General features: G+C 33.3%; 2 protein-coding genes and 2 pseudogenes across 2 annotated transcripts in view; 2 read left to right on the forward strand and 2 right to left on the reverse strand.

Moving 5' to 3' along the window:
• The first annotated feature begins 16870 nt into the window (after window positions 1–16870).
• On the forward strand, window positions 16871–17093 carry LOC145296506 (U2 spliceosomal RNA; annotated as a pseudogene).
• A 10951-nt stretch (window positions 17094–28044) lies between these two features.
• Window positions 28045–96963, reverse strand: LOC145296128 (lysosomal dipeptide transporter MFSD1-like). The gene is made up of 14 exons (XM_080142284.1): window positions 96602–96963; window positions 63619–63827; window positions 62097–62164; window positions 57840–57948; window positions 51684–51780; window positions 49819–49917; window positions 46842–46953; window positions 44407–44463; window positions 41290–41446; window positions 38741–38838; window positions 36339–36451; window positions 32624–32671; window positions 30159–30220; window positions 28045–29177 (listed from the first exon to the last, which is right to left on the reverse strand). The coding sequence occupies exons 1-13, from the start codon at window positions 96762–96764 to the stop codon at window positions 30174–30176; spliced, it is 1377 nt and encodes a 458-aa protein (XP_079998410.1). The 5' UTR covers window positions 96765–96963; the 3' UTR covers window positions 28045–29177; window positions 30159–30173.
• LOC145296404 (U2 spliceosomal RNA) lies at window positions 77072–77300 on the reverse strand (annotated as a pseudogene).
• A 34618-nt stretch (window positions 96964–131581) lies between the features above and the next one.
• The window catches only part of LOC145296129 (glutaryl-CoA dehydrogenase, mitochondrial-like), a 130446-nt gene continuing 117848 nt past the window's right edge, over window positions 131582–144179 (forward strand). The window contains exons 1-3 of the mRNA XM_080142285.1: window positions 131582–131783; window positions 141169–141207; window positions 143779–143916. Of these exons, the coding sequence (XP_079998411.1) occupies window positions 131618–131783; window positions 141169–141207; window positions 143779–143916 (343 nt within the window). The 5' untranslated portion in view covers window positions 131582–131617. The remainder of the gene's footprint in view (window positions 131784–141168; window positions 141208–143778; window positions 143917–144179) is intronic.

Below are 144179 nucleotides of genomic sequence, written 5' to 3' on the forward strand. Positions count from 1 at the left end.
CTCCTCCAATAGACCTGGTTCTGGCTGGTCCTTTTCAGTTTGGCCCATGTCATTTCAGCAGCCCTGGTCTCAGCCTCAATGCTTCTTTGGCTTCCCAAAGGCTTTCACCCGCTCACGTCATGAACGCTACTAGAGTGGACCCTTCCCGGACCAAGAAGTCCACAAATGATGTCATTGCAGTTTCTGTAACTTACTTTCTTTTACAGAATTGGGTTGTTGAACCTATTCTGACCCCCAACCTGGAGGATCAGTGAGTGCTCTTAGTCTGATCTCTACCCTTTACCCTGTTTGGCTTGGGTGACCCTACCAGGAGACAAATCTCCCACCAGCATAGCTTTCCAGGTCCTAGAGACACGCAAGCCTCCTAACCACCTCAAGGTTTCACTCGCTAGGGGGCTCAAACAATAAAAGAAATAAATTTTCCAAACAATAAAAAATTTAAAAAAAAAAAATGGCAAAAACTTAGTTGCCGACCCAATGTATATATTTTAAAATCTCAAAGTTGTTTGTGAGAAAGGCATAACCTATGTAGCAAGGTATCAACGGCGCCTCAAAGTGGCCTGGGTGGTCATCGTGTATTCTGATACCAGTCGTCAAGTGAATGAGCTTCACGTATATACGACACAAATCTATGCATATACATATATACTGTCGATCTATACATACTTCACGTATATACATGACACACACAAATCTATGCATATACATATATACTGTCGATCTGGTTGCAATGCTACAACTATCCGTAGTTTTTTTTTTGTAAAGCGTGCATTTTCTTTTTCGTTTCAGTTTCCTTCCGTCTTTATCATACAGCTGCTAATTGCATTTAGTCATTCGATCGATATTTTTTCTATCGATAAAAGCATAAACATCGACACGTAGTATGAAGTACCGGCAAAAATACAATTTATTTATTTGTCGTTAGCTTTGATAGAATTCCTACCATAATTTCAGCTGTGTAAATTTAAGGACAGCATATACATTAAGCTAAACTCTTGGACTTTCATTGTTTTGTGGAAACCTTCACGGCCTGAGATTTTTTTTATTTATTTATTTTCTTATTTAGAATTACATTTATTTAAAAAAATAAAAATACGGAAAGAAAAGGTGCTTATTACGGTTGGCATTTATGGTAGCAATTAAAAGTAAAGAAAACATAGAAAAGTTTGTACACAGTGTCCAAAAAGTCACTGAAGGGTTTTGAACTTAAATAGATTTTATTTTTGATTAGCCTGGGTACCCGGCGTTGCCCGGGTGTTTGTAGGTGTGTATTGAGCAAAAGAAAAACAAAAGTGGTAGTAGGTAGGCAGGCTCGAACTCGTAACGCAGAGGCGGAAAAAAAGTGAAAGAAAAGTTGACGTCTTACCCCTACTCCATGACGCGACCGGAAGTTTGGAACGTTGAAATTAGTCAAGTTATCCCAACCGATACGATGACGTGCAAAAATAACGATGCAAAAAGAACAAAAACCCTCGTTGTAGAAAACTGCCCAATTGAGGGTGAAGGAATTAATGTTTTTAGCCAATTTTTCCATATTTGTCGTCCGAAGGATCTCGAGCTTCAAAACGATACTGATCTTGTGAAAATCTGTCGCCTGCTGTCAGAAGTTTTAGGCAAACATACAAACATACATACATACATTTAAACAGACAGGTTGAGATTTCTATTATAGATGATATCTTTCTGTAATTTTAACTCAATGTGGCTAAGACATTCGGAAATTTAAAAAAAAAAGATGCAAAATTTAAACAATTTTTATTTATGAAAAATAATGTCTTTTAAATGTTGCCCATCTTTAGCTTTGCATATAGGTGCTCTTTCCGAAACATTATTCATAACAGATTGCAGAATCTCTGGATTGCGATTAAACTCCCTTATTTCGTTCCTGATGTTTTCCTTCAATTCTTTCAGGGTTTGAGGTTTGTTTCGAATTGTGTTGTGACTTGGGTCATTTCTTACATGAAAATGCCGTCGATCTTTGAGTCAAAACAATTGACCCCTGATTTTGGTAAAACAATTTCGTTTTTCAACGCTATACTTATCCATAATTAATTTCTAAAATATTATCTGTAAAATATTTGAAATAGAAAAAAAGAATCATTAATGGTAAAATGACAAAGATTTTCAATCCTTCAGTGACTTTTTGGACACCCTGTATTATGTACATATTTGTTACATAACGGAGATGTCATATTCCAAAAACCATGTAAATCGATCAAGTATTTTTTTTTTTTTTTTTACTAAGAAAATCAAAACTTAACATAAGTGCCAATCTGAATAAGCGCCAAAAATCTTTATGATGTTCATACCCGTCGCGGAACGAAGACGTCATATTCCAAAAATTACGTAATTTGGTCAAGTAGGTGTTTTTTTGCTTTTTTTAAGAAAATCAAATTTAATGACGAGCCAGATTGGAGAGCCACTAGGTGTCATATTTGCTGAGGAGGTATTAAAATTCAAGGGTGGACAAGTCAATTCGACTTTTTTTATGTTCTTGAAATAGAATGTCAGAAGGACATTATAGACATACGATATAATGTTACGCAGATTGGTTTTGCGTGAAAAAGTATTAATAATATATGTTCTGACACCTGACCTTGCCTCTAACCTGGCGAGGAGATAATGTGTTGCTAGAGACTGCTTCTCGCTTGTTTGTTACTACCATTATCGTTGTTCATAGCATCGGGAGGAGTTCATCTAGTGACACGGTAGGATAGATCATCATATTAATTAAAAAAAAAAAAAATTTTTTTTCACATTTTAAAATTTAGACAACCATTTATAACACATTCACAAGAACAATAACTCCTCCATCTAAAAAACTTTTTTTAAGTGAATTGAGTTATCGCCCTTGGAATATTAACTATTAAAAAAAATTCTAAAATTTTACTAATTGAAATAAAATCTTACTTAATTGAAATATGTTATTTTGCAAAATAAAGTAACATCTGCATATCAGTTCAAAATTTTTCTTGGATTCTCCTGACTTGTTAGCAAGCTTGCTCCCATCCAACTATCTTTGTCCGACATCGCTATTGAGCTGGCGTCTAGATTCTTAGAGGTTGGTCAATGTCGGTATGAGGAGATCTAGCACCGATCTTTTGTTACATAACGTATCCCATAAGAGAGTATTATTAACAAGTTCTGACTGACTTTTCCAGAATTTAGTATCTGTTCTAATACTGCACTTTATCTGTTCTGTCTTCAGTCAATGAAGGAAAAATTATTTTAGACTGAGGCAATTTTAATTTTTGTCCCAATCTAAAGCCCCTTGTCACCGATTAAAAAAATATTTTTTTAGAGTTGGATTTACCCCCACACTAAAAACCAACCAATCTTTAACGCAGGGGAAACAAGTAAATAGGGACCTAGTGAGTTGAAGTCTCCTTCCTTGTAGCGAGATTGAGTGAGGAAGGCGAACTTCATCATACAAGTATCTTCATTGTCGATGAAATTCAAATCGCATTGTGTTTGCAAAGAATTGTTATTCCAAAGAGCAGTAGAAATATTAATTGTAAATAATTTTTTAAAAAAATATATATTAAAACATAATGCTACAAGTTGAAGCAAAAAAAAAAAAAATTCTTCCCACTGGATTGTTTGCGATGAGGATCCCTATTTTATTTATATTGAAAATATTTTTTTTTAATTTTTTGTCCCCCCCCCCCCCCGGTGTGCACATAGTATTTTCAAAGTTTCTTTTTTTGGTCTGACGTGAAGGATGCGTTTATTTTGTAGTTGCTTTTGTATATGATCATGCAAAAGAAATATCTAAAGCCTTAACAATAAAAACATTTTGTGTTACGCATATGTTGGGACAATCTGCCGACATCTTGACGTTTTCATTTTTTTTTTTTTTCCCCTCCAAAAAAAAAAAAAAAAAAAAAAAAAAGTCTTTAAGAACTGAAATTTCTATTCGGTTTGAAAAAAAAAACTTTCTGCTTGCAATATATTTTTTATTTATTTATTTATTTTTTTTTTGTTGCTTTATATTCTCGATGCGTAAAGAAATTGATAAAGTGACTAAAACTACGATAACATTTTACAATTCAAACTCTCAACATAAAAAAAATCTTAATAAGATGCATACATACAGACATTTCCACTACCCCCCAACTCTAACCCTTCCACACTATTCTCTTGTCGTTTGAACTGTCATCTGAACAACAAACTCGGAGTGTACATTATACACAACACAAAATTTGAACTCCTAGCACTTGTCCTCCTCAACACATACTCCCAACCAACTCGACAATAAAATCCCACTTGGTAAATGTTACCTTATGCTACAACAAAACCCCGACCACTCTAATTTGTTTTTTTAGGGCTATTTGAGGTCGCTGACAACGAATCTGATAATCAAACCCGCTGCAAATTCACCGTTTGCATGGTATGAACCCCTGGACCTTGAGATTATTTTGTGCCATTTCACCGCCTTCGGTAGTGTTTTTCTTACATGATACGTTCGCCTGCGAACGGGAGTTGTGGGGGTGTCTTATTACATCGTGTCGGAATCTTTAAGCGGTCATTTCAAATAAAGTTTTTTAAAAAAAAAAATGTCGTTTACTTATACATAGTTTTAATCCTTTTTAATTGATCTAAAAAAAAAAAATGTCGTTTACTTATACATAGTTTTAATCCTTTTTAATTGATCTAAAAAAAAAAAATGTCGTTTACTTATACATAGTTTTAATCCTTTTTAATTGATCTAAAAAAAAAAATGTCGTTTACTTATACATAGTTTTAATCCTTTTTAATTGATCTAAAAAAAAAAAAATGTCGTTTACTTATACATAGTTTTAATCCTTTTTAATTGATCTAAAAAAAAAAAAATGTCGTTTACTTATACATAGTTTTAATCCTTTTTAATTGATCTAAAAAAAAAAAATGTCGTTTACTTATACATAGTTTTAATCCTTTTTAATTGATCTAAAAAAAAAAATGTCGTTTACTTATACATAGTTTTAATCCTTTTTAATTGATCTAAAAAAAAAAATGTCGTTTACTTATACATAGTTTTAATCCTTTTTAATTGATCTAAAAAAAAAAAATGTCGTTTACTTATACATAGTTTTAATCCTTTTTAATTGATCTAAAAAAAAAAAAATGTCGTTTACTTATACATAGTTTTAATCCTTTTTAATTGATCTAAAAAAAAAAAATGTCGTTTACTTATACATAGTTTTAATCCTTTTTAATTGATCTAAAAAAAAAAAATGTCGTTTACTTATACATAGTTTTAATCCTTTTTAATTGATCTAAAAAAAAAAAATGTCGTTTACTTATACATAGTTTTAATCCTTTTTAATTGATCTAAAAAAAAAAATGTCGTTTACTTATACATAGTTTTAATCCTTTTTAATTGATCTAAAAAAAAAAAATGTCGTTTACTTATACATAGTTTTAATCCTTTTTAATTGATCTAAAAAAAAAAATGTCGTTTACTTATACATAGTTTTAATCCTTTTTAATTGATCTAAAAAAAAAAAATGTCGTTTACTTATACATAGTTTTAATCCTTTTTAATTGATCTAAAAAAAAAAAATGTCGTTTACTTATACATAGTTTTAATCCTTTTTAATTGATCTAAAAAAAAAAATGTCGTTTACTTATACATAGTTTTAATCCTTTTTAATTGATCTAAAAAAAAAATGTCGTTTACTTATACATAGTTTTAATCCTTTTTAATTGATCTAAAAAAAAAAAATGTCGTTTACTTATACATAGTTTTAATCCTTTTTAATTGATCTAAAAAAAAAAAATGTCGTTTACTTATACATAGTTTTAATCCTTTTTAATTGATCTAAAAAAAAAAAATGTCGTTTACTTATACATAGTTTTAATCCTTTTTAATTGATCTAAAAAAAAAAAATGTCGTTTACTTATACATAGTTTTAATCCTTTTTAATTGATCTAAAAAAAAAAAATGTCGTTTACTTATACATAGTTTTAATCCTTTTTAATTGATCTAAAAAAAAAAAATGTCGTTTACTTATACATAGTTTTAATCCTTTTTAATTGATCTAAAAAAAAAAAATGTCGTTTACTTATACATAGTTTTAATCCTTTTTAATTGATCTAAAAAAAAAAATGTCGTTTACTTATACATAGTTTTAATCCTTTTTAATTGATCTAAAAAAAAAATGTCGTTTACTTATACATAGTTTTAATCCTTTTTAATTGATCTAAAAAAAAAAAATGTCGTTTACTTATACATAGTTTTAATCCTTTTTAATTGATCTAAAAAAAAAAATGTCGTTTACTTATACATAGTTTTAATCCTTTTTAATTGATCTAAAAAAAAAAAATGTCGTTTACTTATACATAGTTTTAATCCTTTTTAATTGATCTAAAAAAAAAATGTCGTTTACTTATACATAGTTTTAATCCTTTTTAATTGATCTAAAAAAAAAAAATGTCGTTTACTTATACATAGTTTTAATCCTTTTTAATTGATCTAAAAAAAAAAATGTCGTTTACTTATACATAGTTTTAATCCTTTTTAATTGATCTAAAAAAAAAAAATGTCGTTTACTTATACATAGTTTTAATCCTTTTTAATTGATCTAAAAAAAAAAAATGTCGTTTACTTATACATAGTTTTAATCCTTTTTAATTGATCTAAAAAAAAAAAATGTCGTTTACTTATACATAGTTTTAATCCTTTTTAATTGATCTAAAAAAAAAAAATGTCGTTTACTTATACATAGTTTTAATCCTTTTTAATTGATCTAAAAAAAAAAAATGTCGTTTACTTATACATAGTTTTAATCCTTTTTAATTGATCTAAAAAAAAAAATGTCGTTTACTTATACATAGTTTTAATCCTTTTTAATTGATCTAAAAAAAAAATGTCGTTTACTTATACATAGTTTTAATCCTTTTTAATTGATCTAAAAAAAAAAAATGTCGTTTACTTATACATAGTTTTAATCCTTTTTAATTGATCTAAAAAAAAAAAATGTCGTTTACTTATACATAGTTTTAATCCTTTTTAATTGATCTAAAAAAAAAAAATGTCGTTTACTTATACATAGTTTTAATCCTTTTTAATTGATCTAAAAAAAAAAAATGTCGTTTACTTATACATAGTTTTAATCCTTTTTAATTGATCTAAAAAAAAAAAATGTCGTTTACTTATACATAGTTTTAATCCTTTTTAATTGATCTAAAAAAAAAATGTCGTTTACTTATACATAGTTTTAATCCTTTTTAATTGATCTAAAAAAAAAAAATGTCGTTTACTTATACATAGTTTTAATCCTTTTTAATTGATCTAAAAAAAAAAAAAAAATTTTCACGAGCTGTTCACAAAAACATATGTTTTTCGTTCTTTTTTTTGGGGGGGGTATTCAATTATAGAACTTGTGTAGTTTAACAGGTGCTTCTGCAGTTTAATTAACCGTTTTTCCATAAGTAACATGCTGACATTTACCATTTCACAAAAATTCTGTTTACATTGGGAGAGGGCGGTGGTGGTGCTTCCTACGCGATGTGATAAGACACCCTACTACGCCCATTCGCACGCGAACTTATCATGTAAGAAAAACACTACCGAAGGCGGTAAAATGGCACAAAATAGTCTCAAGGTCCAGGGGTTCATACCATGCAAACGGTAAATTTGCGGTGAGTTTGATTGTCAGCGACCTCGAATACCCCTAAAAAAACAAATTAGAGTGGTCGGGGTTTTGTTGTAGTGTAAGATAAAATTTACCTCCCACTCCTTCATAATAGAAGTCCCTAGATACCAAACTCTAATAGTTTCTTCTTTCAAACTGATAGAATTTAGAATTCCCTCCCTGTTTCCCTGACATGCAGAAGTTTGAATGTAATGTGAACAAACATCTTGCTGCTCAACTCCCCACAGTCTCCTATTAGACATGAAAGAACGATGGATACCAGGGCGGATAATAGGATCAGCCATGTTGCGTTAAAACCTTAAGTTTATTTAGTATTGTTAGGGAAGGTATGAACCCACAGTTTGGCTTGATTTGCATAAAAAAAAATTTGATTGCAGCTGTTGCATTATCTTTGAACTGGGAGTATTGCCTATGTTATAGTTAGATTTCATTGAAGTCTTTTTTTTTCCTTTTTTTTTCTACAATGGAGTCGCCATTTATCAAGGCCCAAAGGCCACTCGAGGATAAGGGTCAATGAATCTAGGGGGATAGTGTAATAATCATTAATGGTGCAAATTGGGTACAATTTGATTATTTAAGGGGACGGTTCTAGAAGAACTTGTTTATATTGGACTTGAAGGCTACCATATTGTAATCAGATGGGAATGCAGGCATGTGGAACACTGTTTCCACAAGCGTGTAGTTCTAGGAAGGGTATTTTTTTAGATTAGGTCCACCTCCACAATTTTCTTTTAAATGACAACTTTTATAGGTTTTAAAAAAATAAATGAATAATAGGTTTTCGATTATGCTGATTCCGAAAATCGCATTGAAATTGCAGAAATAAGTAGTTATCGAGATATAAAAAAAAAGTTGTATTATGCATTGTATTCTTTGGCGGCCATCTTTTTAACGCGCGTACAGTGTCAGGCAGATGAGTAGATTTGTTTGTGGCACGTGCACGCGCGTAAAAAAGATGGCCGCCAAAGAATACAATGCATAATGCAACTTTTTATATCTCGATAACTAATTATTTCTGCAAAATTTCAATGCGACTTTCGTATTCAGCGTAGTCGAAAACCTTTAAAAGTCGTCATTTAAAAGAAAATTGTGGAGGTGGACCTAATCTGAATATTTACCCTAGGAAGCTTTGTTCATGGAATCTGCGTTTAGATTTAGGCACAGATAGAGGGTGGGGAAAATTGTTGATAGCAGTTGTGGGTAGTTGAGTGCTTTTAGTGAAAGTTTAGCACGGGAAAATCATAGATTGGAGCGGGGACGATAGATTGAATTTCAGACAAGCTATATTTCGGAAATTAAGGAGGGGAACTTCTTCCTGGTGCTAACATTTGATTTCTATACGAGATAGATTATCGACTGTGCAGCTGAAAGTCTCTTTTACTTCTAAAACGTTGAGTTATTAATAAAGTTAACATTAATTTTCCTTTCTTTATTATAATAATATGATCATTGTTGTAGTCGTGTGATGGTAGTAGTTTCGCAGTGCAGCAGTTCTTCAAAGAAGTCAGTGAAACGTCATGTAAAAAAGGAAACATTTGAAAAAAACAGGGCAAAAAAAAGAACATTGTCTGCCAAGAGGTGCTGGATTGGATTTTGGTTGGTTGGTTGTCTTTGTTTTACGGCATATCAACCCTTTTCAGGTTATTTAATGCCGAATCCAATTTTTTAATAGAATATATTTGTTGTTTTCAAATCAGTTTCTATTTAACCCATAGTTGGGACCCTCACAGGTACTACCACTTCGGGTCAGAGTGGACCTGGGAGCAATGGCAATTAAAGGGTGGCTCCACACTCCCCAAAGCCCACAAGCTGGGGCCTCACCACTGGATATAGTTTAAGGTCATATCCAGGACCCCCATTGAGGGACTTTTACCCTCTGCAGGGGGGCAGTCAGCATATTCTAATGCCCCACCGACAGGGCCTTATTGGATTGGAGGAGTAAATTAAAGATTCTCTTAAACTGTAATTTTATGATTTGTATTGAACTATGTAGCACAATATTACTTTCTGAATATTTATTGGTTCATCTTATTTGTGTTAGTTTTATATTTAAAGTACAATGGACACTATTTTCATAGAAATGTTAATAAACTCATATTTTCTGTGTCTTATTTGTTTTTTTTCTGCTCAGAAAACAAATCTTTTACGCTATTAAGAAAAATATCAGCTTTATCAAAACATTCGTTGATTAACTTTATTTCTCATTCCATGAAATGTCCATGGGTCTTGCTAACTTTGAATATTTAGTCAGGTTTTATTTGTAATGTGATGTGACAGACGCAAAGTCTGAAATGAAACGTGGTGAAGATAAAAAAAAAAAAAAAAAAATTCTAATTTATCATTTTGTTCAAACTGGGGATGCGACATCCTACCAGATGCCAGACATTCATCCGCTAACCCAGATATTCCAACTGAGAGATCTTTTTAAGATCCTGACCATCCCTTTGATTGGAATTGTTTGGATCTCTTTTGCACTTGATTCACAGAGTATATTTGCTAGGTAGTTGCTGAAATTATTTTTCATGAGTCCAGTTGCTCCTATGATTAAGGGAATGATAGAGATCTTCCCAAGATTCCAATTTCTTTTCATGTCATGCAATAAGACCTTGGTATTTCGTTATCTTTTCCCTCTCAGCTCTGTTTAAACCAGCATCAATGAGGACACTGACTTCTACTAAGGTTGGTTCTTTCTCCTTGTCCCATATCACTATGCCAGGTTTAATAGCTCCATTTTCTAGGTATGTAGCTGTAAGGATTCCATAGTCATCGTGAATGGTGTGTGACTTATTTCCAACTGTTCTTTCTGGTAAACATGTTTCCAGGTCTTGCTGCTGCATTCCATATTCAATTTTTTACAGATTGTCCAATTGAGATATTTACACACTCCATTGGGTCATATCATATAGTAGCCATGCCCCAGCATAACATTACAGCTAGCTGTCAGGTGGCTCACACTTTCTAATTCTGTGTGGCGGAACTAGCACTTGTTTTCATTGCTGAGACCACTCCTCTTTTAAAAGTATATGTCATCAATCTTTGATCTTCGGCAGCCATTACAATCCTTCCCTGATCATAGTAGAGTGATCCTCTTTTTAGCCAGTCTATGGAGTCTTCTTTATCTATATAGCCCAGAAAATACTTGGCACGTTGTTGGTTGGCCCATTCTTCCAGTGTTTTTGCAATAGAAGTTCTTATATTTTTGGCAACTCTTTTTGGCTATTTCCGCAGCAAACATTTTATTTTTTTTTTTTGATTCTGTCTCAGTTGTAAGATAGTCTTGTCCAAACTTTTTAGCCAGTTTTGTTCCCTGGACTTGCTGATTCCTCGTTTTGCCTTTGTTTTTGTTATTTGCCTCCCCATCTCCCCAGGGAGCCACCCCCGAAGGAAAGCTTGGGTACGGTTAGAGAAGGTATAAACCTACGGCTCTTCCTTCCTCGATATGAATCTCGTGTATCAGTACTGATAAAACAAGTGTAGTAGTATCTCCACATATCAAAATTAAGAAAGTATAAAAATTTCATTAAAAGTTAAGTTCGAGCTTAAGTAAACATGCCAGGATGTGACGTCATGAACAGGAAATTAAAAATTTGGCAAAAAAATAATATGTGCTACTGTTCGCCTGTGTGAGCTGTTTGGAAGTTTTTTGCTTTTTTTAAATTTGTGTCTTGAAGAGAAGCTAACATACTATTATAAAAGAATGAAACTGCAAAGAACAGGCTGCTACATCACCACTACGACTACCTTTACAACTAGGCGTCACTATCCAAGTAACCAACTGCTATGTGTTAAGACAAACAGCTGTTTCTGTTACCGAAAAAAGAAAAAAATCTCTGGGGATCAAGAAATTAACTCTCATTCTCGTACAAATGTACAGACCAATAGTTCTCCCCACCCTCCACACACGCAACCGATAAAATAGCAATTTGTGTTTATTAAATCGTATACATTAGTTTTTGCATTGCACAACTCCCCAGAAGGCGTATTATAATACTGTGCAGTAGATTAACTGAATTTGTTGAAAGATGACTTTTAATCCAGACGGGAAGAGATGAGGGGGAGTAAACTATTCCAATACCATCTCTCTCTCACACACACACACACACACGCATACACAGCCTATTACGCATGTCTGCATGGTTCTTAAGTATTTCATATTCTTCGTTCATGTGCCTACTTCTCTTTCAAATATACTTTGTGTCGTCAACGGCCAAGGAAATGGAAAAAATTAAATTGAATTTAAAAAAATAATAAAATAAAGCTCTCCAGGGAGAATAAAAAAAAAAGTTATTGAACTGAATATGTATATATATATGTTTCGTGCACATAATAATGAAAAAGTCAGATATTTAAAAAGAAAAAAAAAATGTGCTACATGTCTGTCAATTTTTTTCCTCTTTTCTTCAAATATATATATATATATATATATATATATATAATTTATCTTTGAAGAGCACGAATAAGTAAAATAAAAACAAACAAAAAAAGATTGTAGATGAAATGGTGTTTTCTTTAATTTCAAACTTTTATTTGTGTACTTATTTTCTTTATTTTGATATCTATTTTAAACTAGCAGGATCTGTGCACCGGCGTTGCCCATTGGAAGTATGATACAAGCCAGAACGAATTTGGTCAAGACCCTTCACAACAAATTAAACTACGATTATCAGCCCTGGAAAACACTAGTGGCCATGGCCAAAATGAAATCATTTGGCTTTCACTGTTGGGCATTGTCTGGCATTCATTGTTAGCACTGGCAATTAGTGTTGGTTTGGGGCAATTACTGGTGGTCATGATCAGCATCGGCCTCTATTGGACTGCTCCAAACTGAAATTGTCTGCGTTGAATGGCAAGTACTGGTGGTCATTGGTGTTTTTAGGCAGTTATTTGCATTTTTTTTTTTTACTACACACTGATCACCACTTATCAAGGCCCGGAAGCCACTCAGGGATAAGGATTATTGCAAGTACATTACGTTAGTGTGGAGATTTGATGAAGTGTTTAATTAAGGGGGCGGTTCATTAGGAATTTGTTAACGTTAGACTTGAAGACATCCAAGTTGTAGTCCGGAGGGAAGCAGGCAGACGGAACATTTGGTCATTGTTGGTCACTATTGATCATGACCAGTGGCAAGCCTTATTAGACTGCTTTGGAATGAAATGGCCTGTCTTTAATATTGGGGCACTGTCATCTATTTTATGGTACTGGCATCTAGTGGCAGGTACTATTGATCACTATCAGTTGTGACGGTCATTGACAGTGATTTTCGAGTGGTTACTGTCACTTCTGGACAGAGATGCGCACTTGCAGGAACTGGCAGGCAAATTAAAACAATTAAAATTCGGGTTATGACAAGAGAACATTCTTTTCATTATTTTGACTCTTGAGTATATATTCATGTGCCTACTTCTCTTTAATATCTTATATGTTTTTAGATAGACTGATGTGGGTCTCGATTGATTAACTGTGCCTGACTGTGTCGGATATATACTTTAGTCAAAACAATAAGAATGTTCTCTTGTCACAGCCCTAATTATCATTGAATGGCAGGCATTGTCATTTGTGATATCATTGTTCTTATCACTTCATGATTTATGGCGGGTACTGTTATTTAGAGTGGATTGGGGGGGGGGCATAAAATATGCTTTAATATGATATTGTAATGTGTTCAGATTTCGTATATAATATTATAAAGTATTGATTTCAAAAGTAAAAAAAAAAATATTTGAGTGCCATTAGCTAGAATCGAAACCAAAAGAAAAACTGTAGCATTCAAAGTTGGTGACGTTATATCTGTACCAATGTGACACGTATATGAACTGATTAAAATTAAAAATAAGCCAAGATTAGTGTACAACTACAAGCGCAACGACTGAAATGATGCTAAGAAAAAATGGATAAAAAAGAATTTTTTTTTTAATGCAAGTTATATTTAGTTCCTTTATCGAGTCAGAAACAAATGTACACAGTGTGTATTGTTCGTTAGAGTCAAAGTTATTGTTTGTGTTAGAACCATAGTTTTTTTGTAACTGTTTGAAATTCCGTTACATTGATCGGAATAAGGGAATATCAGTTTATGCAATCGTTGCCCTTACTTGATAAGTGTGAAGCAAAATAAAACAAAATAAAATGCATTTATTTTTATGATGATTAATTAGTTAATTATTTAGATTAATTAGTTATTAATTCTTTTTGTGATCAATTAGTAAATAATTATTTTCTGATTAATTAGTTAATTATTTTCTTGATTAATTATTATTTTATTGACTAATTATTTTCTTGATTAATTAGTAAACTATTATTTTCTTGATTTAATTACTAAACAATTAATTTCTTGATTAATTAGTTAATTATTTTCTTTGTGATTAATTAGTCAATAATTTTTTTATTATTAATTAGTTAATTATTATTTTCTTAATGATTAATTAGTAAATTATTGGGGGGGGTCTTTTCCAGTTGTAAAATACGCTTAAATATGATATTTTAATTTGTCCAGGTTTCATATATCTATATAATACTAAAAGTCTATGGATCTTGTATGTTTGCAATCAGATTTCCGGTTTTCAACATCCGGTTGCGCATGCGTAAATAGCAACGTCTTCAATCCGTTATTCCAATTCCGGAATTTTTATATCGCTTTTAATACAAACAATTTCATTTAATTTGATCAAATAGTTATTTATATATACAAATAATACATAGATTCATAGATAATTATAATATATATTATAAAATCTATTTATCTATGAATCTATTAATAATATGAAATATTACCCTATACAATTTATGGAAAGAAAACACCTCTCACTTTCCCTCTAATAGATTTCAACACTCCTACTCCCTCTGTTTTCGTTACGTACGCGAGAAATAGTTACGTGTATGTGTGAGAGAAAGAAAAAGAGAGCGATGTAAAACTGGATAGAGTTATCCCCCTTAACTAATGCAGACCTTTTTACTAGAGGGCGTTATTACAAAAAAATTTCTTTTTCTTCTTCCCATGTTTTTTAAAGTCGTCTGCTTACATTTCCAAACGGAAAGCTGAATCGGTAAATGCACACATTTCTATTACATTAAATAGTGTTTTCCTTTACACAATGGGTACTGAATGTTTGCTTAAATTAAATGAAAAAAGTTACATTTAATTTTCATTTTCTATTTAAAAAGCCATTATTAACATGTGGAGAGTGTTTTTTTTATTATTCTGTACTTTCAACTCACAATTTCATTTAAAAGATGATATATCAAAATTTGAATTTAACTATAATAAGGATTATGATACCTGTTCAGTGCATATTTACCTATAAGTATGACCAACCACTTATAATTCAGTAACTGTAATTTAAAAAAAAATAACAATTATAATAAACAGAACGACTCATAGAAATCTATCTATATTCTTTTTTCATTTTAATATACTTTCATAGAAATGCTTCTGTTATGTAAAAAAAAACTATTTTCTTTATGCCACAAGTGTCACGCTCATACATGAATTCCATAGCTAATATAACGTACTGACCCAACGGGTCACGGGTGGTCTAGTATAATACTAAAAGTCTATGGATCTTGTATGTTTGCAATCAGATTTCCGGTTTTCAACATCCGGTTGCGCATGCGTAAATAGCAACGTCTTCAATCCGTTATTCCAATTCCGGAATTTTTATATCGCTTTTAATACAAACAATTTCATTTAATTTGATCAAATAGTTATTTATATATACAAATAATACATAGATTCATAGATAATTATAATATATATTATAAAATCTATTTATCTATGAATCTATTAATAATATGAAATATTACCCTATACAATTTATGGAAAGAAAACACCTCTCACTTTCCCTCTAATAGATTTCAACACTCCTACTCCCTCTGTTTTCGTTACGTACGCGAGAAATAGTTACGTGGATAGAGTTATCCCCCTTAACTAATGCAGACCTTTTTACTAGAGGGCGTTATTACAAAAAAATTTCTTTTTCTTCTTCCCATGTTTTTTAAAGTCGTCTGCTTACATTTCCAAACGGAAAGCTGAATCGGTAAATGCACACATTTCTATTACATTAAATAGTGTTTTCCTTTACACAATGGGTACTGAATGTTTGCTTAAATTAAATGAAAAAAGTTACATTTAATTTTCATTTTCTATTTAAAAAGCCATTATTAACATGTGGAGAGTGTTTTTTTTTATTATTCTGTACTTTCAACTAACAATTTCATTTAAAAGATGATATATCAAAATTTGAATTTAACTATAATAAGGATTATGATACCTGTTCAGTGCATAAGTATGACCAACCACTTATAATTCAGTAACTGTAATTTAAAAAAAAAATAACAATTATAATAAACAGAACGACTCATAGAAATCTATCTATATTCTTTTTTCATTTTAATATACTTTCATAGAAATGCTTCTGTTATGTAAAAAAAAACTATTTTCTTTATGCCACAAGTGTCACGCTCATACATGAATTCCATAGCTAATATAACGTACTGACCAAACGGGTCACGGGTGGTCTAGTATTATTATAAAGTCGTGATTTCAAAAGTAAAAAAAAAAACAAAAGTATGTGGGTGCCATCAGCTAGAATCGAAACCAAAAGCAAAACTGTAGCATTCAAAGCTGGTTACGTTCCCACTGTACCAACGTAACATGCATATGAACTGATTAAAAATAAACTAACAGGAAAGTAAAAACGTATAACGACCTTTTCAAATTTTACCCATTTTTGACCCTTTAAAAACTATCTTAACCGGCTTAAGACCCATAAAAGAACAGTCCATGAAAATCCAATCATTTGAGGCCCCTAGCGGCGCTAGGGCCTAGCGCCGCCGCCGCCGCCGCTCCACTCTGCGACTTTTAGTTTCGGCAGAGATCCAATTTGAAAATCTGGAGACAGATAAACATAGTGAGTTTTATGAATTAGATGAATTAAATAAAACATATCTTGTTTGCTTTAAATAGGGTTCGTACTGAAAGTCACTGATGCCAACAACAAAAGGAAATGTGTTTTTTATTTTACACACAAACACTAAGGGACGTCTACTTTTGTTTACATTGTAAGACGAAGAGAAAAGAACACTCGCTTATATGCAGATCAAAGGGAAGCAACTCTAATTACTCAAAAAGCTTATATCGTTGAAAAAAAAAAAAAAAAAAAAAAGTCAAAGCATAAAGCAACAAACACAGTCCAAGGGAGACAATTAACAATTTTCACAGAATTAAAATCTGATTTACATCTTGGCCTTCGGGCCAAGATCAAAGTGTAGTATCTGTTCTTCAGATGCTGCACTTCTATTTCTTGTTCTCTTTCGGTGGAGGAGAAATCCTTCACGACTGAGACAATTTTTATTTTTGTACCTTTTCTCCACGTTAAAAAACGACCCTGGTGTCTAACTCTGTCCCGTGGGGAGGCATAGTAAATAGGTACATTCACATTGATAATTATTTCTTTAGTGTAAAAACAAAAATAAAATTGCGAAATAGGCAATAATGTTGTTTAATTGAATTGTTTGGTGAAAATACAGAACAGGTTTAAATCGTTGATTGAGATTGTCAGACTGACTTCCTCATCTTGGTTGTTATAGTCACAACGTTTCGGCCGTTTTGCCCTCCAGTCTTCATCAGGTGTTTTGTATTGAACTGGGGAACCGTTTGTTAGGAGTCTCGAACCCAACCCTTTATTATTATTACGGGGGTACCGTGTTCGGACTCCAGCTAGGCTCTGGGACATAGTTGCTGATTCTCTTTTTTGAATGTTACTTTTCACTGCCTTCGTCAGTCCTAGTGACATATGGCCGAGTGGTCCTAGACGTTGTATCAAAGTTTACAGTTACCCAAAGGTGCTGAGTTCAATCCTGAACGAAGGCAGTGAAAAGTAACATTCAAAACAGAGAATCAGCAACTATGTCCCAGAGCCTAGCTGGAGTCCGAACACGGTACCCCCATAATAATAATAAAGGGTTGGGTTCGAGACTCCTAACAAACGGTTCCCCAGTTCGATACAAAACACCTGATGAAGGCCGGAGGGCAAAACTGCCGAAACGTTGTGACTCTAACAACCAAGATGAGGAAGTCAGTCTGACAATCTCAATCAATGAAAACACCTCATCTCAAAAATACAGACAATTACTCGGTTTAAATCGTGTAGTGTGTAAATAAAAGATGTGTGACTAAATTTGTACCTGCATTTTTTTTTTTTTTAATCAATTAAGAAAAGTCGAAACAGAATAAGAATTAAAATTAAATCTATTGGAATAAAAAGCAAACACAGACGGCACTGATATAAAAAAATACTGTGACAAATCTTGAAAAGTTCCCGGTGTTGTTGAAGAGAGGGAGAGGAGAAAATAATTAGTGAGTAAATATTGTGCTACCACTGTAAATACAACTTCTTTTGGAATGTGATTTCTAAGACTTATAAGAATTTATGATAATCAATGAAAGCGACTGATAATATGCGCAAAAACCTGCATCAAATATTGGCAAGTCGTCTGATCATATTGTATTCGTATCTGACGTTTGCATTTGCAAACCTGTTTCTTTGTCTTCTAACAGAAATAATCGTCTATTTTATTATATATAGAGATAAATAAATTAATAAAAAAATTATTTTTATTTTATAATTTTATTTATTTACTATTTCATTTATTTACTAGATGTACCTGGCGTTGCCCAGTATTAAATGTAACGTTAAATTTCTTTAAAAAAAAATAAAGTAAAAAAAAAAATAAAGTAAAAAAAATAAATAAATAAACAGAGACGTGCATGTGAGTATTGTTTTTTCTAACCAGTTCACTTCTTGTAAGAAAAACAACAAAAAAATAGTTGCGCTGAGATTGAAACCCAAACCTAAAGACGGTGAGTCAAGTACAATAACCGTTAGGTTAGCTTGACATGATCTTTAAAAAGTGTTTTCAAACCTTGTGAGATAGTTGACAAACAGATAAAAATACGATGACCCCCTCCCCCCAAGTACCAATTTTGACCTCTTAGCAGCTCTATTTTCCTGATGAAAACTGATTAAAAAGTTTGAATAGCCTATATATGTCTGAATACCCTACTTACCAAATTTCAAGTCTGTAGATCAAAAATTTGTTGAGTGCAATAGATTAAAGAAGTGTCCTCACACACATTCTCACTTATTTTTTTTTTTTAGATATTTTTAATTAGTTTCCTTATTTTTATTTATTTTTTTTCGTAAATGTATGATTTTCTTCTACAATCTGTGCTGTTAAAGTCAACAAATTGATCACTTCCGAAGAATTATCGAATTTAAGAAGAAAAAAAAACATCAAGAAAATTTGTGTTTTTTTTTTTTTAACACTTTAGGGTGCAACTTCTTTCCCCACAGAAGGTACGTTTGTTTTATCATTATTTCCATGGCAAGTGCTCGTCTGAGCTCCAATCTCTGCCCCCCCCCCCTCGCCAGTCTTTCACGAAAAACACCCGTCTAGCTGAAACCACTGTCAATCATTTCCCCCACTCTTTAACTGTACCTAAATCAAAACGTAGATTCCATGAACAAAGCTTTTTTTTTTAGAACTGCACGCCTGTGGAACTCTTTTCCATTTGCCTGCTTCCCAGCTGACTACAACTTGGTTGTCTTCAAGTCCAACATAAACAAATTCTTGATGCACTACCTCCTTAAGTAATGCAATTTAACAAATTTCCATTATTAATGATTACTATACACTCAATAACCCTTATCCTTTAGTGGCCTCCAGGCCTTGATAAGTGGTGACTCCTAAAAAGTGCACCTGGTGCAGAAAATTGTGAAGAAAACAATCAGGTTCAAATGATACGAATTATCAATTCCCATCTAAAAATATTCAACAATAATTCTCATTGGAAGATGACAAATTACCATTTTCACCAACAATCTCTAAAAAAAAATCCTGCGAATGGAGATTTGGTATCTGTTTGTCTGAAACTAAAATTATTCTATTGCTACTTTTAATTGTTCAATTCAGTGTGTCGTAATATGTCCCCCCTGTGATACTGTAGGCGACCCCCTTCTAAGTGTTGTGAAGAAAGAGGAAAGGTAGACAAAGGATTGTTAAGAACAAGGTAGGGCAGTTATTAAAATGACAAAGAACTGAATAGAGATATATGTAAGATTGGCAAGGGATTTTAGGAGTTCAGTTGACAACAATACAGTCGAAGACGTGCGATTTTGACACAGTTGAACATCGTGTTGAAGTTTGTGTTTTCCTTTTGAATTGTGTTTTACATTTTTACTTGTGAACCTTTGCACGCCCCTCAATAGCTGCTAGTCTGAGAGACAACAAGACAGCTATCATAAGACAAAGGAGAAGAGGACTACGGTACACAATATTGGGGCGATGGTGCAGTCAAGCAAGGAGAACACGTGGTTTCCTTCTCTCTCCAAGTGTTAGGAAGTAGAAAAAAAAAAAAGAAAATGGGTTTATCAGCAGAACAAAGGTATAGAAAGTTAGATACTTCTGCATTTACCGATCCATCGTTTCCACAAGTGTGCTCAGCCGCTGATAGCAATAACCGAAATCAGCCGATCATGAAACATTAAACCGCTACAATACAAGTATAATGATTAACAGGAAAAATATGGAAATACAATAAATAAAATTACAGACATGTATCTAACCTAATTTTTTTTTTTTTTTTTTTTTACGTCCAATTTATAAAAAAAAAAAAGTAGCGTTCATAGACTTCTATTAGCTAAAGCATAACATGCTTGTTAAAAATTGGGGAGCACTTGGCTGACCTTTTCCGGTTATTTCTGTCAACTGCCGAGCAAGCAACTCTAAGTTATTAAAAAAAAAAAAAAAAAAAATTGTAAAAAAAAAAAAAAAAAAAAAAATGTCAAAGCATAAAGCAAAGGTGCGAACTCAACTCTTCCTACAGTCCAAGGGAGACAACTAATAATTTTCACAGTATTAAAATCTGATTTACATTGATAATTTACAACATTTCTTTAGTATAACCCCCCCCCCCCCAAAAAAAAAAAAACTGTGAAATATGCAACGATATCATTTGTCTTTTATGTAGCCAATGGGCTGTGTAATGAGATGATTGGGGTGGGGGAGAATGGCTCAGAACTTGTGGAAACCGTGGGTTGGTAAATGCAGAAGCACCAAAAGTTATTAACCATGATACACTCGAGCCCTGGAACTCCAGACTCACTTAGGGTTACTCCTTCCTCATTACCTGCATAGTTCTCCACAGTTTACTCCTATGTTGCATAGGGGTACATATTGGGGACACATTAACGGGGACTCAGAACAGATGAATAGAGGCCGACATTTATATCTGACTGGGATGATTCTTGTTAACACTGATTAATACGGACTGGGAGATATGATGCAACAGTTCTTATAACACATATTAGTGGGTGGGGAGACATTATTGATGATGGAGGAGGCATATAATACTTGGGAGGGTTGTACAAAGTTTGTTACAAGATGATGATAAAAAACATTTACCTTTTGTGGTTGTGACGAATGACGACACGAGACAACAATTACAAATTATTAATGGTGATTTCTTTATTCATCTGTCAGCCCATCAATGATGTCAGGAATTTAAAACTTTGATTTACATGGTCTATTTTCCTCCCTTCGCTTCTAAGGGGCTCTCCTCTCCAACTGACTGTCACCGTTTGTGATCTGCTCTGAATGTCTGATCCTTATCCCCTTTTTTAATTTCGAACCCTCACATTCCTATATTGAGAAATCTCCTTTGTTTATGACATCAGAAGTGTGTTTACCAACGTGACTACCTCACATGGATTTACAAATGATTGTCTAAACACACTTTTGGCAAACAAAGAATTCTCAATCTAATTCTTTTTTTAAACAACACATTTTAACTCACATTGTGCATTCTTTTAACTGACATATTTAATATCCAGATTTCTAAAAGAATGGGCAATTGACTCTTTTTCCGACATAAACAATATTTAACTATTTCTAATAGAATTAACAATGGACTTAATTTCTAACATTCCATTATCTTTAAAACTTGCCTACAGGGTTCGATTCTAACCTTATCCTAATATTATTTTCACTTATAAGAGAAGGGAACAGCCATTTCATGTAACATCTAGTCCTTTCGCACCATCTATCTTGCCTCCACAGGACATAGCCGTTTCAGGAAAGCTTCACATCTCTTTTGGCCATCACATCACACTGTGCCCCTCAAAAGAATTTCTACTGTCCCTACTGTCAGCGTAGCTAGGTCAAAACTTAACTTGTCTCCCTTTGCTCTGAACCAGCCCCCTCCCCAAATCACCTCATCAAACAGTCCATCAGTTACAGAAAAGACAAACTTCCCTTTTACTCCATCTACCTGCAAAGGCAACCATACCATTCCAACCACTTACATCTTGCTACCATCAACCTAATTGACCGATATACCTTTGCGTCTATCAAGGAGACCGATGTCCCAGTGTCATCAGCACCTTCACCTGTGTGATTCCAACACATTACAAGTGAGTTCTCTCCCTTTGGTAAGCTTGGTCCTGGATATGACCTTAAACTATATCCAGTGATGAAGCCCCAGCTTGAGGGCTTTGAGGAGTGTGGAGCCACCCTTTAATTGCCATTGCTCCCAGGTCCACTCTGACCCGGAGTGGTAGTACCTGTTAGGGTCCCAACTATGGGTTAAATAGAAACCGACTTGAAAACAACAAATATATTCTATTAAAAAAATTTTCTTCAAAATCTTTGGATTCGGCATTAAATAACCTAAAAAGGGTTGATATGCCGTAAAACAAAAACAACCAAACCCTTTGGTAAGCAGAGAGAATACCCGGGCTCTTTCTCATGTTGGGATTCTTGTACGGTATCCTGCCACTGATGACATCGGAGCCAGCAACAACAGTTCCTCCTCAGATCCATCTGATTGTCTAACTTCTCTTTCTCTACAGGTTTGCCTACGAGTTAAGGTTCAGTTTAGATGCCTTCCCTTTGGAGGACCTCTTGCCCTTGAATGGAGTTTTCTTCAGCTTGGACGATACCTTATGTGGCTAATTTCTTTACAATGCCAGTATTTTCATTGAGTCTGCTTTTCACTTTGTCGGGATGGCACACCAGTGTTTCCCCCGGATCTCCCCAGTGGCTCTCGATGGTGTGTCAATGCCTGGTGTTCTGACAACCTAATCTTCCCTGCTATTCTGCATCATCTGCCCTCGTGTCTGAACCATCTAAATTTGGACCAAATGAGCCGGGTGGTTTCCCATAATTAGTGGGACTCTTGCCTGATGCCCCTCATGCTTACAAGTCCAGCATATCAGTCCATGGAAACCATATTGACGGTCCCATGCCCTTTGGGGATCGGCTGCTGTCCATCAACCTTGGCCCAACCTTTTGACTCCCTCTCCTCTCCAAGCTCCCATTTGCTCCTCACTCTTCAATATTTGCTCCCATACTTAGATATGGTTGCTTGCTAGCCCATGGCCTTTTACGGTGCACATGATATTCCTCAGAACCTCCACCTTAGTCACCCTATTCCACAGGGCATCTATCAATCAGAATGGCTGGAGTCATGTCCATGTTTCAGTGTTCCACTTTTTTTTTTTAGGTATGGGAAGACCACCAACCCCTGCATGCATTTGACCAGTTCATAAACACCCCTCCATCGACCATTCTTAATTTGGATAGCTCCCATATGACCTCTACTATGGTCTTCACTGGCGTATTCCTTTTTTAACCACCCGCAAAGTACAGGCCAGGTTACTCTTGAATTATTTTTATAAACAGTGCAAATCAACTCCGACCCGGTTACCCCTTCTTCACGGGCCAACAGCACCATTTCACAATCTGTTAACCCATACTAAAACCCTTCTTTTCTATCATTGACAGCCGTTCCCTCAGTCTAGCAGCATCTCCCTCATAGAGTTATGCTTATTCTCCATATTAGTTTCTCCATTTTCATTGGTAATTCTTTCTTCACTCCCCAACTGGTCTGCCTCTATCACATTCCTTACAACCTCATCTTGGGAGCCCATCATCTTATCCCACTACAACTAATATTACCACCAAAATTATTGTACTACCCTCAACTCTGTAAAGTTGAATACAAAATTACAACTGAGCAAAGTGGGGAAAAGAAACTAAAAAAGAGGACTTCCTTCTTCCTGGTTATTTGCTCCTATTACTGTCTTTTGTTAGATGTTTTGGCGAGCTAGACTACCTGTATAGTCAACTAACTAAAGTCCAACTTTTTTTTTTTTTTTGCTTTGCGTAGATCACCAAAGTTAAGCAACATTGTCTTGGTCATTAAAGATGGGTGACTACTTGGGAATATAAAATTTATGTATATCACTAAAGTTAAGCAAAATGTAGACTAGTCATTATAAGATGGGTGACTACTTGTAAATACCAAATGCTTTATGTAGATCAACAAAGTTAAGCAGCATGGAGTCTGGTCATTATCAGGTGGGTGACTACTTGGGAATACCAAATGCTTTATGTAGATAACCAAAGTTAACCAACATTGTCTTGGTCATTATCGGATTGGTGACTACTTGGGAATACCAAATGCTTTGTGTTTATCACCAAAGTTAAGCAACATGTTCTTGGTCATTATCAGATGGATTACTACTTGAGAACATAAAGTAATTCATGTATATACCTAAAGTTAATAAATGCTTAATGTAGATCAAAGTCAAGAAAAATTTATGTGGTCATTATCGGATTGGTGACTACCGGGGAATACAAAATGCTTTGTGTAGATCACCTAACTTAAGCAACATGTTTTTTTTTTTCATTAACAAATGGGTGACTACTTGGAAATACCAAATTCTTTATGTAGATCACCAAAGTTAAGCTACATGGAGTCTGGTCATTATCAGGTGGGTGACTACTTGGGAATAAAAAATGCTTTATGTAGATCAAAGTTATGCAACTTTGTCTTGGTCATTATCGGATGGGTGACTACTTGGGAGTACCAAATGCTTTATGTAGATCACCAAGTCAAGTAACATTGTCTTGGTTTTATTTTTATATATATATATATATATATATAGTAGCAGAATACCCAGCATCGCTTGGATTATATAAGGGTGGTAGAAAGTGTCCTGGAAATGGCTTAAACAATTTTCAATCTCAAAATTACTTTATTTGTGAAGTCGATTCTGGATATGGCTGAAACAGTTTACAATCTCAAAATTAGATTAATTCATATATATTGTTGGTTTTCTATGAACGAATACTAGGCCAGTTTCTGTAGGGGGTGATTCATATTTTTTGAATTTTTATGTTATCATCCAGGAATTATGTGATGGTTGTAGTAGGAAGGAGAAAGAAGAATGATTATGTTAATTTTAAACAAGTTCTTGAGTTCTCTTTTGGGGTTGTTTTGGAGAGAGTAATGTCCGTCTTGGGGTTACAAAGCAATGTCTCACAATGTCATATTCCAAAAATATAGAATATCTGTGGAATCATATTCCAGAAAAGACATAATTTCTCTTACTATTATGTTGTTGGTATGTGGGAGGGAATAACTACATTAATATTGAAATTCGTGGTGAAGTAAAAGTTGCCTAATCACAATCTGTGTCAATGCATTTCGATACTTACTAGGAAAACCTAACAGTTATCTTCCAGAAATATCATTTCACTTAAAAATATAGCATTGGTATTCGGGAGGAATAGAACAAAGTAATGTGGAATTTTGTAGTGAAGCAAGGGTTGCCTAATCACTAAACTTAACACATTTGTGTATTTGTTTGTAAAACCTGAGTAATCTTAAAAAAAAAAAAAAAAAAAAAAAAATTGGTGTCGGTAGTGGGGAATTAAAATGAAACACAATGTGGAATTTGATAATGAAGCAAGGGTTGTCTAATCACTAACTGTGTCAATATATTTATGCATAAATTTGAAAATCCTACTGAGACATTGTTAAAAAAATGTCATAATTTTTCTTACAATTTTAGTGCCGATAGTGACGAAGGAAAACACCCAGTACTATTGAAATTTATGATTAAGGAATGGTTGCCTAATTCTTAACCAAGATGATGTATTTATGTACTAATTTGGAAAGTCTAATGATCTACTTTAAAAAAATTGTTTCAGTTTTCTTAAAATTATGGTAGCCTTGGTGGTAAGAGAAATTATTTAACATGTTGTACAATACCTGTCGATAGTATGTGAAATTGTTTTATGTATTTATTTTAATTACCCGTCCGAGGTTAGGTAACAATATTTTAAATATGTGTTGTATATTACCCATCCCCCGCAAAGCAAACATTTCATATATGTGGTATAAATTACTTATCCTAGATAAGGTACAATTATTTGATACGTGTAATACCCGTCCTAGGGTAGGTAAAATATTCTTTGGCTTGAAAAAGCTAATGCTACATGGACATTAAAAATTCCTCGATCCGAAGAATAACATATGTTCAAAATCAACTTCAATTTTCTCATTGTTTATACGGTCCCGAGCAACGCCGGGTAGCCCTGATAGTCTCTCTCTCTCATATATATATGTGTGTGTTTGATCATTTTGTGTATGTCTTGCAAAGGCTTTTTTGCCGACGCTCGGGGGGGGGGATTTACTATCGCTCAGAACTGTTTATATACCCCCAAAGGGCGTAGCATCTAAATTCATTTGCGTCGACTTTTACAAAATTATTGCTATTTCAGCCCGTCTTGAGTTCATTCAGCTTTTTCGTATAAAAAGCGAAACTAATTCCAAGCTAAGGTACTGTTCCCGGCAATCACACCGGGAAACGTCCAGAAGCAATCAGCTTTGATCAATGTGGGGCCAAACTCCATATATCAGACAATTGCTATTCAATCTGGACAATGGGGAGCTGGTTTCCTCCTCCCCAACATCTTGGGGAAAAACCCAGCCAAAGTTGGGTAAACAAACCCAAAAGCTGCCTCGCAGCAAAAGTTAACTGTCACTTCTATTTGACCTCATTAATGAGGTCAAATAGAAGCAGCAGAGTTAACTTTTATTGCGGGCACGTGTCAATTCTGTTTTTATTACTTAAAAAAATTCAAACATGTTTCCGTTAGTATGTCGCAGTGGCCCAGTTGTTAACGTCGGACGATTTTTTTCACACTTGAATTTCCAACTTTGCCTCAAGGGTTCGATCCTCATACTCACCTACCAAAACTTATTGTATAGCAATCACTGCATGTGGCGATTTAAAAAAAAAAAAAAAAAAAAAAAAAAAAAACACATTTCACAGGAAATATAAATTGGAATAAATACATTGAGGACATTGCAAAGGCTGCTGCAAGAATGGTGGGCTCCCTCTATCGTGCTAAAAAACTACTCACACCCAAGAGTATTCTGTACCTCTACAAGGCTACCATTCATCCATGCATGGAGTATTGCTGCCACATCTGGGCTAGTGCATCTACCATTAGTCTCTCTCTTGGAAAGGGTCCCCCAAAAAAAAAAAAAAAAAAAAAAAAAAAAAAAAAAAAAAAAAAAAGGAGAAGAGCCTCCAATCTAATCGGTCCCAATTTATCAACTAAGCTCTAACCCCTGTCCAGTCGCGACAATGTTGCATCCCTGTGCCTGCTTTACATGTATTTTAATGGAATATGCCCTGATGAACTCATTACACTTGTGCCCCCTCGACGTACATATTTGACAAACCCGCTTAGCAACAAAATCACATCCCTTCACTGTTGAGATCCCTCAACACCAGGAAGCTTTCTAATCTAATAGTGTCTTCCCTCGAATAGCTAAACTTTGTAATTCCCTGATATGCAGAAGTTTAATGTAACGTAAACAAACATTTTGTTAATCTTTCCTAGGCATGGTGTCAATTAGTAGACCCTTACGTCCGAGTGGCAATATGCCTTGTTTGGGGAGAAGGTTTGGGGAAAAAACATTCCCTCCTTTTTATACAGAACTTTTGATAAGTAAAATGACACTATTAGCTTAGCACCAAATTCCCATCTTGCCTACAGAAGTACAGAAACACCTGAACTGGGCGAGATGAAGAAAATAAATTTTAAAAATGCCTTCTCTTCCCAATCACCTGAAATATGCAAGAGAGTACATATTTTGATAAAGAATGAAAGATCCCAGAAAAAGCTATCAATCTATGCACATAAAATAAATCTATCATCTAGGGAGTCCTCTGGAAATAATTTTTTTTTTTTTTTTGCAAGAATTTTGCTCTCAGCATGAACGCTTATTTAAAGAGAAACTTTTCATGTAGAGAAATAAAATTCTGAATGGTTATGTACGATGCAAATGCGCAATGCACTAAAATGTTGCTTTAGAAATAAAAGCATAAAAACATCAAAATCATTTTATATATCCATTTTATTTTTCTTAAATGTATATACATATGTATTTATAAATTTACAATTTTCTTTACTTTTTCCTGAACAATTGGTTCATTAGAATTTTAGCATACATTTTTTTTTTTTTTTTTGACAAAGTCGATGTATGTTTTTATTTTTGTTTGAACCAATTCTTTTAGACGTCGAATTGGAAATTGCCAGGATCTGTTTTTTTTTTTTTATTGGGGTAGGGGCAAAGTTGAGGTATGCAAGCAAAATGATGACTGTCGTGATGATCCACAACATATCAGTCCGAGCGAGTTCTTTTAAAACAGACAAGGGAGCGGGAATCGATGGCACTCGTGTGATTTTTTTAAAACTTGTCTTTCATTCAAAATAAAAATTTCAATGAGAAAATTAGAATGGAAATCAATAAAATTTTAACCTTTTTTTTCAGTAAAATGGAATGATTCAGCCAATGAAATGATTTTTTTTCTACGTCCAAATTAGTGAAAATCAATCACCGGGAAGCAAAAAAAAAAAAAAAGTTATATTAAAAAATTAGTGGTTCTTGTCCAGAATTCCCCCATATTAAAAACAAATATGATGTACGTATCTGTCATGGAACAAAAATATCATTCTAAAATTATGTAAATTGATCAGTAGTTTTATTTTTGTAAAAAAAAAAAAATTTTAAAGTAATTAATGGGAATTACAACAGAAGTTTGAATTATTATAGAGTTATTTCTCCTTTAGATTTTTTTTTGTTTTATTTTTGTCCTCAAATGGTAGGCATTACAGCTACTCTTCGAATGTGCATAAAATTTTTTTTTTTTTTTTGTTTTTTTAGAAATAAAACAACTTCATCAATTTGTGATTTTGGAAGACGATACAAATATCATTATGGTTATATACATCAGATTTTTTTACTTTTTTTTTTTTTTTTTTTTTATAATGGTCAAATTCTGAACAAGAACCAAATTGGTTCATATCTTAATTATACAAAAATTATGCAGAATGAAAAAATTTGTTAAAAATTATCAAACACTTAAAAATTACATTTCAAAATAATTTGATAATTTTTTTTTCAAGTAAAAATTAAAATTTGGAAAGAAAGGAATTTTTTTTTTCCTCATTGTTTTTTGTAGTCCTGACAAGAATGAAAGGTTAAAAGTTTTGTGTAAAAAAAATAAATAAAAATGGTGGGTGGGGAAGTATTTTTCCATGAACTCTGATTTTTGTTGCTTTTTTAATGAAATCCTCAGCCAATAAATTGGAAACGGCACTTCAACTTTTTTTTATCTGAATTAAAGAAAAGAAATTTAAATGTGAAAAAAACATTAAAATGAGTTTAGAAAAATGGCTCATTTCACCTTTTCAAAGAAACATGTCAAATACACACACACAAGGCTGAGATTCTTTATAAAAAAAAAACAAAAAAAAACCGAAAAATCAATTTAATTAAGACCCTTACACATAGGAGCCCTAATGATTTGTTCAAAGCTATCTGGATGATGAGAAACATTTTTTTTTTTTTTTAAGGCCATTTTTTTTACTTTTTGCATTAGAGATATAAAATCTTTTGCTGATGGAAGTCCATTGGATGTTAAGTCATAATGCAAACTTCTTTGCTTTGATGCTAATCTAAATTTTCCAGAATAAAAAATTCCTTCTTCAGAGCTATAAAGAATAGTTTAATTTTTTTTTTTGTTTATTGGTGAACAGGTGCCAACAATCGTCTTTGAAAACTGGATTGCATTAGTTTGTTTTACGGCATATCAACCCTTTTATATATAATTTCCGCAGTATACGTCAGAGCTTACCAGCATTCAAACACCAAGTATTTCATGTAAATACGTATTTGTATCGTTTTATTAATAAACCATGCGGCGTAAATTATTTAATTTTTATTATTTCAAAGTAGTCACTTCTAAGAGTGTTAATGCTTCTACATTTTTTTTATATCCTTGATTTGTAGAATTTAATTTGTCAGCATATATTTTGTAAATAAATAATAAACGATTCTCCCATTGAAGTCAGAGTGTAAGCAATGCATGATTCTTTTAACCATTTTTCAGAGCAAGAGACTTTGGGAAAGGTTTAAACATACAACTTATCCACTCCATGCTGAGAGGAAAACGGCAACTTTTGTTCAATTAGTCGTATACAATCGTTTTAGAGAACATTAAAATGACCAAAATTTGGTTTGAAAATCAAATGCTTCAAATAAATAAAAAAAAAAAAAAAAAAAAAAAAAAAATCCATTTCAAACATTTTACTTACATTTTTTTTTTTTGTTCAGTTTTTCGCCATTCGTTCTTTTGCGGAAAGATTCAGTCGACCACCTGATAAAAAGAAAAGTTAATTTTTAAAGATGAAAATTGAATTACAAGTCCCAAGCACAAACATGTACAATGAATAAATGAATAAATGATCATTTGTAAAATTACATCCTTTTAAGTACACAGGGATTCAAAATTGATGTACACATTTTATTGTCGTCAGCATTGTCATTTCATTATCGTCATTTCATTGTCATTTCATTATTGATTGTCGTCATTTCTGCGAAAACGAACACAGGGCATGGATTCTGCATTGCTTTATTCGAACACCATCAATCAAGACTTACATGAAAGCAGCTCATCTTTTTGTGCGAGTCATCCTTGATCTACACATTCTCCAGATCAATTTTTTTTTTTTTTAAGATTATCTCCTTTGAATTATATATATAATAAAAAAAAAAAAAAAAAAAAAAAAATAGTTGAACAAAGATTAAGCAAATTTGTCTTGACATGTTGGACAGTCAGCGCAAACTTTAAAGAAGCAGCGATTCAGTACACATGAACTTAATTGACCACTTTACTGAATTAGAGACCATATTTATAGGCGATAGATTGTTAAAGGTATAACAATAATTAACGATAATCGAATAATTAACGATTGATATCTCTTGCTTCCCTTATTTAGTCTTTTACTCCCCACATTCCAGGAGCAATGTTTCTGACAAAGGGGTTCTAGCTATATTTATCATTGGCTAGTTTTCCATTTTGAAGTGATAGGGTTTTAGCTTCTTACAGAAAGTGGTTACATGCCTTGTCTGAAGCGATAGCCAACTAACCGACAACCAACCGACGGTTGATAGTGATTAATTGACAAATTGACAATTGGTGATGGTGACGAGTTATTTATAACAAAAGCCGGTTTCAAAAAACAATGTAAATGGATTGAAAATAATGAAGTTTGATCTCATCTCGAATCCAATTGATGATGGTTTTGACGAATCTTGTATGAAGAAAATTGACAGCGATAAAGTAAGCATTGAATTTCTCGTCAGAAAAGAAATCTTGAAGTAAAAACAAATTTTGGTTGGTTGTTTTACGGCATATCAACCTTTTTCAGGTTATTTAATGCCGAATCTAGTTATTTTGAGGAACGATTTTTAATGGAGTATATATATATTTTTTTTTTTTTTTTTTTTTTTTTTTTTTAGGTCAGATTCTATTTAACCCATAGTTGGGACCCTAACAGGTACTACCATTCCGGGTCAGAGTGGACCTGGGAGCAATGCCAATTAAAGGGTGGCTCCACACTCCCCAACGCCCGCAAGGTGGGGCCTCACCATCGGATATAGTTTTAGGTCATATCCAGGACCGTTGTATAAAGGGTTCTTTTTAAATTTTTTTATAAAGGCCAATTTTTTTTAAGATTGGGGAGTATGGTGTGGGGATTGTTTTTGTCAAATAACTCTTTAATATTGTTTTCTTTGTAGAATCGATTTCTTACGGTTACAAAATCAGTACATTCAATTAATGTGTTTGATTGTGAGTGGTGTTTGACAAGGTATACAGATGGGTTGGCTTTCTTTTTTTTAGGAGATATGAGTAGGTTAAGTGAGTATGGCCTATTTTTATTCTTGTTAGTTTGACTTCTTTTCTGTTTAGTTTCGTATTTTGTTCTTGTTTTTTGATTTTTAGTATGATTTCGTGACATTTGTTGTTAGGGTGTTCATTCCAGTAAGTTTGTTATTTCTCTGTTGTATATGCATTGATACGTCTTTTTAGATCTATGTATGGAATTTTAAAATTTGCATCGATTGGAAGATTTAAGGTGTTTTTTTTTCTGCAGAATCTGCTAATTCATTACCTTTAATACCGGAATGGCTCAGTATTGAGCAGAAAAGGATATCTTTTTTACTGTTTTTTTGGAGTAATTTTGCAATTAGGGGGTTGTCCATCTTTTTATTTTTAATCACTTTTAGAGTAGATTGGGAGTCTGAAAGGATTATAAATTTGTTTTTTTTGTTATTGGCTGCGAGTTTGAGAGCTAGGATTAGAGCATGTATTTCAGCACTGAAGATTGAGATTTTGATAAATTTATGACGAGTTTATAAAAAAAAAAAAAAAATAAAAAAAAAGAATAAAAAAAAAGCACAGGTGACGAGATTTGATATCAACAATCGGAAAGTGTTCTTGCTCGTCTCACCCGGTGAACTTTGTTGTTAGAGATCTCGAAAATAGAAGTGTGCAGGACAATATTGACACTGTTAAAAGTGAAGGACAAGCATTTGTTTTGATTCGACTTTGTTAATCCGATCTGAAAACACAATGCCTCAAATCCTATTGCTAAAATCATCCATCGGCCAACAAAAAAAAGTTCAGATTTAGATTTTGGGACGTAATATCTTGGCGAGTTGTTAATGTGAACCATTTTACAAGGATAAGGGGGATGTTAAAAATAAAAATACAAACCTTTAGCAGCATCCACAAGATAAAGCATAATTGCAGCTACGAGGGCAACTAAAAAAAAAAAAAAAAAATTTATTCATCAATTTGAAAAATGAAGATTACAAAAATTTGGATTGGAGTGCTTTACCAGATTAAACCCCAACATTAAAAAAAAATTTAAACAACGCTTATACTATCAGAACAAAATTTAGTCAATAAATGGAGTTTTCAGATAAAAAAAAAAAAAAAAAGAAAAAAAAATGGTTTCAACTGATTTTTTTTTGTCAATTCTAATAAATTACAATGGTAGCTTCCAAATTATGCAGTTGAAATTACATGTATATTATTGAGAAAAAAACCCAAAAAAAACATTAATCAAAAAATTGCAGTCATCTTGTTTAAATCGAAACTGAAAATTACCTCCCTCTTGAACTCTCCTGTGTCTTCTGATTGTTTTCAAATTATATTTTTTTTTTTTATTTTCTTTAAAACAATTTTCTACCTTATCAATTTTTGGATATAATCATCTTAAAAATATGAGAAATATGTAGATACTATGGTTTACATGTGGAGTTCAGTTTTACGATTTCCGAAATTTCGACCTAATAGTGTAGAAGCGCCGAGAGATTTCTTGGTCTTCGAGCCAATTCAACTTTATGTACATATCTATTAGATTAGAAAGTTTGAATTATGTCCTTTGGCATTAATAAGGTCAAAAATGGCGACCACCATCCCCCCCCCTCCCCTCAATTTTTTTTTTTTTTTTTTTTTTTTTTCTTTTTTTTAAAACAAAATGCTGGATGGATTCACATAATTTTTTTTGGTGTACTGTCTTTTTTAATCTAACAAGTAAGTACATAAAAATTTTTGTGTTTTTTTTTTTTTTTAAATTTATGAGCAGTCTTCGATATTTGGATCAATCTGGAAAATCAAAAATTTTATATTTGATTGTTTTGTTACTTATTTTGCCAAAGTGGCATCAAGAAATAACGTGTGGAAGGTTACTCGAGGGTTATTTGCATAAAAGACGCTAGACATCAGATTTCTGGTTCCTTCTTATAAAACATCCACAGCAAGAACTCTTACTTCTTCCATGAAGAGATTTTCTTTCCTTTGTGTTAGGCAACATCAAATGGTATTTTCTTACCACTGAATTTTATTTTTTAAAATTTTTTAACAAAGGAGTTACTACTTATCAAGGCCCAGAGGCCACTCGAGGATAAGGGTTAATGAGTGTACAGTAGTCAATGGTAAAATTTTGTAATCGTTAGTAGTAGAATATTTGGTAAATTGGATTACTTAAGGGGAACGGCTCATCAAGAACTTGTTTACGTTGGACTTGAAGACGACCATATTTTAGTTAGATGGAAAGCAAGAAAGCAGAACAGAGTTCCGCAGGTGTACAGTTTTAAGAAAGAAGCTTTGTTCATAGAATCTATGTTTATGTTTAGCCACAGATAAAGAGTAGGAGAAATTATTGAGAGTGGTTTCAGTTAGACAAGTGTTTTTCTGTTTTTATATATATATATATATATATATATATATATGTGAAAGGAAAAAGTTAACAAGAAGCTAGTGCTTTTTCAATCCTTTAATTAAAAAATAATTGTTATGTTTGTTTAATACAGCCTTGCTCGTTCTGTCATGAGAATTAAATTTCCTCTTCTTGCTTCTTAATGATATAGGAGTAATAATCAGTGCTCAATTAATTGTACAGGAGTGTGTGTGTATGTATATGTTCTTTTTATTTAATTTTTTTTTCAAGCGGCTTTCTGCTCTTGTTCACAAAAATGTACTCCACCTTTGGACGTACTTGGCTCTTACACAGGTACAGAATCTACTGGAGTGGTAGAACAGTCCCACCATTTTTCCAGCAACCTTAGCAGTGGATTTGATATACGTGTTCATTTCAGATCAAGAGTAAAGGTCAGATCCAGAAGCTTGTCAAAACATGGATCCTCCCAAGATGAGAGTCAATTGATGCCAGACTAAGGATCAAAGCGTTGATGTAAAGATAGAAGTTTAGTTTTAAATGTATTAAAATTAACCAGCCACCTTTTCCCCCCACTGCTACTAAATACTTTATCCATTACGCCACATTGCATTGTAAAAATTGTACTTTTTATGAGAAGAGTAGTTCAAATAATACAATCATTTGTCATCTCAAAAAAATCACAACTATAATTCTTTTGTACGTTCTAGGATAGACCTTAGGTTTGGTTGTTTTACGACATATCAACCCTTTTTGGGTTATTTAATACCAAATTCAGTTTATATATATATATATATATATATATATATATAGTATTCATGTTGCATCCAGTTATTTTGTAGAAGGGTTTTATTCTTCAAACTTTTTGTATCTTATCACTAGTTTGTAGGGTTTGGTTTGGTTGTTTTTCCTGCAGAACACGAGTTTTGCAATGGGAGAGAGAAAAGGGTTACAGTATAAATGTTTGGTACATTAAGTTAGGAAACCAGTCAGGAAGTGAGGAAGACAGAAAGAGAAAGAGGAAATGGGAAGACGGAAAAGGTGAAAAATGTGGGTTATTTTTGTTTTTGTAGAAAATAATTAAGTTTTGCAAGAAGTAGAAAAACAAAAAGCATCAATGTTGAGTGCATTTCGTCCCAGGAAGTCAACATCTTCAAAACATTAGACTTGATGTGCAACTGCAGAGTCTTGCTGTTAAAAATTTGCAATTTTGAAAATATATCAGCTGCAGCCAACAAGGAGAACTTCATACAGACCAGACAATCTTGAGGCATAATCTTTGTGAACAGCGTAGAAGTTTTATTTACTCAAGAAAAACAGCTTGATACAAGAGAAACAACATTCACCTAGTGTTGTAGACCCGTGCTAGGAGTCACAAATAAAAGAAACCACAAGTAGTGTCAAGTGTATAAAATATATGTATTTATCATAAAGATTACAGGAGCCACTAAGAAGAAAGTGTTTGTAGCATGCGGTTAAACATGGTATGAATGTCTCCATCTAGTCTCTGAAACCAGTAGTATTCATAGGACTGGTTGATTCCACTTAGTTCTCAAATAGGGGTGATCTTTCAAAGCAAATAAGACTGGACATTGGCCAGATAAAAAAGACGTGTAACTTCAGTTAAAAATGGTCAACAGGAGAATATAACATTGCGCAACCACACGAGATGCACATCATGCGGCCTCAGCCGAGATTGAACTCATTAGATCCTTCCAGTATTCCTATCTGTCATAGCACCAAAAGGATCTTCCTTGGAGATAAACGTATCTAATTGTATCCTATCTAAGAAAGTTAACTTTTGTGATCGATTGTGAGATGATGGGTGCCTCCACAGTACAAATGATGAAACAAGTTCATCTGTGACACTTGTACAATGCCCAGCAAACTGAACACGTCTTTTACAAACTGAGGTTGATACTCTTGGTAAGTCTCCATATATTATTTCTAGATTTGGGTGGTTTCGCCATGAGATATTGAGTACTCTTCTCAAAAGACGATCCAAACGATGCTGTTGTTTTGTTGAAATGGTCCGTTTTTTTTTTGTTTTGTTAAGATGCACAATGCAGTCGTACAAGAGGCACAACGCATTGCGCAGTAATATGAAACGAAGATTTCTACACAAAGTTTAAAACTATTGTACGTTCATATTTATAAGACATTTTAAATGGACGAAGATGATATTGGATTTTTGGCATTTCTTGTACAAATAAATTGTTGAATGAAAAGAAAAGTCTTTATACTTACTGCATAACCAAACAAGGAAGAAAATCTCCAAGAGTAAATAACCTTTGGAGTCAACGATGAGACCAGCAATGTAGGAAATGAGGGCAAGACCTAAATTTTGAATTGCTTGCATTCTGGAAAAAGAGAAAGGAATGGAGAAACTAAGAATTATTTCATTGTGTCGTAATATTTAGACGCAGGTGTAAAAATAAGATTAGAATCGGAAATTTCGATACAAGATTTAAATTAAAAGTCAATTGAAAAATTCATAGGTTTAGTTTACATCATATCAATCATCTATAGACTATTTAATCTATATAAATAAAACAGTAGATGTATGTGTGTGAAAATATTTAACCGATAAACTCAACTACTGGTCACATGACACTGAAATTAACAGGAAATACTAATCATACATCATGGTTTATAATCTGTTTGGATGGATTTGCCGACCATATTTCTGTTAATTTTGTGCATGCGCAAATTCATTCATAGTTTGAAGTGGTTTAATTTTAATCTTATCTGTCGATAGCTCAAATAGTACGGAATGCAGTAGGAACACTAAATGTTTTAGTTTTGATTTTAGCTGATGGCTCTTAAAGTCATTTTGTTCTGCAACTTTTAAAACAGTATTATATATTAGACACAATATTCAATAGAGAATCGGCTCGTTAATAAATACAAAATGAATTATACGTAATATTTATTTAAGCTCATTTTACGACTGGGCAAGGTCAATCACTCCTCACTAATGCTGAATAAAAAAAAAAAAAAAAAAAAAAATCAATCACAGAAATACTTTAGTCTTTGGCATCAGTAATCTTCCTTATTCTCAACGTAAATTACTTAAAGGCCGTCAAGAATTTAGGGTTTCCTTATTTGGAGGAGAGATATTTTTTGGAATGGGCAAATTTTGAAGAAATATTTTCAGTGAAGTTTTAGTTCCTTTATATGAAGAAACAAGATATGAAAAACAATAAAAAATTAATTAACGCTTGTTTTCCAAACGAATATGCTAATTAGTTAATCTTCATGTAGTCGCTTGCATATTCATGACTGAGTATATTAAGGTTTATGTTTCTGAATTTTTGAGATGAGGATGGGTTATTCATATTATTTGGATTTCTTCGGACTACTATTCTCATCTTGAGTGAGATTTTCACAACGTTTGAGTCGATGTAATCTCCGACCTTCAGGTGTATCTTGTCAAACTCAGGAATGTTTCTGTTGAACTCGGGAATTTGGGCAGGATTTTGAGTGGAACTATTTACTTCACAGGAGTACCATGTTCTTGTTCAATCAGCCATGACTGAATAGAGATCCTAAGTAATTCGCAACTGTATTTTTTTGGTTGCCCGCACTGAGGATTGAACCTTCAAGAGAAGGTCACTTTTTACAATTGATTTTTTTTGACCTCCACATTTTGGCCAAGTTTCAGGAAAATCTAATGGATGGATCAAACACTATAGGGCAAAAATGTGTCATTTTTGGCCATTTTGACCTCTTTTGAGCCCCTGGTGATGCCGAATCCCAGTGTAAATGGATAACTGTGCAGTTTCAGGCCTTAACACATTTATATTTGAGTTGACCACTGTGAAAAACCACTATATAGTCAAACATATCAAGTTTTTGTTGAGAAATATGAAAAAAGACCCACAAAAAGAGGCATTTTTAGCACTAAAAGTCCCTGGGGTCGCGAACCAGAATTTTGCCAAGGTCACCCATACTATTAAGAACAATAGGCTCCACATTTTGGCTACGTTTCAAAAAAATCTAATGGATGGATCAAAAGTTACGGGGCAAAACGTGTCATTTTTGGCCATTTTGACCTCTTGAGCTCCTGGAGGCACAACGGGAATTTTTGTAAAAAATTTTTTTTACTGTGCACATCTATTTTATGAAATACAATTTGTGGCAAAATTTCAGGAAAAACTAATGGACGGTTATCTGGCAATCGTCTGGAACAACGGACGCACAGAAGCCAATGAAAACATGAGTCCCTCTCCGAAATCGGGGGGGGGGGGGGACCAGAAAAAAAAAAAAAATGTAAGCATGACACAATAGTATACACCCTATCATATTAATATAGATTATTTAAAGTTGATTTATTTAATTTTTAATTCAATTTATATTCAATTATCAGACTACACGAGTTGCCTTTAAAAACTTAAATTTAAGTTGTGAGAGTTATTTCCCCCTTTAAGCTATTTTCCGTATGATTTTCATAGACGAAAATTAATGCATTTTATGCTTCCATAAATCCGATATGATCCACTTTCATGAAAATCGTAAGTTAAAATATTCGGTGTATCTTAAATATTATGGGACTAAACCCTCCACTTTCAAACATTTTTTCAACCTGGCAACGCCGGGTATATACAGCTAGTAGGTATATAGATTTGTGAGAAGAGCAATATACTCACACTCCGTATGCAGTTCCAAGTTGATGTTCTGGAATGACCAAAGAGACGAGGGGCCAAAGGGCGCTGGCCAAAATGGAATAGGCGATACCCATAAAAGACTGAAAAAAATAAATAAATAAAAAAAATAAAAAAAAAGTTTAAAATTTTCTAAAGATGTGGTTAAACAAAATGTTTAAAAAATTTAGGTGCTTTTCAAGAAAAGCCAATAAAAAAAGTGAAAAATATACAAGAAATAAATGTTACCAAAGGCAGGATAAGTTACTCTTCTACCTACCTGGATAAGTTGTGTTTTAACTTATTTTAAAGTGTTTTTTAAATTAAAAATGAAGTGTAAAGTCTGCCTAGTTAGAACAAAAAACTAAATACTGGTCTCATTTGAACTATAGTTCAATCTTGAGAATTGCTCAAAAATCAAAATACTTGTAAAACATTACATTTTTGCACAATTGGTTACATTTATTGGATGTATTTCTATCAGTATTTTGTTTAATTTTCGACTTTTGAGCGATTATTGAGGTTCAACTACGGCTTTTATGAGACCACGATTTTGTTTTAAAATATTTTTTCTAATATTTGAATAAAGAAATATTTTTCCTTTTACTGTAATGCATCTACATTTTTTTTCAAAATTTTTTTTTTGTAAGCGAGACACGAGGGTAGGTTGCATTGATCTAACAGGGTAGCAGTCCATGGTCAATAACTGAAACTGCTAAAGAAGAACTGTAAAGGCATACAGCAAGAGGAGTGAGGGGAGGAGTGACCAATAAAAGAGGGAGAGAAGAGAGCACAGACAACAGATGGCTACTACAGAGCTCTCGCAACCAAACACCACCAACATCTGTGGCAACTGCAACAGAGTTTGCCAATCGAGGATAAGCTTGCACAATCACAGCAGATGCTGCAATTCCGCAACAAACTAATCTGAAACGCAGAATTTCATTGTCTCGAGACGGAGGGATGCCAACAATAAGTGAAGCTTACTGTTTGTAAATAAACTAGCAGCTCCAGCACTGTAAAAGCAACGGGCGAATGTTTATTTAATGGACATTCGGCGACGTCGTTTACGAGCATTGATCCATGGCCCAGTGGTTAGACCTGCTAACTATCAACGCAATAGTTGTAGGTTCAATTCACGGCTGGGGAAAGGTGCTACTCCAGCCGCACTGATAAGTTGTCATAACGAAACAGTACTGTATGCGGATGATATATATATATATATATATATATATATATATATATATATATATATGTGTGTGTGTAGATCGTCATAATGACTAGATCACTGATTGACGTTAAAAGCATTTAAAAAGAATAAATGTTTAATTTCAACTATCTCTCGTGGTTGTCGATAGCCGAATGGTTCGGGTACTTGCTAATGAAGCCAGACATGACTTCTGTTGCCAGAGTTCGAATCTCTGGCGTTAATCGTGACACCCTGCACTGATGAAACACGAAAGGATGAAACACTAGTGTCTGTAGGTATTTGTTATAGTAAATAATTTTATATATATATATATATATATATATATATATATCTCTCTGACTGTCCATTCCACTTTACTTCGGAAACCACTGCGGCAACCTGGCTGAATTTTGTATGAACCTTTGTTATGCTAAGGTGCAGCAAACTAAATATTATCATATCCATTCAATGAACAGTTAGTGATTAATAGGAATCAGTTGCCAAAATACATTTACTCTAGAAGTTTTCTTAGAAACTACTGGGCTAATCTGGCCGAAATTTTGCATAGATCCTAGCTATTATAAGGTGCAGCAGTAATATACATCTTTTAATGTATATATTCAATAAAATTGTTTTTAAAAAATCACATTTAAACTTAATAAAAATAGATGTGCATTTTAGGGCTATATATCATCAGTGAACAATTCCAGTACCACAAGTATATTTATATAACATTCATATTGTTTTATTGGTTGTATGGTACATCTTACACATGTTTCATTGAATGACACAGATTGACCAAACAATAAATCAGAGAATCATATAAATCCATAAGCAAATTTTTTTTTTTTTTTTAATATATATAAAGGTTTTATCTATAAATACCCAATAAGTTTTCCTTTTCCACCTATGGTCCTTTTTCTTATGGATTTATATGGGTCTTTGATGAGGAGTTGTTTACCATTCAATGAAACATGTGTAAGATGCACCATACAACCAATAAAATATGAATGCTATATAAATATACTTGTGGTATTGGAATTGTTCTCTCTCTCTCACACACACAGCAGTGGAGACAGTTCAAACAGCAGAGGGCTGCAAAAGAGCTCTCACAACCAGACATTTATCTACAGCATTCACTGGAAAGAGGGCCTCAGGTGATTAGCAATAAACTAAATCTTCTGGCAGCTAACGTCAGTAGCCAGACAATTCAAAATGCGGCGTTCCCTCTTTCTCATGTTAAGAATGGCTTTCTAGATAGGTAGGGGAGGAGTTGGGATTTCACATTGTGTGTGTGGGGGGGGGGGCAGCCACTTGAACTGCATCCCCTAATATGGTTTGTAAAATAAAATACCCTGCAACGTACCATAGCAACATACGGATTCAAAAACGTGAAACCCATCACTGCATGACATCCAAGGGTGACGCTGATGCCGATAATGATCCAGTAAATATTCCTGCCAAATTTGTCGACACAAATTCCAAAAATCGGAGACGCAGCAGCCGAGATGATGTACACGATGCTGGAAAGGTGGAAAAAAAAAAAAATAACTATTAAAATAACAATTAGAAAAAGCAAAAAGAAATGTAGAGCTATACTTGAGCCTCCATCAGAGAGCCTCAAAGATGCATGTGCCAGGATTCTTATTGGCCGGTCGGGATTCTAGTGTAGTTGAGTTATTAGCCACCGTCTACAATTTACATACATAATATAAACACAAATACAGACATAATATACATGCAACTCATCGTGTAATGTAGTACATGCTTACACATGCGTCAACATGTAGACACTCGGGTCCCAACATGTTGTAGACTCAGTCGCAAGGAACAGAAGACAAGTTATAACTAGGGCTGTGACAATAGAATATTCCTTTCATTGTTTTGACACAGTTAGACACTTAATCAACCAAGAACCACATCCGTCTATACAAAAACATAAGATTAACAGATATAGCCTCAAGAGTCAAAAGAATGAAAAGAATATGCTGTTGTCACATCACTTTTTTTGTTCTACAACATTTATTTCCGGGTACTTTCCCCCTGACTAAAACGTGATCATGCATCTTCTGTGTCCTCTTGAACGTCTTCTATCTGTGCACACATTCTTTTTTAGTCTTTTTCTTTACCATGCCGTCACTTTGCACACTGTTCAGCATTTGCATACAGCCGCCGTCCACGCTCTGTTGCAGTCGGACGTAAGTGTATTGTTGGGGTTCCCCTCACCAATCGACATCCAAGCTAAGCCTTTCGTCTCTTAAATTCAAGATCTCAGATAAGACTTACTGATTCTTGTGTTGGACTGTCCACCCAAATCTATTTTCTTTATTTTTTTAAGTGGAGAGGGGACACTAATCAGTAATATCACATGGTGGCCTATAGATTTTTTTTTTTTTTTTTTTTTAAATCTAATGACCAACCCTTTTTAAATCTAATGACCAACCCTTTTTAAATCTAATGACCAACCCTTCTGTTGAATTTTGTCCAACCGAGTCCATTTTATTTAATTTGTTTTTCCCCTATCCCCCCCCTTCTACTTTCGTGTACTCATTTTTCTCTTGTTCCCTATTCCTCTCCCTACACAACTGCCTGAAAGTCTACATTTACTGGGAACCAGATACGCCAACTCCTCATCTTTCCAAACTCTCCATCTTAACCCTCCGGCTAACCCAACGTCATCACTTAAGGTCAATGAATCAGTTGACTTTATATCACCATTCATTTCCTAGCTAATCTCCCCCAGTAGTCCTACATGGAGGTGGTGGGGAGGTGAGACATTCTATAATGATATGATTCGAGAAGTGATTTTGCCATGATTATTCTCATTACGACCAATTATTGTTCTCTCCTCGACAGCCAGTGTCCACTGAATATATTTTCTCTCCATCAAAAATAAGATGTGTCCAGTTTTCTCCCTGCAACTTCCATAGGAAATTGAAGATGTCCGCTTTCTTTCTCATGCTTTTGAATTCTTTATCTTTAGTGTCTGGTGGTTATGACTATGTTACTTTGTAAAAGCATCTTTTCATTCTTATTAATTTCCTAGCTACTCTTTTTCAGTGGTTCTCGCTACAAAGGCATTAAGTCTAATGTTGTATGAAATCAAACAAGTGACGGTTGAGAACATGTGTTGCAGGTGTAATGTTGTCCAGGGGAACCAACACATTCAGTCGCAAAGAACTTGAACTTTTTTTTTGCTATACGACATTTCCTCATTTTCCTGCCACGCAGCGATTTTCTCATTACAGCTGTGATGGTTTTCTCAAATGAGCTCTTTTCTTTTTATAATCTTTTCCTTTACCGCGACGTCATTTTGCTCAGGACTTGGTACGATACATATGAAGAGAAAATATGAGAATGATACGATGAATGTATAATGTGAGGCGTAAAAACAGGTTTAAATCTGATCTCAAAGGAAAATTAAATCTGGACAGTATAGGGAAATGTGCGCAGAACAGCAGACTATGTTGGTATGATCACGTTGAAAGACTGGATCAGAATGGTTGGGTTAGTAGACGTAGAACAGTGGAGGTAACAGGTTCAGTTTACAGGGGAAGGTCATGGAAAGAAGTGGAAGTGATAAGAACGGTTTTGAATTGAAAGCCATGTTTAATTTCAGAAGAGATTTTGGTGGGTAGCTAATCTGTACAAGTCTTGAACAGTAAAAATTTTTCAGACAAAAAGCAAGATTCCTTCTCATATGGACACGAAAAATTATGTGTAGAAATTCTAAAATATCCAGTATGTTTTATGGAGCTATTCTGGTTTCTGATTGGTTGCTAGCAGAGTGTGATTTCATTTCTATTGCCAGTGTCTATAAATAGAACCTTCCAATTTTCTTTCATCATACCAGTTTTATTGTATCAAAAACATTGCAACAAATGAACTTTATGGAAAGATGAAAAGTTAAGACCTGGCCAGAGATAGAATTTGATTTCCAAAGAAATCTAAAAGACATCCAACTTGTGGCAACATGTGAAAGACGACATAGCAACAAAGAACACAAATCACTTGATTACAGATTGGGATAATTCAATTGGGATTATTCAGATGTACAAGCATTTTAAATGGAGTCACAATGTTGTATACTTTAAACACTTAGGAAAAAATATGGGGGAGGGGATAATGTTATTACATTGTTTAAAAATGTGGCAACCCAAAGGCTACCTTTTCATTAGCTACTTATACCAAGAGACGTAGAGGAGGGTGCCACTCCTTTTCCAGGACTACACCACTTACCCCTGATCCTCACCTTAAGATGCTGAATGCTTTAACAAAAAGGGGGTAAACTAGAGATAACTTAAGAAAAAATAAATAAAAAATAAATAAAAAATAAATTTAAAAAAAAAAAAAGTTTTTAGTACAACTCTACCAGATATTGAACTCTGGTCCTCCAACTCATTAGTGAACACAACATTATGTCGAACGGGCATATTGCATGCATATAAATCCATTCAGAGGTAGTTGAGAAAATCATTCTTACCTGTTGACACTGTGCGCATCGTTGGGTTTAAAGTTGAATTTATTTTCAAAAAAGAGACTAAAAAATACAATAAGAAAATTAATGTTATTAAAAATAAATACTGAATATATTAAACATTTAAAAATAAAAATGCGTAATATTTCTTAATTATATTAAAATTATATTTCATTTTTAAAAATAATGAATTTAACATTGTTTTTAATTGAACAAGACAAAATTAAATTCAAATACAATTTTAAATATCTTTGGAATATAAACAACGAAAACTACTTTATTTTTAAATATAAACAAAAACTAGTTTTATTTTTGGTTTTCTGATAGACAAATCTTTACTTATATATAAAAAGTGTGTGCACACGAGTCCATTCCTATGGACTCCAAAAACGGTTGTGCTGATTTTTATAAAATTTCACAAACATGCTTTCTTGTTAGTGTTCAGTAAGTTTTGTGAGTATTGAATAAAGTTTATTACAAGTGCATTTGAGAAGTTTTATCACCGTTCAAGCAGAAAGGCCTCCGTATATAAAATCAACAGTAGGTTCTTTGATAAGATAGAAACCTTCATTTCGAACATGACTATTTAGGGCACAATTGAACCATGATATTCGACTTCAATTTTAAACTATTAGCCATTATATAAAATAATTTGATAAAAAAAAAATCAATAGGTTGCAATGTAGACTACAATATATTGTAAACTGCGAGAGAGAATGTGAAGTTTCCTCCAGGTGCAACGCAGTGGGTCTCCAACTAGAGCAGGCAATCAAAAATACTAGAGCTATAAATATTTCTTAAAATGTACCACTATAACACAAACCAACTTACGATGTACATACATGTAATGGCAAAGCAACTATTCAGTCGATAAATTGAAAAATGAACAAAATATATAGCAAGTAATTTTCAAACATTTTAAAATTTAATTTTCTACAGAGCTGTATAGTTTTAAAATTCTGCAACTAATTTTTGTTGTTTTCAAAATTTATGAAAATAACAAATTTTGTTTTTGAGGGAATTGCTAATATTAAGCTTAAAAGATAGTTACAAAAAAGTTAAAAACAGTAAAATGCTTCCATATCACTAACCTTAAGTTCAAGGTCAGTTGCTAGTTGAATTCTTGTATACAGTTGGTAATAGTTAGTGTCTGTGTGTGACACACACACTTCCCAGTCATAAATATGCATAAATATAATATTTTAATTAATGCTAAAATCTTATTGCATTAGATACATATTCCTTAACCCCCCTCCCCCCCCCCGAGATGTTCATGCAAGTATTATATTTTTAACATAAAGAAGCCGTCATATGAACACTGCACGCTTGCGCAGTCATGAGAGTTGACAAACATAAAAATCAGACCCCCCCCCCCCCCGTACCAATTTTTCAATTTTGACTCCTTAAGCAGACATCTTTTTCAGGATGAAAAATCGATTAGAAAGTTTTTTTACATGCCTGAATATCCTATATACAAAATTTAAAGTCTGCAGATCAAAAATTTGTTGAGTATATAGGTTGAGAAGTGTCCTCACTAGGGCTATGACAACAGCATATTCTTTTCATTGTTTTTACTCTCGAGTATATATCTGACACAGTTAGGCACAAGTAATCAACCGAGGATCACATCACTGTACATAAACACATAAGATATCAATGGATATATACCAGAAAAATATACCCAAGCATCAAAACAAGAGAAAAGAATATGCTGTTGCCATAGCCCTAGTCCTCACATACTCTTACATATATTTTATTTCATGACTTAACTATACAGCACAATTGTCAAAGACAATCAATTTCTACAAAATTTGACAATTTGGATTCCTGTTCTAATCTCGAGTATTATTCTCACTTTATTACCACCGTAACTTCTGACCTTTTGAATTTTATTTGGTGCAGTATTTGTTATGCGACAATGACCGATGGCATCAACGATAAAGTAGTAGATAAAATGCAATTTAAATGAACTCTTCTGGAGGTTGAGGGTTCAATTCTCAGTGTTACAATATTAAGAATTCAATTGAGAATTACTTAAGACTTCTACCCAGTCATGATTGATGGAACAAGAGCATGCTACCCCCATAGATTAAATAAAAGGTTCCATGCAAAATGTCCATGGATAAGAATTGATGAGCAAAAATAAAGTCAAATCTAAGGGGGAAAAAAAATAAACTGACCCCCCCCCCCAAAAAAAAAAAAAAAAAAAAAAAAAAAAAAAACTGGAACAAAAATAAACTGGAAAAAAAAAAAAAAAAAACTGGAAAAAAATAAAATAAATAAACCCGGAAAAAAAAAAATAAATAAATAAATAAATAGATAAAAAATAAAATAAAAAATAACCCCCTCCCCAAAAAAATAAAAATAAACCGGAAAAAAAGTTTTAAATATAAAAATTTAAACAAAGAAAAACAATAACAAAATGAAAAACATTTACTCACAGGCCTAAAGCGATGAATGGGAAAACTGTAACATAATATGCCACACAGATGATCGTCATTAACCACATGGTAAGAGGGAAGTCTTTTACATCCTTAAGATTGACAATTTCCTCTGAAAATAGAATTTAAAAGGTTTGAAATCTTCAGTTTGATTTACACTCAGAATTGAAAATCATTTAACTGAATATGTACAAAAAAAAAAAAAAAAAATTCCACAAAACATTTATCATTCAGAAAATTTAAATCTCACAATTTTTTTACCATTAAAATTTACATTTCAAAATGCACGTTAACAGATTGTTTGCACAAATTTCCCTTTTTGAAACTTTATTTAAAAGTACCTTTAAATCTATTAAATACATTTATAACAGACAGAAAGGAAAATAAACACAGGAAGAAAGTTTTTAAGTGGCATGTTATTGGTTTTGTTCGGATCAACAAACATCTTCAGAAAAAGTTTTGTATTTTCATATTAAGACAAATGGAACTGATCAAATCTTAATTTTTTATTATTTCTTCATGAGTTTAAATGTTTTCCTTTGTCTTTCATACATTCTGTCTCCATGATATTTATTGTGTATTTTATCCTCATATATAAAGAAAATAAAAGCATGTTGAGAGAAGGACATAATGTTCCTCGTTTAATCCTGAGCAACGTCAGGTTTTCCTGTTAATATAAAATTTGAAAGAATATTTGTATGTCAAGCCATCACAGATGCCTTGCATACCCTGCGTTTCAAGGGGTTTGGCCATGTACAATGTCACACCTCATACATCAAGGTTATTAAGCATTTGAATATCTCGGGCATTAAAGAGTGTGGTAGACCACAACACTAGCTCTCGCACTATAAACCTAACTCCAACCCGTCCCATCACCACAATGTTGCATCTATTTGTTTTTGTTAACCAGTAATGAAATGTGTGCCAACAAATTTGTAGCACCTGTGCATCCATAGACATAGATTCCTCCGACTAACCTTACAAGCAGCAAAATCCTGCCCCATTACCGTAGAGATCCCTAGATACCAAAAAGCCTTCTACATTAATTTCTTCATCCAAACTGCTAGATTTTGGAATACCCTTCTGGTCTCTTGCTTCCCTGACTGTACTGACATGCAGAAGTTCTAGTGTAATGTAAACGGACATCTTGCTGCTCAACTCCCTACATAGCATCCTTGTAGATATAGCCCCAAATAATAGCCCCCTTATGTCAAAGTTTGATCTTCTAGCCATCATGTTTTGAATTTCATTTTCTGTGCTTCAAAAAAGTGGATTTCTATTAATTCTTACACGTGCGTATGATAGAGCGCTTACCCACTGAACTGGACGATACAATATCTTCAACAAATGGAGACTGTGCCGAACTACACAATGGCAAGCAAAGAAAACAAAAAAGGTATTATCTAAAAAAAATTCTGACGAGGGTTTTGTTATAAGCCAAAAATTAGAAAAATGAATGAATGTGTTTTTTTTTTTGTTTTTTTTTAAATAATGTCGCATGTGTCTGACCTAACTAGGTTTTGAATTTCGTTTTATCCGTGCTTCTAAAAAGTGGATTTCTATTAATTAGGAAAAGTTATCCAATATGCCCCAAATGAGATGGCCGCATTGGATAACTTTATCTAATGTTTACATATTAAAAGTGTGTATTTCTCAATACATTTTAACTAGAAAATATTCTTAATGTAATATTTATAAAAACAAAAACAAAAAATTCATGTCTACACAATTTCTTTCTCGCAGTCCACTCCTGCCAAAATTTAGTGACTTTGTCAAAGTTACTTCTTTTTAATTAGTGACTGGACCCCCCCCCCCCCAGGCAAAATCTGCACGTTAAGGGTCAAAGAATGAATCTTTTTTCTTGTTTATTTAATCAATTTTAAATATTATCCATCCTGGACAATTCTGATCAAAAAAATATACCAACTTTGTGGATGTTTGATTTGTAGTCTGACTTTCAACTGGACTTGCACACAGACAACGGCTCTTTATATAAGGCCAATAGCCATGAGTCGCGTGCTCTTGTGTAATGAATGAATGCGTGAATGTAGGACTGACATGAAATTCTTAAAGATAAACTAAAATGACCGAAAAATGTGCTGAAATGACTTAAATAAATAAAAAGTAAATGACTTACAATGATTTTAATGAACTTAAGGATGAATTGAATGACCTTAAAGACTTGAATGCTTAAAAAATAACTGGAATCCTTCAAAAACAACTTGAATGATCTGGAGAATGACTTGAATGGCTTTGAGACTGACTGGTTGTAAAGTGGGTGATCATTTTACATTAAATTAATACAGAAAAGTGATCCCCCCACTTTATATCACAAGTACAGCATGTAGTAAGAACAGATACTACCCTTTGATCTTGTTTATATATTTTATTGAGAAAGAAAAATTGAACATAAAAAACGTACAAAAAATTAAATTCAACAAAATTAGGCACAAGGTCCTATAAGAAATTGGGAGGGGGAGGGTACAGGGTCTTTTTGACTATGTAACAGATGAGACTTTGAAGTCTTACTCTTGACTGGCAACATTTACCAAAATACCTCAATCACTCTGGATCCTAATCTAACTAATAACCCCAGCGTTCAATGTAAAATTTAACTATGTACAATTTGTATATTCATTTCTGTATGTTGTGTGTGCATTTTTTTTTTTTTTGTGTGTGTGTGTGTGTATGTGTGAGAAAATAAAGTTCGATTTCATTAGAAAGAGTTCTTGAATTAATTGGCATAAAATGTTCGTGGAGTGGGAAAAAACTAATGAAAATGTTCATTTCAAAAATAAGGAAAAAACTACTAATGTGTTGTTATTACGGACAGACCGACAGAGTGACTTATAGGGTCGCTTGCACGCGACTAATAATATAAGATTACAAATAGAGACATTTTAATTTTTTTTTTTTTTAGATATAGAACTATTATTCCACATGAATCTGTAAACCATCCATTAAAATTCACCCTTACCAGATGTTTTTCTGTTTTTCAAAATTTTTTCAGCTCGTCTGTCGAAGTAAGAAAGGGCGAAAGCACAAGCAAGTGAAATAAGACAAGATGTTCCACCAACTGAAAAAAAAAAAAAATAAAATAATTTCAGTATTACCTCATCAATTTTGAGTTTCACCAGAAATTTCTGAACATCAGCAAACTTTAAATAGAAAACTTACATTGTTTTTTTTTCTAACACGTTATTTAAATCCATGTTAGAAACATCTGTAGAACTATTCTTTATTCACATATTTCCTTTTTATATATACCAGTCCTTATTTAAGAAGCTCAATGTAACTACAGAGCATAGAATGAATAAATGACAAAAGTTTATATTCCAAATTTTCATGACATTGACCATCTTACAATTTATTCCTTCAATTCAGTTGACATTTACACTTCTTGACAGTATCTGTTTCGTAACACAAAAACATTCACTTAAATTATTACATCAATCAATGAATCTATTTTGCCCTTAACTCAGAAATAGCAACTACCAATTCACCAAAAGTAAATAAAATGCGTTTGGGCATGATTAAAAAAATCCGAAAATCGGAAAAGGAGCTGCAATGACTTTATTTGCTTACATTATGCCATTTTGAGGTGTGTCAACTGAAAGGAATAAATTGTAAGATGGTCAACATCATGAAATTTGGAATATAGACTTGTCATTCATTATATATATATATATATATATATATATATATATATATATATATATATATATATATACATATATATACACACACACACACAAAGTTAGAAAAGCATTTCATCCAAGGCATGAAAATTGTTAAACAAAATGTTTTTACTATAGGCTTTAAAAATAAAGGTACAAGATTCAATTTGAAATTTATTTATCTTCAAAGTATACTTTTATACATTTTACAAAGGTATTAAATTTTTATACCTTACTTTGTAAAATGTATAAAAGTGCACTTTGAAGATAAATAAATTTCAAATTGAATCTTGTACCTTTTATTTTTAAAGCCTATAGTAAAAACATTTTGTTTAACAATTTTCATGCCTTGGATGAAATACTTTTCTAACTTGTATCGTATCTTTAAGATTATATTTTATTTAATTCATTAATTTGGATTAAAAAAAAAAAAAAAAAAAAAAAAGAAAAAAGATGAATGTGATTTTGTATGTATTTATAAAAACTCTCCTACTCTATTTCAGATTGTATTTCTCACACCAGAACTCATTTTTGCAACCCCCTCTTTGTATTATTACAGGTCTGAATATTCCGTTTCAGTTTGTAATTCTCACACCACAACTTTTTTGCAACTCCCTCTTTGTCATACATGTCTGAATAATAAGAAAATCTGAATTTTTTTAACAAAAACTTTAAAATAACTTTTTTAGATTAAATTTTTTAAAAACTTCTTTCAGAATAGAAAATCTTTACAATTTAATAAGGAACATATTTCATATAGGTTTCATTAAAAATATTCAGTAGATAACGAGAAAAATAGAGATGAAAATTTCAAAAGGACTGTATAACTGGTTACACTCACTAGCAGTCCTCGCTAGCGAAAAACTTATTGTTATTCTATTATCATTATTTAAAACATTTTGTGTCCTGCACTTTCACGAGAGGACTAATATAAATAAATACATACTGAATATCAAGTGCTTCTTAAACAGTGAATTTTCTATTATTTTAACATAATTGTTACCATAAGCAACAAAAATTACTTTTCTATGTACCTTTATGATTTTTTGTCTTATAAAATGTTTGAATCTTTTTTTTTTTTTTTTTTTAAATTAAAATTTTGTTCAAATACCATTAGAGCTACATTCTGAGAAATTTTAGATATTAATAAAAACCAGTAACTTACCAATCAGCAAAGTTAAACCAAGGCCTTTGTATCCGGGATTGTTCACCGTGAACATATCGTAGAAAATACCCATGATATTCATATTTACAGTACTGCCCTAAAACGATAAAAATCAAAATTGGAATGAATTATCTCCCTTTAACATGAAAAGAAGTCTTATTAGATGAAGGTTTCTGAGATGACTTGAATTTATAAAACTATATGTTGGCCAAAAGTAAGGAGAAGCATTTTTCCAACTTTGGCAAATGACGAGTGCACCATTCCTTTAGCAAATCATTTTAGGTATAGCCACATCGACAAAATAAAAGAGTTCTTGGGTTTTTAGATGTAGAACAGTTAAGGTAGCAGGGTTAGTTCACAGCATAAGGCCAAGGAAAATAAGGAAATGATAAGGATGGACAAGAAAGGATGTCTTTCTAGCAGCTCCTGCCCAGATGCGGCAATAATAACCCATCCTAGGACGTATCTAGCTTTTATATAGGCAGAGAATTGCATCAGCAGGTAGATATCTACTGGATTTATAAAAGGATCCCACCATTTTTCCAGCTACATTGGCAACGGATTTGATGTACGTGTTCCATTTCAGATCTGGAATAAGGGTCAAGCCCAGAAGCTTATCAAAACATGGAGCCTCTCCCAAGATGAGAGCCATTCATTTCAATTGATGCCAGATGGGGATTCTAGAAGTGTAAGCCATGTTTAGTTTCAGAACAGTTTCCAATGGTTCGTTCTACACAAGTCCCGAGAGGTGACTAGTTTGCAGTAGACAGTTCTCGAGTTGGAATCCACAGAGCAGGAAATTCTTCAGTGTTGAGATGAAAAAAACAAAAAACAAAAAAAAAAAAAACATGCAAAATTGCTACAGAAAGGTTTAATATTTATGGAGCAATGCTGGTTTCCGATTGGTTGGTAGCAGAACGTGAATTAATTCGATTCGTCAGTTCCTAGCAGCATCGTTTATAAATATTCATGATGATGTTAAAGTCTAAAAATATCCCAAAAGAAATAGAAGGCGACCCGATTTTTTTGTAATCGACAATATAAAAGATTATCAAATCGACTATTGCTATTCCATGGAAAATACGCCAAAAAACTTTAACGACATGAATTAATTCGAGTCGTCAGTTCCTAGCATCGTTTATAAATAGAATCGCCCGACTGTGCGGAATCATACCCCATTATACGGCAAATATTGTAACAGGGATGCTTGCGTTGATGTAAAGATAGAAGCTTAGTTTTAGACACATTAAGAGTAACCCGCCATTTTTTTCCCCCCCATTGTACCACTTTGATTCGATTTTATTATACCCGTGTATATTTTTTGCCAAAAATGACCTTTCAAATATCCAACATTTCTCTTTGGTCCTATATACTATGCAACCTCATTAGAGGGGGGGGGGTCTGTTTTCAAATTTCCCCTAAAAATATTAAGTCTGAACTTATACCAAGTACAATACTTAGCTGTTTCCTTTTTTAACTTAAAGTAAGAAGAAGCAGCATGGATGACGTTTCAAACATCCAACATTTAACTATCTTTTTGACAATCTATCCAGTTTGTTGTTTCTTCCCATGCAAATGCTTGGTGTCAGCTTCATTATTTCGATTCAAATGACCTTTTTGGTACATCCGATAACAGTTTTATGTTGTTTCTTACATATTGTTGCTAGGTGCACCTCTACACATTTGGCAACCAACATGTAATGCGCTGCGATGATTAGGGAGTTATGCAGCAAACTGCTCACATTACATTTGAATTTCTGCATGTTAATACAGTTAAAGAAACAGGGTGTAGGTAGGGAATTCCAAAAAGCAAGCAGTCCAAGGAAAGAAACTTATAGAAAGCTTTCTGACATTTGATTTTTGTTTCTAGTCAGGTTTGTCAAGAGTTTTTACCTTGAGGGGGTGGGGAGCAGATACAAGTGCAATAAACTTAGAGCACATTCTGTGGAAATATTATATCCACAAGGAACCGTAGTCTAATAATTTTCAAGACTTTCTTCGTACAGACATTTAAAATCATCATACAGTCTTGAAAATTCAGTATGTTATTGCTATACATATGATGAGATGACTGACCAATTTTTATGAACAGCTACAGCAGGAATTGGAATACACCCTACTAAAGCTTGATTGTCACAGCTGGTAAATTTCAAAAATGCAATCTGGATGCGAGGACATTTTAGAAGAAGGATATGCAATAAAATTCTGTTTTAAACTTGCAAAAACATGCCACAGAATTGTTTGGAACACTTCAGCCTGCTTTTGGACCATCTTGCATAAATCAAGCATCAGTTTTTGAGTGGCATAAGAGATTCAAGGAAGGTAGGGAACCTGAGGGATGATGAGAAGTGTGGGAGGAATAAGGAAGTCAGAACACCAGAGTTGATTGGCCAAATAAAGAATTTCATGGATAAAAATCATTGTGTATCTATAGAGACAATAAGTGCACAGTTTGATGTCAGTGTGGGAACTGTACACACAATTATTCGTGAGGAATTGAAGATGCGGAAGATTTGCACAAAGTTTGTCCCAATGCACCAGTCCACAACTCCATCCTTGTTACAGAATATTTGATCAAGATAGGCATCAAGACAGTTCCTCACCCTCCCTATATTTCAAACCTTGCTCCCTGTGACTTTTGGTTAATCCATAAGCTCAAAGAAAGCTTTAGAGGCTGTCGTTATGAGACAACCGAGGACATGAAAGAGGCTGTGATGAGGGTCGTTAACACGCCCACAAAAGAGGACTTCCATGTGGCCTTCCAATAGTTGTTTGAACGGTACAACAAGTGCATTGCAACTGGAGGAGATTACTTCGAAGAGGACTAGAGTTTCATGCATGTGCTATCAATAAAAGTGCTCATACAATAAGAAGTCTTTCACCTGATCATAGTCGACGATTATTAGGGCTAGGACAACAGCATATTCTTTTCATTGTTTTGACTCTGGAGGGTGTATCTGTTGATATCTTATATGCTTTTATACAGAGTGATATGGTTCTTGGTTGATTAACTGTGTCTAACAGTGTCGGATCGGATATATACTGGAGTCAAAACAATGATATATTCCATTGTCATAGCCCTAATGATTATGCTATTTAAAAAAAAAAAGCGTTAGAAATTCCATAGCGATTCCCAAATTCAACAATTGCATCTGAAGGTTGGAGGTTACACCAGCTGAAAAGTTATCCTTAAGATGAGAACAGTAGTCCGAATTATCTAAATTTTCAATTCATCTTAAAAAAAAAAAAAAAAAAAAAAAATTCAGAAACTTTAATGGCTTGGTAAACTCAGCCCTCCTCCCCAAATCAAACAATTTAATCCACTCAATAGTTGAGCAAACAAATCACATTTGGTTTTTATCGTAGAAGAGGTTTCAAGACTAATTGAAATTCTTCCATAGAGAAAGACTAGCATTGTTGTTTGGTCGTAAAATATGCTAAAATATTTTAATTTATGAAAATTTCATATTTACTTTTCATTCTCTATTGATTATTATATTGTACCCAATATATAATAATGATTTCAAAAGTAAAAAAAAAAAAAAAAAAAAAAAAAAAAAAATTACTTGATGCCATCAGTTAAAATTGAAACCAAAATATTTAGCACCTTAGTTGTTACTGTTTGAGCTATCATCAGACAGATAATACCAACTTTGTGAGTGCTTGTGTATTTTTCTAATTTTAGCTGGACATGCAAACAATCAAAAATAAACAGACTTTAACATATAAATGTATATTTGTGCATGCCTACAAGAGCACTTTAAAATCGACTTATGCCTGCCAAGTTCAAATTTTTTCAATTTGGACTCAATGGCAGCTATTTTTACTGCACAAGACCCATACAAGAACGGCCCACAAAAAATGTGATCAATTGACCTGCCTTGCACCACTCTGCGATCTTGCATCTCAGAAAAAAAAAGAAAAAAAGGACACGAGCTTAAAATTACTGACTTTAGATTCATTACTATTTTTTTTTTTAGTCCATTAGAAAACAAAAAAGGTTATAAGTTCATCTACTAATGAACCTGTTTTGTTATCTAAACTTTTAGAGATAAGAAAATTGAGCAGGTGACAAATATCACCACTGGCAACATGTTGGGGGGGGGGAGACTGACCTCTTATACTTAATTGTTTAGTTTCAAGTTGTGAGCAACGAAAGATTTGGCTTTATTTTATGGCAAATCAATATTTTGTGTATACTTAAATCGACAACTGGACAAGCATTGGTCATACAGATAATATTTCATCCAACCTAAAAAGACAAGTGCAAGCATGGAGCGAGCCCAGCCTTTCACGCAAATAGTATATGCTAGGTTAAACTAGCAGGGCTACCTGACATTGCCCCAGGCAAAAATCTTTCCCTTCCTACAGTTACTTCCCTTCAAATAACATTAAAGATGCATGTATATAGTCATTTGACCCACCAAATAAGAAATTTCATATTCTGCATCTAAAGCTACGCAAATTAAAAAAAAAAAAAAAAAAAAAAAAAAAAAAGCCACTTTGTGAATGTTGTGTCTTTCTAATCTTAACTGAACATACAGACATTTATCTTTTATATAATAGACTAGCCTAAGTGTTTGGAGGTAAGTGTTGAGAAAAAAAACAAAAAAACTGATCCCTTTGCTATTGCGTCCTTCGCCAAACCGGAAGTGGCAAAGGTTTAAATTAAGGCAATCGAAAAGAGGGGATGATGTTCAAAAATATCAGGATAAAAAAAAAAAGAAAAAAAAAAAAAAGCGACCCCTCCTTGGAGAAGAGTACTCAGTTGAGTGTTTACGAATTAATGTTTATAGCTAATTTATCAATATTTGTCATCTGAAGGGTCGAGGTTCAAAACAATTCCAATCTTGTGAAAATTGGTCGCATCTGTCAAAAGTGTTAGGCAGACATACAAGATTTATATTATAGATGTTTGTGACCACAAGAAAACTGAAATCTAAACGAATAAATGCCAAAGTTGGGCCAAGTTCTTACACTAACGGCAAAGTTAAAAAACTATTTCATGAGGGTAATGTGCTCTCGTTCTGTCAACCATAACTGGGTAGAAATCCTAAATAATTTGCAGTTCTATTTTGGGTATCGCCTACACTGAGAATTGAACCTTTAACCTCCAGAAGAGGTTAACTTTCAACTAAATTTTACCAAGTTAACCTCTTCTGAAGTTGAAGGTTCAATTCTGAGTGTGGGTGGCACAAAAAATTGCAAATTACTATAAGGATATCTACAGGCAAGACATGAGAACAGGTGGCATCGACCCAACAAGCTGGAAGTCAGAGTCTGAAGATCCAAGTCATTGGAGTAGAGTTGTGAACGCAGTCATATAGAGAGCATAGACGGCAAAGGGCTGCAGCATGGTTTTCTTAAACAGACCCTATACCTATGCCCTGTATCTGCGGCATCTGCAAGAGAACCTGTTAAGCCACAATAGGCTTGTACAATCACAGCAGAAACTGCAATTTATAGTGAACCGTTACAATGCACTCAATACGCTTTGTGTCTAGATCGGACACACAGACACAAAGCAAGCTATGCGCAGTAGCATGACATGCAGAATAAGGCGCGCGCGACACCATGACATGACTAATTGATACGCATGCATTTCCTGCGACCTCTGACCTAGCCTTCTGTTTTTCTTCTTTCTCTCTCACCTGGCATCAAGCGGTACACGCGTAAAATTTGCATGCTCTAGAAAAGATGCACTTAGAGAGCAACGAACAGACTAATGAGGTTAGGCGATCTGATCTTTCACAAACTTTAATACCAACCAAAAACAATGTCTTACCAAGAACAATCAATTCATAAAATTGAACAATACTATTGAACTTTTATAAGCATTAAGTCGGGGTTAGGGTTAGTTTATAAACATTCAGTACACATTTTTACAATGAAACTTGCAGTTTATCTACGCCTATTCGTGTCCACCAACAAGCGTTTTTATGTTATTTTACTTTGTATGAATAAATGTTTCTTGTATATTTTTGTAATTCAGTATTTGGTTATAATTAACGTTGGGGTTATTGAACATGTTCTTATTTCATTACAAATCGGTATACACCGATCCCAACAAATTCACTAGTTCAAATTCATGGAACACCCATTGGGATTCTGAAACAGACGTCACCAATTTCGCAATTACATAAAGTATTTACTTACGATACGAGAAAAGCTTAATTGTAAACCAAAGACCATGTTAAGTTCTTTTCCTTGAAACCACCGCACAGCATACGTGTTCTGGGCCACAGCTAAAGATTCACCACCGATTCTGGAGAGAGAGAAGAAAATACAATAAGATAATTAACTTCTGTCTTTCTAATAGAAAGATAAAAACAATTACGTTGACACACTGGAAGGAAGAAAAAAAAAAAAAAAAACACAAAAAAAGCATAATCACATTGACACACCGGTTTTCCATGGATCACCAAAGTCAAGCAACATTGAGCCTGGTCAGTACAAGATGGGTGACCATTTGGGAATACCAGGTGTTGTCTGTAGGAGGACGTCAACACCTTGAAAGAACCGTGAAAACAACAGCACGGTACCTAAGTGGTACTCAAAGTGAGTTGGAAAGGTTTCCTCCAAAGGAGAAAGTTTCATGAGAAACTCACATTCCCAAGCAATCTCCAGTTGCTTGTATATCCCCATCAGTGGAGATGTTAGGGTTTTGAAATTTTTGCAGACAGATAGCAGCGTCTTCTTACATAGTGCACCTGGTTTTACCAAATGGTTACCCATCTCGTATGGATCAGGCTCAACATGTGAACTAGTATACCAACCATTAGTCTATTACTGCACCCCCGCCCAACTCAAATAAGCAAAATTCCACTCTTTCAGTGCATACGTCCCCAGATGCCGTCTTCCTACATATGCTACCTGGTATTCCTAAACAGTCGCTATTTAAACCAAGTTTAACATTGGTTAACTATGATCTAATGAGAGTCGGTATATTAATGCGATTATGTTGTAGCTTTCTTTGCCAGAGAAAAACTTCAGTCAGTCCATGTTTGACTAAGCCACCAAGTTTAAGTTGTGAATGTCTAACAGTGTTATCTTTCATTAGAGACAAGACATGAAGCCACTTGATGTAAGGAGCTAACAAGAACAAAGACAGGATATGCCTATTGACTTTAGTCTTGAAAAGACCAAGGTTGCAGGAAGAAGGAAAACAGTGAGCAGGAAGAGAGTTCCACAATCGTGCAGTTTATGGAAAGAAGCTACTGGAATAAGAAGCTGTATTACGAGTTATTAAAACAGTAAATTGATGACGACCTCTAGACCAACAAGTAAACAAACTACAATAAAAGGAATCGGGGAATAGATGAGACAATTCTAAACATATTCCAGTAGAATATTTTTAGTAGAGACCAAGACTAGCAACATCACGTCAGAAGTTGCAGAAAAAAAAAAAAAAAAAAAAAAAAAAAAAAGTGTAGGGCTAATTATATTACAGATACGTTTCTGCAATTTTTCAAGAACCTTTAAATGCGACACCTATGGCAACAGTATTGGACAGAAAAGTATCTTCTACCAATATAAAAATCACTTGAGACAATGCATGAAGCCAGTTGATGTAAGGAGCTAACAAGAACGAAAGATGGTTATTGCAAAGACAAGATATGCCTATTGACCTTAGCCTTGAAAAGACCAAGTCTGTAGGTAGAAAGAAAACAGTAAGCAGGAAGAGAGTTCCATAACCTTGCAGTCCTTGGAAAAAAAGCTACTGGAATAATAAGCTGTATTATAATGAGGTATTAAAACAGTGAATTGATGGAGACCACTAGACCAACAAGTGAAACAAGCTGAACAAGGTAGGGAATAGATCAGACAATTCTGAGAAACACATACCATAATATTTGTAGAAAAGACTGAGACTAGCAACATCACGTCTGTGAGAGAAGATGCAGTGAAGAAGAAAGTGTGGGGCCCAATCAAATTACAGATACATTTTTGCAATTTATCAAGAAAATTCGAATAAAACAGATTCACGAGCTCAAATATGACAACAGTATTCCATACGTGGTTGGTTAGTAGATTTGCAGAGATAGAGAATAGCCTCGGGCATGAGAAAGTGTTTAGAGGGATAGAGAGAATCGATTTTACAAGAAAGAGCAATGGATTCAATATATGGACTTTGAAAGATTTGATGAGAAAAAAAAAGCCAAGAAATTTTAGAGTCAATTTTTTCATCAAGAGAAGAGCCATCCATAAGAATCTCAGGAAGAAAAGAGACACACCTACGATTGAAAGACTAGAGATTAAACAAAAGTCATTTTTTTAACTTAATCCATAACTGAACTCGAATCAACTTCTAGATCAACTGTATATTTTAATTGATCCAAGAAAGATGGACAAGAAATACCAGATTAGAGGGTGGGATCATTAGCATTTCTCTAGAAGGTCACTTATATAGATAAGAAACTGTTGGACATAGAACAGAACCCTGAGGAACACCAGCGTTGATAAGAAAAGGAAATGAAGATACTCCAAGAGTTACTTGCAAGCTGTTCAATACAGGGAAAGGGGGAAGGGGCTCACACAATCACCAAAGTGTCTGCCTTTATTATTAAACTGTGATACTGTCAATGCCCCCTCCCCAAGTGTTAGAAAATAGGAAAGAAAAGAAAAAGGAAATATAACAAAAGAAAAGGATGTATGTGTATAGAGTACCAAAAGAAATGGGAAACAGGGTTTATCAGTAGACACAATGGAAAGGAATTTGTTCCTTTACGCAGACAAAAGAGAGCTAAGGTAGGGGTGCTTAAAGGGATGATAAAAAAGAAAACAAAAAAAAACTCAGTAACAATTGCCTATTCCCAGTGAAGAAAACAAAAAGAAATAAGCGAGAAACTGAAAGTCAAAATTTGTCAACAAAAATCTTAATATTTTTTTAAAACTGTTTTAAAGTTTATAATGGGTTTTATACATTCAAAAATTAATATATTTTTAATTTTATTGTATATTAAGACTTAAGTTTTAATCTAATGTACTTTGAATCATTTTATTTGCAGAAGTATATGATTCCATTACCACATAAGCACTATAAAAAAGTTATTACGGTATTATTGCAGATTAATAAGTATTAATATTGATAAGGTTGAGAAAAGTACTCCTGCTGTCCGAGTGGATAAGCAAGCAGGTCGTAGAATAGAAAAGCCCTTTGTGCCAGCCAAGTACAAAAGTGAGAGTTGGTGCAGTGAATCAAATCAGCCATCTGGGAATCAAATCGACAGTCAGCACAGCTAGTTGAGAATCGGAGCGGCAAATTTAGAGTTAGAGAATTCCGACCCTTTTTCTTCTGCTTTCAAATAAACTTGTAGGTAAATCAATTTCTTTTTGTGTAAAAGAATTTGTTTTATTTTTTACACTGGATTTCTAAGTGAAATTGTGAAATAGAAAGATGAACTCTTGACATTTAAAACAACTTTATTGGACCATCTTCGTCATGGTGTAAATAGTTTGATCGTTTTATCGCATATCAGCGCTTTTTGGGTTATTTAATGCCAAACCTGGTAATTTTAAAAAAAAGATTTTATGCTTCAAGTTATTATATCTTCAAATATTTATTCATGATGTTTAGTTTGGTGGTTTTGTTTCATTGTATATCAATCCTTTCTGGTTTCAATCATTTTGACTAGTTTTATGCCTCAAACTCACATCTTCAAATATTTCTTCATGGTACTTAGTTTGGTTGTTTTGTACAGAAAAATTGTTTTTGGTTTTGCAGAACATGATTGAGTTTTCATCGGACAACTGTTTTCATCTTAAGAGTCATTTTCATGTTTCGGTCAAAGCAACTTCTGATCGTCTTTAGGTATATTTTGTCAACACATGATTGAGTTTGCAAAAGGTAAAGGGAAAAAACAAACAATAACATCAACGTTTGGTGCATTTTAGGTCAGGATTGGTTGGTTGGTTGTTTCACGGCATATCAACCCCCTTTTCGGGTTATTTAATGCCGAATCCAAAGATTTTGAAGAAAAATTTTTTTAATAGAATATATTTGTTGTTTTCACGTCGGTTTCTATTCAACCCATAGTTGGGACCCTAACAGGTACTACCACTCCGGGTCAGAGTGGACCTGGGAGCAATGGTAATTACAGGGTGGCTCCATACTTCCCAAAGCCCACAAGCTGGGGCCTCACCACTGGATATACTTTAAGGTCATTGAGGGACTTTTACCCTCTGCAGGGGGGGGGGGGGCAGTCGGCGTATTCTAATGCCCCCACCGACAGGGCCTTTAGGTCAGGAAGCCAATATCTTCAGACAGCCTTATCTGATAGAGTGGTGTAATTAGGGAATGAAAGAGAAAGGTGTTTGTAATCGAATAAATCGATGAATATTGATAAGTACAAAAAAGTAAGATGTAGAGAACATGTAATCAATTCTAAAAATACAAAAAAAAAACCATCTTACCCAAAAACAAATCTGCCGACATCCATTAACCACACAAGATCAAACAAAGCACCAACTGAGAAAATAACCTGTAAATAAAAATAAACAAACAAAATAAAAAATTTTTAAAAACGTGAAACAAGTTTAGAAAGCTGATACAAACTTTTAAAAATGTTAAAAAAAAAAAACTTTTTATAGCACCTTCATGAGGACACTAATGGAGTCGTTGAATGTTGTCTATCAAGTCGTCAGAAAAGTAACACGGATGAACCACAAATAAAGAAACACATTTAATGCGTAACTTACAAACTGTCTGAATTTATTACAAGCAACGAGTGTGCTGTCATTTATAAACACACAAAGAGTTAACGAGTTAGCAAACACTTCTTTGCTAGCCTTTTTAGCATGTGTTCACTTAAAACATAACTCCTTAAATCGACACAGTAAGTAGTTCGATCTATAGAGAGTTACAGCACTATGTTCAGGGGAAGTACTGATACGTTGAGAAACGATAACCAATTTGTGCACAAGGTTTTTAGTTCACGACATATCAGCCATCTATGCGTTGTTTAAGGTCAAACGCAGTTACCAAAAATATATTAGAAGGATAATTAAATTTATATTCCTGGAATACATAGTTCTGAGAATATATTGCTTTACTCTTTGAAAACAGAGGTGCAAGTCCAGGCTGCTGACATGGAAAACTTATGGAGAGACAAGACAAAGAGAAGGCAAAGGGTCTTATTTCCAATGTTATTTTCTTTGTGGCAGGAGACCGACATGTTTCACCTGTGGTATTCGTCAGACATAAACTTTGCTGAATGCTGCCAGAACAAATTATCTTCCGGCAATAAATGTAGTGGTCCCATTCTAGAATCTGAGACAAGCACATCTTAAATACCGAAAACCTGATAACGGATAGACATGATATTTCGAAAAAAAAAAAAAAAAAAAAAAAAAAAAAAAACTTGTCCAGAATTCATCCTACATTAAAAAAAAGTAAAATGTATATAATAAACTTAGAAATGAAACAAAAATATATACAAAAAAAAAAAAAAAAAAAAAAAAAAAAAAAAAAAAAAAAAATCACAAATTGATCAAGGAGTTTATTTTTTTATAAAGAAACTCATTCCTAGGCAATTAATGGGAATCTGTAGACATTACAACATAATTCTTGTGAGTTCCAATTATTGCCAAGTAATCTCCCTTAGTTTTTTGGCCGTTTTTAAACTGGTAGGCAAGACAGTCTTCGTTTAATTAAAAAATTTTATTCTTTTATTAAAATATAAAACTACTTTATCAATTTTAGGCGTTTTTGGAATATATTTTTTATTTTGGTACATTTTCCTTTTCTTGATTTTGGATATAGGGAGAGTTCTGAACAAGAACTTAAATTACTTATTTTACAGTTTGACTTTTTCGGTTTAATCACCTTCAGCAGTAAAAATGTCAATTTATAACAAACTAAAGTTTTTATTTGGAGAAAAAGAAAAAAGAAAGAAAAAAGTTGTTGCAAAATACTAGAAGCAATTTTTGTACATACCTGTCCAACAGTAACAAAACTACTGAAGATGATTGCTCCCAATCGGACACCAAGAACTCTGTCTATAAGGAATCCACCAAAAAAGCAGAGAATGACGTTTGGCCATGAATACCACATATATAAACTCATGAACTCAGACTCTTTTAAGGTTAAATCTTTTGTCATGTCATCCTGGAGGGCGGCAGGATTGTCGTAGCAGAAATAACTTCCTGAAAAAAAAAAAAAAAAAAAATTTTTTTTAAGTCTTTGATAAATAAAAATAATCTATACAATACTACATTTAGGTGCTTCATGTTTATAATACTTTATCACCTTTCACCCATTTATTTTCTAACCATTTAAATATTCACTTTATAGTTTTTAATTTTAGGAATACAATAATAACACATAATATACCGAGTGGTTTCATGTTTGTATGTACATTTTTCACGCATACTTCACAAAAAAAAAAAAAAAAAAAAAAAGATTAATTAGTGAAGATGGTGATTAATTCCGATTCTGCTAAATAAAAATTCAAACTTTATCGATTTTAAAATGAATTGTTCCCAAATCAAATTATATTGTTTTGTCAACTAAAACAGTTGAATTTTAAATATATTTCAAAAAGTGACACCAGTTTTATGGATGGGAAGAAAATTTAATCAGCAATCATTTTTTTTTTTAAGAAAATAGACTATTTGTTTAAAAAAATTAAATTGCAATAATTTTAAAAAGATATTCGTTTTATTTATCAAAATAATATTTGATTAACAACAACATTAAGGAGAAAAAGTTTTCAAAATAGTATTGACACGGAGAGACTTCAAAAAGGAATATATAATATATATATAATATAGTATAATATAATATAATAATATAATATATATAATATAATATAATATATATAATATAATATATAATATATATAATATATATAATATAATATATATAATAATATATATAATATATATAATATATAATATATAATATATATAATATATAATATATAATATACTAGAAGATGTACAATGACACATAACATTAAATTCCTTAAAAAAAAAAAAAAAAAAAAAAAATTCAAGCCAAGATCGAAATTAAAACTCAAAGACAGAGAGTCAAGTATGATAACCATTAGGGCCGCTTGACACGATCTTTAAGAAGTATTTTCAAATCCACTTATTTGTAATATAATGTAAATGATTTGCACAATTGCAGTCATGAAACAGTTTACAATCAGATAAAAATGACACCCAAGTACCAATTTTTATATTTTGATCCTTAGCAGCTCTTTCTTCCAGATGAAGACGGATTAAGAATTTTTCCACATGTCCGAATATTCTATATACTAAATTTAAAGTATGTAGATTAAAAATTTGTTGAGTCGGTCACACACACAATCCTATATATATATATATATATAAAATGAACTCATTTCCCCCCCCCTATGATTTTGACCATAATAGGATTAAAAACCCAAGATATTTCATGTGAATGTAATACGCACGAACTGCAGCACAATATCTGAGGTGTGTTATAAGCATATTACCTCTCCACTTCCTCGATAATCGTAGATTCCTATATTTTTTCTGCTGAGTTAACTGCCACAATCGGTTAAAATCAATGGAAATAGTAAAATCTTTTCTCTCTAATTAATTTCTCCTTCCCCCGCCACTACTTACACCGTTTCCGGAATCGTTCACAAAGGACAGTTACGAAGGAACACTGGTTTGGGTTTTCTTTACTTCGTAGTTGCTTAACTGGAATGGAATTTTACCATGCATTTCCGTTCTATGCTTTCTACTGGGTGAAACGCACCATGGACTTAACCGAATCGAAGGGTTATTTATGCCATTTTTATTTTTGTTTTGGTTTTTCTGAACACGTTCATTTTTTCTCCCTTATTTTTGCTTTTCCAATTTTTTTTAAAGAAGTCTTACGTTTGTCTGCTGTTTTTTTTGTTTGTTTTTCTGATTTTTTTAAAGTTTAACATCGTTTTTTTTTTTTTTTTAATACTTAAACAAGGTTATTACTTTGCTTATTCTTTACTTTACCCCCCCCCCCTACACACACAGGGTAACCCCCCCCCCCCCCGCTAGTTTTAAAATAAACTGTTCTGAAATCAATTTTAAAAAGTGATAGTTTTATTAATCTGAAGAACAGTAAAGCAAAAAATTTTTTGTAAAATAGTTATCGATTTAAAAAGAAATGAAATTGATACAATTGTAGATAAATTGTACACAAACTTGTTTTATTTAAATATTTAGCTGCCAATGACAATTCTTAGAAAAAGAAATTAATTTTTGGTGATAATATTGACCAAGCCAAACATTTTTTTAAAGAAATTTTTTTTTCTGTTATTTCACCCCAAACAAGACAGCCATTTAATCATGAGGGGGATACTATTTTAAACCAGATCCACAGGGATACTATTTACGGAGTTGAGCAGTGAGAGGTCTTTACACTGCACTTGAATTTCTGCATGTCAGTACAGTTAGGAAAGCAGGGGCCCAGGAGAGAATTCCAATTTCAATGTCCATCAGTTTGAGGGGAAAAAGCTATTCGAATAGAAGGCTTTACAGCATCTAGGGATCTCTACATGCCACAGTGGGCTCAACGACCGATTTTGGGGAAATTCTCTTTTGATTCATTAAATACAAATATAAATTGACTAGGAACAATTTATACAGTAAAATTTGACAAGGAATCCATTTTTGAGGTCTATTTCAAGCATAGAACAGAAATCCAAATATAGCTATTTTCGTGACCCTATGTTTAAGATTGACATGCCGATAATTTTCAGTTTTTTTCTTAAGAATGTACACATAATTACATAATTTTATGGTAGCAACAGCACTTGATGACCAGCCAGCACACCCCATTGTGCAGCCGTTTTGCAATTCGATTGCGTGTTCTTTACTCAGTAATTTACTAGTACTTTTTTCTCGCCACTACAGAAATTGACAGATATTCCAAATTTTTTTCTGTGTTTGGGATTTGCAAGCGGTGTGCTTGCTATGCTTGCTTGGTGTTTAGTGTGTTTTTGAGGTAGAAAAAAAAAAAAAACCTGCATGTGGTCGAAAGGTTTTTTGGTCATAACTTGTTTCAGCATTACAAATTTGAGTCACTAGAATTAGGAGAGTGGGCCGGCCCGGGTGGAGGAGCGATTTGATTATCGTTTATGCACTCTCAGCATTTCTAGTTTTTCGGGCTAAGATTGTCATTATCTTTTGAGTTCCATAAGATGCTTAAAAGATGTAATTCCATGGTGACATGCCGTCTCTATGGAAATTCCACAGCACATTTATCTGGATAAGCTCTCAATCAGGATATTTACATTGACATATAAATAGAAAGTTTGGTGGCACTCTGGATGTATTTGAATGGACCGAGGCTAAGGCAAACAGCAATCTGTTCCTCAAAAGTTCGAAAGAGGAACTGCAGCAGTTGCTTTTAAATTTGGAAGGAATCGATGGGACTTTGCTGATTTAACTGGGAAGAGTGGCAACACAACTACAGGTAATACAGTATGATAGCAACTTTGCCTGATCGCTACTAACATCGGATGTTGGAGTTTCGCATGAAATTGTTGGAAATCTTGCGGATCATGAGCACAAAGAAAAAGATCAACATTGAGGCATACAAACAGTTTTATATTGATCTGAATATTTTTCTCTTGAGTGATTTTCCAAGAGAGATTAATAGAAATTTACCTGGTCCTTGGATTAGCATCACACCATCACTCCATAAAGTTTTGGCACATTCCTGGGAGCTGATGATGTTGAACGAGGGCTTTGGTTTGGGATCCCTCATGAATCTGGTTTAGAGAGGAATAACGAGATTCTCCGTGGTATTCGAACTAAACTCTCAAGGAAAATCAGTCAGCAGAGTTACCTTGAAGATATCCCCCCCCCCGACAGATTATGTCTAGAATCTGATCCAATTGTTAATTTCGAGAGAGCAAAAGGAAAGACCTACTGCAAAGAGTATCAAGTGAGAGGGCACTCAACACACTATTGTCCAGAGCGCCATATCAAAGAAGGACCTCTTGCTCTAGAAGAAGCACTTTTTCAGTCTCTACTTGAATAAAAACATGGATTTATAAGACCTTGTTCAGTTTTTTACTTGTAATAAAACTGTACATCGATGTTTGTTTTTTTATCATCCTATTTTTATGTCTGGATGTATTTCAAATGTTCACACAGGTTTCTCTAGTTATGTGAATAGAGGGCAATACTCTGCATAGAGATTTATTGTATTTGTGTTTTAGGCCAATGTTTCAGTTAGGGGGCTTAAATTTGCGTAAAACGTTATATACAGTTAACCAGTGTATTGCAAAGGCAATCATCAGGGATTAGATGTTTATCCATAATTTTTTGCAGTTGTAACTTGATTTAAAAAATTTTTTTTTTTTTTACCCCAAATCCAGCAAAAGTCATAACTTTTTAGTATTTCTGAAGTCATTTACAGCTGATTTTGAAAGGAAAAAGGTTTTTAGAGGGTGCCTAACTGCTAGTTTACCATTTGCAAAACAAAAGAAATGAAAACAGGTGATCAAGCATAACATTGAGCTTCGTCAAAACGGATGAATATTCTCGAAAAATGAAATTGGCGAACAAATCACTAAAATTTGAAAATACTAATGTTTTTAATTTCAATATATTTTCTAAACCGGGAACTGGCACAAAAGTATTTCAAACTGATCATATAGGGCTTTAAAAGAGCTTTCTGGATCATATATGGTTTAGTATGTGCCAGACCCCGGTTTTTGGCCTTTTTGGAAAATGAAATTTGACGTTAAAAAAAAAAAAAAAAAAAAAAAAAAAAAAAAACTAGATTTTGTACATTTTTGGTGTAAATTTATTAAATATAAGTACTTTTTCAAAAAAAAATACTCCAAAACTGCAGGATGAAAGTGATATAATTTTTTAGTAGTCCATATGCAAGTTTAAAGTGACCTTGTAACACATTTGGGACTTCATTGTTCCAATTTTCAAAATATGGTGATCTAACAAAAAATTTTAAGATAAAAGTTAAAATCCAAAATGTTTTGTTGCGTCTGCCAAATTAAAAATGCCATAACTTGATAAATACTTAAGGTAAAGATCTCATTTTTATGGCATTTGATCACAAATTTTATACTCTCTAAAGATAAACTGATCCAAAGGCTGCTTGAAGACTTTGGATTTTGGCCACTGTGCATGGTAGGGGTGGGATTTTGCTGCTTGTTGGTTTGTCATTTGGTTAGTTTTGTTTTACGGCATATCAATACTTTTCTCATCCAATTCCGAATTTTATTTTCGTAAAAGGTTTTGTTTCAAATTATTTTTATTTCTTCAATATTTATTCGTGTTTAGTCAGGTTTTTAATGCTAATTTATATTTAGAAATAAACTAGCATGGATGTTCGGCATTGCCTGGGTGTAATGTTTTTGGCCAATTTTTTTTTTATATTTGTCGTCCGAAGGGTTGAACTCCAAAATAATACTGATCTCGTGAAAATCCGTTGCCTTTGTTGAAAGTTTTGCAAGACATACATTTAAACAGATTTTTGCCCTTTATATTATAGACTAGCAAGGGTGCCTGGTGTTGCCCAAGCGTTTGTGGGTGTGTGTGTGCGTAGGAAAAAAAAAAAAAGAAAAAAGTTTTGTTAGGCAGTTAGGCTAGAACCCAGAGCCTTGAGGCAAAGTCGGAAAAGAAAACGTGACATGTTACCGCTATGCTAAGAAGGCAGAGAAAGTAAGAATGGTTGAAATTAAACGCTTAAAAAAAAAAAAAAAAAAAAAAAAAAAAAAAAAAAAAAAAAAAATACACACACAGGTGCATAAACAAAGGTCTGGTTTTCTAGTTCAAACATGAATGGATGCAATAGAAAAATGAAATCAGTTAATTCTGGCTTCAAGCCAGTTCCAAGATGTTGAGAAATACCAGCTCCCCATAGTGGAGTGTCCAAATGAATAGCGATTATCTGGATGTCACGGCACGAAAGGCAGAGAACACGACTTCGCTTTTGTACTTTCGCTTTTATTTACAATAATACGGTTTTTTTCAGGTTATGTGGACTACAAGTTTTTTCCGGCCCCTGATTACGGTATTCACCCTGCTTTGCGGTGTTATTTATGTTATTTGATTATATACATGTGTATTATATACTGTACTGCATTTTGTTACTAACTTTTAATGCCGTATCCGAAGTTCTACTGTATTAATGGATTTTATTCCTATACTAGCAGACCGCCTGGCATAGGCTAGTCATAAAATATGCATGAATGATACTTAAGTTATGCAGATTTTGCATTTTTTATTAGAACCAATCCACTACCAATTGTTACTGTACCCAATATTGTGTGTGTGTGAAACAGGTCTGTATGTCGATGACTAAAATATATTTTATAATGCTCCCCTCTTCGGTAGAGCACTCTCGTAAATTATCTTACTCGCTACTTAATTTAGCTGAAATAATGCGAAGCTCGCAATTTGTTTACAAACAAAACGTTTGAGCCCTCTACGAGTAGCAGACGGATGTTTATTTAAATACGCATTCGGACAGTTTAATTTCGGCCACCGATTCCGTAGTCAGGGGGTAGGACTGCCGACTGTCATCACGACGGTTCTAGGTTCGATCCTCGGCTTGGGAGAGGTGTTAGTCTAGCGGCACTGATGAGTTGTGAAACAACGAAACAGGTCTGTATGTCGATGACTAAAATATATTTTATATATATATATATATATATATATAAATAAACGGAAAGAAACTGAGACGTGCATGCGAGTATTGTTTTTTTCTAAACAGTTTATTTCTTGTATAAAAAAAACAAAAAAAAAAAAAAACACACACACGAAGACGAAAAGCAAAACCTAAAGACAGCGAGTCAAGTACAATAACCATTAGACCAGCATGACACGATCTTTAAAAAGTGTTTTCAAACCTACTTATTAACACAATGAAACCGTCATGTGAAGGATTCACTTAGGCGCATTCATGAAACAGTTGACAAACATAAAAATTTAATGCCCTCACCCAACTCCATACTAAGGTTTAAATTTTAACCGGATAAACACAAACTAAAGTTTTCCCCATGTTTGAATACCCTATGTATACCAAATTCTAAGCATGTAGATCAAAAATTCATTGAGTATATAGGTTGAGAAGTGTCCTCACACACACTTATAGATATGTAGATTAGCTAACCTGAACACAATCTGCATAGATGAATGTTGTTTAATAATTAGCAGGATTCAAATTAATTTGATTCATGTAAAATTGTACCAGTTTGTTATATGAAAGAAATTGAATACAGTTTTATTTTTTTTGCATGACAAGTAATGGTACATTTTCATAAGCACACTAAAAAACCCAACAAAAAACCCAAAATAAAAGAACTAAACGATTTCTTTTATATAATGGTTAACACTAGACATTTTTTTTTTTAAATTAAAGTTATTAAAAAAGATAAAAGATCTTCATTTTTAACCGATATTCTTATTGTCTATAGAATTTGATCAGCGATCAAAAATGATAAACGAAATGATCTGCCGATATTTTGAGATGGTGAAAGTGCGATTAACAAATCCAAGGCCAGCATAAAAATCATAGATAAAGAAAAAAAAAAAAAAAAAAAAAAAAAAGACAATGCTTAGGAACTTTGCTTCAAATATGGTTCGTTTAGAGATTAGCGACTATCTTTGATTTAAGAGAACAAAATACAAAGTATAATCATCGACTTTGGACAGAATTCAGTTTCGATTAAATTAACGGCCACAAAGAAATCCGGAACAGCAGGTGTCAGACGTGCGCACGTACATGATTCATAGCATCAGGCACACCCACCTGCATGGTTCATAGTGTGTAGGAAGTTAGAGTGTGATTTTTAATTATTTTTACTGCCAATTTGAAAGTAACTTATGTTTAAAATTAAAGTTTATAGAGACAGAAAGACAAAGCAGAGAACCAATCACTACCCCTTCTCTCCCGGCTAGTTCACATCTGCATAAAAGGTTCAGTTCTCAATGCCAGTGCTGTTTATGCCCAACCTTAACATCAACAATCAGAAAGACTTTACAAAAACATGCAGGTTTGACCACATACCCTCAAATAATCTTAAGTATTTGCAGGTGATTGGAATGCCTTCACAGGCGATATCAGTAATGGTCATATTCTCGGACAATTTGCAATTACAGAATAATGTGCTAACGATGAAAGACTGGTCAACTTTGCTACAGTGAACCAAATGACTATATACGGCACACGTTTTTTCAACATCCGTGGAGGCTCACACAGAACTCCAATGACAGTATCATTAAACGTTGCTGATCAACAGGCATCCTTGGTCAAAGGAGGCACAAATTGGTAAAAGATTTGATTTCAATCATGTATAATGATGGACAAAACTACATTAGGATTGTACAGATTTTCAATGCCCCTTTCCAAGGACTTTCTAAAGCCTTCTCCAGACAAAATTCAAGTTTTCAAAAGAAATTTGAGCTCAGTTGAGCACCTGCCACGAAAATAACGATAGAGCAGAGACATGCTCGCAACATCTCTTGTGAGAAAGAGGTTGCAGGTAAGAGAAAAGGGGGCATTACCTACTAGATTGCGAAGCCAGTTTTGCACTGTCAAGACTGTATAGGGCATGCCGAGCAGCTATTGTTCAGATGTGGCAATAGTACTCTATTTTAGGGAGTACCTGGCTCTTATACAGATAGTCATCGCCACAGCAATTCGAAAAATGTGGTCAAAAATCAAATATACAACAAATAAATGTTACCATAGCCGTCCCGTCAATTTTTGGGGGGCCCCGACTGGCCTAATTTTAAATTATCAATTTTTTTTGGGGGGGGGGGTATTTGCCATTAGAGAGTCCCATCTGCGCAAGGAAGGTTTTTTTTTTTTTTTTTTTTTTTTTTTTTAGAGGGGGCAGGATTTTATTTATGACAGTCACCACTACTCCTGTACCCTTAAAAAATTATGAAGTTAAATTATAAACGAGAACAAAAATAGGAGATGCAAAGCTTTATCATGAAATTACCCAAGGTAGTTTTTTTTTTTTTTTTTTTTTTTTTTTTTTTTACGAGGTCACCAGTTATCAAGGCCCGGAAGCCATTCAGGGATAAGGGTTATTGCATGTACAGTACGTTGTACGTTAGTGTTGGCAAAATGTCAAGCATAACCCCCAACTTGTGACGAGACACTGAACCACCAAGCCAAATATAAAGATTGGATCTCGGGCCAAACAAGTGAAATTGGTGACGAAGCAAATCACGCTGGTTGCAACAAATCTTACAACTACGCCACAAAATTACTTGTTCTGTTTGTGCAGATCAGAATACATTCTGGAACAGAGCGGCAGAAATCATTGAACGTCTCGGGGAGGAGGGGGGTTTACTCCTGTAAACTTTACATTCTCTTCCATTCAAGCACAAAGAGGGGCAGGGGTGATAAGCTAAATCTCACCCCCACACAGTAGAGATCCCTAGATGTAAAAGATATTTCTACTCCAGTAGTTTCTTCCCCAGAACTGCTAGACTCTGGAATTCCATTCCAGGTCTCTGCTTCCCCAACTGTACTGACATGCAGAAGTTCAAGTGTAACGTGAACTGACATCTTGCTGCCCAACTCCCTACATAGTACCCCAGTAGCTGTTGCCCGATAGTAGCCCCCCTACACCAAAGTGCCTTGTTTGGGGTGAAAATGTAAAAAAACATTGAACCAGAATGTCACGTACACACTCACATGTAAACAATCATGCATGTACACTCGTACATTACCACACATTTCTACACGTACCCATACACACACGTTTATAGATGTACGTACACCTACATCTGGAGACTGATGAACAAATGTAGGCAGATAAGTGGAAACTTCTGAGCAAAGGCTGATGCTTCCCATTGGAATCATAAGTTTATTATGGTATGGGACAAGGTGAAAGAAGAATAACATCCTCCTTGTCTGGATTCTATGTATGAACACGCATTCACATTTTTTTTTCAACCGCTTACTGTAGATTCTAATGTAAATCAATTGACACACACACACACACACCCACATCCACATCCCAATTGACACACACACACACACACCCACATCTCAATTGACACACACACACACACACACACCCACATCTCAATTGACACACCTCAATTGACACACACACACACCTCAATTGACACACACACACACCTCAATTGACACACACACACACACATCTCAATTGACACACACGTTTAAAAATGAAGACAAAAATATTTTTCTTCATTTTTATTTTTGTTTAAAAATAGTAAAATATAAGTGGAAACCTTTAGAGCCATTTGATATATAATGCTTCTGTACATTTGTATGTCCATACGTCTCCCTCTCCCACACACGCACGCACACATACACGCACACACAAAATGACTGATATAAGAGAAAAAGCATGTCTAAATAAATTAGAAGCCATCACACAATTGGAAATGTCTAAATATGCCGGTTAGAGAAATCAGAAGTTAACAATTGCTAGAAACAAAACTCAAAATTAGATATATTGCAATGCTTAAACAAGCAGTTAAATAATAACAATTCTGATTTCGTTTATCAACGTCTTCCTGGAAAGGGATGGAATTCATTTCCAGAGGATTTCCCCTCAATCCCGACTCCAAACCAGGAGCTTCAAAGATCAAGGGTTTTCATAAAGATGTTGGTGGTACCTACAATAGAAGTCTGAAGGCCGCTTAAAACATCTGGGATTCGTAATTTTTTCAATTGTCCTTCCAGACTTGATACGACTAGCAAACCTACTACGATCGGGATTATTTGTGTTTTAACCTCGTGTATACGCCTTATCTCCAAGGCTAATGGAGCATAATTGCTCCACTTCTCATTCTCCTCTCACATTCCTGTCCCAGGGTACTGAGAAGTCTACAATCTGCCAGTTTTTTTTTGAGACCTTGTAAATGACAACCAAATCCGGACGATTATGTTCCAATTGCTTGGTCGTTATGACACTTGTCCCACCATACCTCTACCTTGCCATCCTCACTTCGTCAGGCACCTCCTTAAACCACTTTCCAGCACACTTCACCCCAATCTTCTTACAGACCTCCCAATTTATCCAGAGTCCCATGAGATTGTGTCTTTTGCGGTACTCTCTCTCTGGACTAATCCACTACACCCTGCTGCTAGGTGCGCAATTGATGGAGGTCTTACCACAAATCCGGCATTCTGCAGCAACTTCCTCTCCTAAAACCGCTTTTGAACAATCGTGTTCCTCATGCCTGCTCTTGTGCTTCACAAACAAAAGCTTCAGTACTTTTAGCCAGATACCAAGATTAATAAATTTTATCCCGTACATCTCTAAAGAGAGGTACTACAGCATATGGGGGTTTGTGAGGGGGGGGGGAATGGGTAACACATCTACATATACACCTATTCATTTGTGCGTACTCGGAAAATGGAATCAAATACATGTTGTGAATTAAAATATGTGGAAACTAAAAAAAAAAAAAAAAAAAAATCTCAAAAGCATTGCAAAAACAAAAGAAACTCCTAATGAGGAACACTAATCTGTTCTTTCACCATGCATACTCACTCTGCTCTGTAGGAAAATGTTTTCGGTGGGTTTAGGTTGTATAAAAAGAATACTCATTTAGCGGTCCCAAATCTTTGAGACGGGAGATGTGGATGTTAAGTCTCAGAATGAGTTTCTTTTCATATTTTTTTCATTTTTTTTTTTTTTTTTTTTTCCAAAAGTTGGAGGCTATAAGGATGTTTGTTTTCGGAATCCTATAAGATGAGACTTGAAACTATTAATAAGATGATAATCTACATAAAAAAAAAAGAAAAAAAAAAAAAATGAATGCATATTGTTTTTAGTTTATCTCTCCTAAATAAAATCCAAAATTCAAACGAGCGCCTAGAAAAATAATGTTTATATTTGCCAGCACAAAAAAAAACAAAAAAAAAAACTCGTGCAATAACAGGGCTCTACATTGCGAGTGAAACAGTCGCATTTGCAAGTGATTTTTCAAGATGGCAACTAGAAATAATGAAACGCTTATCTTTTGCCGATTGTATTTCTTTCACTAATACATCTGCAAAGCTCACTAGTGAGTGAAAAATATCTTTTCAACTTTTTTTTTTTTTTTTTAATAAAACGAGCAATCAAATTATTTAAACAATAAAAGATTTAACAAAATATTTTTTTTTTTAACAGTGTTTAAAAAACATCTGAGGAAATTCAAAGGTAAGAGCCAAGTATACCCTAAAACGGAGTACTGTTGTCACAGGGAAGGAGCTGTTCAACTGAGCTTGAATCTACAGTTCCCTGCCTTCAAGTATCAACATAAAATTCGGTGTATAATTAGAATTATACTTATTAAAAAAAATAAAATCTTTATGATGTACATACTCGTCATAGAACGAAGATGTCATATTCTAAAAATCATGTAGGTTTGGCTAGTAACTTTTCTATTTGGCTAGTAAATGAAAGTATTTAGTTGTCAAAGGTCAACTAAAGATAAATTTGTCCGTAGAGCCCTGAATAACGATTTAGAAAATAGTTAATTTAGCACAGGCTTATTTTATACTGGCAGAATTATCCGGCATTCGCCCGCCCCACCCCCCAATTTTTTTTTTTTTTTTTTTTTTTTTTTAAATCAAGACAGGAAAAGTGTGTTAACATGTTTGTTAACACTATCTTTCTCCCCCCTCTAAATTTGTTTATTTGTTTTTGCACACCCCTCTCACACCCTAGCCCGTTCCCCTTTCTTGTTTTAGTATGAATATAATTCAAATCCTTCACCTCTTTATAAAATAGATAATAATTGGAAATCGCCGAGAAAACCCAAAAAACCTGACCCTTCAAAGAATGGATAATTTTTTCTAAGTTTTAGATATTATTCATCTAGGGCAACGCTGATCAATAATATACCAACTTTGTTTTGTGGTTTTGATTTTTAGCTGGAGGGACACACTTTATATAGTAGATTCATAATATTTGATTTCAGTTACACGATTCTCCCCCTCCCCCCACCACCACCTAAAAAAAAAAAAAAAAAAAAAAAAAACCTTGTACAGAGAGAAAAACTGGTACTTCTAGGCCGCCTCTTCCACTCCCGATTTAACTACTTAAGCAATTATTGTTTTAATAGATCAAAGGTGGACAGACTGAATTGAAAAAAAAAAAAAAAAATCCCAGAATCCGACCTTTCTTTGTGTATTGTTCGTGATGAATCGTAAAGTTTTAATACTATGGGAAATTTGGGACAAAAACTACAGTCAGTTTTTAAACAATTATTGACAAGTCAGAGAGGAACAAAATCAATAGCCATTAGTCGCGTGCTCTCGTGTAATGAATGAATGCGTGAAATGTAGGATTGGCATGAAATTCTTAAAGATAAACTATAATGACCGAAAAATGGGCTGAAATGACTTAAATAAAAAGTAAATGACTTAGAATGACTTTAATGAACTTAAGGATCAATTGAATGACCTTAAGAATGACTTGAATGCTTAAAAAATAACTGGAATCCTTCAAAAAACAACTTTAATGATCTGGAGAATGACTTGAATGGCTTTGAGACCGATTGTAAAGTGGGTGATCATTTTACATTAAATTAATACAGAAAAGTGATCCCCCACTTTATATCACAATGTTACAAACAAGTACAGCATTTAGTAAGAACAGATACTACCCTTTGATCTTGGCCAAAAGGCCAAGAAAAGCTTAAAAATCTAAGAACAGCATCTATTAACAGACCTTTGACCTTAACCAAAAAGGCCAAGCACAAAAGTGTTACGGACAGACAGAGACAGACTTATAGAATCGCTTGCACGCGACTAAAAATTATAGAATTCTTTACCTTCCAAGAGAAAATTTCCTTTAAAATGTCTTTGAAAGAATTAAAAAAATGACCAAAAATAAATTAAAAAAACCCAGAATAAAATTTTATGACCATCTTTTTTTGCAAAGAAAATATTAATGTATGTTTTTTTTTTAAATTTATTTTTAATTTACTTATTTTTACATGTGGAGTCACCATTTATCAACGCCTGAAAGTCACTCAAAAATAAGGGTTAATGAGTGCAAAGTGGTCGGTAAGAACACCGTAAGGATTCATTCATATAACAGAAATTAAGTAAACCTGATTATTTAAGGACAGCTCAATAAGGACTTGTTTACATTGGACTTGAAAGCAACTATGTTGTAGTCAGCTGGAAAGAAACCAAGCAGTCATGGAATTTTTAATTAGCTTTAGGCACGGACAGACGAGACGAGTGTTTGTTGTGAATGATTTGCAGAAGGTGGGGAACCATAGATTCAAGCTTAGTTGAGTAACTCCGTCCCAGATGTGGCAACAGTATTCCATCTAAGGGTGTACTTGGCTCTTGTACAGATAGAGGATTGCATGAAGTGCAAGATATTTTCTGATTCATCCCTTTTCCAGTGACCTTGGCAACAGATTTGATTTAAGCGTTCAATTTCAGGTCAAGGGGGTAACGGTCAGATTTTGAATCTCTAACATGACTTTCAGGCTTCATGCTAAGATGAGGGGGAGTAGGGCGAGTGGAAGGAGAGAGAGAGGGCTGTGTTGACAACATCTTAAAGTACGAACTTTCATGATCACGTGATTAAACACATCAAAATGATCGCATGCTTCGTTTCCTCTTAAAAAAAAAATAAAAAATAATAATAAAGCCTTATTTTGCCCTTTAGAGTTTCTTTAGTCTGCAAGATTAAAAAATTGATATGGAATGTGGAAGGTTGGTTGGTTGTTTTATGACATATCAACCCTTTTCGGATTATTTAATGCCGAATCCAAAGATTTTGAAGAAAAATTTTTCTAATAGAATATATTTGTTGTTTTCACGTCGGTTTCTATTTAACCCATAGTTGGGACCCTAACAGGTACTACCACTCCGGGTCAGAGTGGACCTGGGAGCAATGGTAATTAAAGGGTGGCTCCACACTCCCCAAAGCTGACAAGCTGGGGCCTCACCACTGGATATAGTCTAATGTCATATCCAGGACCCCCATTGAGGGACTTTTACCCTCTGCAGGGTGGCAGTCGGCGTATTCTAATGCCCCACTGACAGGGCCCGGAAGGTGGAAGGAGAGAAATTTAGCCCAGTACATGAAATAAAAGATTTGGTTTGAAATTCGTAGAAGATAACCAACTATAGAAAAAGTTTTGTGAAGAAGGCAATAGAGTCTAACAGCCGAAACATAAAAATATCAGGAGGAAAAAAAAAAAAAATCATTTTGCCAAAATAAATAGTTAAAATAGAGAAAAATGTTTAAGACGACGTTTATTCACTAGCCCCCCGATGTTGCCCGGCCGTAAAAAATGTATATATTTTAATCTATGCAGATTCTTATAAAACAAGCCGCTTGTGTGTGGTCCACCTCTTGTGCTGCATGTGAGATGACGCCACAAAAAAATTGTGAAGAAATGATGAATGTGAGGTGTGAAAGGCCAATGTTGCCTTCACATTTTCGCAAAGTTTCAGAAAAATTTAATGGAGTTATGGGGGTAAAAAGTGTCATCTTTTGCAATTTTCGGGCATTTGTGACCCCTTTTGAGCTTCTGGGAATGCAAAATCTCAGTAAAAAAAAAAAAAAATAATAAAAAATAAAAAAAATGGACAAACGATGCAGTTTCATGCCTTAAGACATGTATATTTGAATTCAGCACCATGAAAAACTACTATATAGATATCCATAAAGTTTTTGAGTAATATAAAAAAAAAAAAAAAAAAAAAAAAAAAAAAAAAAAGAGCTCAAAAAGGCAGGTTTTTTAGCCCTAAAAGTCCCAGAAGGATGTGAACCAGAATTTTTCCAGGGTCACCCAAACCGAATTTATATCAAGAACAATAGCCTCTACATTTTCACCAAGTTTCAGGAAAATCTAATAGATGGATCAAATGCTATGAGGCAAAAAGTGTTATCTTTGGCCATTTTGGGGCATTTTTGACCTCTTTTGAGTCCCTGGGGATGCCGAATCCAAATGTAAATGGATAACGGTGCAGTTTCAGGCATGTATATTTGAGTTGACCATCGTGAAAAACACTATATAGTCAGACATATCAAGTTAAGAAATATGAAAAAAGAGCCACAAAAAAGAGGCGTTTTTAGCACTGAAAGTCCCCAGAATTTTTTAGCACTGAAAGTCCCCAGAATTTTGCCAGGGTCACCCATACCAGATTTATATTAAGAACAATGGCCTCCACATTTTGGCCAAGTTTAAAAAAAAAAATTTAATGGATGGATCAAAAGTTACGGAGCAAAAGCTGTCATTTTTGGGCCATTTTTGATCTCTTGAACCCCTGGGGACGTAACGGGAATTTTTGTAAAAAAATATTTTTTTACTGTGCACATCTATTTAATGAAATACAATTTGTGGCCAAATTTCAGGAAAAACTAATGGACGCCACTGAAAACATGGGTCTCTCCGATAAATCGGGGGGAGGACCAAAAAAAAAAAAAAAAAAAGTACCATAAGTAAAGATGAATTAAGATATATTTATGCGTATTTTACGACTAGATAACGCCGGACGGTCTACTACTAAAATTAATATTTAGTGTAAATTTTTAAAGATAGATTTTAATAAACTTTAAAATATTCGTTTGGTTTTATTTTTTATCAAAATTTTAAGTTATTTGTCTTCTTTCCATGGTGCGAAGAAGGTTACAAAAATCAGAAAGAATTTAAGAAACCAGTGTCCTAGAGGAAGACCATTCTGGCCTGACAAAAAAAAAAAAAAAAAAAAAAAAAAAAAAAGATTGGGCAGCCCTGTCGGTTTTCCTCAAAAGGGGCGCCTCAAGTATTTAGCAACAAACTAACCTCCTTCTCAAAGTGAGAAGGCAAAGCAATTTTGACCTAGAACTGCCAGAGACATACATTGGTCAGCAAGGTACAAGCCTCTCGCTACAATGGCTTCTGCTGTTGGCCTCGCGAGGGGGGGGGGCGAATCTTCCAGAAAATAATTATTCAAGATAAGGATGCATTGGTTTATATCCTGTAGGAAAGAAAACAGGAAGATCATGGCAAACAAAAATAAAATAAATAAATAATAAAATATTCCCCCAGCCTGACTTTCTTTTCTGCCAAGTTTTCATAGATATTGCTACCCCCCTCCCAAATTATCACATGATGAGAATGTTTGAACTTTGCAGCATTGTTGTCACAAATCTTCCCTCCCTCCTCGTCCAGTACACAAGCATAAAAGAGTCAATGGAACGGAGGTGGGAGGGGGGAGTACAATATGGTAACGGTTTACCAACTCTTATGTGCATGTACGTCCTCCCACTCCACAATTTCAGATGGTGGTGGCGTCATAATCCTAATCAAAACTTATTCTTTAAGTGGGGAAGAAGACAAGGGAAGGGAGGGAGGGAGAGGAGGTTCCGCTAAATGCGTTTGTTCAATACAAATGACCTTTGACAATCGGTACAGATAGTGACACAGATTCTTGTTTCCAAATCGTCATTTCGAAACTGTACAACAAACTTTGGAATTGAGGGATGGCTGAGGGGGGGGGGGGAGACGGAAGGTAGCGATGCGCGTGGGTGAAGGAGTGGGGGGGGGGGATATAAAACACCTTTACCGAGGATACCAATTGCAACTCTTATGTAATGAGAACCTTTCATTTGAACCAATATATTAATTTGCTTCTTAGAACTTAATTTTCTTTTCATTTAATTGACGGAATTTCTGCCATCACTAACTAGCAGAGCGTTACCACTGTGGACCAAGGGAAGAGTTGATCAGGCATGTGTATGCAGTGTGATGTATGGAAGTGAAACCTTGGCAAGTGTGGGTTGAGGATATGCGTTTCATGGAAAGAAATACGAAAATGATGCGACAGATGCACAATAAGACTTAAATCTGATGCCCTCAGGAGGATATTTTTGAACAGTATAAAGGTGATATGTGCAAAATAGGAGACTTTGATGGTATGGTCACCTGAAGCGAATGGATGAGAGTTTTAGGGTTAGTCGACATCATTTTGCGACCAATATTAAGATGGAGTTTGATAAACTGTTATAGAGAATTGATTATTAGCATTCATATCGATTACAAAATAGGTCCTTGCTAGTTCCGTGGTTTAAATATGTTTGAAATTTTTTACAGATTTCCGGGTTTGACAGAAAAATTCCCGAATTCGATAAGCTGCACCTGAAGGTTAGAGGTTCTATTGGTTGAAATGTAGTGAGAATGATATCCAAGATGGCGAACACGCGTCAGATACATAGAATATTCGGAAATTTTCATATCAAATTGTTTGGCATTGGAAAAGAAATTTTAAGAATAACAAAAAAAAAAAAAAATTTTTTTTTAAATATGTAAAGATGTAGTAGCTCAACTTCGTATGTTGAATGCATTGTTCAAACAAATTTATCACGCCACAAAAATTAATGAAAAAAAAAAAAAATAAAAAACAATTTATATCTAACACAGAATACATAGGTCAAGAATAACGAATATAAAAAAATATTGTGCAACATATTCTAAAGTTCTTTCTTCACATTTTTTGTGCGAGCACACACGCTAAAAAAAAAAAAAAAAAAAAAAAAATCTGCAAAAAAGGAACTTCCTAAAATAATTTTTTCCATTACAATACAATAAAGTATGAAAGACAGTCAATGTTTCAGGATACATTTTTTTTCTGCTCCCACCCTGTAAACTTAAAAAAGTTGGATTAAGCGTAACTTAATCCAACTTAAAGTGTGCATTTTGCAGACCAATAGTAATGGGTTTGTAAATATGGTTGGTTGTTTTTGTTTTACGGCATATCAACCTTTTTCAGGTTATTTAATGCCGAATCCAGTTATTTTGAGGAACGATTTTTAATGGAGTATATATATATATTTTTTTTTTTTTAAGTCAGATTCTATTCAACCCATAGTTGGGACCCTAACAGGTACTACCACTCCGGGTCAGAGTGGACCTGGGAGCAATGGCAATTAAAGGGTGGCTCCACACTCCCCAAGGCCCGCAAGGTGGGGCCTCACCATCGGATATAGTTTTTAAAGTTTTGTAAATATGGTAACGCAAATAGATCACTAATCATTCTTTAATGCATTATAAAAAATTTAAAAAGTTGAATTATATAACGTTACTCTACCCCTTGATTAAGGATTCATAGAGAATGGCCTTGGAAATTGAACATTGCATTACGATGAGAAAAAAAAAAAAAAAAAAAAAAAAAAATCAGTTAAGTTTACAAAGATACTACTTTCAAATAAATGTGACTGGAGTTTACTAACAATTACATTAATTTTCACAAAAGAAAGTTAAATGTTTTTTACAATACATTCTTTGGTCAAAAGATAAACATTGATAATCAATTGTATGGATGACGATAATTGCAATCATTTTATTTGTAACTTTATATGCAAGATTGGTTTTATACTAGTTTATGTAATTGGAAAATTTTTTATGTATATTTATTGCAGTTGTGGACATCCATACAGCATGGGGATGATGGATATTCATACATCTGTGAAATTGTAATTTTTCTTGGAGTTGTATTGGTTTTATTAACACCTACGTTTTTTCTTTTCATAAGTCAATGCTGTAATTGCTAACGTATGGTGTATTAGTTTTATGAAAATATTTTTTGAAGAGTAATGCGTTTCAATCAGTATAAGACGCCATGTTGAATATGATCAGAGATGTTCTGTAATTCATTCTGATATTCTGAAGAATAACTAAAACTGAATAGTTAGAGATCAATACTGAAAATCAAGCAGTACGATAATCTCTTATATTCAAAATCTGGTGTAGTTTGTAATAAATAGTAGGGTTGAAAAGAAATAATGGTCATATGAAAATAATTATACCTGTTAAGAAAGTAACAATGTTGCGAGTGGAGTCAGAGGACTTAACGGATAGAGAGTGAAACTGTTTGCTACTCTGTATCAGAGGCATTTTGTTTGGAATAAAAATATATAAATTTTTCAAAACAAAATGTATGCATAGTTTCACAAGACATGCTTTATGAGGTGCTATAAGCAGGGAGTAGAAAAAGAGTAGTTTAGGATTTGTTTTCCATTATTTTCTTCTTGAAACTATAGAGACAGGGGAAAAAATGAGATGGTTTTATTAATATAGTAGATAATATTTTACCACAGTCTTCATAGACATTCATTATAGCTAATCTCTTTTTTTTTTTTTTTTTTTTTTTACAAAAGAGTTACCATTTATGAAGGCCACTTGAGGATAAGGGTTAATGAGTGTCCGGTAGTCAATGCGAAAATTTAGTAATCGTTAGTAGTGGAAACTTAGTAAAATTGGATTACTTAAGAGAATGACCCATCAAGAATTTGTTCACGTTGGACTTGAAGATGACCATATTGTGATCAGCCGGAAAGCAGGACAGAGTTCCACGGGCATGGAGTTCTAAGAAACAAGCTTTGTTCATGGAACCTATGCTTAAGTTTAGGCACTGATAAAGCGAGGGGGAAATTATTGATATTGGTTTCAACGAGATGAGTGTTTTACATGAAAGTTTGGCCAGAAGGAATGATAGACTGGAACTTAGAGGAGCACTTGCCATGAAAATAGCAATAGAGTGGAAACAGGCTCGCAACGTCTCTTCTGTGGGAAAGTGGTTGCAGGGAAGAGAAAAGGGCATTCCCTACCAGGCTACAAAGTCTATTTTGAACTCGGTCAAGGCAGGATAAGTTGTTTCTAGCAGCTCCTGCCTAGGATGTACTTAGCTCTTATACAAGTAAAGAATAGCATCAGCAGTGAGATATCTACTGGATCAGCAGAATGATCCATTTTTCCAGTGACCTTGGCAATGGAGTAAAGGTCAGCTCCAAAAACTTGTTAAACCATGAAGTCTTGCCAAGATGAGAACTTTTTCACTTTTTTTTTTCTTTCTCACACTATATATATATATATATATATATATATATATATATATATATATAATTAAATATAAAAAGTCACTGTGTGCCAGGTCGTTCCCTATGGACTCCAAAACAGCTAGGTTGATTTTTTTTTTTTTTTTTTTTTTTTTTTAATTCACGCAAATGTACTTTATGTGGCTGTCTACTTGACCGTATATAATTATCCAGCAAAATAGAAACCGGAAGTAAAAAAATAAAAATAAATATAAATAAATAAAAAATAAGTAAATAAAAGCAAGCAATCTTGACTTGCCAGAAATCTTAATGCTTGAACCAACTTATATTAGCACTGTCGGTTTTTCTTTTTTTACAAAGAGCTTAGGTCCTTCCAGGTTATTGTTTATTAATATCGTTTGCCATATTTCCAGGTTATTGTTTATTAATATCGTTTTGTTTTCATTCTTCTATAACAATTTTTATTTGTTCATTAATAATTGTTTCCATTGTTTTTAACAGAAAAATTGAAAACGTTTTGTAAAAAAAATTTCAATTGTTCAGCGAATAGTTTCTCTGCTTGAGAGATAATTTGAGCTAAAACAACTTATCTTGCTATGACAAATTTGCACTTCCATATTATAATAACGAAAAATGTTGAACTTCAAGTGAAACAAATGATACCTACATAATTATCAGGTCTCAAATAGTAACATACCCATACGAAAAAATGGGTAAGGTAGAAAAGTAATTATTAATGAAAAAAATAAAAATAATTTGTTAAAGGAAAATCACTATATTATGCTTACTAAAAAAGATAGGTTGACAGGGGAGATAATTAAGTTCTGTTGCTTACGTCACAACATGAATGTACCTATTTACTATGCCTCCCCACGGGACAGAGTTAGACACCAGGGTCGTTTTTTAACGTGGAGAAAAGTGAATGTAATTCAAAATGAACTCGTACGAACCTTTATTGAAAACATTTTTTCATGAATTATTTTTCTACTATATCGTTTTCCACAATTTTTGGATATGTTACCATTTGTGACATGGCAATTACATAGGTACTATTTTTTTTTTTACTTGAAGTTCAATATTATTTCGTCTGTATAATATAGAAGCACCAGAAAATCTATTTTAGCATTAAAAGTAGTTTCATATTATTTTTATTATATAATCAAAAATCCAGTTAATATGTATACTAACTATGGAAATATTAATTGTATTTAGAGTACAAAGTGCACCTTCAATTTACTTTTGACAACTGTATAACACTCGCTTCTCTTATGACCTTTAGTCCTTATATTCCATGAGTGATGCTTCTGACAGAGTGGGAAGAATTGCTGTTTTTTTTTTTTTTGGGGGGGGGGGTCAGAATCTATCCCTCTAACACTTATTAGCAAGTTTTTAACCGCCAAGTAATTTTCTTAGCTCCTTACATCAAGTGGTTTTATCTTTTGTCTGGAGCGATTTCCATGAACAGAAAAAAAAAAAAGTTTCGTTTTCAGATATATGACATTAGGTAAAAATTTATGGTCATTTTGTTTGACTTCGGCTTCTTTCACAATGTAGACATTTTTTTCAATTTTAGATGCATAATACCCACGTGATTTTTAATAGAAACGATTCTTCATTTAGCACTATATAACGAAAACAATATAAAACTATTAATGTTTAAACACTTGACATTTCTTTCATGACCGGAATCTTTATAAATTGCCAAATAGCTCCGGCAAGGTTTTATGATCGTTCATAATGTTTAAAGAACAAAAACAAAAAAAGGATGTGTCAGAATGTTGAAAGTTGTGTCTTGTCTGCACAAATTAGACCCTAATAACTTTAACTCTTTTGTTGAACCTGAATCTTAACAAATCCAGTGCTTATCTTCTGCCCTACAGCATTAAGTAGAACGATACCCCTTCCTTTCCGAATTGTAGGACACTAGTCTGTTGCTGATTAAATTCCCAACAAGACTGGTACTTGTTTATATAATGCAAACGCACGCACATCCTCCCTATATATCAGTTATATTTATTTTTCGGGTTATTTAATGCCGAATCCAAAGATTTTGAAGACAAATTTTTAATAGAATATATTTGTTGTTTTCAAGTCGGTTTCTATTTAACCCATAGTTGGGACCCTAACAGGTGCTACCACTCCGGGTCAGAGTGGACCTGGGAGCAATGGTAATAAAAGGGTGACTCCACACTCCCCAAAGCCCGCAAGCTGGAGCCTCACCACTGGATATCATATCCAGGACAGAGTGCCTGTTAGAGTGACATGCAGAGAAATATGGTGGATGCAAATAAATGAACAGAAAAACTGATATATAGGGTGGATGCAAATAAATGAACAGAAAAACTGATATATAGGGTGGATGCAAATAAATGAACAGAAAAACTGATATATAGGGTGGTTGCAAATAAATGAACAGAAAAACTGATATATAGGGTGGTTGCAAATAAATGAACAGAAAAACTGATATATAGGGTGGTTGCAAATAAATGAACAGAAAAACTGATATATAGGGTGGTTGCAAATAAATGAACAGAAAAACTGATATATAGGGTGGTTGCAAATAAATGAACAGAAAAACTGATATATAGGGTGGTTGCAAATAAATGAACAGAAAAACTGATATATAGGGTGGTTGCAAATAAATGAACAGAAAAACTGATATATAGGGTGGTTGCAAATAAATGAACAGAAAAACTGATATATAGGGTGGTTGCAAATAAATGAACAGAAAAACTGATATATAGGGTGGTTGCAAATAAATGAACAGAAAAACTGATATATAGGGTGGTTGCAAATAAATGAACAGAAAAACTGATATATAGGGTGGTTGCAAATAAATGAACAGAAAAACTGATATATAGGGTGGTTGCAAATAAATGAACAGAAAAACTGATATATAGGGTGGTTGCAAATAAATGAACAGAAAAACTGATATATAGGGTGGTTGCAAATAAATGAACAGAAAAACTGATATATAGGGTGGTTGCAAATAAATGAACAGAAAAACTGATATATAGGGTGGTTGCAAATAAATGAACAGAAAAACTGATATATAGGGTGGATGCAAATAAATGAACAGAAAAACTGATATATAGGGTGGTTGCAAATAAATGAACAGAAAAACTGATATATAGGGTGGTTGCAAATAAATGAACAGAAAAATTGATATATAGGGTGGTTGCAAATAAATGAACAGAAAAACTGATATATAGGGTGGTTGCAAATAAATGAACAGAAAACTGATATATAGGGTGGATGCAAATAAATGAACAGAAAACTGATATATAGGGTATATGTGCGTGCGTTTGCATTATATAAACAAGTACCAGTCTTGTTGGGAATTTAATCAGCAACAGACTAGTGTCCTACAATTCGGAAAGGAAGGGGTATCGTTCTACTTAATGCTGTAGGGCAGAAGATAAGCACTGGATTTGTTAAGATTCAGGTTCAACAAAAGAGTTAAAGTTATTAGGGTCTAATTTGTGCAGACAAGACACAACTTTCAACATTCTGACACATCCTTTTTGTTTTTGTTACTAATGGGTTACCAAAAGCCACTCGAGGTTAAGATTAGAGATATGTATGGATTGTCAGTTGAATGATGGAGAATATTATGAGAGGATTAAAAATGATGAAAAAAAAAAAGACAAAATTTAATTATGGGGATGTTTTATCTATATATTAATACGATAGCATGTATGTTCTTTTGTGTGTCACACTTACATCCGGGTCGTTTAATTGTTATGTTCTATTTCTTGTCATAAATAATTTTACCAAGAATTATTCATAAGTTTTGGTTTTAACCGATGGAACCTTAGTAATGTATTTTTTTATAGTTTTATCAAAAATTCTTGATAAGTTTTGGTTATAGCTGAAGGAACTAAAGATTATATATATATATATATATATATATATATATATATATATATATATAGAGAGAGAGAGAGAGAGAGACAGAGAGAGAGATAACTAAAGTTCCATATATTTCAACGTTTTAGTTGAATCAAAATCGCATCCAATATATATATATATATATATATATATATATATATATGTGATGCGATTTTGATTCAACTAATGCACTCAAGTCACATTTTTCAAATTGCAACTTTATAATAATATAATAATATATATATATATATATATATATAAAATCGATAGAACATTAACTATAATAATATACATGAAATCTGCAAGAATTAAAATATCATTTATGCATACTTTATGACCAGGCTACGCCGAGCGTCCCTGCTAGCTTAGATAAATACTTTTGCAGTTTTAACAAAAAAGCTACAATAATATCAGAGCGTCTCCATTTACGCTGAACATCTACAGAATTCCAGCATCAATATATTACATATGAATGAGTCCCTTGTGGAATTTCTACAGGTCCCGCTAGTAAGAATTATTAACATTGTAGCCTGTAGGAAAGCAGTTTCATGATAATGTGTTCAACACTTAGGAAGTTCGTATTTGGATTCTTCAGACTACTGTTCTCATCTCGAGTATCTTTGCACAACATTTCAGTCGATGTAACCTTTGACCTTGCCTAACTTGGAAATATTCATGGAAGTTCAGTTGCAGTTACATAGCTGTAGATTGAAGGTTCAATCCTCAGTGCAGACGACCCAAAAATACAATCATGAATTACTTAAGACTTCTAACCAGTCATGGCAGATGGAATGTGAACAAGCAACCTCCATGAATTCAATGGGTTCAATTCGAAATTCTGTGCAGATTCAGAAAGATTCCCCAAACCTGGTCTAGTTGACTCCACCCCACAAAAAAAAATTTATTTTTAGATATTATATATCTAGGGCAATGTTGATGAAGAAAATATAAACTTTCTACATTTTTGATTGGTATTTTCATATTTATAGCTGGACATAGCAACAATTGTCCTTTATAGAAGAGATCTGACATTTGTCCGGAGCCATAAAAAAAAAAAAAAAAAAAAAAAAAAAAAAAAAAAAAAAAAAAAATCAAGTGTAACATCCGAATTCAACCATAACGCATTTTTCCTTACCCTACACCTCATCACCCATAATTTGAATAGAAATGACTTTTTCAAATTACTACATAAATACGTTGTTTACTTTGAAAATTTCTACATAGTTACATTAAAAATCCATTAAAAAACTTGCCCATTTGACTCTGAAAGAGTAATTTTCTTTATAAATTTTAGATAATCATACATCTGGAGCAATGTTGGTCAGGACAATACCAACTTTTTGGTGATTTTTTTTTTTTTTTTTTTTTTTTTTTAAACTTTTAGCTGGTCATATATTTATACTATCCAGAAAGACAAAAACTCATTCCTAACCATCAGTTAAACTACCAGGTTCTACAAACCAGATGCCCAATTAATAAATACTGCTCAATCTAAAAAATTTGATCGATCATGTTCCAAAAATGCTGATCGTGTTTAACAAAACATTGTGACAAGACTGTAGCAATGAAAATGCTGTGTTAAATATCCAGGCCATGTGTCTGAAGAATTCATTTCAACAAAAACAAAAAAGGGGATCATGTGGCAACGAGATGCAAGAAACAATTTAATCATTTGTCTAATAATAATGCATCTAACACCAGGGACCACCTACATGGGAAGAGACAACATAAACATGACAGATTGTCAAAAGATAAAATGTATGAAAGGTAATTTTAACAAGTACATGCAGATGCCATCTAGTTGCACTGGAGGAAGAGAAATAAATTATCAATTCATTGAAACAACCGTTACTGGAAAACATCCTGGGGGCGTGGCTACAGTAACAATGCCATCCCAGAAGCGCCTTTGAGGTGTTCAAATACTTTTGTAACAATTTAAAAGTGATCAGAGTTGGTTGGCGATTTGAGCCACTAAGAATAATCAACCGTCCAATTCCTGTGTGTGTGTGTGTGTGTGTGTGTGTGTGCATCTTCCTCCTAACAACCCCCCCCCATCAAATAAACATATATCATATTTTCATGTATCAGTGACGTCATTCATTTTAAGCACAGCAGTAATACAACAGCTGTACGTGCATATCTGCAATTGTTAAACACATATTTCTGGCACTAGCTGGACATGTATCCAAACATACGGATCTATTAAAAAAAAAAAAAAAAAAAAAAAAAGTGCTCCTGTGATCCATAGACAAGCAACAAACTGGAGGACTTTATTACAATCATGATTCTTATGAAGGAGAAGGTGAACACTGGTCTCTCGGGATTGGAGTACAAAAAATGAATAAGAACCATGCTGTTTGCAGACTCCGAAGGTTATACTTAATTGATGGACAACTCAAGACAGCATCTTTTTCCCTCCTCTTCATCTATAAAATTATAAAAAAAATTGCCACAATTCACGTTAAAATGCAACTTTTTAAATTAATTCATTTTTTAACAATTTTATTCAATTGAAGGTCAAGGAGTTTACATAAGGGTAATACTCCCCCCCCCCCAGTTGGCTTCCAGAGGTGTTAACTGATCTGTGATGTTCAAAATATAGTCTGTTTATTTTAAATGAGCATCCGTGCATGGTGTGGAGTCACATCCTTGCTAATATACATGGATACAGAAAGAACATGGCTGATCTATAGCAGTAAACCTTGCACACAAATCTGTTATTCCACAGATCGTGCCAATTACACTCGACAAACTGATGACCTAGTTTGGTGAACCACATTGCTTTCCAGATGATCATACCCATATTTGACAATGGTGACGCATAACTGTTCCAGAAAGTGGAGTACCATGCATTATATGTAGGGCTATGACAACAGCATATTCTTTTCATTGTTTTGACTCTAGTATATATCCGATACAGACACAGTTAATCAAACAAGAACCACATCACTCGATATAAAAGCATAAGATATCAACAGATACACACCCGAGAGTCAAAAGAATATGCTGTTGTCCTAGCCCTAATTATATGAAATTCAGATGATGATAGTCTTGAAACAACATGGCTGCCACAGTTGATTATATATTTTACAATGGGAATATATGATAATTGAATGGAAACGATAACATGGTATGCAGATGGATAGTATATTTCCACAGTTGGAACTCCAAGACTTTCGTCAATTGTTTTTCAGGTATATCAGCACTATGATGCGTAAAGTATAACCTTGATATTGAATGCCCCTTTTGCGCATAGTGGGCATCCACATCATACCATGTTTATAGACAACACGGCTGATCTAGAGGAGTAAACCTTGACCACAAATCTTGCTATTCAACAAGTAGCAGTAGTTCTAGTTGCACTCACTGACAAATAGATGATCTCATTCTGAGAACATCGTCGATTCGCAAAAGATCGTACATATGCCGACAATGGGAAGGCATAACTACCTCAGTCAAATATCATGGACATATATATATATATATATATATATATATATATAAATGCAGATTTTGCATGGTACATATACAATCATTTATTAAATGAAAGATTAAAGTTCAATAATAACATTATGGTACATGAACTTTGGAAAGATCACATCGTCAATTGATGCATGACTGAAGACAGAATTTGTCTTGTGCCTTTTTTTCTGCACTTCATTTCAACCATTTGTTAACGTTTGGCAAGCAATCAAGCAATTCTTTTGCCACAAATCAGTTTAGTGTTTATTAAGCGGAGACATGACGCACAAAGACGAAAGACCATTATCTATTCTATTACCAAAGGTAGCTCACCATAAAAAACACAAATTAATGTTAGTTCAGTGTTAAACCAAAATAGTTTCAGTTAAACCGGTGGCACAGCTTTTATGTGAGAGAATATACTCTAGACAGACTTTTCTTATTTCAATTAAATTAGTTTAGAGTTAGAAGACAGATTTAAACATTAATTTATTACAGTTTTGTGGACACGTTTCTTTTATTGGCAGTTCCTTTGTATGAAAAATTTTAAATTTAAGAATTTTTTTTTTTAGTTCAGAAAACAAAGTCATTTTTTGTATTACTTGGGCTATTATTTTCATCTTGGCTGTTTTTTTTTCACAACGTTTCGGCCGATGTAACCTCCGATTATCTTCAGGTGTAGTCACACTGGATGTTATTGGTGAATGATGAAAATTAGCGTCAATTCTATTTTTCTTGTTTAATAAATCTGTGTCCATTACGCTTTGTTTTGTTTTTTTTTAATATACATGTTCATATATTTTGAACGGAATAGATCCGGATTAAAAAAAAAAAAAAAAAAAAATTGGCACTGTTTTTTTATCATTCACCAATAACATCTAGTGTGAATGCACCCGAAGACGGTCGGGGGTTACATCGGCCGTAACGTGAAAAAAAACCAAAAAAAAAAACCAACCAAGATGAGAACAATAGTCCAAACGATCCAAATATTACAAAAAATAATTATGCCTCATCTAAATATACAAACATCGTCATTGTTAGTAGAAAATTTTATTGTTTATATTTAACAATTAGGGGAGGGGGTTGGAAAAATAAACTCTGGCCAAATGCAAAACAAAATTCATGTCAACAAGATAGGCCACGTGATGGAAACACGAGCAAATCCCATGATTTTGCGTCAATTTTTATTTTTAGCCAACTGATCCAGTTTTATTTCTTAAACGGTTGTTTACGAACTTTGACCTTTTTGTTCTCGTTTAGCACAACTGCCATCACGTGAAAGAGAAGTTCCCTTCGCGTTTAAAAGAGGGGGGGGGGGCGTTATACACGGTTGTAGAAACCAGTGACACCAAGTCAGTTTTATCTGGGAAAGGGGTCTACTTCCCACAGAAAGTATACGAAAATCATCGGGTATTTAACTTGAAAAATAGCGCGGTACAATAAGTGCATAAGCACCATTAGTTGTTCTAAAAAGAATCATGGGGTATGTTTTACTATCCACAGTCCTTCGAAAAAGTATGTGTGTGGGGGGGGAATCAAATAGATAACAAATGTTACCAAAGGCAAGATAAGTTACACTTCTACCTAACTGGGTAGGTAGTTAGTGTTTTTACTTAATGCAAAATGTTTATTCGGCTTGAAAAACAAAACAAAAACAAACAAACAAAAAAATGGTCGCGCAATAAATACGTTGTGCCACTTGTGGCCACTTTTCTTGTGGTTGCGTACCGTTTGAATTTGCTTATTTTTTGAGCCGATTAAACATTTTAGTAAAAACGCCGAAAAGGGTCAGAGAAGGAAGTTAAACCTAAATTTTTAAGAGATTAAATCGATATATTTCGAACACAAATCGTATAAAAATGTATCCAAAAAAATTTTTACTAGATTTTTATACAATTATTCGATTCGTAGTTTGAAATATTCATATCGATTTAATGAAGTTTGGGGTCACACTATGAAATGAAAGCAAAGATAAAAAGAATTTCTCGAGAAGGACCATTATTTTATTATTCAACAACCCGGAAATAAAAAAAGATTTTTAGACATTCCACTAACCCTCCGTTAGATTCTACCTTTTTTTTTTTTTTATAGATTCCGATACACATTAAAGGCTTGGAAGGAAAATAGGTAAGAAATGAATATACATACATACACACACACACGCGTTATGGGATTAAATTTTCATACAAAAAAAAAAAAAAAAAAAAAAAAATTGATCAAGTAGTTTTGTTTTGTTTTTTTTACAGAAGAAAATCAAATTTTAACGAGATTGTGTCGCGCTGTCGCGGCCATCTTGTTTATTTCGCAAACGAGACGGGGTTGCCTTTAAACGAAAAAAAAAAAAAAGTCTAAAAGGACAAAATGAAAAGGGATTAAAAAATGATAGAAACCGTAAAATAAGTAAAAAAAATACACTTAATTTCAAACGAATCCCATTATCGAATTACTAACGTTTTAAGGCGTAAATCATTTTTTTTTTTTTTTTGCCATGGGAGATAAATTCTGAGCGTTTTTTTTTTTTTATATAATTTTTTTAAGGCGATTATAACGTAGAGTTGTTGTTAGTAACTAGAAAAAGGCAGATTTGCCGTTTCGTTGTACAAAACGCCTCAAACCCTGCTATTTTCTAAAAAAAAAAAAAAAAAAAAAAATAAATAAATAAATAAAAAAAATAAAGGGACCAGTTGGGTCGACACCGATATATATATATATATATATATATATATATATATATAGATATCTCGCTTAGTGTAAACAAAAGTTTGTTTATATTTATGTTATTGAAAATGTAATTCTGTGATTAAAATTTTAGATTAACCACGTTGTTTAACAAATAAGAAATAATGCAAAATGAAGTTTTGAAATGATTAAAGGATTTTTTTTTTATTTAAAAATAAAATCATTGGACAATGAAAATAAAATGTTGGTTTTGTTCTAAAAAAAAAAAAAAAAAAAAAAAAAAAAGTTATTTCATCGTGATTATTGAAACTTTAATTATAAAATAACACATTTAATCATTTTAAAACTTCGTCTTCCATTATCTTTTTTATTTCTTAAACAACGTATTATTTGTATTGTTCAAGGTTTTAAATTGAAAACATTTAATCATTTTATTTGTAAAGCAACGTGGTTAATCTAAAATAAATTTTTACGTAAACAAACTTCTGTTTACACTAATCAATATATATTGGTGTCGACACAACGTATCCCATTTTTGATAACAGGGTTCGAGGTTAATCTACCGGAAAAAATAAATAAACAACAAAAAAAAAGTAAATAAACAAAGAAAAAATAAAATAAAATAAAACAGTCCGGAACTGAGGGATTATTTTATGTTAAATTTGTATACGAAATTATCACCTCCCCCATTTCATTTTTGTTCTTTTACGAAGTTTCTACAGAATTGTTTGCCGAATTAGACCTAAAACCTGAAGAGGTAAATAAAAATAAAAATAAAACCCAAACAAATAAAAAGCAGTTCGGTTCAAATCCTGTAGAAGTACCAAAAAATTTGGTTAACCGCCCTAAAAAGCTAGAATGGCCCGAGATTGTTAAATTGAAACATTGATTCCGACAGTTAATTAAAATGTTTTGGAGGGTTTTCTGGTAAAAATTTCACGAGTTTTCTCACGTAATCGCCTAAGAAAAATAGAATCGTCTTTTTTTGGAGGGTGTTAATCTACAAATTCATCAAGTTTTTTTTTTCCGTTACTTGCGTCAAAATAATTACGTCGTTTTTTGTTTTGCTGGTGCTAGTGCAGAGAGTGACTGATCCGCCGCGCTATTTTTTTAAATCGTATTTCCAAGTTTAATGAAAGTTTTATGACATGTTTTTTCTTCAATTGTAAGGTTAGGTACAAAACACCCTCCGCATGTTAAGAATGGCTTTTTAAATAATAACGTTATTATTTACGTCCGGCGGATCAGTGATCCGCCGGACGTAAATAATAACGTTATTAAAAAAAAAACGGTACTAGCGCAGAGTGATCCGCCGGATCACTCTGCGCTAGTACCGTTTTTTTTTTTTTTTATGTACATATACTACGACCTACTCGGTATTGAAATTCTTTAGGGCGATTCTCCAAATTAATCTAGGTTCCATAAAAGAACGTTGATTGGGTTTCTACCAGTATTTTGTTTTATTTTTGAGCGATTATCGAGACTGACCAGATATTAGGCATTATTTTACTGTTCTAACGTAAGACTCGGCACTACTCGACTCGGGTGTCAAAGTAAATAAATGCTTTAAGATACGTTAAAACGAAAAAAAAAACTTATCTAGGTGATGTAGAATAGTATCTTATATTGCCTTTGGTAACAATTAGTGCGGCTGCTGCTGAGAAGGTACTACTGTGCTGGGTTTTTTTCTTTTTGCGTGTTTTTCATTTATATATATGAGAGAGAAAGAATTTCCAAGTTATATTCAAATTTTACGGTATCTTGTTTATTTGTTAGGTGAGAGTACAGAATATTTCTAAAACACCCTCCCCATATTAAGAATGAGTTTCTAAATAACATTATTTCAGCATGGTATTTTCTCTGGAAAAAATACCCATTTGTTATATATTTGGATTTTATCAATTTTTCTTTCTTTTCGTTGTCCATACTGCAAAATGCCCAAAGAACGGACTATATTCCAATTTAGCACCCTGGTTTGTTTTCGTCCTGGGTCAGTTAAATCAAGGAGTGATTTAAAATATCTAAGAACATACCAGCTTTTTAATTGAAAATAAGGGAGATTTTTTTTTTAATGATTCTAATAAAATTATATGTATGTATCGTGCTTTTGTTTTTACTTACCGAAACTCAAGAAACACATGATGCAAAGGATGAGATATCGATGGAGGCGTTTTCGGGGATTGCATGGCGCACAGGCTCCGCAACCTGTGGGCTCATCCAAGTCAATTTCCTCCGCGGGTTCGATAAGTGGCCTCTTTTCATCTTGTTGTATGGTGGTATCCATCTTGTCAGGAACAATTTTTTAAAAATGCCGAGAGACGAAGACGTTCACTCGGTTCGTGCAAGTGAGTGGAAAAAAAAAAGTGCGTCGATGTGAATGAGAAAAATAACAACACTGAGTTCCCTTTTATAATGCGAAGCAGTTTTTGAACGCGGTCAGCTGACTCCACCACGTGACCCAGAGTAAAAACCGGTGTCAGTACGAAATATTCCCCTGCCAATTTTCCTTCCATTCGGACGAAACGTTACTTATCACCAAAAATTAAAATAAAAAAGCCTGTTTGGTGACGGTTTCCGTGTGTGAAATCAGAAATTGACACGCGGTGTTTTTTTTTATTTTATATATATATATATATATATATATATATATATATATATATATATATATATATATATATATATTATAGGTCACCACTTATCAAGGTCCAGAAGCCACTTGGAGGTAAGGGTTATTGCGTGTACAGTAATTGATGGGATAGTGTTATAGTATTCGTTAGTATTGGTGATTTGATAAAATGTCATTACTTAAGGGGGCGGTTCATCAGGAATTTGTTTATGTTGGACTTGAAGACATCCAAGTTGAAGTCAGGTGGGAAACAGGAAAGCGGTAGAGAGTTCCACAGGCGTGCAATTCTAAGAAAGAAGCTTTGTTCATGGAATCTACATTTTGATTTAGGCACAGATAAAGAGTGGGGAAAATTATTGACAGTGGTTTCAGCTAGATGTTTATCATGAAATATTGGCGAGGGGGGACCAGACGAGCACCTGCCATGGAAGTAATGATAAGATAGGCTCGCAACATCTCTTCTGTGGGAGAGAGGTTGCAGGGAAGAGAAACGGGCATCCCCCACTAATCCACGGTCTATTTTGTACTCTGTCAAAGCAGGATAGGCTGTTTTTAGCAACTCCTGCCCAGATGTGGTAGCAGTATTCCATCCTTGGACAGATATATATATATATACACACGTTTGGTTGGATTTTTTAGTCTTATAAATCCACGTTTGTTTATTATTTTCCATGATCAGGTCCGTACGGAATGGTGTGTGTATCAATCCTACCCAAAGCCAACCAGAGGCTTACTTGGCCAAAACATGGTGAGACGACAACAACTATGGAAGGCAGTAATTGCTGAGAATACAGTTAAGAGATTCAAAGTTCTTATCCTGTCGCGATTACCACCTAATGAAGGCCAGAAGAATAGTTGGCCGAAACGTCATGAAACAACAACTAAGATGAGGATAATAGTCTACAATAAATAAAATTAATAAATAATACTCATCTCAATAATGAATTCCAATTAAATAATACGTATACCATTCGGTACGGACCTGACAATGGGAAATAATAAATAAACGTGGATTTATAAGACCAAAAATTCAACCTTGATCACCCTTCGGGGCCCGTAGCGGAGTGGATAGAGACTTTGCATCTCTACAGTTCCAGGTGAGAATTGTCTGAAGATAGCGGTTTCAATTGTACTCAAAGCCAGCCAAAACGTGATGAGACAACAATTATGGAAAGCAGTAATTGCTGAAAATGCAATTAGAAGATTCAGAGTTTCTATCTGTCGCCAGACGAAGGCCAGAGGAATAGTTGGCCGAAACGCCGTGAAGCAACAACTAAGAAAGATGAGAATAATAGTCCGCAATAATTAAAGTTGTTTTGTTTAATAATTCGGTACTAGTACACTGATTGATTCATGCTGAAATAATAACGTTATCATTAAGAAAGCTATTCTTAACATGGGGAGGCAAGGGTGTTTTTTACCTACTCTGTACTTTAACCTTACAATTTAATAAAAACAGATATAATAACTTTAATTAAACTTGAAAATACTATTTAAAGAATAGCGCGGATCAATAAGTGCATTAGCACCAATAATTCAGGTAATTTCCACTGCATAATTTGGAAGCTACCATTTATTAGAATTGACAAAAATATCAGTTGAAACCATTGTTTTTTATCTGAAAATTTCATTTATCGACTGCAAAATCTTGTTCCAATTCTGTAGATGCGCCAAAAGAACGAATTGAGTTATTTCCCTTTGAACATATACAGTGAATCTGTTTGTGAAATAACGATTCGCTACACACATAAGAAAAGCAAATTGTTTTTTATATAATTGGAATTTTTAACTTTTTTTTTATTACAAACTAGCCTTTTTTATTAAAACTAGCCTTTTTTATTACAAACTAGCCTTTTTTAATTACAAACTAGCCTTCTTTTTTCTTTTTATTTTTCCAAACTAGCCTTTTTTTCTTTCTTTTCTTTTTTTTACAAACTAGCCTTTTTTTTACAAACTAGCCTCTTTTTTTCTTTTTTTTTTTTAATTACAAACTAGCCTTTTTTTATTACAAACTATCCTTTTTTTTATTACAAACGAGCCTTTTTTTTATTACAAACGAGCCTGGGTGTTTCACGGTGTGTGTTGAGCAATAAAAAAAATAAGTGGTAGTAGACATGCAGGCTTGAACCCATGACGCAAAGCGAAGGCGGAAAAGAAAGTGAAAGAAAAACTGATGTCTTACCCCTGCTCCATGACGTAACCGGAAAGTCGGAACATTAAAATTAGGCAAACTCAATCCAACTGATACGATGACTTGCAAAAATGGCTTGCAAAAAATCGACCCGATTCTGTAAAAAACTGCCGAGTTGAGGGTGAAGTAATTAATGTTTTTGGCCAATTTGTCAGTATTTGTCGTCTGAGACATCGACCTTCAAAATGATACCGATCTTGTGAAAATCCATTGTCTCTGTCGAAAGTTTTAGGCAAACATACAAACATATATACATACATACATACATACATACATACATACATACATACATACATACATATATTTAAACACAGGTGAGATTTATATTATAGAAGATAATTGAATCAAACTTTCAGGAGGTGTGCTATCTTTTTGGTCGATTACAGGTGGTTTTACAACCTTTGTAACTCGGACTTCAAGTTGTAAAAGAAATAAGGGAAATAACTCAATTGAAATTATTTTACGTTTTGAAATAGATGCAAAATCAAAAGAACGCTAGTTCGCCTACGCGAATAGATGGCGGAATGTTCACTGTGTGCTTCGTCCCAAAATCATATAGATTCTACGAGGACTAATTTTTCTCTTTTCATGCATGGGTACAGTAAACAGGCTTATTATAAACACAGCATACAGGAAAAATCAAATCAGTTTTAGTGAGAAACCAGTCCTCCTAACTCTATCGTGAAATGCAAAAATTATTTACCAGGAAATATGCACACTGAGGATTCGCGCCTATGGATAAATACAAAGGGATTTCTATTTACACAAGTAACAATGAATGATTTTCTTTAAATTTTTCTCTTTTATATAGACTAGTGTTGGGGCGATTAATCGGAATCAGAAAAATCAGAAGATTTGGGGGTATCAGAATGGTATCGGGATTGGAAAAAATGATGACTATTTTCCGATGCCAAAACGATTCTTTTAAATGCCTTTTTTTTTATTTGATTTTGTTTAAAGCAAAATCTTCCATTGCTGGTAATAATAATAAAATAATAAATATTTATTGATTTTAAAATACCAGTAAAGCTAAAATCGATAGATCATCCTCCACATGTGTATTTTGGCGTTTAGGAAAATATCTGCATTTATGTGATTTTACGAAAATCGGGGGAAATAACAATCTCATAGTTAAATAATTAGAGATTTGTAAAGAATCGGAATCGGAATCAGTAATTGTATCGGAATCGGGAAAAATATTGGAATCGTCCCATCACTAATATAGACCTATGGATTTATATATCAAATGTTTACATCAAAACATTTCTAAGTCTGCTTTAATAAATAATATAATGGATTTTACTTCCATATTGATGCACATTAACTTTCCTAATTTTGTAACGGATTACCAGGCAAAAGGGAGTTAATACTCCACATCCTAATAAAAAAAGACCCTACTTCGTTAAATAAACTATTTTAATATATATATATATATATATATATATATATATATATATATATATATATACATTTCCATCTTCCAGTTACGTGATTCCTTTGGAACTTAACTGTTGGATTGGAAGTTTTTAATTCGACCGTGTTTGGATTTTACCATTCTTGGATTTTTACCATTCACCGGACTATCCATTCATGTGAAATCTTTTTATCATTTTTTCTTTTACTTCCTATTCCCCTTACCTCACCCTTTTTTAACCAAGTAAGATCTGTGACTTACTTGTGGTTTCATTAAATACTTTTACATGCAAAATCCGATCCCGCATTTTGCTAATTCCTGCCCTCTGATGAGAAGGAGAGTATTTCTTCGAAACTCCGCGGATTAAGGACTATCCACTTATCTTGTGCTTCGTTTTTAAAATTAAATATGTTTTTAACTCTTTTTCAAGATGTTTTTTAACATGTTTTATTAATCATTTGTTCATATTATAAGCTCTATTTCCTTTTCGGTTTTATTGAGCTCTTACATCTGGTTGAGATTACTTTACTTGTAAATATTAACTCTTTAATATTTAAGTTTACCATTTTGATTACCGTGGTAAACTTACTGTAATTTTTATTTCTTATATATATATATATATATATATATATATATATATATATATATATATAAATGCAGTGTTCGAGTTGATTGCAATTTGTTGGTGTTCTTCTTGAGTGTTACATTTTTTTTAGGTTTTTAATTATAAAGGAGTCTATGATGTATTGAAATGAATATTTAAATGTTATCGATGATACTTTCATTTATATGTGTTAATAATTTAAAAAACAGGATATAGTTCCTTTATTATAATTGGGATGTTATCAGGACGAGTTGCCCTCCTAGCATCCACGTTATTGATAAGTTTAGCAACATCCTGGATGTTGCCTAGAGTATTTACAGTCATTCTGGAGGACATCATTACAAAGATTGGAATTTGATGCAACATTATTTGCAAAACAGTTTTCTTCAATGGCCGTACATCTAAACAACATAATATTAATGCAGGTGTGCCCTAGGGGTCGATCCTTGAAACTTTATTGATAAAATTCTCTCTGAGATGTACATATTTGCTGATAACACCACATTCTATAATAGACATGAGGACAAAGCGAATGTACACATATCTAAGGCAATGGCTAAATCTTAAAAAACGATCTTGTCGGTAGTGGAATGAGGCCTGTAAGTGGATGTTAACATTTAATGCTATTAAGACTAAGCTTTTTTCCTTTTACAATTAGAAAAATCATCTCAACTATCAATCGCCGTGACAAATAACACCCTACCTAAGAGCTCATCTTTCAACCTCCTTGGCTTAACATTCACAATGAATCAAAATGAATACATTGAGGATATTTCCAAGGCTGCTGCAAATAAGGTGGGCTCCCTCTACTGTGCTAGAAAATTACTCGCACCCACCTCAGAGTATTTTATCTCTTTAAAAAAACACAATTCATCCATGCATGGAATATTGTTGCCACATCTGGGCTGGTGCATCTACCGCTAATCTTTCCTTCTTAAGTCAGGGTTAAAAAAGTCTCCAATCTAAGAGGTCCCCCACTATCGACTAAACTCCAACCTCTGTCCCAATGATCGTCTCGATGTTGTATAGCTGTGCTTATTTTACAAGTATTCAATTGAATGTGCTCTGATGAACTCATAGCACTTGTGCCCCCCATCCCGACTTAAATATTCCTGGCTAACCCAACAAGCAGCAAAATCCCACACCTTCACTGTTGAGGTCCCTAGATGCCAGAAACCTTAATAGTTTCTTCCCTTGGATTGCTAAGTTTTGGAATTTGCTTCCTGTTTCCTGCTTCCCTGACTGTATTAACATGCAAAAGTGTAAATGTAATGTGAACAGACATCTTGCTGCTCAACTCCCCACAGTCCCCCATTAGATATGATCCCAAACAAAATGATATAACCCGTTTTTATTTATTATTTGTATATCAGTCCAAACTTTAATAAAAGTTCTGTAAATATATATAAAAAAAAACAAAAAAAAGCACTCTTGTTGTTTAAAGGGGCGGGGGGCAATGTGTGTGCAAAGATCAGACTCAAACCGATGTCAACCAAATATCTGTTTTTTTTTTTTTCTGTCTTTGTATTGAAGTTGGTTGGGATCTGTATTTCCTACTTGGTCCTCTTTAAGTTCCAAGTTTCAATATGCTTTATTTGTGGTGAGAAAGAGTAAAAAAAAAAATAAATAAATAATTTTCGATTCCAATATATACTTTTCTGGTTTTATTTTACTTCACTCGAAGTTATCAGAAATCAAGGGGCCCACTACCTGCGGCTAACACTTGGTTTGGTTTGGTTGTTTTGTTTTACGGCATATTCAACCCTTTCGGGGTTATTTAATGCCGAATCCAGTTATTTTGGAAATAGTATTCATGTTGCAACCAGTTATTTTGTAGACGGCCTTTATTCTTAAAGCTTTTTGTATCTTCAATCGCTATTTTGTAGTGTTTAGTTTGGTTGTTTTATAGTGGATTTTATCGTTTTTGTTCCCTGCTTTGCAGAACATGAATGAGTTTTGCAATGGGAGAGGGAAAAGGGTTACAGTATTAATGTTTGGTACATTTTAAGTTAGGAAACCAGTCAGGAAGTGGGGGAGATGGGAAGAGAAAGGAGAAAAAGGAAAGGGGGCTAACATTTGAACTCTTTATGAGATACATAGATATTCGAATGTTGCATTAAAGTTCTTTATCTCTTAAACACTGAGTTAGTAAAGAAATTGAGAACATAATTTTCCTCTCCCCAATTAACCATTTTCATATGTTGTAGTGTACCTTTCATTTTTGTCTCTTGGTTTTACTAGATTCCAGGACAAGAATTTATCTAGTCTGGTGGAATATCCAGCTTTGTGCTGTTACTTGAGGTAACATCACTTGGAGAAGGTGCACCATTCCTTCAAAAAGCTAATGTAAGTTAGGCATAGCGAGGAGATCTTATTTGGGCAGCGAATACAAAATGTGATTTTGAATATTTGGTCAGGGTTTACTTCTAGGGAAAAGTATCCTTATTCCAGGTTGTTCTGACAAACCCTGTACAGAGAGGCCTTAGACACTCGAGGATAGGGTCTAGTAGACATTCAAGTTCTCCCCAGTAGGCATTCAAGTTCTTCCTTTGTGTATAAGTCGATGTGCATTTTAAGACCAAAAATTGTGTCATTTTAGGTATTACCTGTGTTGACTGTAGATTCTAGTTAAATGGTCCGTCTCATGATTCTTTCTTGCACAGATAATTTCCTTTTAGGTGCTTTATTTTTTTGTAAGAAATCTTATAAATTGTTTCTCGGCATGCATTTACACAAGTATGGTCTATTCGATTTTTATATACAGACCAACCCGCTACACACTTACATGCAACGAACGGAAATGTTACTAATCAGACATTCTGATCAATGACATGTTGTAGATTCCAAGCACGGTTACTGTTTTATACATAATTTATGTCATGTACCCTAATAACATAAACGCATACATTGCACGAGCCGTAATATACGTATATATGTGAACGCATGCGTTAAGTGCCATTGAATAGTTTCATTAAATAGTTGTTATTAAATTGTTAAAACTTAGGGGAGAACGACATATCATAGACCCTACGTTTCCTAACCTATTAAAAAAAACCCATCATACCATCACCAAATACATCGTATCAAGCTTTAGCCTCTAGCCACGTCTAAAGAGTGAAAATTGTGAGAGCTATTCCAATTGTTATTAAGCCTTCCACCGAAAAAACCGCACATGTGCTTACATGCTGGCAAACACACTACAGTGTCTCTGTTCTACTGTGATTTTCATGGCAGGTGCTCGACAGAACTTCAATCTATGGTCCCCTCCTTCTGCAAAACATTCATAACAAATACTTGTCTAGCTACAACCATTGTCAACAATTTTCGCCTTTCTCTGTCTGTGCCTAGATCTAAATTCAAATTCCTTTAACAAATCTTCTTTCCTAGAACTGCCCGTCTGCTGAACTTTGTACCGTTGGTTTGCTTTCCAAATGACTACAACATGCTCGTCTTCAAGTCCAATGTAAACAAGTTCTTGTTGTGATGCCCTTTTAAATAATCGAATTGTACCCACCACTACTAATCATTACGCTGTTGTCTCATTGACCACCTTACACACATTAACCCTTATCCTCGAGTGGCCTTCAGGCCTTAATGTAACAGTGCACATATGAGCGCACATGAGCATGCATGAGCGTGCATGAAAATATCAGATTTTCAGTTTTTAAAAAATATTCACCTCCCTTTTGTTTATGATTCAAACTTTTTTTTGTTTTTTATTTTGCAAAACTCAACTTTGATTAATTGTCTTTCCAAAAACTATTTTCATTAATAATAAATTTTCTGCTTTACTGTTTTTTGTAATTTTTGGATATTTTCATTACTGTGACATATCAATAAAGGAGATACCATTGGTTTCACTTGAAATTCAATATTTTATTTTGGGTTTGTTTTACTGTACACATAGATTCGAAAAAGTTGTCAAAAAACAAATATATAACAAATAAATGTTATCAAAGGCAAGATAAGTTACTTTTCTACCTAAATAGATAATTTTTTAGGGTTTTTATTTAATGTAACATGTTTATTCAGATTGAAAAACATAGTGTTTACCCATACATTGGAAAATTTAAAATGGCGCCGGACTCTCTGTTGAATATGGTAAGTTTTGGAAAATGAGTTCAAAATAAAAATCTGTACAAAATACTGTTAAAAACCCACCGAATATATGTCAGCCTATGTCACGGTAACATATATTTAGCAAGTTTCGAACAGTATTTTGTATAGCTTTTTATTTTTAACTCATTTTCCCAAACTTACCGTGTTCAGCAGAGAGTCCAACGCCATTTAAAATTTTCTAATACATCGGTAAGCACTATGTTTTGCGAGCCGAATAAACACTTTACATTAAATAAAAACACTAAAAAATTATCCAGCTAGGTAGAAAAGTAAGTTATCTTTCCTTTGATAACATTTATTTGTTATATACTAGCATTTCAGCCAGCGTTGCCCGGGTGTTTGGATGTGTCTGTTGAAAAAAAAAAAAAAAAAAAACGTGGTTGTAGGAAGGCAGGCTCGAACCCGTACTGCAAAGAAGGAAAAGAACGAGGTAAAAACCTGACGTCTATGCTGTTATGACCACCGCCAAACCGGAAGCGATATTTTTTAAAATTAAGGCTAGACAATCTAAAGGAGGGGATAACTTTCAAAAATATCGGTGAAAAAAGTGACCCCTCCCCCCTGTAGAAAATTGCCTAGTTGAAGGTGAAGATATTAATGTTTTCAGCCAATTTTTCGATATTTGTCATATGAAAGGTCGAACTTTAAAAGGATACTGATCTTGGTAAAATCCGTCGCCTCTGTCGAAAGTTTTAGGCAGACATGCCAACATACATACATACATACATACATTTATATATTGGTAGCTAAACATTTTCGACCCAAACCGATGAAAAAGCTAACCCTATCTCTGAATACCCTTTATGTAAAATTTCAAATGTTTAGACCAGAAATTGTCTGAGTAATTTGGAAGAGACCGCAGAGATCAATTTTTTTTTTTAACTTTGACCCCTTTTTTGACCCCTTAACATTTATTGTTTTGGGATCAAATCAAGTTATTAAGTTAGATCCATGTCCAAGTAACCTAGATCTAAAATTTCAAGGGTTTAGACTCTAAATTCTCGGAGGAGTTTGGTAGAGTTCTGAAAGGTCAAATCGTTGAACTTTGACCCCTTAACAGACAAATTTCTGGCCGAAAACCGATCACATAGATTTTCACAAATGTCAGTACCCTGTATATCAAATTTCGAGTTTGCAGACTAAAAATTGACAGAGTTATTGCGTAGGGAAATGTACACAGACACAAAGACAGACACACAAACACACAGACACGTTCACTTTTATAGATATATAGATAGATTTGTTTTTTGACAACTTTTTCGAATCTATGTGTATAGCAATACAAACCTTTATTTTTTGAATTTCGCAACAATAACGAAGAAGAATTCATCTGTGTTTGTAAATCATTTGTAAAGACGAAAGTTCGAACTTGCAATATACGCCTTCTTATTTTGTCTTTATTTGTTAAATTATTTTTTAGTGTTGTTTTGCCGTGAATTCTAAAATATAATCCTTTTTTTTTTAAAAACAAAATCCGTTGTTTAATTTTTTATGCGAAAACAAACAAAATTATATTTACAACACGAAAACAGTAAACAACAGTTTCTTCTTTTTACCGTTCAAACTACTAAAATGCCTACATTGTAATAAATAAATAAATAAATAAATAAATAAATTGGACATTAATCGAGGGGGCATATTTAGTTCTCTCTCACTGCAAGAACTTTGACACTAAGGTCAGAAAATGGGATCAAGAAGTTAGCGTCCATGAGTGAGGCGGGGGGGGGCACTCTGATCTGCAAAAAGTGCCCGGGCAGCCCAGCAGGCATTCCCCATTAATGGTGTCTCAAGCGATTAGCAATAAACTAACCCCTTCTCAAAAAGTCTGGGAGGGTGGACGTCCTAGAACTACACGAAACAAGCATTACACCACAATCACCAGGGACCAGATTATTTCAGGAATGGTATAATCTCTGTGATTTTGGGGGCCCGAGAATAAAAATCCCTAGCCAGATTAATCGAAAGGCGGGGGGACATAGCTGGGAATTTAAGTCAATAATATTGGATGATGCAAGCAAACATTTAATAAATACAGCAAAACTCGTCGAGCCAATGTTACTGCTTGGTTGGTATAGGGACGTTTGTCAAACTACTATTCAGCCTTGCTTGCACGCACCGCACACACAGACACAATGCACAACACCCTCAAGTTTAAGACATATATGGTTATTTCCCGACATGAGTTGCATGTTTAAACTGGTAGGTGGCGATATCGACTTTCTTTCTCTGTCTCTCTATCTTACTCTTTTTCATCTGTGATGTCATGTAGTATGGACGTGTCAAGATTTTCTTCTCCCGACTTTCTTATAAAACATGTCTTGTACCATGCTTGTGTTATGTTGATTAATCGGACTATAATTCTCGTCTTGGGTATTATTAGCACAACGTTTCGATTGCTGCAGCCTGCGACCTTCTTTGAGTGTTGAAAACATGCTTCTTTTTCAGGTTGTAGCGACCGAAACGTTGTGCTAATAATAACCAAGACGAGAATCATAGTCCGATTAATCAACATAACACAAGCATTCACATCTCATCTCAAAAATTCAGAATTGCATGCCTCGTACCAGTCGCCTGTAATAAATTAACATGGTTTGCAGGTTACATATTTTAGTGAGCGTTGTTTCTCTAGTTGTTGTTCGTCCATTAATTTTACCTTTTCCGACGTGGTAGACAATATTTAACGACGCCCACTACAAATGGTGACCTGACTTTGTTGTATATATTTTAGTTTTTACATATGGTTCATTTAATGATGGGTTAGGAAGACAGAAGTAACTCTCTTTTTTTTCCGCATTTGAAATCTGACATTGAATCTATATATCTATAAAAATGTCCCTGTGTCTGTCTGTCTGCCTGTCTGTGTACATTTTCCTACCAAATATCTCTGTCAATTTTCGGGATTCAACATAAGTGGTTGATATAATGGACTGATCCAACACCCCTCAAATGAATGGACTGTTACGTCTATAAAAAGACAAGCAAACTCTCCTCACGTGGGAGACAGAATTTAGTACTAAGCTGTCAATGGACGCTTAGAAATGTGTGTACCTTTTTACCTAAATAAACCCTTTCTGTACAACCCCAGTAATGACTTGTTATTCATATAATCTACGATATAACAACTGGCGACAAAGAATTCGAACGAAACTCACTAAAAAACAAAGTGAAGGAATAAGCACACAAGAAGATTAACGAGCAGAAAACAAAAGAAATCCAAAGAAGGAAGAAGAAAAAAAAAAAAACTTCGACAGAGCCAACATTTAAAAAGTAAGTGTTTCAGTCGGTTACGGTCCTAAAAAAAAAAAAAGAAATTGACATTTTGAAGCGAACATTTTTTTGAAAAGAATATTTAAAAAAAAAAAAAGTGTCCATTTCAAGTTTTATTCGGCTGGAAGTATTTTTTTTTTCTCTTTGGAAGGACATTGTGCTTTTAATTCATTGAATTTATAGGACATATGAGTTAATCTTTTGTTTAATTGTGTGGTTTTGTAAAAAAAAAAAAATTTTTTTTTAACATCGAGCAGTTAGCGGAATTCACTAGAACTATGCAATCGGCATTGTTTGCGCAACAAAAGCAAATGGAATTACTTCAGCAACAACAGTTGAAGCAAAGCGAAATACTACAGAGTATTTTAACGCAGCAGAAAGACTGTCGTTTCACTCCTGAAGGAATAGCAAATTCTTTATCCGAATTTGTATACGAGCCGACAAATGGGTTAACTTTTCCGGCATATTTTCGGAGATATGAAAATATTTTTGCTAAGAGATGTCAGTCTTGGACAGACGAAGAGAAGATTATCCTTCTTCTTCAAAAACTTGGATCTCAGGAAAATACAAAGTATACGAATTTTATCCTGCCAAAGAAACCTGAAGAGATTTCTTTTAGTGAAACAATAAAAATATTGTCAAACATTTTCAGTGAACGAGATAGTCTATTCTATACACGTTATAAATGTTTAAATATCACGAAGCAGGAGGACGAAGATTTTATTACTTATGCAGGGAAAGTGAATGCTCATTGTGAATCCTTTAAATTAAAAGACCTCAAAGAGGATATGTTTAAAAGTCTAATCTTTGTGCAAGGTTTAACAGCCTCTAAAGATAAGGATATTCGTTCAAGGATATTATCCATTATGAACCAAGACACAGAAATAACGTTACAAAAAGTTACGGAAGAGTGTCAGAAACTGTTAAATTTAAAGCAGGACAATACAAGCATCGAAGGAAAAAATTTTGAAGAAAAAAATATGGAAAAAAAAATGGAAAGGGTGATGAAATGTGCACACGAAAAATCCTGTAAGACATGTGGGGGAAAAAACCACTTCACTAAAGATTGTTACTTTAAATACAAAATATGTAACAAATGTAATAAAAAAGGCCATAAATCAACGGTATGCAGGAAAGGAAAATACCGAAAAGCAGAAATAAAGACCATTGGTTCTAAAAAGGAGTCTAGGTGTGATAAAAGAAAATATATTAAAATTAAAATTAATGGCTGTAATGTGAACTGTCTTCTAGATATGGGAAGCGACATAAGTATAATTGACGAAGTAACTTGGAAGAAAATTGGGTTTCCAAAGTTACAAAATACAAAAAAAAAATTGCCAGAAGTGTGTCTGGAAATAAACTAAAATTTAAGGGTGAATTTTTTACCAATGTGTCTCTAAAGGAAAATGCTGTGAAAACCAAGTTATATGTCGTACCGGGGAAAAATTCTAATTTGTTCGGTATAGACTTAATGGTTCTTTTTAATTTATGGGGAAAACCCATAAGCTCATTTTGCAATAAAGTAAGTCTGGTGGGTTTAGAAAAGTCTAAACTACCAGGAAAGTTTATTGACGAATTAAAAAAAGATTTTAAAGAGGTATTCTCTGAAGGTTTGGGTTGCTGCACAAAAACGGAGGTGAAATTTGAACTAAAGGACGAGGCTAAACCAGTTTCCAAACCCAAAAGAAAGGTTCCATATTCAGCATTAGAAACTATAGAGAAAGAATTAAAGAGACTTCAAGATATTGGAGTAATAGAAAAAGTGGACTACTCTGAATGGGCTTCACCCACGGTTTACGTTAAGAAGAAAAATAATAAAATCAGGGTATGCGCGGACTTTTCGACAGGTCTAAATGATTGTCTCAAGGAGCATAACTACCCACTTCCTACCCCAGAGGAAATTTTTTCGAAGTTAAGCGGAGGAAAAATTTTTACAAAAATTGATTTGTCTGAAGCGTATTAGCAAGTAAAAGTCCAGGAAGATTGTGCTAAGTACCTGACATTAAATACCCATAAAGGACTATTTTCACTAAAACGTTTGCCTTTTGGTTTAAAAGTAGCCCCAAATTTGTTCCAGCAAATTATGGATACAATGCTAGCAGGTTTGGATTTTGCTATGGCTTATCTAGATGACATCCTTATAAGAAGTAAAAATGTGGAAGAGCATAAGATCCACATTGGCAAAGTATTCGAGAGAATATCAAACTATGGATTGAAAGTGGCTCTCGAAAAATGTAATTTTGGGATGGACAAAATTGAATATTTGGGACAGGTGATTGATCGAAATGGTAGAAAACCTAATCCTAATAGGACTGAAGCAATCAAAAACATGCCTAGACCAGAAAATATAGTGCAGCTACAGTCATTTTTGGGACTAGCAAATTATTATAATTCTTATATCCAAATATGCATGAACTAAGAGCACCTTTAAACGAATTATTGAAAAAGAATAAAAAATGGCTCTGGACAAAAGAATGTGATGAAGCATTCCTAAAGATTAAAAAAGGTCTGTTATCGGATTTAGCACTAGCTCACTACGATCCGAAAAAAGAATTGTAGCAGCAGATGCGAGCGAATACGGTTTAGGTGCTGTGCTACTACACAGACTCAAAGATGGATCGACTAAACCAATTATTCATGCCTCAAGGGTTTTGCTACCCGCAGAAAAAAAATTATAGTCAGATAGAAAAAGAAGGTCTGGCAATTGTATACGCCATGAGGAAATTTCATAGGTTCATCCATGGAAGATTTTTTATATTGGAAACGGACCACAAACCTTTGTTATCGATTTTTGGTTCCAAAAAAGGAGTTCCTACTCATACAGCTAATAGGTTACAAAGATGGAGCATGATTCTGTTAAACTACAATTTTAAAATGAAACACCTAGCATCCAGCAAAATTGCACATGCAGATGGTTTGTCCAGGTTGATCCCAAATAAAACTGAATTACTTGAAGAAACTGTTATAGCTGCACTAAAAGAAGAAAATGAACTAACAGATATATTAATAAATACTGTTAGGGAACTTCCGGTAACACTTGAGGAAATAAAGAAAGCAGCAAGAACAGATGAATACATTAACAAGATAAAAAAACAAGTGGGACAAAAAGAAAAGAAGAGGAAAGGATTAACAGTTTTTCCATTTTCAAAGTGCAATGAAACTCTAATGTACGCAGATAGAGTGGTAATACCTCAAGTATTACAGAAGAGAATTTTAAAAGAATTCCACATGGGACATCCTGGAATCTCCAGAATGAAAGCACTAATGAGAGCATATACGTACTGGCCTGGAATGGATAAGAACATAGAAAAAATGATAAAATTATGTAAGGGTTGCCAACTAGCAGCAAAAGCGCCGCCCACTAAGACGCAACCTTGGCCTAAAACAGATATACTATGGACGCGGATCCATATAGATTACGCAGGACCTCTAAAAGGATATTATTACCTGGTAATAGTAGATAGCATGTCGAAATGGCCAGAAATTTTTAAATTCAAACATCCTACAGCGGCAAACACAATAAAGGCGTTGGACGAGGTATTTGGGCGTTTTGGCGTACCAAAAACAATTGTTAGTGATAATGGCACCATGTTCAAAGGTCAAGAATTTAAGATCTACTGTGAGTCACTGGCCATAGAGCATGTCACAACACCAACTTATAGCCCTCGATCTAACGGATAAGCTGAAAGATCTGTCGATACTTTTAAACGAGCGTTAAAAAAGAACGATAACATCGACACTGAAGGAAAAAGTCTTCAGAAATTTTTAGCAGTGTACAGGATAACGCCTAATCCGAATACAAATGCAAATTTATCCCCAGCGGAAATAATGTTTGCCAGAAAAGTGCGCTCTGTGTTCGACCGGTTAATTCCGAGTAAAAAAGTAAAAAAAAGTGTAAAAGATAATGGACGATACAAGATATACAAGGACGGGGATAAAGTTTTTTTCAACAATTATCGGGCAGGGAAGAGTTTTTGGGAAGAAGGCATAATCTCAAAAAGAATTGGAAGAATGGTCTACATTATAAAAGGTCAGACATTTTCCCACAAAAAAACATATAAACCAACTCAGACCTCGATATATTGAAATAGTTAAAAACAATGAAGTACCGATGGAAGTACTGTATGACATTTTTCACATAGAGCCTCCAAAAAAGGAAGCACCAGTAACTGAAAATGCAAGTCACTCTCCAAAATCCAAAAATTCGCAAATGCAAATTTTAAAGAGAAGTGAAAGAAAAAGAAAAAGAACTGAATTTTTTGGACAAAGTCAAAAAAGAAAAAAATGGTGAAGCGAAATTCTAGGGAAGAATTTAGCTTGGGAGGAAGGTGATATAATGGACTGATCCAACACCCCTCAAATGAATGGACTGTTACGTCTATAAAACGGCAAGCAAACTCTCCTCACGTGGGAGACAGAATTTAGTACTAAGCTGTCAATGGACGCTTAGAAATGTGTGTACCTTTTTACCTAAATAAACCCTTTCTGTACAACCCCAGTAATGACTTGTTATTCATATAATCTACGATATAACAGTGGTATTGAGATTTGGGAAAATCTTTTTAATCGGGTTTCAGCCAGAAATTTGTCTCTCAATAGCTCAAAGTTCAACGATTTGACCTTTGAGAACTTTACCAAACCCCTCCGCCAATTTTGGGTCTGAACACTTGAAATTTTAGATATAGGTTACTTGGACATGGATCAAACTTTATAATTTGATTTGAGCCCCAAACAATAAATGTTAAGGGGGTCATAATCGGGGTAAAAGTTTTTTAAAAATTGACCTCTGTGGTCTCTACCACAGCCAATTTTTGGTCTAAACATTTGAAATTTTACATAAAGGGTATTCAGACATAGGGAAGGCGTTTTAATTGTTTTTTTTGTTTTTTTTGCTGAACATTTTGCTTTCAAGGGGTCAAAGTTCAAAAGATTTTACCTTTACGGTCTCTAGCAAACTATTCAGCCAATTTTGGGTCTAAACATTTGAAATTTTACATAAAGACATGCAGCAAGCTTTTTAATCCGTTTTTAGGCGAAAATTTGCCTGGCAAGAGGTCAGAGCTTACAGAGTTGACCTTTGTAGACTCTACCAAACTCTTCTGGCAATTTTGGGTCTAAACACTTGAAATTTTAGATGTAGGTTACTTGGACATGGGTCAAACATTTTAATTTAATTTGAGTCCAAAACAATAAATGTTAAGAAGTAAAAATTGGGGCCAAAGTTTAAAAAAAAATTTGACGTCTGCTGTCTCTACCAACTTTTCTCTATGGTAGTTAAGGAAGCCTATTATATAGAAAGGCATTACTGTACATATTCACACTTTTTAATATATACAGATGCACATAAAGTTATGAACAGTACATAGAGCCCGAGCAAAGCCAGGCAGAACTGCTAGTACTGAATAAGAACTGGGTCACCATATTCCAAGAAGAACACCATTTTAACGACTAAATATATCTCAGAATATAAGAAGAATAGAAAGTGAATGTTGGGTTTACCTTTGACCCTTGTAAGTCTCGTTTCCCTTATTTTGTCCTCGGGTTCCATGCGTGATGCTTCTGACAAAGGGGAAAGAATTGTTGTTTTCTAAGTCAAAATCTGCTGTTGGTTTATTTATTAGCAATTCAGCCCGGCTTGGCTCAAGCCCTATGTACTGTTCATAACTTTATGTGCATGTGTATAAATATATTAAAAAGTTTGACTCATGTCCAGGTAATCTACATCTTAAATTTCAAATGTTTAGATCCCAAATTGGCTGAATAGTTTGCTAGAGACCGAAAGGTATAATCTTTTGAACTTTGACCCCTTGGCAGGCAAATTTTCGGCCAAAAACCGCTTAAAAAGCTTTCCTTGTGTCTGAATGCACTTTATGTAAAATTTCAAATGTTTAGACCAAAAATTGGCTGAGTAATTTGGTAGAAACCGAGGTCAAATTTTTTAAAACTTTGACCCCAAATTTGACCCCTTAACATTTATTGTTTTGAGCTCAAATCAAATTAAAACGTGTGATCCATGTCCAAGTAACCTACATCTAAAATTTCAAGTGTTTAGACCCAAAATTGACGGAGGAGTTTGGTAGCATTTTCAAAGAGTCAAATCGTTGAATTTTGATTCTTTGGCAGCCAAATTTCTGGCCGAAAACCGATTAAGAAGATTTTTTCCAAATCTCAATACCCCTTATGTCAAATCTCGAGTCTGTAGACTGAAAATTGACAGGGTAGTTTGGTAGATAACTTCACTTTTATAGATGTATAGATTACTAGAAGGTGTACCTGGTGTTGCCCGGTATAAAACATAATGTAAAATTCCTTTTAAAAAAATTAAGTAAAAAAAGAACTGAAAGACGTGTGCATGCGAGTATTATGCTTTTTTTCTAAACAGTTCACTTCTTGCAAGTAGAAAAAAATATGCAAGCTGAGATCAAAACCAGAACCTAAAGTCAGTGAGTCAAGTACGATAACCATTAGGCCAGCTTGACATGATCTTTAAAAAGTGTTTTCAAACCTACTTATTCTTAACATAAGGAATCTGTCACATGAACAATTCACGCATTCGCGAAACAGTTGACAAACAGATAAAAGTCCGATAACTCCCACCCATGAGCCAATTTTTCAGTTTTGACCCTCTTATCAGCCCTTTTTTCAGATGAAATCCGATTAAACAGTTTTCCGCATGTCTAAATACACTATATACCAAATTTCAAGTCTATAGATCAAAAATTGGTTGAGTATATAGGTTGAGAAGTGTCCTCACACACACACATTCTCACTTTTATAGATATAAAAATAGATTTTTTTTTTAAGTTCCTTACATCAAGTGGCTTCATGTCTTGTCTGGAGCGATTTCCATAAAAATACACCCCCACCCCACTAACCCTGGAACATAGTGAGATTTTTTTGATAGGCTGGCTTTTGTCAATAAACGAATACTTTATTGTGGACAAAGGGAGAAGAATTGCTGTTTTCTAGGCCCAAATCTGTCAATACTTATCATTTATTTATTCTTATCATTTTTATTTCGGCTTCTTACATCTAGTGGCTTCACGCCTTGTCTGGAGTGATTAAAGAATAAAGAAAGAAACAAAAAACACATCCAAAGAAACCTTGAAACACAGCCAGAATTGATTGAGATTGTCGGACTGACTTCCTCATCTTGGTTGTTATCGTCACAACGTTTCGGCCGTTTTGTCCTCCGGCCTTCATCAGGTGTTTTGTATCGAACTGGGGAACCGTTTGTTAGGAGTCTTGAACCCAAGTCCTAGTGACATATGGCCGAGTGGTTCTAGACGTTGTATCAAAGTTTACAGTTACCAAAAGGTGTTGAGTTTAATCCTGAACGAAGGCAGTAAAAAGTAACGTTCAAAACAGAGAATCAGCAACTATGTCCCAGAGCCTAGCTGGAGTCCGAACACGGTACCCCCATAATAATAATAAAGGGTTGGGTTCGAGACTCCTAACAAACGGTTCCCCAGTTTGATACAAAACACCTGATGAAGGCCGGAGGGCAAAACGGTTGAAACGTTGTGACGATAACAACCAAGATGAGGAAGTCAGTCCGACAATCTCAATCAATGAAAACACCTCATCTCAAAAATACAGACAATTACTAACAGCCAGACAATAAATGAATACTGTATCCTAGAGTTCCATTCTAACAGGCCGCTTGTGGCTAAACAATAATAACAGGATAGCACATCATATCATGAGTCACTCACTTCTGGAATGGATTTAAATATTTTTTGGCACCAAGCTTCATTGAAGCACATCAATTTTGAGTCTGCGCCATAACTCCCATGCAGTTACAAATCTAGGCATGAACACGCATGCCTGAAACCAAGCAACAACCTAACACAAAATATTGCTCAAAAATATTTAAAAATAGATCCGTCATTCAACAGCTACAATATACTGAATAGATTGTGGAGAGAAATAAGGAGAGTAAGTATTAGTGTTAGTGTTTGTGTTAATGTTAGTGCTAAGGTTAGTAATAAAGTTAATGTTAATGTTAGCATTCAGGTTGGTGTTAGCATCAGTGTTAGGGTCAGATTAAGGTTATATTAGTGTTAGGGTAATGGTCAGTGCTAGTGTTAGGATTAGGTTAGTATTAGGGTGAGTGCTAGAGCTAGGGTCAGTGTTGGGGTTAGGTTAGTGTGATGTTAGCATTATGTTAGGGTTAGAGTTAGGTTAGTGGTAGGGTTAGCATTAGTATTAGGTTAGTGTTAGTGTTAAGTTAGAGTTAGTGTTAGAGTTAGTGTTAATGTTAGAATTTGTGTTAGAGTTAGTGTTATGGCTTGTGTTAGGGTTAGCATTATGGCTAGTATTAGGGTTAGCTTTAGGTTAGGGTTAAGGTTAGAATTAGGGTTAAGGTTAGATTAGGATTAGCATTAGTGATAGCAATAGTGTTAAGTTTAGGTTAGGGTTATAGTTAGGTTAGTGTTAGAATTAGGTTAGTGTTTTTTTTCTTTAAAAGGGTGTCATCACTTATTAAGGCCCAATGGCCACTCGAGGATAAGGGTTGATAACAGCGTAGTAATTGCTAGTAGTGGGAATTTAATATAATTTTATTATTTAATGGGACAGCTAAGCAAAAACTCTGTATACATTGGACACTCTCTATATATTGTTGTAGAGAGCTGGAAAGCAGGAGTGGAACAGAGTTCCACAGACGAGCAGTTCAACGAAAAAAAACTTTGTTCATGAAATGCACATTTAGATTAAAACACAGAGTGGAGAAAATTGCTGTTTTAGCTAAACAAATGATTTTTGTGACAGTTTGGCAAGGGGTGACCATAGAACCATAGATTGGAGTTCAGCAGAGCTCTTGCCATGAAAATGACAATAGAGTAGAGAGAGAGACTAACAACGTCTCTTCTGTGGGAAAAAGGTTGCAAGGAAGAGAAATGGGTATCTCCTACCAGGTTTTTAAGCTGGTTTTGAACTTTGTCAAGGCAGAATAGGTATTAATATTTTCGGAATTTTACTTTTTAACCTTCTCAGTTATCAAGCGGTGCCGGGAAGAAGGTGGGGGTTCGACTCTTTTGCGTTTGTGGAATGGGAAGTCTACACTTCTTACCCTCTCTACTCCTTCCTATTTGGGGTGGTGGTGAGGCTGAGTGAACCTTTGATTCATCATTATCATCACTATCGGCCTGTTACCTTCCTTGACCTATAGCAGTCCTGACAAGCATCAAACAGAGGATGGGTATTTGAGGAAAGAGGCCTCTTTGGTCACTTTCTTCAGATTTTTTTGTCCTTAAAAAAAAGACGTTTTCGGGAGCTCCATTGATTGTATAACCCATTGAATGTCGTCGGGACGTTTCTAGCTCCACCAGAGCAAATGATATTCAAATGTAAAGCATCAATTATAACACGATCGTTTGTGGGGTATTACTTGATTCACATTGGGAATGACATCAACCCCACCGGTTTGAACAAACTGTATTCAATTAAAAAACGATAGGACATACCTCAGTCTGTTGGTGTGGATTTCTTCTTCTTGGTTGTTGTCCAGTTTTGACACCTCCCCTTCCCCCTATATAGAAAGTTCATTTACGTTCACCCCCCCCCCCCCCTCTTTTTCTTATGATACCGTAATTAACCCTTTTCCTCTCCACTTACTTATGCTCACTTATACTGACAATCTCGATTACACAGGATCTTGTTCTCCCCCTTTTTTTATCTTCTCTTCCTTTTTTCACCTTCTTCTTCTGTCTTCGCTTTCAATGTCTGGAGTTTGAAATGTCACATAACCCCCCCCTCCTCTCCCCCTAAATCTGATCATGCTTTATTTTTTAAGCAAATTATTCTCTCATCTTTCATCTAAGAACCAGACTTCTTCAGTAGAAAACAAACTTTATTAAGTCACCTGACAAGGACTTGTGGTCTTGACCGACCATTTGTCTGAAACATTAGTATGCCCACTGCCCAGTGTCAGGACCATGTAAATTTGTCTATATCAATAAAAAATATATCTTGCTCTTTTTTTATTGAGCACTCTTAATAACCTCATTAAATAATATATATATATATATATATATATATATATATATATATATATACATATATATATATGAGCAAATACTTAATAAAACATGTTAAAAACACTTTGAAAAAGAGTTAAAAACATATCTAATTTGAAAAGGAAACACTAAATAAGTGTATAGTCCTTAATCCACAGAGTTATATATATATATATCTGTAGAAATATATTTTCTTATAATATATATCAATCCTTATTTAAGAAGCTCAATGTAATTACAAAACAATATAGAGAATAAATGACAAAAAGTTATATTCCAAAATTCGTGATGTTGACCATCTTATAATTTATTCCTTTAATTCAGTATAAGTCAACTGAATTAAAGGAATAAATTATAAGATGGTCAACTCGAATTTTGGAATATAACATTTTGTTAATTATTCTCTCTCTCTCTCTCTCTCTCTCTGTATATATATATATATATATATATATATATATATATATATATATATGCAAGTGAGAATGTGTGTGAGGACACATTTCAACCTATTATACTCAACAGATTTTTGATCTGCAGACTTGAAAGTTGATATATAGCATATTCAGACATATGGAAAACATTTTAATCGGTTTTCATCTCCCAACAATTGCTTGCTAAGTGTTCAAAATGTAAAAATTGGTATGTGAGGTTTGTCGGATTTTATCTGTTTGTTAACGGCTCCACAAATGTGTATGCGTGAATGGTTCACATGAGGGAATGTTAAAAAAAAGTTGATTAAAAACACTTTTTAAAGATCATATCAAGCTGGCCTAATGGTTATCGTACGTGACTCACTGTCTTTAGGTTTTGGTTCCGATCTCAACCCAAGTATTTTCTTTTTTTTTTTTTTTTTTTTTTTTTTACCTACAAGGGGTGAAATGTTTAGAAAAAAAACATAATACTCGCATGCACATGTCTCCATTTCTGTATGAATTAAAATATAATATCCATGCATATTTTATGAGCTGGCAACGCCGTGCGGTCTGCTAGTATATATAAAAGCATAATTGTATATCAACTAAACCAATAGACTAGGCACCGCCAAAAATTGGCCGAAAAATGAAGTTGTTGTTGTTTTTTAAAACGAAATTACATTTATTAAAAACCATGATTTCTGAGTAACTTTTTTTTTTCCAGAAAGATAAAACCCTGAATTTTATCATATAGAAAGCTGAATAATGTAAAACTTTTTCTACTATTTTTAATTAAATTTTAAATGTTAAAATTTCCCCAAAAGTTAATTGACATTTTTTGTCTTGCACAAAAAGCATATATAAATATTTATAAAAAAAAAAGGTTTTTGAAAGAATTAAGTTGTTTATTTTTAGTCTAACTAAGATTTAGGGTGATTTTCTATGAATATATGCAAAAATATTATAATATAAGTACCTGGATTTCAAATAATTCCACTTATTCATATAGGCAACCAGTTACTTCACATCAATCTAGAGTCCAGATCGAGAATATTTACGTTTGTGTTTAATAAAAAGCAAACTATGGAGGACCAAACAGGCCAAAAAAACTTATTTTTCAGTGACGAAAATTTCAATGTATTATTAACGCTGAGGCTGGCCAGTATCAGATGGGTGACCATTTTGATGAGCTTGGTTTTTAATGTGTATGTGTGGGGGTAGGCTCCCAAAAATGGGGGGGGGGGTAAAGCAGAATAAAAATTAAAATTGACCCAGTCTAGAAAGATTTCTCCTTCATTGAACGAGGAAGAACTGTAGGATTTTTTGACTACATAAGCCACCCCGAGGCTGGCCAGTACCAGATGGGTGACCATTTTGATGAGTTTGCTTTTTAATGTGTACGCGTGTGGGGGGCTCAGGCTCCCCAAAATGGGGGGGGGATTTAAAACAGAATAAAAACTAAACTACATAAGCAACCCTGAGGCTTGCCAGTACCAGATGGGTGACCATTTTGATGAGTTTGGTTTTTAATGTGTATGTGTGGGGGTTAGGCTCCCAAAAATGGGGGGGGGGGCAGAATAAAAATTAAAATTGACCCAGTCTAGAAAGATTTCTCCTTCATTGAACGAGGAAGAACTGTAGGGTTTTTTGACTACATAAGCAACCCCGAAGCTGGCCAGTACCAGATGGGTGACCATTTTGATGAGTTTGGTTTTTATGTGTATGTGTGTGGGGGGTCAGGCTCCCCCAAAGGGGGTGGGGGGTGGAATTCAAAGCAGAATAGAAATTAAACTAAACTACATAAGCAACCCTGAGGCTAGCCAGTACCAGATGGGTGACCATTTTGATGAGTTTGCTTTTTAATGTGTACGCGTGTTGGGGGCTCAGGCTCCCCAAAATGGGGGGGGGGGGCTTCTTTCTGACAGGTTTTTCAAGAGATTCACGCATAATTCACAATTTTAAGTGTGATATTCAGTCATAACACACCCGAAAACCAATTTAAATCAACTTTAGAAAAACAAGTGTTCCGTTGGACAACATCGGCAATTTGACAAGAATTTATTCTAAGCTTCCTTTTGTGTAATTTTGACACTGCAAGTGTACGGGCCATACTAAAATAATAACTTTATTTAGAATGCCATTCTTAACATGGGGGGTGTTCAACTATTCTGCACTTTCACCTAAGGTTTAACCATTTTTTTACGGTGCGTATTTTTCGCAGTATAAAAAAAGTACTGTTTCTAGTTTAAAATTAATTTTTCACTATAAAGTTTCGTTTATGGCAGACGGATGAACAAATGTCCGCTATAGTTTCGGTAAAATAAAAATAAACACGTGTAATAATAAAAATAAATTTTTATTTATCATCCATAATTTTGTCTCGCAATGAAAAGAGAAACGTCTCGTTTCTATGTGAGTGTTGACCAACATAAATTGTACTGATTCACGCTTGCACTGGTTTTGGCAGTCATGGAGATTCAACAAAATTATTTCAGTGCGTATGGTCCACCGTAGTCGAAAGGCGGCAAACGTTATCAAATGGGATCGAAAAACTGATGATATTTTTTAACACAAAGGGCACAATATTTATTGATTTTTTTTTTGTATCGATTCTTCAAAGAATTCCCTGTTTAATAATGGTCATGCATTATTCGGCTCGCTAAAAAAAAATTATTAATTTATTTATCAAAGATTTTAAAATGGCTTTTTTCGTATAAATATTAAAAAAAATTTTTTTTTTTTTTTGCTTAACTTAAATTAATTATTTTACTTAACATATTCACCGAATTTCACACTCCAAAAGTCAAAAGCGGAATAATTAAACACAATCAAAGTTCTGATATTCAGACGTCAAAATAAGGTATGTAAACAAGTGTTTTTTTTTTGTTTTTGTTTTTTTTTTAATCAATAATCCTGTCCCTTACAACAACGGAATATGTTTTGTTTAGTTTCAGATGATTATTTTAAGCATATTTGTTCCCACTTCAAAACAAGGGGGGGGGGGTTGTAAGCAAAAAAAAAAATATATATAAATATCGTTTATGAAAAATAAGTACACTGTTATAAAGTTTAGTCTTCTCTTAATAATCGCTGAAAATTTCGTATTGATTGGATAATTACCTGATTTTTGGTAGATTTTTAAAAAGACGGTCCGTCAAAAAGTACTTGCCTGCCCCCCCCCCCAGTTTTGGCGGTGCCTACAATAGACTTTAATTCAGTCAAAGGGAGCTAATTCAATTGAAAATTTTAATAGTTAGTTCCCTTGTATTTTAGCTATATATTTCATACATATCTATATATCTCTACTATTACATAAAAGTCACTTTGTGTGTGTGTATGTGTGTGTGTGTGTGTGTGTGTGTGCGCGTGAGTGAGTGCATGCGTGCGTTCGTGTGTGTGCGTGCGTTCGTGTGTGTGTTCCTCATAGGTTCCGAAACGGCTGAGCCTATCTTTTGCAAATTTCACACAAAGGTAATTTATATGTCTGGCAGTGTTCTTAGATATGTTTTGTACAGAAATTTATCCAATCAGTATCGAAAATCGAAAAAATCCGATCTTAAAAATAGTCTTTTTTTCTTTTATAGATAAAAAAAAAAAAAAAAAAAAGAATTTTTACAGGGGAATATTTTATGTTACACCGGCCAAGAGAAATAATTTTATTATTTCTCTTGGCCGGTGTAACGTTAAATATTCCCTTGTAAAAATTCTTTTTCATCTGTAAGAGAAGAAAGACTATGTTTAAGATCGTCAAGCCCAAATATCAGCTGACGTGATATTGTAAACAAACACAGACGGAATTTGATGAACGACATTATCATTATTTTAAAAATTTTTTTTGTGAATTGGTCCCAAGGGCAAATTATTCCTCGTAATATATAATAATCAATAGAAGATCGATTCTATAATAATACATACGCAATCTGCATAAACTAAAATATCATGTTTAAGCGTATTGTTCGGCTGGGGAACACTGGGCGGCCAGCTAGTACACAATATATCTAAAAATAAATATTAAACTAAAAAACTTTAAAAATTTACAATCGAATAACCGTCAACGTAAAGTATTATTACTTCCAATTAAAAACAATATTAATAAAACAAATTGTACTAAGAGTAATAGCATACTAAACTGCTTGTATAGTCACTAGAAATTAGCATACAATATTAACCAATGAAATAAAAAAAAAATTTTTTTACAAAGGAGTCACCAGTTATCAAGGTCCAGAGGCCACGCGAGGATAAGGGTTAATGAGTGTGCAGTAGTCAATAGGAAACTGTCATAGTAATCATTAGTAGTGGAAATCTGGTAAATTGGATTACTTAAGGAGATAGCTCATCAAGAACTTGTTTACATTGGACTTGAAGACAACCATATTGTAGTCAATTGGAAAGCAAGAAAACGGAACAGAGTTCCACAGGCATACAGTTCTAAGAAAGACGCTTTGTTCATGAAATCTATGTTTAGGTATAGGAACAGAAAAAGAGTTAGGAAATTATTGATAGTGGTTTCAGATAGACTAGTGTTACATATACACATATACATAAAAACCTCCTCTAAATTGTTCCAGAACAACTTCAGTTAATGATCCCTGATGATGAAGGCAGACGGATTTGGAAGTACTTGGGCCTATAATAAATATGGTGACTACATCAGCCAGTTTTTACCAAAAGCAAAAAAATTAATTCGGAAGATGGAAAGGATCCAAACTAGAATTAGTAGATACAAAATGTCTATTTTATTCAATGAAATATGCCTAAACGAAAGCATGCTGCCTAAATGTGCATACATATCTCTATTATTATATAAAAAGAAACTGTGTGCATGTATGAGCTCGTTCTTTGAACATCTGAACCGATTTTCAAAAGAATTGCTCACAAATGTACTTTATCTATCTGACAATGTTCTTAGATAGGTTTTTTTATCAGAATGTCTTTGATAAGTGTAGGTAATTGATAGGCACGGCCAAAACATGGAAGAAAACCAAGTTGTCTTTTTTGAAAACGAATTAAAATCTATTAAAATCATTATTTTTGAGCAACTAAACATACATACATACATACATACATACATACATATTCCTACTATTATATAAAAAGAAACTGTGTGCATGTGTGTGTGTGTATGTGTGTGTATATACGTGCTTATATGAGTTCGTTCTTTAAACAGCTGGACCGATTTAAAAAAAAAAATTTCACAAATGTACTTTATCTATCTGACAATGTTCTTAGGTAGGTTTTGTATCGGAATATCTTTGATAAGTATAGGTAATCGATAAGCAAAAACATTCGATGTAACGAGAAACAGACGACTTTGACCAAGACTAACACCCTTATACAGTCTAGCATCACAAATGCACCGCAAAAGCAGAAAACATTTGTTGATCAACATTCAATCCCGGGCAATGTCAATGTTATGGATATTTTTCTTATATTTTGTTTCATATTGAAACTTATGTTTTCATGTAAATATAGAAGTTAAATAGATTATTTTTGTAAAATGTTTTTGATCTGTAATGGGGGTATGAGACGAATGGATTCGCCAATCATTTTTATAACCAACGGCTGTGCTAAACAACCAATGAAAACGTCCCAAAATTATTATAAAAGTTGTTGAATTTTGGATTCAATAGTTTGTCGTTTACCACGTCACGGACCGCATTTAATTCTTGGCCGCCATCTTGGTTACTGGTCTGAACTATGCCGCCATCTTTGTTCAACACAATATCTCAGAACTTAAGAGGTTAACTACACCACGGACCGCATTTGATTCTTGGTCGCTATCTTGGTTACTGATCTGAACTACGCCGCCATCTTTGTTCAACACAATGTCTCAAAACTTAACAATTTTACTACATAAAAATTATCATTGTAGTAGTAGTAGTAGTAGTAGTATGCGAACGTCTTCAGCAAATCCTCTAAACAAAAGTGAGGTTCTATTTTTTTCTGGCGATTACATATGCACACCCTATTTGTTTAGAAGGAAAATATGAATTCTTTTACAATTTAGAGTTTCAACTAAATTTAATGTGAAAGAAGACCGGAATTTCTGAGCTATTCTAGTGTTTTAGGGCAGTTAATAAAATAAATTTATTCAAATAAATTTTCGACGTTTTCTTGGTGGGGCAGGGGGAATATTAACATTTTAAATGATTCAACGTGGTTTTATGATTATTCCAGTCAAACTTAGGGTTAGTGGTAAAAAATTAAATTTATATCAGAAACTGATCCTCCAGTTTAAATTCTAACATAATTTGTTTCGTTTTTTTTTTCTTTTTTGCTGTCAAGTTTTTCAGAATATTCAATCATATATAATCGCCTAAAAAGTAGAATATCATTTTCGAGGAAATGATTTAGTTAAGGATATTATTAATTATGTGTCATTTTATTTACTTTCTTCCCCTCTAAGGCAGATTTATACATAAGGTTAGTTTATAATGTACAGAATCCAGCTCCACAAGAAAGGGCATTCTAAACTGGGATTAAATTAAAATTGCCTTGGTCTAGAAGTATTTCTTTTTCACTAACTGAGGACAGAACAGATAAAGTGTAGTATCAGAACAGGTACTACGTTTTGAATTATTTATTTCCTAAAAAAATATAGCAGAACAAGGTCATCAAAAGTTTAGAATAGTAGGAATCGTTGCTCATCCTCTATCTTACACTATCTATCTTACTCTTAACTAGAATCATTTCACTCACCACAATACCACATTTACTCCTATTCAAAATAGTGTCAATATATATATATATATATATATATATATATATATATATATATATATATATATATATATATATAATTCAAACACTACCGTGTTTGAATATATGGTTAAGTGGCAGTTTTAGTCATTTAGAACTGCTTTAAATCTTCACCTCTCACTCAGTTTTCGACCAAATTTTAAACAATTATTACAGTTTATAGATCATCCTCTCAGCTATACAGGGAAAAAAATTTTTTTTTCAATTTTCGTTCAGTAAAACAGACGTTATGATGAATTTAGTGGTATTCAAAAAAAAAGAAACAAAGAGGTGAGCGACGTTTTTTTATGACTAGTTTCTATAGCAACCACGTCGATTCAGCAACTGGTGTTGCTACTAATTCACTGCTGTCGTGAAAAGAGAAGTAACAAGTGAAACAGACAGAATGAAAGGGAGATAATTGGGGGGATTTTATTGAAGCAGACGAGTGCCGTACATTGTTATTACATGTGCTTATGAGAACAAAAAATGTAAGACTGAAATTAAACAAGTGAATTTTATTGGAAGCCTGGAAAAAAACAATAATTTGGAAAAAAAAAAAAAAAAAAGAAGAATGGCAATATGAAAGAAACAAAATGGCCACCAATGTCTTAACAATAATTTATGCACTTGAAGTGCACCTTTAGAAAAGACCCCCCCTCAAATAGCAGCCAAAATCAAGAGCGTATAAAGGCCAAATTTGGCCTAAAAAAGCCAATCTCACAAGCCTTAGAAAGGCCAAAATTTCTAAACAAGATGCCAGCTTCGATTGTCGTACATTTAGTCAAATAAAAAAATGTTGAAAAAATAATAGTAAAATTTTGTTTTCGGGTATTATTTCAGCCTTAGGGTCTAATGTTTTTTTTTTTACAAGAATAAATAATTTTTATACATTTTTGTCAAATAATTTACGCCGCTGAAATACACATTTGCCCAACTTTATATATATATATATATATATATATATATTCCTTTAATCTTCTCTCCAAAAAGGGGGAAAAGGGGAACAGGAGAGGAAAGAAAGAGAAATGGGGAGCCAGCTGTTAACCGGTTTCGACCCTCGCTTCTCAAAGCTGTATCGAAGGAATTTTTAAAACAAAGAAAGAAAAAACGATTAAAATTGCGTTTTATTCAATTTACGGGGAAAGAAACAAAAAGTTTCTCTTTCTTTCCTCTCCTGTCCCCCTTTCCCCCCTTTTTGGAGAGAAGATTAATGGAATAAGTCGCTGCCTGATGATATCTGTTGTTTGATTGAAACAAGTGGCTATTTGTAGCAGCGGGATGTGAGCATGTTTATCCAACAATAAACAAGTATTATCAGCTCTTTTTATTGAGCACTATCTAACAACCTCATTGAATTCATTAGTCCATTACTTTTGAATAAAAAACCCCGAGTATATATATATATATATATATATATATATATATATATATATATATATATATATATATATATATATATATATATATATATATATATATATATATATATATACTGAAGACATGTTTTTGTAATAAATAAAAGATAAGATTTAAAACACTAAATAAAAGTTTGTTTTTATTGTATACGTAAAACGGAAAACGCCCGAATGAAAGGAAAGTTCGGAATCGAACGGAAAAATTTGGTTGCCATTTTTTTTTATAGAAACAAATCGAAACCAGACTAGAGTTACATAGAGTAAACGGCAGAAAACACCTTTTTCTTTTTTTCTTTTTTTTTTTTTTTTAGGTAAAAGAAAATATTATTATAGCATTTTGATTATCGAAAGCCTGACTTTTCGACTGATTTCGTTTGCACCAAATTGTATGACGTCACGTTTGAGCGTAGAAGCGTCATGATTTTACGAAGGTCACGATGTATTATTTAACGTTTTTTTCAACCGCAATAAAAACAATAAAAAGATTACATGAAGATAAAAAAAAACAAAGAAATATTAGATTTGGAAAACACACACACCGTATTTGAATTTAGAATTAGAATATACGATGCTGATGCTTGTGCCGATTAGTGATGCATTGCAAATGCACTATTGCACTGATGCTTTAAACCAACGCATTTTCAGGTGAAAACATTATTACGTACTTGTGTGTCATGGAGAAATTAGTATACATTCCAAAAATTACGAAAAATGATCATGTAGAAAATCTGCTAGACGCATTTTTTTAATAAAAATAAAAAATAATTACAAGTAAAAAAATATATAAAGGGAGATAACTCCAGTTAAAGCGCCGACACTTCCTCCCCATCTTTATTCCTAGCTTTTCTTCCTAAAAATCGAACCTTTTGCTCGGTATCATAACAAATTGTTTTTTCGCTGTAAAACAAAAACTACTTGATGAAATTGGCCTTCTATACATATTATTATAGTAGGCCATGCTCCAGACTATAACGAGTACGTACAATATAACCTTTTTCAATATTTTCATTTAATGTCTTGACTAAACTGCATAAGCGCCCAAATTTTAATTAATTTAATTAAAATGATGTTTTTTATGTTTGTTGTTTAAATAAATACTTATGATCTTTATATACCGCGTTGAAATAGTAACGTTATTATTTAGAAAGCCATTCTTAATATGAGGAGGGTAGGGTGCTTGTGTACTTTCACCTAACAATTTCATTAAAAGAAAACTCCCTTGTAATTGTGAATGATTTTTTTTTAAATAAAAAAAAAAATCATTCACAATTACGTTCTGACATTTTGTGTTTAAAAATGACGGTCCGTAATTAAAATTAAGGGAGGTAAGTCAGTTTGTTGTTCAGAATTAGTCGCACAACCCTTCCACAGTAAAACATACGATAAAACTCGATAATTCGATAAATTATATTTTTACTTGTAATTATTTTTCTACTAGATCATTTTTCATAATTTTGGAATTTATACTAATTTCGACATGACAGGTAAGTACGTTATATTATTTTTTACCTGAAATGCGTTGGTTTGAAATACCACTAATCTGCAAAAGTAGCGAATATCCTCCAACTTCGACTTATGTAAGTTAAGTTTTCGTAAGATAAACAATACAATGATTTAAACAAATAAATAATAAAAACAAGTGTTTTTTTTTCTTTCTTTCTTTAACCTTTCCTAGGTTGTTAAAAGGACGCGCAAGCAACACAACACTCAGCAGCGGTCAAGATTAAAAACAAAACATTTCTTTGATGATGCGCAGTTACGTAAATTACTACATTTCCCCAAGTACTCTTGTTATTTGCCTCCCCACGAGGACAAACATAGACATCAGAACATTTTTTTTTATGTTGAGAACAATCCATCTAATCTCCCTACACCTCAACAGGGAGATTCTCTGTACGCAATACTAAAATAATTTATATAGTTTATATAGTTCTTTGACGCCCATCCCCGCATCAATATGAATAAATAAATAACGAAAAAAAAAAAAAAAAAGAGACCAGGGAAATTTTTTATTTTATGTATAGTTTTTTTTTTTTTTTTTTTTTTTTTAGATGAGGATTGATAATTTTGTGCTTTGCTTTGCTTGTATGAAGAAAAGCGACAGATCAAATAAGGGAGATAAATCGTGAAACAATGGAGTTTTGTTTTAATTAAATTGTTAGGCGAAAGTACACAAACACCCTCTCTTCCTAATATTAAGAATGGCTTTCTAAATAATAACGTTACTATTTCAACGCGGTATATAAAGATCATAAGCATTCATTTAAACAACAAGCATAAAAAAAACAGCATTTTAATTAAATTAATTAAAATTTGGGCGCTTATACAGTTTAGTCAAGACATTAAAAAATGAAAATATTGAAAAAAAAAAAAAAAAAAAAGTTATATTGTACGTACTCGTTATAGTCTGAAGTTATCTGAAAAAAATTTCACTTAATTTCATCAAGTAGTTTTTATTTTATAGCGAAGAAACAATTTGTTATGATACCGAGCAAAAGATTCGAGTTTTAGGAAGAAAAGCTAGTAATAAAGATGGGGAGGGAGTGTCGGCGCTTTAACTGGAGTTATCTCCCTTTGGCGTGTTCAACAAATTTCGTAATGGCTGACTGCAGTGCAACGCGCTCTCATAAAAACGTGTTTTTCTGCAGTAAAATAAAAACTACTTGATCAAATTGAATGAATTTTTTTTTCGGAGATTTTCAGTCCAAAACAGATACGTACAATATAACCTTTTTCGATATTTTCATTTTTTAATGTCTTGACTAAACTGTACAAGTACCAAATTTTGAATAATTTCCAGTTTTGTTTTTGTAAATTCATATAAAAATATTTTTTAATAAAAAAAATAGTTTAATTAGGTAAACGAACAATAAGCAAAAATTGAAAGTAAAAAAAAAACCCAAAAAACTATGCTTTCTTCAGAATAAGCAATCTGAGTGACCCCCTATTTCGGCAACCTTATTTTTAAGAATCCACCTGCTGCCTTTCTTTGTACAGGTAGCATACTTTTGATTAGTTAAATGATTCGGATTACTTTAATGTTATTTTTCCAACGTTTTGGCCGATGTAATCTCCGACCTTCTCCAGACGCAATTTTTCTCAGTCGAACTTAGAAATATTTATGGCTAACTTAGGAACCTGGACAGAATTTCAAACTGAATCCTTTATTCAATCCATAGGGTTATGTTTCACTGTCCACAGTCCTTCAAAAAAGTGGTAAAAAATCAAATATATAACAAATAAATGTTACCAAAGGCAAGATAAGTTACTCTTCTACCCAACTGGGTAGATTTTAAATATTTTACTAAAAGGTAAAATGTTTAATCGGCTCGAAAAACAAGCAAGTGGCCACACGTTATTTGTTACGCGGACATTTTTTCTTGTGGTCGCGTACCCTTTGAACTTGCTTGATTTTCAAATCGAATAAACATGTTACATTAAGTAAAAACATTGTCGATTTTGTTGTAGATTAAAACCCTCAGCTGCCCCCCCCCCGTAAAAAAATGAGATTCTAATTTCTTTGACTACTATGTGCGAACATATTGAAAAATTTGTCAGAAGAAAAGAAGGGACTATTTCAGAATTTACAACAGGGGATCAGTTTCACAAATAAATAAATTAAACGTAAACTGATTTCCCCTATTTCCGGTTATCTGGAAATGTTTTGGACAGTTATCTACTTCTTTCTTATTTATCAGTAAGCCCAAGTAGTAAGGCCGTGACGTAAAATATACGTAATCGCCTAAAAAGTAGAATTTCTTCCCAAACAAAACGCTTAGAATTTATCTCCCATAGACAGGTAACTGCTCTAAATGGCCGGGAAATAGGAGCTTATTTTACGTTACGAAACTAATCCCTTACTCTAAATTATAATTTTTATTTTCCTTCGCCGAGTGATCACACGTAATCGCCTAAAAAGTAGAATCTAAATGGAAGGGGGGATCCTCATCTATCTCCGCCTCGAAACTTGTTCTTTCGGCACCAAAATCAACAGAATCTTGAGACCATTCTTGTAATCGCTCTTCCCTGTTGATTGCTGGTCCAACCTCCCAAGCCTTATCTTCTCTCTTTAAGTGCTTTATTGTGCTAATCGATTAAAGCGGTTTTGTGGGGGGGTTGCCCAGACATTTTTTTTTTTCAGGTCACAATGCTTTTCCTCAAGGTGGCTAACTCTTCAATCCCGATTTCCGACCCTGGTGTCACATTTCTCACTGCGGGAGAGAGATAAATACCATCATGTCCATTTCTTTTATCTAATTTGTCCGTTTGTTTGTTTGTTTTGAAGAGGGTAAGGGAGATAACTCAGTCGGTATTAACGATATTTACGCATGCGCAGTTACGTGCGCGGCGAAGGACAGTTTCGTAAAAATCACATCCGACATCCAAGAAACGAGAAGATGGCTCTTGTGATAAATTCCTTCCTTCGAAGGAGCATTTATTGTTTAAGTCAACGATGTCAACAATCAAGGTTTTACTCACAATTAACCACTGAATGTATCCTTTGAAAACATTTTTCTTTCATTTACAGAAACTTTTTTTCTTCTTTCATTCTTAGTCTTACGTAACTGTGTTTACTGTTTAAGGTTGCACGTTGCGCATTCGTTTTCGGCTCAAGGTGCTTTAACTGTGTCTAAAGTTTTCTTCAATCGAAGTTCCCCGACGGTTGCTGCGGGCCTGTCAGACAAAGCAGTGAAGATTCTGAATTAATCCCCGATTTGAACTTTTATAATAAAATGTTTAATGAAACAAGGTTTTTACTGCTTAGTCTGATAGGCCTGCAACAACCGTCGGGGGACTTTGCTTGAAGAAAGCTGGATTTTTTTTTTTTTTTTAATTTTGTTTGAATTTAATTTTAGTGTGTAATCATGTATATCGGTGAGAAACAGTTTACCGATGACATCCTACGTACACAAATTTGGGATAAGGTTGTCAGCAAGCACCGGGGGGGGGGGTAACTTGAATTTAACCACACACACACGCAAGCATATATATATATATATATATATATATATATATATATATATATATATAAGCATTTTAACGTCTATACAAAAATTTCGTGCTTGTACAAAGAAAGGCGACGGATCAACCAAGGAAAATAAATCATGAAACAGAGGATTATTTTTTAATTAATTTTTAGTTGAAAGTACAGAATAATTACAAAACACCCACCTCCCCATGTTAAGAATGGCTTTCTAAATAATGTTATTTCAGCACGATAACATAAGTGCATGACATGAGTACTAATTTTTGCTCTCCGTCATTGAAAGACGCTGTAAAACAATTTTTATTCTTGTCCCAATCCACAAGCGACTCTTTTAGGACTGTTACTGTTAAACTGGGACACATTGCAGTGTAAACAACGAAAGGATTTGAATATATATATATATATATATATATATATATATATATATATATATATATATATATATTCAAATCCTTATATATACACACACAGCAAGGGTATTAATTGGGTAGTTGTTTTTTTTTTTTTTTTTTTTTTGCGTATTTTGTTTAATTTTCGATTTTGGAACTGTTATTGAGATCCATACGATGATCGTCTAAAATCAGTCATGTTTTTCTTGTTCTAACGTAAGACTCAGTACTACTTGTGTTTCAAAGTAAATAAACACTTTAAAATAAGTTAACACAATAAACGGTACTAGTGCACTTGCACTTCCGTGCTGAAATAATAACGTTATTTAAAAAGCCATTCTTAACATGGGGAGGGGAGGGTGTTTTGTACCTATTCTGTACTTTAACCTTCTTACAATTGAATAAAAAAACAAACATATAAAACTTTAATTAAACTTGGAAATACGATTTAAAAAAATAGCGCGGATCAGTAAGTGCATTAGCATCCAATAAACTTATCCAGATAGGTAAAAGTCTAACTTTGACTTTGGTAACATTTATTTGTTATATATTTGTTTCGGGCTATTTTTTTTTTTTTTTTGTTTTTTTAGTTTTGTTGTCTGAAAGATGTACGAAAAAAAAAAACAAGTTAATTTTTAAAAATTATTTGCAGAATTGAAAAAATTTTTTTTTTTTTTTTTTTTTTTTCCGGCGCTACTATAGAATTTGTTTGAACCAAACCGACTTTTGCCGAAAGGGCTACGGTTAAAAAAAAAAACTTTAAAAAAAACTGTTCAGTTCAAATTCTGTAGAAGTCTCATTTCTAAAAGGAAGACAATAAGAAGAAAAAAAAGAGAAAAAAAATGTTGTTTTTCAACTATTAGGACGTCGAAATCTTGTAAATTTCTTCCATCAAAACATGGGTGTGTGTCACTTTGAAAATTGATTGGTCGAAAAGAAAACTATTTCTAATTTTTATTTTATAAGAGTTTCTTTTAAAAATATCATTCTTTTTTTTTTTATTGTTGTTTGATAATAATTACATTAATGATGATGATCATAATAATGCAAACATGCATATTAACTTATTCGAGCGTGGCCAACGTAAATAGAAGGCCGTTTCACTAAAGTCGCGTAAAATGCTGACGACACAGAATAAAGTAAAATGGTCATATGACAATAGGCTGTTATTACGAAGAAAATTTCACTAGAGTATTTTCCCGGCAAAAATATACTTCCGTTTACAAATGTAAAATAATTATATTTCGGAAAAAAAAAATATTGCCACTTTCGAACCAGTTTTATAAATCCCTCAGCAGTTTCTTCGAGAATTGAAACATACGATAACAATCCTCGTAAAAGTCGTCGATCGCATAACCGTGGTTATTCTACTTTATTCTGTGACGTCAGTAGTAGGCTACTTTACTTAAATGGGCCTTTTATTTACATTGGTAACGCTGAAATAAGTTTATATGCGTATTTGCCAATAATAATAATTACAACTTAAAAATACAACTTAACCTCTACAAATAGCGAAAAGGGAAATTGTATTGTTTTTTTTTATGCGACTCCATTTAAATTTTAATACGGCAACAGTTTTTATACCGCAAACTATCGTCACCTGAAAAATTATATTTAAAAAATCGATAAAACATTAAAATTTTTCGAAATATTTTTTATTTCATTTGTAAAAACATTCAATGAAACAATAATTAAAAAAAAAAAAAAATCAGTACTTGTTTATTGATTTTTCAAAATAAAGCATTTAGATGAAAACACTATTACGCATTTACGTGTCATGTCGAAATTAGTATAAATTCCAAAAATGACGAAAAATGATCCGGTAGAAAAATAATTACAAGTAAAAATAGAATTTATCGAATTATAATTTTACTGTATATTTTAATGTTGAAGAGTTGTGCGACCAATTCAGAATGATCTTTTGGTGCTTTACCTCGACGGCTGCTCCAGTGCTCCATTAACTCGAAAGGCGACAACATAAAATGAACCCCTAATTCTTGAAAAAAAAAATGTATTTATATTGTATTTTGTTTATGGTCCTGTTCTGTTAACTGCTGCATTTTTTTTTTTTTTTTTTTTTTGCTTACAATTTCCAAAAACAAACAAATCGTTCGTGTCAGATACAATTTATTTTTTTTTAATCCAATTTAGGTGCTTATTCAGATCGGCACTTATGGCGGCTGTTTAAATTAAAAAATACAGGAAAATCTGTATGATGTACGTATTCGTTACAGATCGAAGATGTCATATTCCAAAAAATCACGTAATTTGATCAAATGGTTTTTTTTTTTTTTTTTTTTTTTTTTTTCAAAAAAATCAAATTTTTTGACTAAGTGAGTTGTAGTGTTTTCGTCGGCCATGATTAAATCTGATGAAATAAATAAGGGGGAGACAACTCAAATCGAAATGTTGAGGTGAAAAATAAGACTTCTGTTCAAGAAAATTAAGTAGTAAAAGTGCTAAAAATTGTAAATTTTTATTTCCTTTAAGAAAAAAAAAAACTACTTGATCGAATTTTTTTTTATTATTTATTTATTTTTTTTTTAATATGTCAAGCACGTACACCATACAGATTTTTCTAAGATTTTCTTTACTTTAAATCATGGTTATGAGTGCCAATTTGAATAAGCACTCTGACATGCAATATGGTTTCCGTTCTGCTAGATCTACAGCAGATGTGCTTACGGTTATTTCTCATAGGATCAGCGAATCTGTTAATGGAGGCTTTCTTTCTTGGGCAATTGCTCTTGACATATCAAAGGCCTTTGATAGGGTATGGACAAAGGTCTACTTCACAAGATCTCCAGCTATGGTATAGCTGGAAATGTCTTTTCAATTATTAAACCATTTCTCTCTGATAGGTTCATAAGAGTAGTGGTTGATGGGCAGAAATCAGAAGCTCATAGTATTAATGCTGGGATCCTTTACGGGCAACAATTTCAAAAATAAAAGAACAGATAAAAACATGTAAATGTAATCGTTTAAAAAAAGAAGTATGTGATGCTCTATTTGGATAGAAGGAATACAAAGAGAAGAAACTATTCTCTGGATATTGAGCACTTTTTGTTGTCCGTGCATTAACCCCCCCCCCCCCCAAAAAAAAAACAATAAATAAAAACAACTTGTTTCAATACAAATAGCAGCAAGTGTCCGGACGGCCCAAAAAAAAAAAAAAAAAGAAGCCAAACACATGCGTAATATGTTTATTTTTATTTTTTTTTTTTTGTAAATAAAGGAAATTTTTGATTTGCTTCTTTTTAGGGAAAAGGGGCGTTCCAATTTGCTTTTTTGAGTGGGGCGGGGGTGCTTTTTTATTTCTAAAAGTGTGGCTGAAACTTGAATTCAAAGCCGTCGAAGTTTCTGTATAGCTGTTTCAAGAATATTAAAAGCAAACAAATGAAATTTTTTCAGTTTATTTGTGTTTTTTTTAATATTTAAAAAAAATAAAATAAACAGTTTTCTATCTACATGGAATGATTTTTTCAAGCTAGAAACTTGGGATTACCAAATTATTTTATTTGGTGTTTTGACGTTTCTAGAGGGAGATAACTCTACGTCTTTAAAAAAGTCGATGTCAGAAATAATTCCAAATAAATTAAATTAAATATATTATCAATTAAATTGTTATTTAAAATTTATTAAATAACAATCTTAAATAGAACTCTTAAAACATTTCTCCCGCTAGACACATTAACTAACATACCACTATTTAGTAAAATCGATTTTCCTTAATACAATATGCAAATGAGATGGGCTCTTAGTTGTATATTTTGAAAGAATCATACTATATCTATAAAAGTGAAAATGTCTGTGTGTACACTTTCCTACCAAATAACTCTGTCAATTTTCAGTCTACAGATTCGAGATTTGACATAAGGGGTATAGAGATTTGGGAAAATCTTTTTAATTGGTTTTTGACCAGAAATTTGGCCATTAAGGGGTCAAAGTTCAATGATTTGACCTTTGAGAACTCTGCCAAACTCCTCCGCCAATTTTGGGTCTAAACACTTGAAATTTTAGATGTAGGTTACTTGGACATGGATCAAACTTTATAATTTAATTTGAGACCAAAACAATAAATGTAAAGGGGTCATAATTGGGGTCAAAGTTTTAAAAAGAAATTGACCTCTGCTGTCTCTACCAAATTACTCAGCCAATTTTTGGTCTAAACATTTGAAATTTTACATAAGTGTATTCAGACATAGGGCAAGCTTTTAATCGTTTTCTTTTACTGAAAATTTGGCTGCCAAGGAGTCAAAGTTCAAAAGATTTTACCTTTGCGGTCTCTAGCACACTATTAAGCCAATTTTGGGTCTAAACATTTGAAATTTTATATAAAGGGTATTCAGACATGCAGCAAGCTTTTTAATCAGTTTTTGAGTGAAAATTTGGCCTCCAAGAAGTCAAAGTTGACAGAGTTGATATTTACAGACTCTACCAAATTCCTCTACCAATTTTGGGTCCAAACATTTGAAATTTTAGATGTAGGTTACTTGCACATGAGTCAAACATTTTAATTTGAGCCCAAAACAATGAATGTTAAGGGGTCAAAATTGGTGTCAAAGTAAAAAAAAAATTGACGTCTGCGGTCTCTACCAACTTTTCTCTATGATAGTTAAGGAAGCCTATTATATAGAAAGGCATTGCCGTACATATTTACTCTTTTTAATATATACATATGCACATGAAGTTATGAACAGTACATAGGGCCCAAGCAAAGCTGGGTGTAACTGCTAGTATAGAAATAAATGAAAGATTAAAGTAGCAGATCTTTTGTATATATTAATCAAATTGTGAACAAACAGACAGGAATACGGATATATATATCTATCTATCTATATATCTATAAAAGTGAATGTGTGTGTCTGTGTACATTTCCCTATGCAATAACTCTGTCAATTTTTAGTTTACAGACTCGAAATTTGATATACAGGGTACTGAGATTTGGGAAAATCGATGTGATCGGTTTTCAGCCAGAAATTTCGCTTTTAAGGGGTCAAAGTTCAACGATTTGACCTTTGAGAACTCTACCAAACTCCTCCGACAATTTTGGGGTCTAAACACTTGAAATTTTAGATATAGGTTCCTTGGATATGGATCTAACTTAATAACTTGATTTGAGCCACATAAAAATGTTAAGGAGTCATAATTAAAAAAAATTGACCTTTTTTTTGCTTAACAGACACATCCAAACACCCAGGCAATGCCGGGCTGAAATGCTAGTATATATATATATATATATATATATATATATATATATATATATATAAGCTGAATGTGTGTGTCTGGTCATGAATAGGCTCCTATAAGGTTGACTGTTTTAAAAAACTGATTACATATAATGATAGAAGATGTATCGAGACACAGGAATGGGTATGTTTGATCTGGCAGAATGGTGGTTCATTAAAATTGTGGGGTCTGCATTCGCGCCTGGTACACAAAGTATGGAAATAAAAAAATTTTAAATTAAAAAAAACGTTCACAAGTGTTTTTGATATAGATGTACATAAGAATACTTTGATAAGTATGTTTTAACTTTAATAGGGATGGTATAATAAAATTGTGGGGTCTGCGTTTGCGCCTGGCCTCCATAGAATGGAAATAGGCACAAACTTTAATAAAAACGTTTCATATGTATCTGGGTAAGTATACTTTGATAATTATGTTTCAGTTTGAAGAAATATGGTATAATAAAATTATGGGGTGTTCATTCACATCTGACCTCCATAGAATGGAAATATGTCTCAAAGTTTAACAAGGTTTTTTAATATAGATCCACAGAATATTGTGATAAGTGTTTCAGTGTGAACAGGTATGATATAATAAATTATGGGGTTTATCTATTTTATTTTTACTTTCATCTTATTTTGCTTTGGTTTTGATACCCCCAAATTCGAAGCTATCTCATTACAACCCTTCCTTTTCATAACCTATCATACTTTCATAAATCAGAGTCCATTTTCTGTAGGCTGTTTTTGAACCCAGTCAACAACGGGTACTTTTGCTAGTATATATATATAGCTTTTTTTGTTGTTGTTTAATCATAGTTATTTCTTTTTCATGTTAAAAAGTAAGCGAACACGATTTCATTAAATTTTTCAGGTAGTGAATGATTTTTTTTTTTTTTTTTTTTTAACTAAAAATGGGTCGTGAGTGTTTGTTTACAATAACCCGGCTGTTAAAAAAAATCAGACTACAATTTACGAATCAGGCCGGAAATGTACGAAACAATTGACGATTAGAAAGTAAAAAAAAAAAAAAAAAAATCTGTAAAAAGCTAAATAACACTAAGCATATGTAAGAATAGGGTTAAAAGAAATGATGCAAATACAGCAAGTAGGCCCAGCAAACGAGCCTCGGTCTGAAATTCAGAAAATTTAGGTCAAAAACCGGTGAAGGTGGCTTATATAAAAGCAAGTTAAGCTAAAAAAAAAACAGTTGAAAGAGTTAAAGAAAGGAAAAGAAATTTCAAACATTTATTACTATAGACATTACGAGCAAGTGAAAATAAATAAATAATTGCAACCAAAGGCAAGATAAGTTAACGTAAAAAAGAAAAACCGAGAATTTTTAAAACAGTAAAGTTCAAATAGTTGTTTACATAAAGCAGTTCAATGAATTTTTTTTTAAATAAAGAAATACTTGCTAAAATGAAGCGGTTCGGAGAGGTTAATTTACTACTTCCACTTGTAAAATATTTCTTTCTCTTAAAAAAAGCTTTCGCTTCATAACTTCTACAAAATTGGCTCATATTTTCTGGATCCATCATTCAAAGGGTCAATAATGGTAGAAGCATTGGTGTCAGATGTCACATGACCTAACTTTTCAGATTTGTCAGAACGAGGCTCGTCTGCTGGACCTACTTGCTCTATTTGCACCAAAATTTGTAGCTCCCCTCCGCTAAAAAATATTAAAGTAAAATAAATTTAAAATAGAAATTGAAAACCAAAAATAATGAAATTTGAAACTAATAAAAGCATTTATAATTATTATTTCGCAGCAAGACTTGGTTCTTTTTTTTTTTTCTTTGCTACGTTCATACATATACCAGGCTTCCAAACATTTTTGTTCTGGTAGAAACCCATATTTTCTGACATTTATTGGGTGGGTTTCTACCAGTATTTTGTTAAATTTTCTAGGTAAATTTTAACTTGGTTTCTACCTTGACAATCACCTTTAAAATAACAACTTTTATGGGTTTTCGGGTATGCTGAAAACCGTATATCACGTTTAAATTTTTCCACAACGACTGATAACTTAGGGAAATATATTGCCTAATATCTGAAAAACAATTTATTTGCAGAAAATGTAAATGCTGTATTCGTTTTCAGCATACCTGAAAACCTACAAAAGTCGTCATTGATTGTTAAGGTGGAAATCAAGTAAAAAAAAAATTTACCCTTTTCTATTTTCGAGCGATTATCGACACTCCGAAGATGTAACCGTCACATGTCTGCTTCTTTATTCAAACACGTGCCTCCAAGCACAATGTATTGTACAGACTTGACTTTTACTTTACCGGACATTTTATAATGCAACAGACCTCCACTCCCCCACTCCCACCCCAAAAACGAAGAAAAGGAAGAACATATAAACAAGTATTGCTCTGAAAAGGAAAATTTAAATTTCGGAAAGTTTTGCTCATAAAAAAATTAAATCTAATGTATAAACAGCTATATGTCTGTCTGTCTGTCTCCATATTTTCAAACTTTATTTCCTCTGAAACTAAAAGTCGCAGAGCGGCGCTAGGGGCCTCAAATGATTGGATTTTTTATGGGCCGTTCTTTTATGGGTGTTTAACCGGTTAAAATAATTTTTAAGTGGTCAAAATTTGAAAAAAATTGTTAAATATTTTGTACAGTCATCTTAGTTTTTTTTAATTTTTAATGATTAATTTTTGCATATCATGTTGTTACAGTGGTAACGTTGTCAGCTTTGAATGCTACAGTTTCGGTTTCGATTCTAGCTGATGGCACCTAAATACTTTTTAACTTTTTTACTTCTATAATAATATATACGAAATCTAGACAAATTAAAATATCATATTTAAGTGTATTTTACGCCGAGGCAAAGCTAGTAAACAATAAAAATAAATGATTCTATTCGTTTAAAATTGCTTCATTTTTGTTTCGATTTCTATCATAAATATTCGTACATATATGATAATTCATAAGATGTGAAATTGAAGTGCTTGTGTAGATTGGTAATCTTTTAAACCAACGCATTTCAGGTGAAAACATTATTACATAATTATGTGTCTGCTCCTCTGAAATCTACACAAAGTAGAAATTTATTAATTATGAGTTCTGGTCAACGATTCCATACATATATAAAGATATGCTTTAAATATGCAAATTTTAGTGTGGATTGATTTTTTTTTTTGTATTAGTGAGTTATGACTTATGAAGGTCTAAAGTCATTCAAGGATAAGGGTTCTGTGTCCCTTTTTATATTAAAAAAAGGATCCGATACTTTGAAGATTTTTCTTGAACTTAATAATCAGCGCTTACCAAAGAGGAAATACCAAAGGAACGTACCAAAGGTAAGCGAGAAACATTTTTTTGCTTTTATTCTAAGAAAATCAAAGATTGGAAGAATTCTGGATGTTTAAATACAATCACACCATTACACGCAAACTTTTAAAAAAAAGATTTTGGGTGGCTCCTCCAGTCAACTCATGAAGCGGTTCAAATAATGTTAACCACACATCTAAATGTCAAAATAGTGTTTTCTTCTGCTGTAGCATCATTGGATATCTGTGTAAAAATAATGTTGAAAACGGTATTTTCAATAAAAGGTTAGAGTAAGTAGAAGAGTGGAAAATTCCATGAGAAGTTTAAAGATTAGAATTAGAGGCACTTGCCCAGATATGACATCATGGATAGAAAGTCCTAAGTCAAACGTTGTGATCTTCAATTCATTTAACGTCACTTTTCCCTTTGTTAGAGTTTGACATTTACTGATATTACGCAACCCCATTCTCCAGTTTACACGGTTCAGCAAATCAACTGTCTCTAAATTCCAAATTCCTGCAAAGATGATTGTGCCAACATTCTAAGAATAAGCTCTTTGCTATGAAAATGTTGTGCTTTTAGCATATCCTCTGACCTGATATGATGAGTTTGGTCAGATTTCACATGGTGCATTTGTGGTGTCGTGTTTCTGATATTTTTATTGAATATAAACTAAAAATAAAAATGTATCTATATATAAATGATAATAAACTTAAAAAAAAAAAAAATTAACCTTTTTTTTCTGATTGGTCTAAAACTTTTGGTTATTTGGAGCCGCCATAAAAATAAAAAAAAATAAAAGAACTGCCATCTGTTATCATAGCTGGAAAGCAATCGTTCGTTTTGGAAATTAGAAGAACATCGTCACCTTCTCCCCCCCCCTCTCCGGGCAACTATACTCTGGTAAGTTGGACTGTTATATTCTACATTTTTTAAAATTTAATTTTTTCATGTTGGATCCAATGTTTGTGGTGCGTTAGTTTATTAACGATGAAGATACAGAACAGTAAAGAATGGATTTCTACATAACACCGTTGTTCCAGCATGGTTCGTGTTCTGCATAAGTGCCGAAGCATATTAATGTCCTTTCCTGATCCTGGTGAACTTGGAGAAAGAATCTGATCAACTTTAATCACCCTTCAGCATTAATTAAACTGAAAGGGTTTATTTGGCATAAAACAATTTGAATTCACGTTAGGGTTTGTGTTTCTTGATAGAAGCGCTGGTTAAGTTTGAATAAAATAAATACGTGTCAGATACGTTTGAAGCGAAAACAACGCATTATTACAAAATAAACAGATAAATTCTGTTTATTTTGTAATAATGCATTATTTTCGCTTCAAACGTATCTGACACGTATTTATCTTATTCAAACTCAACCAGCGCTTCTATCAAGAAACACAAACCCTAACGTGAATTCCATGTGACCAACAGTACACACTGTTCCGACATTTGAAAAGACTACTGTAAAAACAACAAACGGACTTCTACTGATTTTATGTTCTACCAACAAAAACATGGCAAAAAAAAAAAGAAAGACATACTGAAGATGAAGTTTTACTTCGAAATATATTTATGAATTTCAATATAAATTTCAAACAAAATAAATATCTGTATATTTTGTAATAATGTGTTGTTTGGCTTCAAACGTATCTAATACATATTTATTTTATTCAAATTTGAATTAAAGTTGTCTTTATGAATGGTAAAACAAGTATGAAGAATTAAATTGGATGAAAACGATTTTGTATATAACAACAAATGTTATTATTTATTATATAATTATAAATGTTATTATTTATTATATAACAACAAATGTTATTATTATATAACAACAAATGTTATTATTTATTATATAACAACAAATGTTATTATTTATTATATAACAACAAATGTTATTATTTATTATATAACAACAAATGTTATTATTTATTATATAATTGCAACTGTTATTATTTATTATATAACAACAAATGTTATTATTTATTATATAACAACAAATGTTATTACTTATTATATAACAACAAATGTTATTATTTATTATATAACAACAAATGTTATTGTTTATTAGATAATTGCAACTGTTATTATTTATTATATAACAACAAATGTTATTATTTATTATATAACAACAAATGTTATTATTTATTAGATAATTGCAACTGTTATTATTTATTATATAACAACAAATGTTATTATTTATTATATAATTGCAACTGTTATTATTTATTATATAATTGCAACTGTTATTATTTATTATATAACAACAAATGTTATTATTTATTATATAATTACAGCTGAAAAGGAATTAGTTTGTAATGAGGACGTAATTTATTGTAGTCGTTTGGAAACATGTCTATGAATGTTGTTCTCCCAAATGTTGGCTTCTAGAATCCAACCCTGCTTTCCAAAATAGTTTAGTGATAATTTGAATTATTCGAACTACCTTTCTCAAATAGGTTATTTGAAATAGAAGAGAGATAACAAAGGGCAAAGTGTTACTTCCCTTCTAAATATAAATTGTTAAAGAATTATTTTTAGATGGTATATAGCCACCTACATACACTCTATTGTTGTTTTTATTTTTTATCTTCTTACAGAGCCGACATTTGTCTGGCAAGATGCATTGAATTTGGAAAGTCTTCTCACTGAAGAGGAAATTATGATCCGTGACCAATTCCGACAGTATTGCCAAGAAAATCTCATGACTCGAGTTCTCGAGGCAAATAGAAAAGAACGTAAGTTTATACCCCACTTCCAAAAAAACCACAGGATTAGTTTTTAAGAAAAAAAATCACAATTTGTTTTATTTTTTATATTCATTTGTTAATTTTTTTAGATGTGGATTGATTATTTGGATTACAAGTCTCATATTGGTTTTTATTTTAGCAATGTTTCAACTTTTGTAAGGCATTTTTTTTTTTTTTTTTTTTTTTTGTACTGTGAAATCTTTATGTTGAATTCAGGAATCTCTATGTAATTTCAAACTAAACCCTTCATT

This window comes from Euprymna scolopes, chromosome 16 (assembly GCF_053919585.1).
Source record: "Euprymna scolopes isolate OS-2025 chromosome 16, ASM5391958v1, whole genome shotgun sequence".
Lineage (NCBI taxonomy): Eukaryota > Metazoa > Mollusca > Cephalopoda > Sepiida > Sepiolidae > Euprymna > Euprymna scolopes.

What these genes read in the sequence shown, in the direction of transcription:
- LOC145296128 (XM_080142284.1), bottom strand. Translation starts at nt 96,764, where the DNA reads ATGGATACCACCATACAACAAGATGAAAAGAGGCCACTTATCGAACCC. An exon ending in CATGTGTTTCTTGAGTTTCG is followed by an intron (nt 63,828 to 96,601) that starts GTAAGTAAAAAC and finishes TTTTTTTTTCAG; the next exon opens with GAAGTTATTTCTGCTACGAC. An exon ending in GTCGGCAGATTTGTTTTTGG is followed by an intron (nt 57,949 to 62,096) that starts GTAAGATGGTTT and finishes CTCTCTCTCCAG; the next exon opens with AATCGGTGGTGAATCTTTAG.